The sequence below is a fragment of the Dermatophagoides farinae genome, chromosome 3 (assembly GCF_024713945.1).
Source record: "Dermatophagoides farinae isolate YC_2012a chromosome 3, ASM2471394v1, whole genome shotgun sequence".
Taxonomy (NCBI): Eukaryota; Metazoa; Arthropoda; class Arachnida; order Sarcoptiformes; family Pyroglyphidae; genus Dermatophagoides; species Dermatophagoides farinae.
In genome coordinates this window covers 2,561,986-2,692,474 of record NC_134679.1, presented here as the reverse complement: position 1 = coordinate 2,692,474, position 130,489 = coordinate 2,561,986, and the positions used below count along the sequence as shown (strand labels likewise).

The window sequence follows — 130,489 nt, the reverse complement described above, 5'->3', positions numbered from 1 at the left end:
AAATGATTCACTTGAATAAAGTAATATTATATTCCATATCATTGTCAGTTTGAAGAGAAGTCAAAAAAAAAATATCACCAATGATCGAGAACAATTCAAAGTTTTGTTTTTCCAGTTTCCAGTTTTTTTTGTCTTTCTTTTTTTCTGTCTGTTGCTGTTTTCACTTGATGAAACTAAAAAACTTTTCAAAAACAATCGATTGTCAACAGAAAAAAAATTGTTCAATTTTCAACTTATTGCTGATCAATATTGTTGAAGTATTTTTCAATTATTTTCTACTCAATATATATAATGGTTTTAAATCAAATTGAATGAATTTTTTCGGCTGGAACATTTTCAACAACTTATTTTATTTTATTTTCTTGGTTCCACAGTTTTCTACTTTTTTGGTGAATTTTGAATAGCCTAAAATCATTTCGATAATGATAAACGAATGGAGAAGGGGAGAAGAGAGAAATTTAAATTTCATCTGGTCATCTAATCACTATCATCATAAGATGGCAATTCTATTCAAATTAGTCACAAAAAATTACCATCATCATCATCATGGCTGAAAAAACATCCTTTTGTTATCGTTGTTGTTGTTGTCGTTGTTGAAAACAAACTTTTAAAAAAAAATGAATTAAATTTAGATTTGAATATCATCATCATCATAGCAGACGCCGCCATGATAATCATCATCATTATAATAAATCTCTTTAGTCCATTTGAAGTGGACAGAGAAAAAAAAGTGACCTGTATGTATGTGACAATATAACTAAAGAAAATTAGAGGATGAAAAAAAAAATTCTCAATTATCAGCTGAACATTCACAACACACACAAAACGAAACGAACAAACAAACAAACATTCATTCATTATTTCATTGTATAGATTAGATTATAATCATTAATATAACCGGATCATCATAAATATTATTGTTATTATTATTGGGTCTTTTTCTTTCTCCCTGTATGTGACATACTATCACCATCAAAAAAAAAATTTTTGTTTCCATTCATAATATAATAATGATTATTGTACGTAAAAATATGACGGAAAAAATGGACACGACAATTTCAATGTAACAAATTCGAAATGGGATCACATATTATATATATATATACAGAAATACATAAACAACATATGAACCCAAAACTATTATATAGTGAATGATGAAAATGACGACCTTATTTACTTTTTTTTATAATTTTAAAATTGTATATATGAACATCATAATATGTTTGATATGATGATGAAGATGATGATGACGATGACAATGTTCATTATAAACATTGCTATTTCTGTATACAACATAAATCCATATAGCTACAAGTGATATCCAATTATATTCACATACATACCGAATATGTTAAGATTCAATCTCTGTTTTTTTTTATTTGACCATATTGAACCCATTCTCAAGTTGTCATTTATTTGAGAAAAACAATCTATTTTCAATGAAAAAAAAATACACACGAACGAATAACATTTTCAATTGAATCTAAATTGAATGAAAGAGTAGATTGAAATTTTTTGTTTTTGTTCAGTTGACAATCAAATTCTCATTATGAATATTGAAATACATTAGAGAGGTTAATGTGTTGCCTGTTGTCGTTGTGTGTGTGGTAGAAAAAAAAATCACAACCAAAAAAAAAAAAAAAAAAAAAACAATCGAATTGAATTGAATTTTCTCACTATTGCTGTTGGCAAATTTACATTATTGGGTTTCATTCGAGCAAACATTTGATTACATTATTTTGTTTTGTTTTTTTTTTGTTTTCTTTCAGTTTTGAACCTCAAGAAAATTCCACAGAAATAAAATTTAATTATCCACATGATATTGATGATGACAACACGGTGTATTATGGACATAAAAAAACAAAACAAAAATCATATGATATCTAAATTCTTCAATAACAGTAGAATTTTGTTTCCGTTTTGTTGTTTTTTTTTCATTTCGTTTCCTTTTTTTTCATTGAAATATACAATGGAAATTTATTCATTTAATTGGTATCAACGACGACGACAACAACAACAATAACGATGATGGAAATAAAAAATCGTAATAAAACTGCCACAGTAAACAACAAAAAAAAACAATACCCTCAGAACACTTTGAGAGAGAAAGAGAGAAAATCCCAAAAAAGCAATATTTTCTTATTATTAACCAATAAACACATAATGAAGAAAAAAAATTTTTTTCCATTCCAAACAATTTAGAGCATTCAGTCCAGTAGCTTCAAAATAAAACAAAAAACAAAACAAAAAAAAACAAGCAAGCACACCCATTAAGCGTTTTTCTCAAATGTAAAACACCACAAACATCATCAACAACAACAACAGGACAATTAGAACGAAAATTATAAACTTCAACAATTTATTTTCAGTTCAAAAGTTTAAATTAAAATTATAAGAAGAAAATAAAAACAGAGACAATGATAAATATACATTTCGTATAGTAAATTAGAAAGAAAAAAAAAACAATGCCATGTTATGAGTGTGTTTGTTTGTTTGTTTGTTAAATGGAGTCAGCCGTAGCAAAAAAAAAAAAAAAAAAAAAAACAATAAAAAAAATTTGAATCAGAAAAAAAATGGGAGGCAATAACAACGTTAACAACACAACCCAAAGAAAAAACATAATAAACAAGACAACAAAAAAAATAAATCAGTCAATTTTAATAATTTCATATAAATTCACAAATTATTTGAATCTTTAATAATTGCTACTGTCATCTACAGATTGTTGATGATGATGATGATGGTGTTTACAAAAAACAAACTAGAATCTGTAAGAAATGTGACCAATTATCAGTGATTATCACCAGTGTTTGATATAATAGAATATGCTGCAAACAATAAATAAAATGAAATGTAAAGAAAACAGACACACACACACACACCTACACATAAAATTTGCCAACACAATATTGATAAATAGATATATATCGATATTTTTTATATGAAAAATCAATCAATAATAGTGAGAAAAACAAGAGAAAAATCAAAATTGGGTGAAAAAATTTTTCACCATTTATTTATGGGAACAAACACCAAACATCATCATCATCATCATCATCATGATTTGATAATACAAATTTTTCGCTATTTTTTTTCTCATTAGACGACCATGCAATTTGGTAGAAAAATTCTATTTTGGGAAATATGAAATTAATTTTCACACAAACACACACACACACAAATCAATTGAGAGAGAAAAAAAACAAAACCAATTATTAAGAAATGAAAAAAATAAGAATAAATAAAGACAACAGAAATGAACTGATTGATTGATTGATTGATTGGTGTGTAACAACACACACACACACACACACAAAACAATAAGAACAATACCCACAAGGAAGAAAACAAACAAATAAATTATTACAAGAAGAACAACCATTGTCTTTAAGGAAAAACATTCAATCAAATCACAACCACCACCGAAACGGATGTGATCTAGAGCAATAAATTATTACATATTACATGAAGATTGGATGAAAATCAAACGAAAAAATGTCATCATCATTTGTTTGATTTGTAGTTTTCGGTTATTATTATAGAAATTTCTTGGATATTAATCAAAATCAAATTGTAATCATTGGCGATGATGATGATGATAAAATTTACACAGAAAAAAAAACAAAAGAAAAAAACTGTACATTTGAGAATAAATGGAAAGGAATTAATTTTGAAAAAGCCAAAAAAAAAATAATCTACATGGATTATACAATTTTATATCTTGATAATAATTAATATTAGCAAATTTTTCTATCAAATGTCCAAGTTGCTGTGATATTTTTGTTCTTGTATTAATAATAATAATAATAATACTGGAAAAATATGAAAATCCTTAATTCAAGAAAAGAAAAGCCATAATTAATATGGCTTTAATTTTTTTTTTTGCTTTCTGTTTGCTGTTGTTTTGCTTTGTTGCATTTGATTCATTGCTGTCACTATTATTCTAAGAATTATTATTGCTGTGTGTGGTATGTGTGTTGATCCATGTATGAAACAAAAAAAAAAAAAAAAAAAAAATACAAGCAACAACCGAATTTTGAAGAGAAAAAAAAATTACGCTAAATTAAACATGTCGATGGTCATTTTTATTCAATTTTTTTTTCATTCATAAATGATGATGATGATGATACGGCTATGGATGTCTTTCAAACATAGACATCTGCGTTTTTATATTCGTATTCGTGGATGTATGTGTGTGTGTGTGTAGGCGAATATATATTAAATTATTACAAATAATAATGTCAAACAAATTGGCAATGTCAAAGTTGTTTTTCTATTTGAATAAAGAATGTTTTTTTTCCAGTGTTTCACCACGACCTCCATGATCTGTAAACAAAACAAAAAAAAAAAATGAAAGTTGCCAATTTTAACAAAAAATTCTCAACCGTTCATACGAATAAATGATCATCATCATCAGTAGGAAGTACATTGTAAGTATTGTTTCAAGAAAGCAAATGAAAAAAAAAATTCCATCTGGCCAAGATTTTCCATCCTACACTACTTTTTTTTCACTCACTGATTCTCATTCTCATATTTATGATTTTTTTTCATTTACATTCTCAACAAATCAATGGAAATAATTTAGATTAAAAAAAAAATTAACCAAATAGAAATAAAAATCATCATGGATCACAGGACAAACTTTGTCGATGCACCAAAAAAAAAAACATAGAAACAAACACATAATAAACAACATTTAAAAGCCTTTTTGTTGTTGTTGTTGTTGTTGTAATAACCAATATATAACGGCCACATTATGATTATTGTCACATTACAAAACGCGAAAGCGGAACGAACTAAAAAAAAAAAAAAAACAAAAATCCAACCAAAGAATGAATTGCCAAGTTTTTTTTGTTGTTGCATTCTAACACAAATAATAAACATATAATATCATATGGATCGTAATAACAAACTTTTTTCTTTCTTTTATAGAAATAAAAAAAAATTGGAGCCAAAACCGAATCAACAACAAACTCAAACGCGGATTGATACCATGTTTATACACACACACACACAACAATGTTATTATTTACCAAAAGTTATAGCCAAAAAAAGAAAAAAAAAACTTTCTAAGTGGTTATTATTATTATGGTTGTTGTTGATGTTGTTCCGACCAATAATGTATTAGGATTTCCCGTTACAACAACAAACGACTACCAATACCATATAAAATAACGATGACGATCATTGTATAGTATGTGTATATATACATACAATGTAACATCCATCAAAATTGAACAACAACAACAACAACAAGAAATGTCTAATAAAGTCGAACCAAATAACAGACAAAAAAAAATGGCAACCGAATCATTTATAGATATTTACAACACACACACACACACACACTCACAAAATTTTTACTTGTTTTCCATGGTTGAATGGACATTATGTTTTATATTATTTTTTTTCAATTTGAAATGACGAATTGTTATTTTTTGGCCAATCGTTTTTTTTTGTTTCTTTTCTTCGTATGGTTTTGTATATTTTTTTGGTTTGATCGATTGATCGATATCGGTTGGATTGTAGCCAACAAGAAAACAGCAGCAACAGCAACAACAACAACAGCTGAAATATGCACCAAAATTTTTGGAACATAAATACGTAAAGATCGAGTTACGAAGAAATTATGCTAAAATCAAACGCACAAATATACACACAATTACTTAATTGTATCAATGATATGGGCAAAAATACATACATGCTTACACACATTTTACTCAAAAACACACACCTACGAATTACAATGATTAACATGAAAAAAAGAAAGAATAAAGTTGTACAATATGGTAGTAAAAATACTATACGCATTTGGAATAGAAAAAACAGGTAAATCTTTCATTATGAATGAAAAAAAATGAAGATTTATATATACACGTGTGTATATCTATGGAAAGAGAGAGAGAGAGAGAAACAACAGATGAACAAAAACAACAATTGTAATCCATTTTTACCTAGTAATCATCATAATCAAACGGTATATATGATAATGTAGCGATAATAATGATAATAAACAGATAAAAAAAAGTCAAAGAGTCAAACACACACACACACACACACACTGTATTGATTGGCGCGTGTAATTTTATGTTAATTAAATTAATAATACCATATCTTGTGAGTTTTTTTTTCGAAAATATATTTGCGTTCGAATATATATTCGAATCGTTTATATTTCCTTTTCATTACTGTTTTTGTTTCAAATCAAATCAAAACAAAACAAACAAACAAAAATTATTTTTTTTCAAGATGATGATTGTAATTTGAAATACAATTGTATTTTCTTATTATTATCGTTTTTTGTTGTTGTTGTTGTTGTTGTTGTTGCACCAATATAATTATTACTTTCACCATATAATCTATTGAAAACAACGATAATAATAAGTAAAACCATTCATTTTCGATTAAGAAAATGAAAATGCACCAAAAAGAAATAATGAAAAAAATAAATAATCAAATGAAATTAAATTGTAAAAAAAAACAAAAAAAAAACATTAGGTAGTAATTTATGAATCGAAACATTGATAGACCGATAGAAAAAAAAACAGGATCAAAGGATATTTGATAAAATAATAATTTTTTTTTGTTTTGAAATTGCCATTGTTGATTAGTAGTTTGACATTGATGTTGTTCCTGGTTTCTTTCAATCGATATGATACACAAACACAAATTAACAAAAAAACAACGAGGACAAAAAATTAAAAAATTATTCAAAAATCTATGCATTTTCATAAACAATTTAATCGAATTTGATTTAGGAATTTTAAAAATTCGAATTTTGTCATTACAAACATGTTATAAATACATTTTAACAGATATATTGTAACGGTGTTGAAACAAAAAAAAAATATCCAAAAACGGCAATGTCATCATTATCGGTGGAGGTACAAGAAATATTATGTCTAATTCAAGGTAATGATGGTGAATATTTGGCCTTTACAAAAACGCCATCACAAAAATTTTCATCAGAGTCTTATCAATACTTGGAATTGATTGAAAAATGTTTACAACTGCCCACCAATAATCATCATCATCAAACATCATTGTCATTACATTCTCGACGACTATTGGAACGAAATGAAATTTTTTTATTGAAACGTTTAGCCATTGTTGGCTGCCTATATCGATGGTTACAACGGAAATGTGATCAATTATTAAACACCACCAATAGGAGTGGCCACGAAGACGACGATAATTATGATGTAGAAAATAAAATTCAAAGGACAAATCATTCAAATATTAAAAAATTGATAATGCAACAATTTATAATCGGTGTACGACAGGAACTAGTAGATTTTTATCGTTTCGTAACCGAAGAACTATATGGTAGTTATGGATGCAAATCGGCCGTTGTTTTTGATGGACGAATAGAAGGCAACAATAGTGACAATAATTTAACTCTGTTGAAATTGAATGTCCTTCTTGATCGAATTCGAAGAAAATTTCTTTGCTTACATCATTATTTATTACGCATAATTGAAATGACGACCATCAATTTTGTCGGTGATGAAAGAGTTAAACCAAATGATTATTATCTCCATGAATTATTCAATTTTACTTTCAATAATACTACTGCTGATCCATTATTGGCAAAGACTATGGAAAAATTATCGGCGATGACAATACAGCCAATTTGGATTTCGTTGAAACGATGGCTTGTACAACAAAATGTTCACAATGATATTTTTCTTATGAATCCTTTATTTTTTAACCAGTCTACGAATTCATTAATTTGGAAAAATTGGCCACGTTTTTTGAATCCTGATTTGTTGAAGTTAATTTCTCGATTCGGTTCGTTAATGGCTATATTCAAACAGGTGATCGTCGATCAACAGCAGTTACAAACAGCACAAATGAATTTGATTTCTATATTTGATCAATTTAAATTAGAAAAAATGAATTGGAAAAATCAACACATAAAAATGAAATTACTCACATCAGAATTGCAATGTGCATATGTTGAATTGAATCAAGAAATCGTAGCAGTTTTGAATTCTGGAAAAACTTTCGAGGAAACATTTTTCAAAATTAAATCATTTTACATGGAAATATTTTGGTTAAATAATGACACATCTACGCTGCAACAGATGCCCGCCACCCCAAAACTTTCTGCATTCAAGCCTTCGCTTCCTATTTCATTAGATGATCAAATTATTGTGCTACTCGGAAAAGAAAACCAAAGGATATATCAGGAGATTTTCCACAAATTTTCAATATTGAGATCAGCATCCAAACCTTGGTTCAATTACTGGAAACAAGTGATTATTTTTGGTAAATCCATGGCAAATAAGTGGGAATTTAACATTAAACTCATTGTGAATCGACAAAGTTACACAATTTATCAGATCATACAAGTTTTGATAGATCAACAAAAGCAGATATCCAATTTCATATCAAATGAATGGTCAGATTTTGAAAGACATTTTTCAGGTGGAAAAAAGCACATCGATGTAATTGAATTTCAAAAATCACATATGAAAATGCTCAAACGAATTAACATCAGGTTAGAATCGCAGCTACAAGATGACAATTATCTCAAGATCACAGGACAAGTGGAAAATTTCCGTCATAAACTTGAAGAATTTGAAAATATTACAAAAAAAACCTATAGAATAGAGCAGGGAAAATGGCATGAAGAAAAATTACAAATTAGGCAGGAATATAATGATTATTTAAGGGAAAACGTACTGAAATTTTTCGATCTAACCAAACAATTGAAATGAAATACTTTAAATAGAAATTTTCAGAATTTAAATTCCAGAATTGCTGACTCAAATTATAATTTATTTAAAAGGATTGGAAAATATCGTTCATATAGGTCGTATCGCTGAGTACAATGTTATGAAAACAATTGACTCGAGCTGCAATTTCATTGTAAACACTCGATATATACCCACGACTTGAAACGGTTATAAAACGACGACCTAGCCAAGCAAGTTGGCGCCTTTTTGCTGTAGCTGCTTCTCTGGTACTTTTAACACAGTAACCATTTAGTTCTGGACCCTAGGTCCTGGATTTTTTATTTTGATTATGAAAACTCGATCAAAAGCAAAAGCTACTTCAACGTCGACGATGGCCAGCAGCAATAGCTCAACATCATCTCAATTGCCCGATGAAGAAAATCTTCGACGATTGCGATCTTATCGTATGATAAACATGAAAACATCGCCCACATCAGAGTCTAATCGCAGAAGAAATTCATCACGTCTTCGATCCTCGAACCATCAATCCACTGATTCCCATTTAAATGAAAATCAATATTCAACAACAAATTGTCATTCAACAACACGAACTAGAGATTTGACTAATTCTCCACGCAGATCATCGACATCACCAAGGTCATCACCAGTAAAGCCAAAATCAAAAACATCACCGACTAAACCTAAAGTCCCATCTGGTTTGATTGATCAATAAGGATTTCTCTATAGATTGATTTTAATTATTTTTTCTTTCTATCCTAGATGTTTGTAATTTTTGTTTCACCAACAATAAAGATGACCATATGTTGGGTGAACTTGGACATTTGAATGATATCACAGCTCATCTTTTCTGTTTATATTTTTCACCCGGTCTAAGTCAAAATGGCCAACATAATGAAGGTCTTTGGGGTTTTCTAGTTGACGATATTCGTAAAGAACTTAGACGAGGTGTATTACTCAAGTGTTCATATTGTGGTAAAAAAGGAGCAGTAGTTGGTTGCTCGGTACCAGAATGTTTAATAACATTTCATTTACCATGTGGAATACAGAATGGAGCTTTTTGTCATTATCATCAGGAACAGCAGCTATATCCATCATATTGTCGAAAACATTGGCCTAAACTGAAGGTACCGGCATTTAAACGTCGAGTATTATGTACCGTGTGTCAAGAATATGTCAAAAATTGTGATAATCGCGATAATAATTTGCTTTATGTTGAATGTTGTAATTCTTATTATCATCGTGAATGTTTGTCTAAAGTCGCTTATCATCAGGGTGAATTCAATTTAAAATGTCCAAATTGTAATGATCTGAACAAATTTGTACCAACATTGAAACGTGGTGGAATATTCGTGCCGAATAGAGAATCAACATGGGAATTATCTGGCGAAATGTCCTATGATGATGTACGATTTCAATGCGATGCTGAAGAATGTAAATGTGAACGTGGCCGAGATTATAATGGTGATGATGAATGGGAACTATTCTCCTGTGATCGTTGTGGTGCGAATGCCATACATGTTTCCTGTGCTGGATTCGATGCTGGCGAAAATCATGAATGGTTTTGTGAAGTATGCCGAAATATATGAAAGATAATTCGAAGAAAAAAATCATCGAAAATATTGCAAATCATTCAAATTTTGTTTTCATTTTTATCCATCTGTGTTAATTTGTCTTCACAGGAATTCAAAGCCATAAATTATTAGCGATTCCTTCTTGTTTTTCCATTTGTACACCAAAAAAAAAAAAAAAAAACAATGATAATAATAATAATCTGTCGTCATCTTATTTTAAGTTCGTTAAACAATACTATACTTTCTCTCACAATTTTCTTTGTTTATTTGTTTTATTTAAAATCATAATAATAAAGTTGTAAAAAACAAAATCTGAATTGATTCTTATTTGAATTTAGATATATCATGATTAATTGGTTGAATTGGGCATAACGTAAGTAATTGGTGGTAATGTAAATTCTGTAGTTGTTGATGTTGTGCTTGTGGACGTGCTTGTTGATGATGTATCCGAATTCGTTCTAGTCGAAAATGGCATCCTTTGTGTACTGGTACTTCTCTCGCCGTATGGCATCGTCGTTGAAAACGGAGTTGTTGTCGTATATGTTTTATTGCAAGGATCAGGAATGGTGCTATTTAATGCCGATATTAATTGTCCAATAAGTTGTTGTTTCATTTGAGCCATTCGTTCAAAATATTGTAACGTTTGTATTTTAAATTTATTGAAACTATCGAATGGTGGATACGGTTGATTCAAATTAAAATTAGCTGCTCCCGACACTGTTTGATTAAGATAATTGAAAAAGGAATTCTTTTTTCTTTCAACATCGGAAAGAAAATCCAATGATCGACCTTGATGTTGTTTTATTTTGATTGCTGAAGATCCATTTGATTGCCCATAAATTTCAGTCACCAAAACTACAAGATTCATTAATTCAGATAGAGAACATGTATGAATGCGATAAACTTACCGATGAGACCAATAAATGAACAAAGAAAAATTTTGATTAACATTTTCAAGGTTTTGATTATAATCAATTGAATGAAATTGAATTTTTTTTTTCGTTTAGAATTTGGAACTTTGAAATGATTTCGAATTTAAAATTTTGAGTCGTATTTATTGATGCCAATTTTTTTTCATCATCTAATTCAGCTTTAGTGCCGTCGTTTGGATATAAGGGAATTTTTGTTTTATATCGGTTTCCAAGCAATGATCTTCAATGAAAATAACGACTTTATCCATTATCGTCGACCACAGCAAATTGTTTCATTAATACGAACGGAAATTTTTGCAACGTTGTCCAGTGAGAATGAAACGATTGCGAAAGCTAAACATTTGAATAAATTGGAAAAATTAATTGAACAATTTCGCATCAATCTTTGTGGAAATTTTTATCGCCAACCTTGGAAAGAACATCGAAATGATTTTCGACTTGAGCGTGAATTTATTTCGCAACATATGCTAGGATATTTCATATACAACATGGATCGATTTGAACGGAAAAAAATTGCCGAAAACTATGTCAAAATTTTTGTACACATTATCACAAAATATGCATATGGTACCAGGAGACCGTTTCTGGAGAAATTGGAGAATAAAAGTCCATTATTGTTAAAACGATTATTACATTTCCTGGCTACCGATCCGGATAATTCTATTTTTGCTGCTAAAATGTTATGCTGTTGTTGTCGACAATTAAAAACATTAGCATTGAAATTGATTGATTTTTATTCATCAGATTCTACAACAGCAACAACAATGTCAACATCTTCATTGATGCCCGTTTACATTCAATTATTAAAATCATTGATCAATAATAATGATTTTAATCATACCGTACAAATTGTCAAGGTACTCAATGAACTTTTATTGACTAATATCGAAGTTTCAATATATGCTTTCAATCGTGATTTGTATGTTTTGATTGAAGTTTTCAATGAAATATTTGCCAGTGACAAAGCCAATTATTTTGTTCGATTATCGATGCTAAAGTTGTTTGGACAATTGATACAGAATCGTCATTTACAGAAATTAATACAAACCTATACGATTAGTTTGAATAATTTTAAATTAATATATGGATTGATGAACAAAGCAGAAAAAGAAAATCGAAATGTAGAATTTACAAAACTTTTCGAAATCATTCGATTATTTATTATGAATCCAGTGAATACGGAAGAAAATACTACAATGAAACAGATGTTTATTGATGAATATAATTTGTTGATAAAATTCATAGGCAAAGCACAACGTATTCGATCATATACGGATATTGTTTTGTTTACACCAGAATATTCAGACGTAATGGATCGATTGAATAAGATCTGTAATCCGAATAGTGTAACTCGTGAAGAAACATTCGGTTCGGAACTAAGTATAAAAAGTTTAAGCTCATTGATTTAAATCAGTCAGCAATGTTTGATTTTTCTAAAAATAAAAATAATAACCAATTATCGTATCAAATGTTTAGATGGAAATTTTCATGAATCAATGATGATAAATGTTTTCTTTGTTCACAAACTGATCAATAAAGAAAATGTCAAAATCTTTAAAAGCTATGAATGTCTGAATAATTTTGAATCAATTTTTCCATTGGTCATCAGAGCAGAAACACAAAGCGTTTATTCTAAATCGAGGTCTGAAATATTTTTTTCAAACAAAAACCAAATGAGATTACGATTTTCTTTTTTTTTATTTCAACAAAAAAAATCAATCAAACCATCTTTTGTCTAGGCTGAATGTCAAAATGGCCATGTTAATTATTATTAGCATCTGTGATTGCCAATCATATCGATTCATGAGAATCAATCTATTATATTAAAGGTGCCAATCGACTTGTATTACATCAGTATTAATCAACGTAAATCAGTCACTAATCAATTGATTGATCAATCAATCAATCTGACATCAATTCATTTGACCACTCTGTCAATTTATTGAATAAAAATGTGAATCTCATCAGCAACATGGTGATTTCAATATATAATTAGATTAAATGATATTTTTGGTGATGTGAAAATCATCATTCCTCTTTCGAAATTTGATTTTCACAATACAATATAAGTGGATATCATAAAATTGAAAAAAATATTGATGATTGAAAAAGATATTATGAAATCTTTATAGAATGACTATCGATTAGTTGAAAATTTTCACGCCAACCTTTAAACTGATAATTTGATTATTCAAATTCAAAAATCGCATGCAAATCTACAAAGGGTTATCTAAAACAACATTCGATTCAAGCATAAAAATTCATTTCGATCACATTCATCTTTCATTAATCAATCTGCAAGTTTTTAAATCCAAAAGATATATAGTGATTTCGATTAATATAATAATATAATTGAATTTTAATGCACTCAAATATGTAGAACATTTTAAATTATCATCGTCATTGAAATTGTATGGTTAAATGTGTGAATTTAATTTTGAATAATAATAATAATAATAATTCAATTGTTTATTCAACCAATTCATCCTCAATCAGATCGATATAGGAAAATAAATATTGTTCTCGTTACTCGTTATTTTTTTTGTCTTAAAATCGTAATATTTACACAATACATCTTGGGACAAAAAGTCACACACACACACACACACACACACAGACATATTGATTTGACTACTGAAAAATATGACGAGAGTAACAATCATAATTACAATAATAATAATAATCTTAATCAATAAATGCCGCTCCTGTCAAACAACGTGTATATACGATTGTTGTTTTTATGTAAATTTTAAACACACACAGCCGATAATTTTTAACCGCTTTGATATGGAAATCATATGTGTGTATGTATATACATTGACATGATCAAATGAAATAGTAGGAAAAAAAACTCATGTATATATCATTTATATAGCCAAATCGAAATGTGATATAGATTTTTGATCAAGATAATCGATCAAAAATGATTTTTTTTCCAGTTTTGTCACCACCGTACAACCAACGAAAAAACAGGATAATGAGAAAAAAAAAATCTGTGGCTGTATACGATTTTGCAATTCAGATAAAACCATATGTTTGGGTTGTTTTATTATTATTATTATTATTATTATCGTTTCTAATCCGGAAGTCTTGTCAGGTGGTTGTTTTTATGTTTATGCGGTTTTTTTTCTAATATTTTTATTTCTTACAAAACAGATTTTCATCATTCAGATTTCTGGATTTCTCATTTTACTCTAAATAAAGATAAAAGAGAATAATAAGCGAAAAAAAACGTCGATAATGATAAAGATAACGAATTTAATAAGAAAAACGACGACGATGACGACAAAAAAAAACCGAGAAGAGTTTGAGCTGTAAACATCCTTCAAATTATTAATTACAATAATACAAAGACGTGCATGTACTTTGAGGAGAAACTCGAATGTTAAATACAAATGTTTACCAATATATATGATCGGATAAAGTAACCATCATCAACAACAACAACAACAACATTTGACCAATAATCAAAAGATTTTTTTTTAGAAAAAAATAGAAAATGAAAACGAAAGAAATGGACAGCTAAAAATCTACCATCAACAGATATTTAAAAAAAAAACATATAAGGGCAACAGGTTTGGTTTCTGTCGTTGATCTCTATCGATGGATTTATTTTTTTTCTCTCTCTCTCTTTTTCTATAACATTTATTTTTACCCGAATAAAAATGAAACAGAAACGCTTGTTGTTGTTGTTTATTTGGTGATGATGAGATTTATGTATAGCATTATGGTGTAGAACGATTTTACACTGATGTTCACGATCGGTGGTTTTTTTTGGAAAATAGTTATTTTTCACTTACTAGATTATATTTTCTTTTCTGGCTTGGCTGGATATCCTTTTTGTTTCCATCATTTGGATCGATGAATAAATATTTTCGAATGGATGGTGGTGATGATGATGATGATGATGATGATAATAATAATAATGATGGCATCGATGGTGATGATTATAATCCGGAAATATGAACATTTTCCCCTTATTTATCTAAAACAGTGTATTTGTCTTATGATTTTTTTCCCATTTAATTGTACAAGTAGGTTTGGCTTTGATTTCGTCGTTTTTTGGTTTTTATTATTTTTATTTTTTATTTTTTTGCTTTGATTTCATTGATTCCAACTCAAACAATCGGATATCTTAGCTTTAAAAAAAGAATGATCAATTTTTTGTTCATTTAACTTTCACCAAAGTTAACTGAAGAAAAATAAGATCGTTTTTTACTAGGAAAAATATTGGAAAATATGAAAAAATTAATCCTCTAACAAAGTGATGATAGTTTTTGTGAATGGAAAAAAAACATCATTTTTCTTTCGTTACAATTATCACATCGATTTTCCATTTCAAATTCGGGCGAATCTCTCTTCTTATTGTAGATTATATGAGTGGTAGAAAATCCGAGCAACAAATCGCCGGGATCAATGGACAAACGAGTGCATTTTTTTTTTTTTTTGCCTCGTGACATAATAATATTGTAGCTGCTATATAATACTATAATATCGATAAATAGAAATAAAAAAAAAATCGATATTGATAGATAAGAAAACAAAAATCACGTGCATTTTATAACTAAAATTGAATGGGTTATTATTATTTATAAAATGATCATTGGTTATTTTTTAATTTGTAGTATAACTGCATGTATTATATCATAATCAAAATGCCAAGTATTTGTGTGCAAATGATGGAAATTTTATTTCTATCATATCTGTAGCCTAAAGGCAATAAACATATCATGGATCAATCTAGATAATGATTGATCATCATTAGCATCATTGATGGATTGAGATTCATCGTTTTTTTTTCATCAAATCGGATTTTTTTTCTGATTTGTTTTCAATCTGGTTTTCAACTACCTGGCTATCCAATATTTTTTTTTTTGCCTACTTTATCACTATTTTTTTTTTGTTAAATCGGTATTGATTAAACAAATCAATAGCCATCTAATCGGTTTGTGATAATCCTTGCAGCAGCAGCATCATTATTAATTCGATTTTTTTTTCCTGAAAGAATGATAAAGAGAATGAAAAAAATAGAGGTTATATACAAACTCATACACACACACGCACACAAACACTCATTATTTTCTTATGATGAATACTCAATAATGTCTATAACAACCATAACTATATATTTGTTAATTTTTATTGTTGTTTATGTGTTGAATTGATTGTTGTTTATATGTGAATGTCTGAATATATACATTATATTAAACTAATAATAATAAATTCGGGACATGGTCGTCAATTGTAGTCAATGGTCGTCTGCGAGAAAAAAAAATCGATATTTTTATTTTTGAAGGACTTTGTGGTAGATTGGGTAATCGTCAAATCATGACATGAACATGTGTATTGTTTGTTTAATTTTCATTTTTTTTTTGGCCTCTCGATCGAATCTATTCAGTCAGCCATTCATCCATCTGAATTTCCTATCTTCAAGCGTAGGCCGTAAGGAAGACTAGAAAAAAAATTGACGACTACAATCAATCAAATTGTTTTTTTTTTTTTTTGATTTATTCTCTCTCTCTCACACACAAATTGAATCAATTGGAATAATCATTTTTTACTCGTCCTTTACAAAAAAAATAAGTATTGCAGATGATTATAAACACAGTAGTAATAATGATGATGACGATGATGATGGTGATGGTTTTTCCGTAGTCTCACAATACGATGATGTTCATTGGAATGCATTGATCCTACTCAAAACATCAGTGATGAAAATGATTATCATTGTTATTTGCATGTATGTTGAACCGATTAAATACCGAAATGTAAAAAAAAAATTTCATGATTTAATTTACTTTTAAGCTAAGCTTTAGGCCATTTGTCAATGATTTTTTTTTCTTGAATTTTGCATCTTCAATTGAATCAATTATCATATCTATAATGATGAATGTCCGCTTCTGGGTGAACTCTGTGGGCAATGCATCATTTCCTTTTTTTTGTGTTCAGAAAAATATCGAACACGTGTCCGAAAAAAATGGTTGATAATTTGTTCAATAAATGATGATTGAATAAATTTCTCAATTTTCAATTATGAAATTGTCGTTTCTATTGTCATTTTCATTTTAAAAAAATGTCGTATATTATATGAAATAGTAATGACAATATTCATCATTTCAGATTATTTTTTTCAGATTTAATCAAAATGATTATGAAGATGATCATTTCCAAAAAAACGACCATAAAAAAAGAGAGAGAGAGAACGAGAGGAAAAAAATCAACAACCCGACATAACAAACCTGGTAAACTAGCCCATTTTTTTTGGCTTGATTATTCTATTCTTAGAAATAACGTAAAAAAATATTTTTTTTTCACTCTTATTTTCTATCAATAACTTTCAATTTTTGAAACATCATCAATTTGGATTGTTGATCATGAGATGGTAAATTTAAATTCATGTACATTCAAAAAACAAAAACGAAAAAAAAACATCTATAATGATTAAATAAATGAATTTTGGTTGAATGAATATTTAATGGAGAAAAAATTGATTCTAATTTTGGTTGAAACATCTAACCATCGATGTCGACACCTGGAACCATTGATCATCATCATCATCATCATCATCATGTGTATTATCATTAAGATAGAGAAAAAAAAAATATTCATCTTTCGTGTTCGTTATTTTTCCCACATTGGGCTATTTATGTTGTGTTAATTTTGTTGTTGTTTTTTATCATTCAATTAAATCTAATCAGTTTGATGATGATGATGATGATAATGATGATTTAACCGGCCAAAAATTTGAATACATTGCCAGATATTATTCAGTAAAATTGGACATTGCAATTTATATCACGAAAAAACAAGTAAGAAAGAAAAATCGATCAAAAAAGGCAAAGTTTAGGTTAGGTTCAAAAAAAAAACAAAGTTTTTCTCTGATCTATCATTTTTTTTCTTTCGATTATATCGTGAAGTAATTTTCATTTTTATTCAAAGTTCACAAATATTACTATTTTTCTATATATGTTTGACGATTTATGTTTGTAACGATAAATGTACAACTGTCATTTTGGTTTCCATTTTTTTTGTCTGTCTGAAATATACGATTACCCAAAACAAATTTCAACCGAAAAAAAATGAATCGTATAAATTAATCTTTCAAAAAAGTAATATTCTGAAAAAAATGAGATCAAATCATCAACGATAAAAGTAAAAACAGGTTGAAACAAAGCCAAAAAAAAAATACATGAAAATTCTCTATATTCAAATCGATTGATAAGATTATTAGTCATGCTCGTATATGCAATGTATATTATGTTTGTTTGGTCAAATATTTAGATGGATTCATCATTTTTTTTTCGTTGAATAATCGCCACCTAAACAGTTATTTATGAAATTTTTTTTTCAATACACAAAACCAAATATATCAATGCTTTAAAAAGTAAATACAACATATATACCAAACTCAAACAAAAACGAGAAAAAAAATAGTAGTTGAAAAACGAAATTCGTAACTACAATAGGATTGGTATATATCGACAATCATCTCGATCTTGATGATGATGATGATGATTGATGAATATTTGGTGGCCATTATTAGTTACAAAAACAACAACAAGTAGCAGAAAAAAATGATGTTTGAAAAATGATATTTTAACCATTAACACACACACACACAATCATTTTATATTCAATATATCTGGACAAAGATGAATATCCATGATATTAGAGAATGTTTGATCGATATTTTATTGAGATGAATTACATTATATTCACCCACAATTGATTGTGTGGAAACCGAAGAAAAAAAAACAATAGAAGAAAAAAAATTACGAATACTTTTTTTTGGTTGATGGTCAAACTAAATGATTGTCCCGGTGATGATAATGTTGAAATGATGATGATTTGCATCCATATTTGTTTTTCCATTGTTTTTCCATCATCATTATCATCATCATCATCATCATAAGGAGTAATGATGCCTACAGCAATTCGGAAATCGATTTAAAACGCCAACGTAGTGTTCTGATTTTTTTTTATTTAAACAGATCTTTGAGTCAAAAACAAAAATCTGGAGCAATTAAGAGCAATGGTTTTTTTTCTGAACACACAAAATTGCCGATGCCAAGGAAAAAAGACAAAAAAAAAATTTCGGCACGTGATTTTGTTGTTGTTGTATCCATAAACCTTTTGGATACTATTTTCTGAACATAATTATCGCTTTTTTCTTTGTTTTTATCCATCAACATTATTATTATAATTTTTGAAAGATTATAATTTGGTTTTTGGATAGAAATCAACACACATACACACACAGGTAAACACGCATAGGGTTTCTTTTCTTACATTTTGCCATTGTAAATTTTGTTTTTATTTTTATCAAATGCGCCTAGATTTCTAGTTTTTTTTTTCGCAGACTTACCCATGTAATATTTGAGTGTGTCTGTATATGTGTGTGTATGTGTGTATAATTTCCTCATCTAATAATCACATGTATGTCCATTTTAAGTTAAATTTATACATGCTTTAAGAATAATAAATTCGCAATCTGAAAACAACAACAACAACAACAACAATCAACCGTCATCACCACAATTATAAAAACATATATGTGATGATGCTTATAAAAAAAATAGATTCAAACAACAGATCATTGAAATCGATTGATGAATTGGATAATCTTATTGCATATTTATCTGTATGTGTTTAGAAATATGAAATTTTTAATCATCAAGATAATCTAAATCCAAAAGTAAAAGAGTGAAAGAAAAAGTCTTATAAAAATCAAAATTAATGATCAATAATCGACGTGATTTGTAACCATCATCATCATCATCATCATGAATGGTTACCATTTCAACTATAAAAACAAAAAAAAAACCTGAAAAATGTGTATGTAATACCTATTAGATACAATAATAATTGTGGTTTTTTTTGGATGGAAAAAATAGAAAAAATCTAATCTATTGCGAAATTTGTGTGATAAACGGATGAACGGATGAACGAATGAACGAACGAAAAAAAAATGAACAAACAAGCGGAACTACACATTAGTGAAAATGATTCGATCATCAATATCTCTTTATCTGTACATATAGCATATAGTCAATTAAATCATCATTGATTGGCCGATGTCGATGATGATACAAACAACGATGATGTCGTTTTTTTTTATTTTTAACTCATCATCATGAGCAGGATCATCATTATATTGTAAAAAGATACCCGATGGGCCAAAATGTCCCGATAGAAAATGAAAATTGATGCTCACCATCTATGATGATGGTAGAAAAATGAAAATAAAAACCAACAAAGTGTCCATAATCATTTTGAGATTTTATTTTTCTTTTTATCTCTCTCTCTCTCTCTGTGTCTGTATTTTTTACCCGATATTTTTCTTCATTCTTTTTAACTCATTTATTATGCTAATGGATCATGGATATAGTATATTCAATCGAATGATCACACAACAAAAGGAAATGAAAATACCGTGAAAACAAAAATAATAAAACAAATCAGTTCCTTGTTTGTTTGTAATAAAATGAAATCGATGACAACGGAGATCAATGAAAAAAAAAAATGAAAATAAATAAATAAAAATTTGATTACCTTACATGTACTGAAAATTTGATGACAACAGTGGTGATGATGATATTCAACATTCATCATCATCATACATTAAATCTTATGAAGCCAAAAAATAAATCTGAATTGACCCAAAATGGTGATTGATTCAATTTGGCAGACCAAAATAATAAAAATAATATAATGATGATGATGATAATCTTGACGAACGATTTGATTTGATTAAAATGATGATTATAATGATGACGTTTGCCGGTAAATCTTCACACACACACACAAGTAAATTTGATTGGTAAACTGACAAATCCCTTTAAAAACAAATAATCAAGATGATGATGCTGCTAAAATGATAACATGATGATTTCAATGACCGCGATCCACACACACACACTGTTCACAGAGGGAAAAAAAGAAAGTTTTTGCACTTAATTTTATTAAGTTTCAATTTAATGAAGATTTCCTTATTTTGTGCATAGTTCCAGAAACCGTAAACAATATATAATGAAGAAATTAAAAACAACCAACTAATGAGTGAGTTGAATGGATCTTCATTCTAAAAAAGATGAATGAAAATGAATTTATTTTAAATTTTCATTAAAGTTACAGCCTTCTAATTTTGTTTTTGTAACGGTCGATCATCATCATCATCATCATCAATATTTTTTTTCCGTACAGCTGTTCCAAATTCAAATAAAACTAACGTCATATAGCTTTTATATACAGATTTAAGATGGTCAAATTGATTCATCTTTTTTCCCATCGGGAATGAATGATGAGAAAAGTGAAATCAATTGATTGAATCCTGTTTTAGTTACCATCATGATAAAATGGGTCAAATAGATCGATCCTGGATCATCTCATCGGAAAAAAAGGATGACCAGACGATCTTTAATGCTTTTGCCAATTCGGTATTGTTTAGAAAAAAATTTTGAAAATGATCAACTAATCAAATCATCATGAATTGTCTATGTTTTCATTTTTTACAAATCTTGCAATCTCTTTATATTCAAAAAACTTTTCAGAAAAAAAATTATGTTTAAATTGGAAAATGGAAATGACATTCTAACAAATGATACAATGATAACGATATTTATCATTGACATAGAAAATCTTTGTCCATCAGCGTCATCATCATTGTCGATAAAGATGACAACGACAACAACAACAACAACAACAATAAAAACAGGAACATAAAAGGGCCAATTGTACCGAATGTCGATGAATCGTTTTAAATGAATTATTATATAATACACAATGATTATCATTCCATTTTCTCCTAATTTTCATTTTGAATTTTTCAAAATTCGAATATATTGGATTATCTCTCATTTGATGGTTAATCGTTTGGTTGATTGGTATATCGATTTTATAAGGATAAAATCCGTATGCAACTACTACTATCAACTATTGCAACCATATGGAACCAGATATCAAAAAGAAATAAACAAGACGGTTGAAATAATGACGATGATAATCATCATCGTTATAAGAAGATGAAGTAGGAAAAATGACTTCCAAAAAACCGCATAGACATGACTTGAAGGAGAGATCATGATGATGATGATCATGCAAGTCTATGGCAATTTCTCTTTCATTTTTTTTTATATTTGTTCCATATACAAATACATTCATACACACACACTTACATATAAATTCTCTCGCTCTCTCTGGCTCTCTTTCTTTTTTTTTGTATTCACTTGGGATCCAAAGATTTTTTTCCAAGTTTAAGTTTCCACTTCATTTATTGAGATCCTTACGATCGTTTTACCGTTACGATCTGTTTGTATCCTCTTGTTTGTTGATCATCATCATCATCATCATCATCATCATGATCTAACTAGCTAACTAAACCAAAATTGTTTTATCATTTATGGTGAACATATATTCCGTTTGTTCATTAGCAAATAATTAAATCGTGTTTTCCATTTATATTGATGCAAATCTTATGATGAAATTCAAGATTCAATGAAAGAAATTTTATTTTTTCTGGTGTGTGTGTGTGTTTTATGTGTTTAGATCAACAACTGTTTGATATCTAAAAAAAATTTGATTTATTGAGTTTTTCAATTTTATTTTTTTTTCCGTTCCATTTTTTTATACCATAGAGTGTTCTTGTACAGTTATTTTGTGTTGTCTACAAAGTTTGTTTTTTTTATTCGAATTTCGATTAGAAAAAAATTGACCAATTTATTCGATTGGATTTGGTCAATCATTGATCATTATTATCATCATCATCATCATCATCTTTATCTTTGGGTTATCTCTAATGTTGTTCAATGTAAAATTATCATTTGTTTGGGTGCTGGCACACCAAAAATGTCTTGATCAAAAGGATAAAGTTGAAATTTTTTTCTAGTTTTCTACTGAAAAAAAAACAAATCTTTTTTTATAGAATTCAATATTGTTTCTGTCGAATATTTTTGTTGTTGTTGTTGTTTTTTATGTGTTCTTGTTTGATCCATCGATTGTCATTTTGTTTTGTTCATATTTATCATCATCATCATCATCATCGTCGTCGTCGTCGTCATTATCAACAAAAATAGCAGCCACCAACACATACACACACAGAGAAAAAAAGAAAGAAATTCATTTGTTATTTCAGTTTTAAATTTCTGTATATTGAATGCCGGTGTGTTTTATTCATCATTGTGATTTAAAATAATCATCATCATCAACAACAACAAAAACAACAACAACAACAACATTGCCATCATCATCATCATCATCATCGGAAAAAATACAAAACGCATCAACGTCAGAATTTTTGTTTTTTGATTGTTTTTTCCTTTATTTTCACTTCTTTTTGGTTGTGTATTGCATCATTGTTTCAATTATTATTATAAAATCATCACCATCATCACCATCACCATCGCCATCATCATCATCAAATAATGATGCATCCAAATCTAAATTATTTGTCTACGCCTCAGTTATTTTGGGCAATCATAATTGTAGCGTCCATATTGTCGTTATATACAAACAATATATTACTAGTCGAAGCAACTATGGGCATGATACCATTCAAAATAAAAATTTCGTAAGTGATAATAATAATGATTCATATATGTGTGTGTGTGTGTGTGTGTGTTTGGTGTGTTTTCCATAAGACATATTGAAAAATTTTCTTTTGATACAAAAATCTGTTTTTTTCCTGGAATTTTAAGCACAATTTTTTGTTGTTGTTGTTGTTGTAAAAATAATATATTACATAATATGGTTTATTGGAAAAAAAATTCAGGAGAGGGGGAACAAACAAAAAAAAAGTTCATGATGATCAATTGTCAATTTTGTTTCAATAAAAAAAAAATGATGGAAAACGACGGATACACACACACACACACACACACACACATAATATCCATTTGAAGCGATTAAAAGTTCAAATGTTTGTTTTTTTTTCTCCATTCAGTTTGGTCATCAATTTTTCGTTATTTTTAAAATAATTTTACATCATTAAAAAAAAGAAAACATTTTTGTTGTTGTCGAATCGTATGAGAATCGAAAAAAAAATATTAATAATAATAATATTCAAAGAAAAAAAACGAAACAAAACAAAAAAAAAATACGAAAAAAATCCGGAAAATAAACACAATAATAATAAATAAATGATGACTTCATTGTCATTGACAACGATGGAAAAAAATATCAATTTTTTTTTTCATCACTTGTAAAATGAATGAACACAATTTTTATTCTTTCCAAAAACATTCAAAATATGAACAATATTAGACAACTATACTATGATATTGTTTTGTACCGGAGGATATATCATCATCATCATCATCATCATCTCATTGAACATTCGTGGACATTCATATTTGACCGAAATAAGAAAAAAAAACATATTTGACCGATGATTATTACAATTGTTATTTCATTATAGTGATGATGATAATTTGAAAAAAAACATGTGTAGTGTAAGAGAGAGAGAGAGAGAGAGAATGAAAATTTTTTTCAATTTAAAATGTCACATATTGTCCAACGACATCCATGATTTTTTTTTTTTTGAATGTATATCTTCAATTGTAAATTGCATGTCATTGCATAAAAAAAGACTACTACATTTGAACGGATGGATGATGTTGAATTTTTCAGTGAATAAAAAAAAAAATAAATAAAATAAAAAGTGAAAGTGATACACGGTAACCGAAGTGAGTGATGGCAATCATTCAAATTTTTTTTTTCACTTTTCATTCTCTTTTTTTTCTTTAATAAATTGAATTTTTCTTTTTCATTGCTGAACAACTGTCGGATCATGTGAAATTTCATAAGCATTTTTCAATGGTATTTTTTTTTATCCATTTCAAAGGTGATATTCACTCATTACCATTATCGTGAGGAATGAAAATTTTTCCGACGAATTTTTCCGACGAAATTTTGTTGTCGTTGTTGTTGTTGTTGTTGTTGTTGTTGTTGTTTTATGTCATTTGTCACCACATAGTGGGAAGAATGAAATGGCTATTTTTTGGAAAAAAAATAAATCGTTAATTTAGTCCAAGTGCACATAGATTATCCTTACCGATAATATTTTTAAATGAAAATTTGTCATTCATGAATTTTCTCTTTTGTTATTGATGTCATTATTCGGATACATAATATCGGACAAGTAAAGTTGTTGTTGTTGTTGTTGAATAATTTTTCATTATCAAGTTAGAAGTGAAAAAAAAAATTCCACGTGTGTGAATGTGTCTGTATCTTCAGGCAAAATAGGTTGAATTTATTCAAGTTTTTCGTATTTTTCACCCATACATTATACACACATACACACACACAAATCGAATGTATCATAACATTTTTTGAAATTTCAAAAAAAAACGACAACAATAACGAATAATACAAAATACATCTGTTCGGTGTAACGATGTCAGTGAAGAAGTAGAAAGAAAAATCTTTTTTGTATGTGTCTGTGCATGATAATTTCATTGCTACTGGCAAATATGTGTCCGTAGTAAAATCTATGAAGTTTTGAATGTAAATATTTGAACTTTTTTTTCTTGTTTGCCATTCGTCGTTATTTCGAGAAATTGTTGATCATTCATTTCATTCGATTTGATCATCAATAGTGATTGTATAGAATAATTATTATTCAACTTTAATATGAAATGTGGATGATAATGAGCATAAGCATTCATTTTTTTTGTTGTTGTTTTGTTTTGATTAAACTAAAAAACAAATGGATTATATAATTTTTTTTTTACTTGGATTCATCATCATAATCATCCAAAAAAATCCAAGTTCAAGTTATTTGATTTAGTTGAAAAAAAGGTGTGTGCATGTTTTTTTTCTTTTTTTTTGTTTATTTCAATCTAACTGAACATCATTGACCGATCAGCTGATCAAATCAAATTATTTTTTTTTCACTCATTTTGTTTCTTATTGACCAACTTTCTTTTGAAAGTATTAAAAAAAAAAATCTGGACTTTTATTTTGGCCATGGTGTTGATGACAAAAATTTGATGATTTTAGCAATTTGATGATAATAGAAACAAAAAAACGAAAAATAAAAAAAATATCTGACCTACTCTATAGAGTGAAAGTTTTTTTTCTGTTTTGTTTTTTTTTGTATGGAAAACATACAAAGCGTCAAAACGTTTCGCAATCAAACAAGAAACGAAGAAGAAAAAAAAACAAATGAATCGATCAAATCGTTGTCCGGTAATCGATATATCAGATAAAACAATCAAGTTTTTTTTCCACACATTTTGAAAAATTCATTGATGTTTCATTTTTTCTGTTCCATGATTCAATTCAATCATCATTATTTTATTTTTTGTTATTATTATCAAAAGTTTTCAATCGATAAATCAACCCAATCAACAAGTGTTGAAATGAAAAAAAAAATTCAGAACAACACAAAAAAGAAATCTAATGGCTTTTTTCTCGCCTATTCATTCATTCATTCAATCCGATTCAATGCATTGTTTCTTCCTTGAAATTATTCAATTATTTATTTTCACAATTGCATCATCAAATGATTAAACGACAAAGATTTAAAAGAAAAAAAACAAAGACCATTCATGGCAACAATACATAAAATTGGAAATCGAAATTGATGGAAACCCCAACAAAAAAAAAAAAAACAAAACAAAACAAAACAACAGATAAACATGGTTGCTGTGTTTGCAAAAGACAATGGTTGTTCGTATTTTGTATCCAGCCAAAGTCAAAATCAAAATTGATCTAGAAAAATGTTTTTTTTTCTTCAAAATATGAAGAAAAAAAAATACCTAAGGCGTTCATCTTTGCCATTATGAACAAATGAATAATCTATTTATTTATCATCGAAAAGAAAAATCATCAACAAGGAAATGTTGACTCCGGTTTGATGCCGTTGATGGCTATGCCTAATTGGGCTTGTTAAGAAGAAGGAAAGAAAAATGCCTAAACTGTTCCTGGATCATCGACTACCGGAAAATAATCGATTTGTTTGTAATTAACAATCTTTATTAGCCATCATTTTGGCAAGAACTAACAAATGGAAAACAAAAAAAAAACCAAATTGAAGATTATTATATAATGACTTATTCGTTTTGTTTTTCGTTCATTTTCTTTTAGATTTTCTTCATTGAAAAAATTGTAATGAAATGAAATCGATTTACATGGCAAACATGAACAAGTTATATTATATGATGAATAATGAGCTTACAAGTTGAATCTTTACTATTCAACTGCTGAATTGATTATGATAAAATCGATAATTGTGTGTGTGTGTGTGTGTCTCTTTTGGTCTCTGATTGTAACTTTTAGATAAAAACAATGAAAGGAAACATTTTTTTTCTTTGCAAATATTCATACGGAAGATTGTTTTCACTATTATCCGATTCAACAGGTTGTCATTTACTTACACAGTAGCCATTTATTAATCTGATCATAATTATATAGAAATCGGATCATAACTTGGATGTGTTTTCTTTTCAAATTTGCATTTATAATGGATTGAATATTCATATAACAGACGACAGTAGCCAGTGTTACTGATTGAAAAAAATCCATGATTTCTGCCATTTGAATTGCTGTGATAAACTGTGAAAAAGTGTTTGTTTTTGTCGATGATGTTTTGTATTTGAAGAAAAAAATACCAACAAATTCAATTTTTCGATTCCGATTATAACATAATCTTCTTGTAGATAATAATGTAGATAAAAATCAGTACGGACACCGTAACATCCATTGCTTTCATTGTAATCATCATCATCGGTGGCATGATGTGTGTGTGTATATATGCATATGTGTCATCTAATAATGATCATACCATCATTGCATTTGATTTTCACTATATCATCATTATCATTATCGTCATCTTGAATGTTATGATATTGATGATGATGATGATGCTGAAGGAGAAAAAATGGCCATACGTACGTTACTATATGATTGGTAACTTAAAACTTACGTTAATTCTTTCCGGGATTATCTTTTGATATTTTATGTATGTTGTCGTTGTTTTCACTTTCATTCATTTGTTATTATTGTCCATTTCACTGCAGGATAGCTTCTAATACAATCCTTTTTTTGTAGTCTGCATTTTTTTTCTTCAAATCATTTTATTTCATATTAATCATGATCATTATTCACACGATAAATCTTTTTCAAAAATATTGATTGGTTAACATTGAGTCGAGCCAAAAATGTTCTAGAAAAAAAAATAGAAAACAAAAAACATTTCGATAACAAAAGTGAAATCAAAACAAACATGAAATTGGTAAAAGAAAAAATTTTATCCTGTTCCAATTGTGTTTTTTGTTTATTAATTCAATTCACATGATTATAAACAAACAAAACATTCATTAACAGCTTTTCTCACCTATTTAGATTTTTATTTAGAATGAACAAATGAATGGTAAACCACACAGTTGGTTTATAAATAGCAACAGGTTTTTTTTTATCATTTTTGATTAAAATATTGATGATAATGATAATGATAATTTTAGTTCTATGAAATAATCATAATCATATTTATCAATAATGGTTTCTATTGTCTCTTTCTATCTCTGTCTGTTTTTTTCTGAGAAACATGAACATTTCTATGCTCTGATTCCAAAATAAATGTCATGCAAATGGCCGTTAAAACGACGGTTGAATGAATGAAAACCAAACAATTATTCATTCCACATTATCATTAGTATTTGTGGTAGAATATTACATTAATAAATTCATATAAAAAATGAAAATTTTCTCTCAATCAATCATTATCGACGCTTATGGTTTTTCAAAGAAAAATTTTAACTGAAAAAAAACAAGAGACAAAATCATTAGCAGTAGTGTATTATTATTACCTGTTCGACTTTGTGATTATTGTCACTATACCATGAATTTTATCATTATATCATCAAAGATCATCGAAAAATTTGAATGAATAATGTCATTTGACACTGAATAACAAAAAAAAATGTGTATACATTCAGGTTAAAAGTTCATTGTTTATCAATACGATGTCATCTTTATGAACACACACAAGATGATTTTTTTCCTAAACAAAATTATATTACCTTCCATGTTCGTATAAATGTTTGTTCCGAATATTTTTTTTTGTTCTTAACAACAGCAATTAATGTAAAAACATGTAGAAAAAAAAGATCCGAATACAAGATCATTTAGGTAAATGGCACATAAAATCCATAAAAAGTAAAATTTCATTCATTCAGATTTTTTTTCCACTTTGTTGTAATGCAGGATATCTATGTATAGATCATAATCATTATGATGATGATGAGTAGAAATTTTTTTTTTGACCATATCAAATGTGTTCACGTGTTTTTATTTCTATCACATCATCGTCATCAACTAAAATGTACTTAAAGAAAAAAGTGTGTGTTAATTTAGAGATAAAAACAACGAAAACGATGGCATCAAATTTTCATTTCATATTACAACCATATAATGATTATAATCATCATCATCACGTTATGAAATAACGTGTTGTCGGTTTTTTTTAGATACATTCACTTGGTTTTAATCTGTTTTTTTATTCGATACTGTGTGTGTGGTGTGTTTCTAGCTCTCAGCATTTATTATATGATGATCAAGATGATCAAATTATCATTTCAATGAATTCAACAAAAAAAAAATCATAATCTAGATCAAGATGTATCTGTTTATTTATGACGTTACTACGTGGCCATATATTCATTTTTTTTGAGAAAATTGACTCAAAGATAATTATGTTGATTAAAAATTTAAATTTTATGCAAATTTTATGTAACACTACAAAGTGGTTCGGTCATCTTTTAGTCTCGATGGGTTTGGGCTTGAACAAAAAAAAAATTTTAATCAAACTGATGATAATAATACATGATCCGTGTCCTATGATCATTTGTAAATAAAAAAAAACAATTTTTTTTGACCCAAAAAAAACATTGATAATGATATTCATAAATAATGATCTCGATTTGAATTTTATTAATTTTGAAATGATGAAAGTTGATTAAAATTTGAGAGAAAAAATTATAATTGAATTATTCTCATTGTTCACCATCACCATAACAAGGTGGGTCTACTTTATAATTGATATTTCATAAAAATTTTTTGGTTTCCATTTTTTTTTTGTAACATAAAAGTTTTATGTTTCCCACGCTGAAAAAATGGACGAAATTGATCATCTTTCATCATCATAATTATTTTGATCAATTTTTCCATGAACGTATCATTGCTATAAAAAGCAAAAAAAAAAATAAAAAAAAACTGAATTGTAATGATGTTAATCATCAACATGATCCAGGTTTTCATTTTTTTTCACTTTTACCTCAAATCTTTACGTGATTTTTTTTATTTTGTCCAAAAATTATTATCATCATCATCTGGTTTTTGTATTCTGGTTTTGTTTCAACATCGTCAAACAAAAAAAAAAAATAATAGCCTGTGTTGTACTTATTGTATCTATGAGTGTATCATGCCAAAATAATGAAACAAAAAAAAATTGCCTGTTCTGTTGTTTTTTTTCATCTCTTTTTCCATACACGACATTTGACCAAATGGATAGCTATTTAAAAAAAATGATATATAGTAATGAAGGTGAAAATGGAGAAAAATAAATTTAGGCAGAAAAAAAACAAGAAATCAAAAGTGTTGTAGAATTAATTCAACAACATTTTCGACCACGTATCATTCATTGTTCCAGTAATATCACGATTTTTTGCAAGCAGTAAATATTTTCAAATTTAAATTGACAGCATCAGATTGGCTTGTTAAATGATCAGAGAACAAAAAAAAAAAAACAACTACCGGACTTGGAAAAATTTGATTTTTTTCCAAGCATCCACTACTATTATTATTAGAAATTTTCAAAGTTTATGAAGCGGTTGTAAAATAAACTTTTCATTTGATTTTATTGGTGAATTTTTTTTGTTTGTTTGTTTGTTTGTTCTTTATTCACACATGAATTATCAAATAATTTTTGCCTAATCCATCATTTTTTTTTTCATTTGTTTTATTATTTAGATCTCCCGGTGGTGGTGGTGGTAATAGTAAATGCTGTTATGGTGGTGGCGGAAGTGGATATATGATGAGCGGTAGTCATGTAGTTGAAGCATTCGATGATGGTACGCCATTAAGTTTTTATCGGCAACAAGTTAGAAAACTTTATGGTAAAGGTGGTGGTGGTTATATGAAAGGAGGCGGTGGTGGTGGTTACATGAAAGGAGGTGGTGGTGGTGGTTACATGAAAGGAGGTGGTGGTGGTGGTGGTCATTCGATGCCAAAATATAAAATGCCTTCATATCAACAATTATTTAAGAACAGTCTCAAATATCCAAATATCATGATGGGCGGTGGCTTTATGAAAGGTGATTCATTTGGTCCAATGGGTAAACATACGAGTAAAAAATGGAGAGGATATGGTCGTAGTTTATTGAAACAGATTAAAGAATCAGGTGGTGATGGATATGGCGGTAATGATCGATTGACAAATGTTCATGTTATACCAAGTGGAGCCAATGATGAATATAATGATTCATATTTGACAATGATTGCCGATTCGATTAAACATGAAAAACTACAAAACTATTGAACGAATGATGATCATCATAGTGGAATTGATTTTTTTTTTGTGAACAATTGTCAATTTTTTTTTGAAGTGGATTCTATAGAATTCAGATTTTGCCAACAGCGATTTTTTTTCTATTCTGCTGCTCGATTTTTTTTTATAATTATTATTATTATTTTTTCTCATATGTTTTTGCTTGTTCATTATTTTTTTTTCACTATTATTCATCATACGTACAAATTCCCGTACAAACACCGACACACACACATACACAAACACTTTTTTTATTATTTTATTTTAATTATTATTATTATTATTATATTAAACATTCTATGTCAATTTTAAATAATAATTCTTGATGTTGTACCTGTTGTTGATTTTGGATGTGCCGATATTAATTTCAAACAAAACAAAAAAAAAATGTTAATAAATTTTTTCCATATTTGTTTCCTCATTCGTTCTACGCGTGAAGCAAAAAAAAAAATTTGCATAATCCTCCTTTCTTTTTTTTGCATTAACAAAAAAATTGAGAAAAAAATTTAAATTTTGAAAATTATTTGAACTGTGCTGCCATCTCTTGACGTGGATTTAAACCGTCAAAAGATTCGAATTCATTATCAACATCGATTTGAGAATCAAAACACTGTTTTTGAAGGTAAAAAGCAATGTAGGTAAATATTTGGCGTTAAACGAAATTACCACCAAAAAAAAAAAAAAAATCATTATGGCATCATCAATGAATTTATTTATATTGAAATAACAATTTTAATGAGACAAATGAAAAAAAAATCAAAACAAAAATTCGGTAAAATTACAAAAGTTTTCTTTGGACAATTTTGATTCGAAAAAAATGGATACAGAATATGTAGATTTAAATTTATACATTTAGATTGTTGAAAAAAAAATTCCAAACAAACAAGTTTCAATGACACACACAAACACACAATAATTGAAGACAATTCGATAATGGAAAAAAAATTCAAACAATTATTCTGATTAAAACCAAATTGATGATGATATTATGATGACTATATATATGGATGAGATATTAAAACTTGAAAATAAAATTTTTTAAAAAAAATTATTTGTGATCAATCTTGTCCACCTTGTTTTTTTCTATCCCCATAATCGTTTACTAAAACGAGATAATAATGAAGATGAAGATGAAGATGTTGATGATGATGATGATGATGGTTGCATTCGTTGTGTCCAAGTGGATGTTATTGGCCATTGCTGTATATCATCAATAGCATTATTTTTAATGATAAGTGGATGTCGTTGCGACATCATTAATGGCCGACGTCGATATTGTTGTTGTTGTTGTTGTTGATGACGATGACGATGAAATGCTTCGAGGCCAAAATTATCTACAATTGGATATCTATGAAATCTTGCCATAGATGATTGTATCTGTAATGGTTGTATGTGTGGCCTTTGTAATGTTAATGAATTATAATTTAATGATGCTGATGATGATGATGATGGTGATGATGGAGATATCGTTGGGAATGATGGTACTGGAACATTGTTGGCATGTGATACTGAATAAAGAAATTGTATTGGATGTGATGGATCAGTTTGTGGTCCAGATGAAGACCATTGATTTGTTATTGATGGTGGTTGAGGTAAGGATGAAGAATGCGATGATGGGGGTAAATATTGATGATGTTGTTCGTCTTGATTAGATTTCAGATGATGTAGAATTTTTAATTCAGGAGCTTTATAATAACGAGCACGTGGAACATAAGAATTTTGTTTCAACCATTCAGATTCTAATGATGGAATTGGGAATGGTGCCGATGATGCCTGATAGGTGGGTGTTTCTGTAGTAGGAGGTGGAGGTGGAAGTTGATAAATAGTTGGTGTCGTTGGTTGATTCATTCTAACAAATTTAGTAAAAGTTTCCGGTTTTGAAGTTTTATCAATAGATGGAGCATCAACGGTATATTGATTTTCTACAACATTTTTCGATGACGACGACGATGATGGTGGCAGCTGTCGACGTTCATAGTCATCATCATGATCATCAATCATAATCTCTTCGGCATCAATTGATTTAGGTGAGCTTACAATTTGTTTATCCGTAATGATGGGAGCTTCTGTTTCGGTTTTATTCACCGAAACAGTAGATGTAGTTGGTGGCATTGTTGTCACTGTTGTTGATGGATCCATTGTTGTCCGATTATCAGTATTTGGTTTATCAATTATTGTTTTTGGTTGATTATTATTCGATTTCAATTGTTCTTTAATCTCATCGGTTAATTGTTTCATATCGGATTCTATAATCATCGTTTCTGTATTTGGATTGCCATTTTGTTGTTGATTCATTTGTTGTTGTAGATTTTTGATCGGTATAAAAATAATTTTAATATCTTTTAAATTGACATTATCAGCATTTGGATCTTGAACAATTGTTGTTGATGATGATTGATCTAAAGATTTTGCATCGGTCGTTTGTTTGTTTTGATTTTTATTTATCTCCCTATACCATTGTGGTGGTTGTCGATGACGAAATTCTTTACGCATTCGATATGTTGTTGTTTGTCCAGGATGATTGCCAAGTGCTGGTCTATTATTTGTTGAAATACGATCACCATATCGTAAATGATTTCCATTGTTTGGCGATATTGAAACGGGTGATAATTCACTTGCACTATAGCCATACCCTGATGATGATGATGATGATAATGATGAAGTTGAATATGATGGCTGTGATAAATGGCCATTTGATGGCATTGAATTCATGAAGACAATTTCCTCTTTTCCATCAATATGAATCCTTTAAGATTAAAAAAATTTTAAAATTTTTGGAAAATTTTTTTTTCTAAAAAATTTACTCACGGTATCGGTATTGGAAATGGAAATGGAACAACATCAATTTTTTTCACTAACGATAACAATGCCAATATGCGAAGTTTATTCATTAATCCCATACGTGCATGAACAGTTGGAATAATTATCATTGTTTGTATGAAAAATAATTGAAAAATTATTTGTATATAAAACAATAAAATGAATGGCATAGTTCTACTATTGATAAACAATGATAAACTTGATAATTTCATCATGAATTTTTTTTTGCAATTGTATGTTGATTGTAATTTATCAATAATCAATTATATCGATTGATTGATAGAATTTTCACGTCAAAAAAAAAAAAAAACAAATCACATACATAGACAGTTCGAGACAGCAGCAGGTGACATGAATCATGAATTTTTTTTTGTTCTCATCAAAATTTTTTATAACAACATTGAAATGAAATTTTTTTTCACTTTTTCTTCTTCACAACAACGATCGATTTCCATTTCTTAATTAAATTCACACACACACACAAACACACAAAATGTGACTAAAGATGAAACAACAGTATATATGATAATGTTCAATTTAAATCAATTTGAATCTTATAACATCACATCATCAATTGTAATATAACTAAATCAAAACATGTGTGTTTTTCGTTGTAAAAATTTGCTATATTGAATGCTAGATGTTTGCAGAATGTTTGACCCTTATTATTATCATCATCAACAACAACAACAACAACAGCAAAAAAATTTTTTCTGTTTATATCGATTTAAAAACATTATAATTCTCATCCATTCATTCATTCATTTACTAAGGATAATAAAAACAACATGAAAATTTTTTTTCTGTTTCGTTTTTTTTTCTCATCCTCATAATAATAGTATGATTTCTATTTTCGAATCTATGAATGATTATTGGTGGTGGCGGCCACCTTTGAATTTCTTTCTCTTTATTTCTCTTTTTCTTGATGTGCATGTTCTCTTTTTTGGCCATATGATTATTACAATCACTTTCGATAGATTTTAGACGAATCGGTCAGTTAGCTAGTCGATCTTATCGATCATTCGATTTTTTTTTTTGTTTGACCACCATAAGGTTAAATATCATCATCATCATCAGATGGATTCAGATTCAATGTAATGGTATTTGTTTTCCTATGTATATTTTATTAATAGAAATAATAAATAAACTTATATAACTAAATACAGACAATTATGAATTAAAAATCTACCAAGAAGTGGTTTTTTTATGTGTTTGTATGTGTGCATGTATGTGAATTAAAAACTTAAACAGAAGGAGGCTAAACCCTAAACAACAACAACAACAACAACAACAAAATCTGGAAAGAGAAAGGCTAAATATTAGATTGAACAACGACAGGACAGGAATGAAAATAATGGAATGTTGACCAACTTCTGGTAAATATAAAAAAAAAATTTGAACATGTTGTTGGCAACAGCAAGCCATTCAACCAGCCAGATATTTTTTTTTTTTTGTTTTTGGACAAATTAACCAATGTTGATGACTTTTCCTTCTTTAGTACAATTTATTATGGACTTATATATCGAAAGTTGGTCAGCTAATATCGGTTGAATTGCTTCTGTTTTTTTTCTGATTTTTGTTTTTATTATCTTTACTTTCTTCATATATTCTCTCTTCATGTTCATCAATGGTAGACATTTTTTAAGTAACCTAAACATCGCCATTGGTGGTGGTGGTGGTTGTGATGATGGATAAATACAATGAATTATGATGATGACGATGATGATTTAAGCCTAAATCACATCGTTTGTCATGATTTTTCAATTGAATAAGACAATGATTGAAAGTTTTTTTGTTTTGTTTTGTTTTCACAGTAATCGTATTTACATGTGAACGGTTGATGTAAATTTTCAAATGAGAAAAAAAATATGTTCACATCATTGTAAATAATAGAAATAAATGGTAATAATGATGATAATGGCCAAATTCTACAGTCAAAATGTTCATTGAATATTAATTCAATTTGTTTGCAATTTATTCAAAATAACCATCTAACAGTGATGGTGATGATCATGATAAACTCTTTTCACAATCAAGAAAAGATCATCATCAAAAAAATCAAAATGTCTAAGAAAGAACGTGATAAAATTAAAACTTTTATCGTGATTTCAATTGTTTCTTCTGGAATTTTTTTTTCAACTAAATTACTCATCGGATTTTTTTTTGTCATTTTGTCGACAACACTTATATTAAAACATTTTCATTATGATGTCAGAAGAAAAAAAAATGAATCTAACACTTTATTGATTCAAGTCAATAGGTTATAGGTCTCCTATAATCATTTTGTCATTCAAACACATCCAGATCGATTGATTCTCAACAAGCAACAAGTTAATCGAAAATGTAAAAAGGTCGACCTTTAAAAAAAAAATTCATTTATTCATTTTTGCTGTTAGTTAGAAGATAAAGTTCAACACATGATAGATTAATAAACATATCATATATTAATAGATCAATCAATAGATTAGGTCAATTTACGATTTTTTTTCTATCTTGATTTGAGCTTATCTTTATCATTTTTACTCTAAAAACTCACACACACACACACGAAAAAGGTGTGCGATTCGCATGGCACTGAATAGACACTGATCATCAAATGTATATGTTCATTTATATCAATTTCGCTTAAGGGCCAAGCTTTTGCCAAACGTAACAAAAATTACGGTGATTGTGAAACGTAAGAAAAAAAATGGCTATATATTGAGATATTGATCAAAATCATCGTCATCAATTTCAAATATTCATCGATTTCAATACACACTGTTGATATTGAATTTTGACCAACAAAAAAAAAAAAAAAATCGAATGAAGAACACTTTTCATTATGATATTAAGGTGAATTTATTTTATTTTCTGACAAAATCAATCGATATCAATAAATCAATTCAATGCATTCACAAATGGAAATGTGAAAGCTAATCCATGGTGATTTTTTTTTTTTTTTGAAAAAAAATCAAGTACGTAAAATCTAAATATCAATGATTTTTTTTCATTAAAAATGAATTATCCATTTATCACAGCCTATCATTTTGTTTGTAACATTTTCATCATCATCATCATCATCATGGCTATAATCAATTGTCATTTGTCAATTGCCATTAGTTCCAAATGTACAATTTCAATATTTGAATTGACATCGAAATGAATTTTTCTCATTCAATCCAATAAACATTTTCAACAAAAGTGAAAATCATTCAAGATAAAAAAAATTGAAAAACAAGAAAAAAACCTGAAACATTTCAAAAGAAAAAAAAACAACAACAACAATCAAAACAAATCATTCATCATCAGTATCCAATTAATAATTACAAATATAGACAATTGTTCTATACTAAAATGAAAACAATCAAATTTGATCATTGGTAATCGATTTATTCCATTTTTTTTGTTATGACAAGCTCATCTGCAATACTTCTATCCCGATAGGAATTAGAGATGAGGATGATTGAATTTAAAAACCAAAAGCTATAGATTTAATAATCGAAAGCGATTACATTTTTTTTTTCCTGCGTTTGATTAGAATTTTTCATTTTATTCTCGTTTGGAAAAATAAAAATCAAACCGGATGATCAAATAGTTGTTATTATAATGTCGGTTTTTTTTATCCTAACCGATGATCGATCGATTGATTCGATCAATCTAAACAACCATTGATCGGATCAATCAACCAACCAAACAAGGACGATGATGATGATGATGATGATGATGATCATGATGGTTATTATTATTATTATCATCTAAAAATTATACATCCATTCGATAATTGGATAGGATTAGGTTGTTGTCTGTTAAATGTATGCATAAATATGCATGTATGCATGCATAATGTATAAAAATAGATTACAATTCCAAAATATCAAAAAAAGAAAAACATTTCGTTAAAAGGAAGGAACATACTTTATATGGAACAGAACAGATGTAGTATCTGGCTTATGGAAGGATATGGATGAAACATATAATTATCACGATTTGAACATCGTTTCAATTTTCTTTATAACATTCTTCTAAAATTCATAATACATCCTGTATATGAAAAAAAATGTATACATTGAAACATTATATATTCGATTTATGTTTCATTGTGTGTGTGTGTGTATGTGTGTTTGAATGAAAAATTCAAAAACATTGAATTCAAGAATCAAATTTTTCTTTCGACCATAAAAAAACATTTTAAATGAATATGAAGACAATATGAAACAATTGATTGGTCGTGCTCGTCATCATCATATATCATATATAAGCTATTAATCGCGTAAATAATCATCAAAGGCAAAAAAAAACAAGAAACAAAATTGGAAAAAGTAAAATTTTACATTGAAAACAAACATATAATAACCTCGAAGAGTGGGAGTGAAGCAGAATGAAAATTCAAATGTAAATTTTTCATTATTAACTTTCATCATTTTATTTTTCATTTTTTTTTTGCCAAATTAATTCGTGAAAAAAAGCCAGAAGCCGTTAAGGTACGCATCGTTTTTTTTTTGTTGTTGTTGTATGGCATACATATGTTTTTGGCATGTGCAACACACAGTCAATCATTAAAAGTGTGATGATGATGATGATGATGAAAAAAACCCATTTCATTTCAAAGCTCAAATTGATTGTGTTGATGATAAATTTATCTATTTTTTTCGGCATACTGTTAAGAAATTTTTCACACTTTCTATTCATCATTTAATTTTGTTTGTTATTTTCGTTTAAACTTAGCAAAAAACATCTTTTTATCATGTCCAAATAGGAAATAAGCACACACACAGACAGACAAACACACTTGTTGAATGTGTATTCAAAATCTCTGGTTATTTTCATTTGAAACTAAAAGATGGCGATCAATTCTAGTTGAATTTGGATTTTTAACATATAAATAAACAACACATATGATTGGATTTGTATTGAAAAATTAGAATTCTATTCTAATCAATTATTATTGTTATGATGGAACAGGAAAAATTTCTAGATATTACGATCAAAACAGATATCTATAATGGAATTAAAATCGATTTACATCATTTATCGGATGAAATCCGATCCAAATTAACTGTCGATTCATTCGATACAATTATTAACGGTAATTATATTATCATTTGGTTATTTGATAATAAAATTTTACATTAATAACAAGAATTGAAAATTGTACAGATAAAATAAAAGTTTGGATTGAAAATGGCCGTAAATGTATTTGGTTTATTGTACCCGGACAGCTTTCACATTTGATATCTGTGCTCATTAAGGTATGTATTCCTTGTTTGAATAGTTGATGGAATGTTGATTGCTGTTTTTTTTTTTTTTTTTTTTGATTATCAAAAGCATGGCTTTGAATTTCATCATGCTAAACCAAATTTCGTAATGCTTGTCAAATGGATCCCAAATGAAGAAACTCGAATACCAAAATTTGCTCATACCACCGTCGGTGTAGGCGGATTGGTATATGATCCTGTTATACAAAAAGTTTTACTCATCCAAGAAAAAAATTCTCGAGTAAAAATGTGGAAATTTCCTGGTGGCTATTCTGAACCTGGTGAAGATATTGGCAATACAGCTATTCGGGAAGTGAAAGAAGAAACTGGGATTGATTGTACATTAAAATCGATCATCTCATTCAGACATAATCACACTGGAATATTTGGCTGTTCTGATTTCTATTTTGTCTGCTTATTGTCACCGATTAAACAATCATCGAAAATAGAAACCTGCCAAATTGAAATCGATGATTGTCGATGGTTTCCATTGAGTGAAGCTCGCCAACATCTTTGTGGATTCAATCGATATGTATTTGAAGAATTTCTCAAACAATATTCTTTTGTTGAATATTGTAATGACTGTAAAGATAGTTTAGGCGATACAATTCAAACAGAAATCATTCATTCACAATATGGACCATTCAAACGTGATGAACGTGTTTATTCAGTACGAAAAAGTGGACAATAAATTTAGGATTTGTTTTCTCATTGATTACAAAAATAGCTGTTACAAATTTTTCAAAAGCAATAAAGAATTATTATATTTGAAATAAACTCGTCATGATTTAGATATCGGATATTTCAGCCAAAGAATCCAAGTCTATTGCCAAAACCTCTTCGGAATCCTCCTCCACCGAACGGACCACCAAATCTGCCCATACCCATACCCATGCCACCAAATCGATTAAAACCGCGGCCACCGAATCCAAATCCACCCATATTTCCGAATCCTCTGCCGAATTGAGCCAAAGTTATTGATACAAAAGTCGAAACGATAATCAAAACGATGAACAATGATACGTTTGTTGTTTTCATCTTTTTTTTCACTTTGAACGAGCTACAAATTTTCAGGAAAAAAATGAAAATTTATTCGAAAAATTTTCTTAGCTTTTATACACTTGAATTCTGAACAAAGTTTCCATCATGATACCGGAGCTAATCAATCATAATCAAAGGTTAATTGAAAATTAGCCAACGAAAACCGGAACCTCGGTCATATCCGAATTCTCATTTGCAGCATCAGCAGTTTGTCCTTGAGGCATTCTGAAACTGGGATTAACTCTTCAAATCCATCTGACAACAACGGAAGTTTAAACGATTTACGTTTTTTTTCTGTGATTGATCACCAGTATACTGCCATTATTGCTTAAAAATTTGTTTTCATTCCGTTCATTTCCAGATTCGGTTCGGATGTTTTACCATGTTATATTCATTGTTGTTTAACAACAACAACAACAATATCAATAACAATGGCAAATATTTTTCATATCAACTACAATTGACGATAGTCCAAACTTCATTCGGTTAGTTATATTCATCAAAAAAAAAAAAAAAAAATTATCTAATATCTGTCTATGGGCGATAATAAATTAATATTTTAAACATGAAAATAAAATCTAATTTTCATTGGCATTCGGCTATTCGATATCAACATAACAGGCATAGATAGACAATTATGATAATTTCCGTTTCGAACAAAAAAAAAACGAAAAACAAATGTGATCATATTTGAAAGAACGGATATGTTTGGTTAGATTTTTTTTGCTGAATTTCGATTTTTGTCTATCACTATCAACATTTTGATCGGATCAAAACATTCGATTGCAATACGTTATATGTTTTTTCATTAACAGCTAGAACCTTCATGATGATTCATTTTGTCGATCGATTTTTTAACTATAAAAACAATGATTGTGATCATCATTTGATCATCATCATCATCAATCATTCGTATCGAAATCAAAATTTGAAAAAATGAAATTTCAATTGATTTTATTAATCTTATCGTTATGTTGTTGGACTCAAATTTTTGGGTAATTTATTTTTATTTTATCATTGTGTTCAATAATTTATTCTATTCTTTCTTGATAGCCAAACTACAATCATTCCCGAGACAATTTCGTCGGATGAGGAATTAACACAAGATGTGACGATTTCACCAGAGAATATCGTACTCGATGAAACTATTCCTAATGAAGCAGCAGTTATTCCAGCAGAAATCGTCAGAAATACTGAAGAAGAAACAAGTAAATCCACTGTTTCACAACAACCACAACAACAACAACAGTCAATTGCATTCCATTTGCAACAACAACAACAAGCAACAGATTCGCCTCAACAACATCAATCACAACATCAATGGAATTTGCCAAGAGTTCATCAAATGAATCGTTTTCAAATTCCACATAATTCAATGCCAACTGCAGTCAATCAAGTATATCGAATGACTGGCCATCGACATCATCATCCACAAATACCACATCGATCAATCAATTTGGCATATCCATATCATTCATATGTTCCACAACAGCAAACACAATCGGTTCCACAAGCACGATCATTATCTCCAACCAATGGTTGTCAAGGTTAGTGTAAATTTTCAATAAACCATTATGATTTAAATATTTTTTTTCAACAAAATAGGAACAAAAAAACGAGATGTGGATGAAAATGAATCAAAAATAAATTTTGAATCCTGGTATTTGAACATAGCCAACCATGATTTATTGTTTTCAGTATGTGGTACATTATTACCCGGTCATCGTATCCTAATCGAATCGAGTAGTCCAGAATTTTCCGCATGGATTCAAAAGAAGCTTGATAGTGGAAAAGCTGACAAAAATGAACCAATAATGATTCAAAGTATTAATGAATTGATCCACAACGATAATGATAATGATGATATTGATGGAAACAACAAACAAAAAAATCAATGTCCAAATGAAGAACTATTAGCAGCATTCAAAATTTTTCTTCATTATTTTTATTCCGGTACGGCTGCATTTGATTCGATTGATGATGTGAATGTTTCATTGTTTGTCTTGCAAATGGCTCGTGAATTTTTGGGTGAAAAAATTGCTGAACGTATTGTTGAACCGAAAATCATTCAATCAATGAAGATTGATAGCCTTAGTCGTGTGTACCATTTTTGGCATACAAACAAACTCGATTCATTGAAATTAAAATGGTCAAAATTCATTGCCGATCATTCATCATTGTTTAGTAATCATGTACCATTCAGCTGTGATGAAGTTATCAACGATGTTGAACTTCTTGATCAATTTCTACAAAGTCTTAACACTACTCAAGCTCAAGTGATTGGATTTATTCGTCATTTTTTACAAAATTGTCCTGAATCAATACATCAAACAATCAAAGATGCAAGTTCATTACCAAATTCATTATACTTTTTCCGTTGTACGATCGATGATCTCAAAGAATTACATCAAATTGGTTTCATTTCTATTGAAATACTTGCCGAAGAATTGGAAAATCGTCTTCGTGCTAAAGAACGTGTATGCGAAGAATTGAAACGAACACCGTTTTTAAATCCAAAAACTTTTAACCTTTTCCGACAGATGGAACCATATTTGGGTGCATTTCGACGTGCAGCATAAATTTTTAAAATATTCATATTCATATTTTTATTTATAATAATAATCAACAATATATCTCTTTGATTGGAAAAATTTTTCAAATAAAAAAAAACAACAACAACAACAACAAAATTCATATTCATTACATCTAAAGTATCATATATAAATTGTTTTCAAACAAACAATGGTGAAATGAAATTGAAATCATAGATGTTTGAGATTTATTTTCATTTGTTGTTCATTGAAATCAATTGTTAGATTTATAAATTTAAATAGAATTCCAACAAAAAACAAACAAACAAATAGAAAATATGTGAATCTAAATCATCATTTCATGGTTAAAAAAAACAGAACGTGACATCGATCTAGCATAAGTGTGTGCGTGTGTGTGTGTGTAGTGACGGAAATAATAAAGTTTTTTGTTTTATTTTGGAAAACCAGAAAAAGTTAGTTTTTATTTGGATAATGATTAACGTCTTTTATTCCCCTTTTTTTATTTTTATTTTTGCTGAATTTCATTCCTATTTTATTCGATTTTTGTTTCATCATTGTAAGATGAATGTTTTTGGGTTTTTTTTTGTTTCATACCAACAAAAAAAAGCTTTGAAGTTTTGAAAATGAGGATTTTTTTCAAATAAATTCTTCCAATGACTACAGCAATGTTGATGATGACTACAAGTTTGCAAAAAAAAAAAAAAAAAAATAGAAAACAAAGAATGAATGAAAGAATCGTTTGGTTTGGTTTCTACTTATATTTTTTTTTGTTGTTTTTCCGTTTTTTTTCTCTCTTTTTTTTCATTCATGATTGTCGATGTTTGTTTCCATTGTTTTGCAATATAAAATAAATACGATGAAAGTGGAAATTAATGAGATCACTTTGAACAAAATACAAAAACAAAACAAAACAAAACAAAAAACAGCAACGATGATGATGATAATGAAAATCATATATATGTAGAGAATTTGAATGTATGTGAATGGACACAAAAAAAAACATTAGAATTTCACATAATGAATTAAATAGAAACAAAAAGAGATGAATGAAAAAAAAGAATCGAGTATGAATGTGTGTGTATGTGTGTATTTTGTTAAAATTGGCAGTTAGTCGAATTTGGTGAATGAATTCTGAATAATAACAAAGAAAACAGTGCCCAATGATGATGCTTTTTTTCCACTTTTTTTTTCGTTATGAGATTTTTCATTATTATGTTTACAATAGAATGTAAAACAAAACAAAATAAAAAAAAATTATTCAACATGACTCCTATGCAATGTACAACTGTTGTGGATGCAACCAGAATTTATACCATAACTGCAAACAAACATTTATATCTTTATTTTTTTACCGAGAACTTACCGAAACAAAAAAAAAACAATTGAACTTTACGTCAACTATACAACTATTGGTACTTGAATCGGTCAGTCTTTCCATGTCCATGTCCATAGAATTTCTCTGTTGATCGTCATTATTGTATTTTTTTTTTCATTGTTTTATTCTTCATTCTGACCGTCATCATTGAATTTGGTTTGGTTTTTGTTTTATGTTATGTTGGTCACATGGCTATTGTATGAAACTCACTATTGAATGTATAGTATGACATGAAAGAAAAAGATACAAAGAAACATCACCATACATTTTGGTTATATGATCATCATAGCGTAAAATGTCAAAATGAATTAGTATAGTAAAATGTAAGAGAGAAAGAGAGAGAAAGGAAAAAAGGCTAGTCAGAAATTGTTTCAAAAAAATCGTCATTCTCCAACATTTATAAAAGAATAAGATTCTGAATGTTGTTTTGGCTGATGACAATGTCTTCCTTTTTTTTATTATTATGTTTTAATTTTTTTCCATTCATTTTTTTTTTAGTTTGTTTTCGGATGTATTCTTTATTTAGTTTGTCTTTTTAGTTAGAAAATTCTTTGAAATCTCAAAAAGTGAAAAGAATTTGCGTTAGCAATGTTGACCACTACTTTTGTTCACATTGGAAGACACATTGGCCATGACATTGACGGCAGATTCAAAAATAAATGAAAAACTCTTGATTCGTTTGATTCCCCTTTGTGTGCTGATCACTTAATTATTTTTTTTTGTTTCATTTATTTCATTCAACTGAAACTTTGAGCTAGCCATTTTTTTTCTCTTTGTTTGTCTTTGTTGTTTAGACTCGGATTTTCGTTCTGAACATTCAACATCATTCCATTTTCATTGTTGTTATTGTTGATCGATTCAATTTATATAAATTATAGAACAATGTTTTTGAAGCAAAAACCATATAGAATACACAAACACACACAGTACAGAATAAATTATCTTCGATCGAAACATCGAATTTATTTGAAAACAACAAAAACCAATAATTGATGATTTTGATTATATTTTTTCTTCACTTGTTTTCTCTTCTAATGATGATGATGACCCATGACGAGTTGTTATCGAAATAAAATTGTTTTATTGAATTTGTCAGAACACACACACAAAAAAAATGGCGACAATTAATGAGAATTCGTAATGAATATAACAAACTTCAAACAATTAAGTAGCGAAACGTTCTTTTAACCATTAAACGATGAAAAAATAAAAACAAAATCAAATGTGTGATTAAATCATCATTATAATGATTGGTATATATATATATAGAAAAAAATAGAAAAAAAATAAAAGTTAACAATAATCACAAGAATTTGTTTTTTGTATTTATTCTTGCAATAACACTGAAAACATCTGTAGTCTGTCAACATAAGAAGAACTGATGAAGATGATAACAAGAATTGACTTTTTGATTTTGATCCCAAAATCTAATATATGTGCAATAATCTTCAATGGTGTTGTAAGAAAAATTTGTTGTCTTTGTACAATAACCATTAGAATTAAGAACGAAACGTTTTTTTTTCCATTTTGTTTATCATCATGGTAAATAGAAAATAGCCACAAAAACGATGATGCAGACAACCACAAACCATAACGATAAAAAATGAATAAAATTATTTTGTATACAAACAAATTAGTATTCAACACTATGTATACATACAATGAAAAAAAAATCCATGAATACAACACCAACACATTACAAGAATTGAATCATCGCTAACTGAAAATCAATTTCATCACATTACCAAGCGTATTTGTGTGTGATGAAAAAAAAATATAGCAACGACAACAACAAAACCAAAAAAAAAAACAAAGGATTTAATATCCAATAGAATCATGAATGGTAAGACAAACGAGAAAAAAATAACCAAAATTGTATATAACATCGGGAAAAAAAAACCAAGAAGATCATCGGGTTTATATGTGTGTGTGTGTGTGATTGTGTAGCCTGTTTTGTCATGGATTGTTAAGCCTCACGTTTCTAGTTTAAATCCAATATTTAAAAAAAAAATTTCCTTAAAAGATAACAAAAAATTGATATTGAAACGGATGTAACACAAAAAAAAACAAAATTTTTTTTAAAATTATAATGATGATTTCCGCAGTTTGAAAAATCAAAAGTCAATGAAACAAAGATCAACCGCTACAAAAAAAATCATTTGAACATCGGTAACTATTATTACAAACATTTGCCATCTTAAACAATATATAATAATAATCTTTAAAGTTTGTTTGTTGTTGTTGTTGTTTTTTTTCTCTTGTTGTTTGAAAAGTTCCAAACATGATGATGATGATGATAATCATCATTGTTTAGCTTTTCTTAACCAGAAAAAAAAATCTTTGAAAATATAAAAAAAAGAAGAAGAAAAGAGATGATAAAAAATAATAAGTTTTCGCTTCAAAAGATTCGGCTATATATACACACATTTGACTATTTGTCGTTTCGGAAATATTCTTCAGTTTATAGTCATGTAGTATTAGTTTGTATCATTCATTCATTTCATTTCGTTTTTTTTTTGATTTTCAACAACAATGAAAATGTTGTTTTGTTGTTGTTGTTGTTGTTGTTGTTGTGAACCCTACCAAGTAAGTAGTTTCGGAACTCAATTTTTTTTCTTGGTTATTTTTTTATGGTTTGGACCATGTTGAAAAAATTTCTTTACCAAAACAAAATAAAATAATGATAATCTGAACCGACCAACAAATAATAATAATAATCATCATCATCATTCGTTTTTGTTGTTGTGTTTGTGTTGGCATTATTATTATTATTATTTCCCCTTAAAATCAATTTTCATTTCATTTTATGCCACATACAAACACACAAACAATGTTCCAAGATTTGTTGTAAAAAAAATGCAACAAGAACATCATCATCGGTCCAAATCACCAACCACACAAACAAAAAAAAAACCAACGAGAAAAGCAAAAGAATCATCATCATTGTCGTTCCATCCGTTTGTGATTTATCATAGTATACAACAACGATGACGACCATCATCTTGATCACGATGTGGATGATGACGATGATGATGATGATGATTATCATTTCTCTTGGGCTTTTTCTCTCCTTTTTTTTCTCTAGAATCGTTTTCGGTTACATCATCAACAACAATTGTGGCAATGTGATGTGATGTGAAATTTTGTTTTTTTTCCATTATTTGAAAAATTATTCTCACTATCATATGCGAAAGATGATCTACACACACACGGCACAACACATAGAACTAGAAACAATAAATGAATGAATGAATGAAATGAAAAAAAAATTCAAGTCAAACATAAACAACAATGATAGGAAACAAAGAAAAAAAATCATTCATTCGTATCATCATCATGTGTGTGTGTGTGTGTGTGTGTGTGTGTGGGTATGTGGGTTAACTTGACTTATTTCCTTATCCGTTATAGTATTACATAATTCTTTGTTGTTGTCATTGTTGATCATTGGTTTTTTTTGTTCCATTTCGTCAAGTCAATAAGAATCAGTCAACATATATCAATCGAACTGGTAATGATAATGATGATCCATCGACCAGAAACAAAGAATTTTTTGTTTCCCAAATACTGGTACTCAACTATAGTAACTCAAAGTTTTGTCTCATTTCTATATGTTCATAATCGTTTTTTTAAAACTCAATTTTTCTCGCACTTACACACACATTGATGATGGTAAAGTGTTCATTCGAGCAAAAATCAAGTGAAACAATTGATGAAGAACGAAGTGATGCACAACAAAAAAAAAATCGAAATGGATAAAATCCACATAATAAATATCAGAACAACAAAAAAAAAAAAAAACAAATGGAATCGACCCCAGAAATTGGTTGACAAAAATCTTTTACATTTTGATCATAATGTGAAGAAAAAAACAATTTCATTTGGCTTCAATCCTGGTCATTTTATCTTCATCATCTCATGATGATGATGATGATGATGATGTTCAATTTTATCATTTTCTCTGGTATGAACCATAAACTGTAAATAAATTGTCATCATATTCATAAACATAAATTAATAATGGCATCATCATCATCATCATCATACTATAGTAATAATCTTTTTTATTATATTGCATTTTGCATATTAAGCTTTTCATATTATTTGTTTTTTTTTTTTCGTTATTCTGTGAATTCAAATGAGTACAGAGAATTTCAAAGAATCAAAAATACCAAATTGTTACATGTTATATTGTTATTATTCTTCATCATCATTTGACATTGTCCTTGATCGAATGTGACTTTGTTTTTTATTATATACCACATAGATAAATGATGATTTGTTTGTCTCGTTATTTTTTTGTTTTGTTTCCCAAAGACTAATAATAATGGTCATTGTTATTGTTGATTCGTTAACTGGGTTAACTGAGATTTTATGTTTTTTTTTTTCCTTACATTTTTTATCACCATCATCATCATCATTGAAATAAAATCATCAAAGAAACGATGTCTTTTGCAATGTTCAAACACCAATGTTGGAAAAATAGTTTCAATTTTTTATTTTCTCATTTTTTTCGTTTGTTTTTTCTTTTGATATCTTTTTATTTTGTATCCATAGTATATATACGAAAATGATGGTGATGATGATGATGATGACGGCGATAAGTGGCTCATTTACTTGTCTGTAAGTAATGTAGAATATGAAGGTTATGAAAATAAAAGAAAAGGAAAAAAATGATGATGATCATAAATGAAAATTTACGCGTTAAAATAGTAAAGAAAATAAGCTTCTCTATGATAAATCAATCTTTTAGTTTTTTTTGTCTCATTTTCAACTTGGATTTTCTTTTCAAAGGAAAAAAATCGACAGATAGATAAGATAGACATACCTTTAAAAAATTTATGTGTTATATTGGTTGATTTTTGTTTTCGTTATTTTTTTCTGAAAACATGGCAAAAAAAATCGACCATCGATGAGCAAAAAAAAAAAAAAATAGGACCCAAATCGACCTTCCATAAATGATTCAAAGTGGCCACCATTAAATCAAAATGTCAAGAACTATCTGTTTCTCCAGAATATAACATGAAAAAAAAAACAATTTCAACAAAATGACTACGACAATAACAATGATGAAAAAATAAATTAGTAGCTTGAACAACAAATTCTTTTTCCATTTTTATGAATTAAAAACAAATTTTCTTAAAACAAACAAACAAACTAACAAAAAAAAAGAATGGAAATGCAAAGGAAAAAAAATTATAAAAGTTTTGGACATTAAAAAGAGAAAAAAAAAGAATTTCATCATCATCATTATTCTCTTCTTTTGTTTCGACATCAATCATTGCATTCGATGATGATTGTTCGTCTGATTGTTCCGATTCGTATACAAAGACAGAACAATGTTTAAAAAAAATGAAAATTAAATTTTCAAAGCACTAAAAAAAATGATAGTGAATAAAGAGGAAAGAAGAAAAAAAAATCAGAGGAAATGAATAAAAATAGAAAAGAAAATCACGAACAACCGAAGCAAAAAAAAATTTAATGTTTTTAAATGAGCTTTTGTGGAAAAAAATGAAGAATTTTGAATGAATTTTTTTTTCATTCATTGTACAAAATGTAATTCAACTTTGTTTTCTCTCTCTCTCTCTCTCACACACACACGCACATTCTCAACATGGTTTATATGTGGCAATCGAAATATAAAACGATTGTTGTTGTGTAGTTATCGTTGTCATTTCGAAAACCGAATTCTGAGAAATGAAATAATGATATAAATCTTGGTTTTTATAATCGAAAAAATTACATTCAAATATTTCAATTGTCTAACCACAAAATTCGAATGAATAAAGTCAACGAATTTTTTTTTTCGTTTACAAAAACCGATGCCGAATGAACATCTGATATATTCGATTCTGTTTTTGAATTGAATGATATAACAATAATAATGATAATCAAAAGAATCAATGGAACTAGAAACCTGTGTGTTTGTGTGTGTGTGAAAGTGTGTGCGTGCCAAAAATCGTACAGGAACCAATAGTAGAATGCACAAATGTGAAAAGTTTCATTAAGATAAATTGAGTTTTTCTTTTTTTTTTTTTTTTGGTTCCAAAGGTTTTTTTTCATCAAAATGTGTTTGATGAAAATCATTTATTTTCACCTATGACAAAATTTCCGTTGTTTTTTTTGTCATCATTATCTGTTAGATTGATTGAAGAATAGAACTTTAGAATAGTTTCAGTTTATTCAAAATGAATGAAAATCAATTTTCAGTCTCAACATGTTTCGGTATGTGATAATTATGGGGCGTATATTTGATGGACGACAAGATTCATCATATGTGTTTATGTTGTTTATATTGTTAACATTCGCATACACACACACACATTGAATAAAAACGATTGTTGTTGGTTATTCTCATTCTATAAAATAGAAAATTACTATTCTAATCATTACATTCGACATAGGATACAATCTTTTTTTCTTCTTCCATAAATTCACTAGTGTAGTAATCATCAAGATGATGATAGTGATGATGATCAAAATCGCTTTCTACAACTTTCAAGAATTTCCGTTTATTATTATTTTTTTTGTTGTTGTTGTTGTTGATGATCATCTTAAAGTATCGTAGTAAAATTTATTCAATTCGCATTCCATATCGGTAAATGCTTCTGTTGAATTAAATAAATAAAATTGAAATTCTGTTGTTCATCAGTAATACGGGGAAAAAAATTTCCATTTGCACAAAGAAATCAAGCAAAATTTTCCCATATTTTTTTTAGCCACAAATCGATCCAAAGAATCTAGAATTTTGAATGATTATGATGATGATGATGATAATAGCTACTAGCTGAATTACCATATAGAAAACATGATGTGTGATTAGTTTTTTTTCAGGTTAATCATCAACAAAACTAAACTTGAACCATCCGTATATAAAATAAAGAGAATCCGAATTCATACATGGATGATGAGATGAGATTTATTAATTCATTCATAATGAAATGAAAAAAAAACTACTAAATTATTACTACGTTTTTATGATCGTGACATTGTTATATAAAACAAGATTTTTTTTTAATTTACAACCAAATAACCGAGAAAAAATAATTGCTATATTTTTACCCCAAATATTAAACACAATATATAACGTCCTCATATATAAAACTCTTTTTCTCATTTTTTTTCAACAAGATCTAGAAAATCATTAAAACTAATGATTATAAGCCGAACACAATATTGTGTGTATGTGCAATTAGTAATTGGATTGCCTCATCAAAAATGATGATGATGATGATGATTTGTTGTTGCCCCGGCAAAACAAGGAAGAGAAAAAAAAATTGGTCCTCATAAAAAGGGTACAAAATCAAGGATCAAATATTCTAAGACTAGAGAATTTTTTCATCCAACAATATTCTTTGTTTTCGTCGTCATCATCATCATCATCATCATCATCATTGCTCGATACTATTAGTCATGAATTATTATTCTATAAAAATGAGAACGGATGATGATGAACGAAAGGCCTGAATGAACCAAACGAATGTATGATTAATGAATTTTTACCCATATTCTCTATGGATTGTTTTCGCATAGTGTATGACGGCAAGCAAATTTTGTAAAACAAAAATTGATATGATGAAATGCGTGTGGTGTGTGTGTGTGTGTGTCCGGTGTCCGGCCAAATATGAAAAAACAAAATTTTCACGCATATTTATTAATTTAACTTTATTTTATATGATGATAAATGTATTTGTTTGTGAATGTAGATGCGTTGATGTCCATCAATGATATAAACAACAACAGAAATAATAATTTTTTTTTTTTTGAAAACTGAAATAAAATTCTGTTTGATATTTAATCCAATACCAATGATTTGAATGATTATGATGAAGAAATTTCATTATCTTTGTTTTGAATTGACAAATAAATAAAAAACGGTTGTTCAACAATTCATGAATTAAATGGACTGTAATATGATGCGAACAAAAAAAAAAATTTCTACCATCATCATTATCATCATCTTTTCGATCGATCCATATGTTTTATCGACAACAACAACAACAACATCAAGATGTGAAGGTGAAATTATAGAAAATATAAACACACGTATAAACAATCGATTGAAAATCGATTGTTTTTTTTTGTTATTTTCTCTTTTCTTTTTCTTATTGATTATTTATTCCATAGATAGATAGATAGATAGATATAAAGATGATGAGATAAGAAAAAGCAATCGAGCGTACATGTAATATTATTATTATTATTATTTATATATTAGAAAAAAAAATTTCAAACAGCAAAAAAAAAATTCTATCATCCATTTTGTATGTACAAATAATGACAATCATCATCATCATTGATGGTATTAGTCGTTGTTTCAACAAAATTTGTAAAGAAAAGATTCGGCATTTTATCTCCGTTCCATCATCTATGAGAGAGAGAGAGAAAAAAAAAAGATTTCAGCATCATCAAGTTGATGAAGATCATCATCATTAAAGTTTTCTTTATTTTCTATTGTGAGTTTTCGAATTCTATAAGGTGAATCCATTGGAATAACTCAAAAGTGTTGAAGAATAATCGAAGAAGACTGGAAAAAACGCGACTGGAATTTGATGATGAATCGGAATTCGATGACCTAGGACGGTTGTAAAAAAAAAGAAAATATGAAGAACTGAAGAATTGGTGAACCTAATAGCAAACCTAAAGAATAAAGAAGAGAAAGAAAAAACATGACCATAAGCGACAATAAGTGGGATAAAGATAAGGAAAAAAATTAGAAATGATTAATTTTTGCTTTCGTTCCAAAATATTTTTTTTTTGCGTTGGTTTTGTATACTCACTTTTTTTCAGTTTCAAAAATCATCATCATCACCATCAATAAACAAGGTTCTATGTACACGAAAATTTTCTTTTCTTTTTTTTCATTCATTCATTTGTTTTAACCGTGATTTAGGCTCATCAATAATAATATCTTCACATATACACACACACAAACACAACGGATTCAAGCTTATTATGAAAACAGAATTTCGAGTTTTCATTTTAACATTGCAATGTTTTTTACATCCCTCACCACCGTCATTTTCTTTTCATTTTTTTTCCTCTTTTTGTTGGTTTTTTTTTGCAAGATATGCAGCAACAGCAATGTGTACATGTGTGTGTGTTTAACAATATATCAGCACAATCATAATTAATTCGGCGATTTAATTCTCATTTTTTATTGTTATTATTCATTCTCTTGATGTCGATTAGCTGGCTTTAGTCATTTTTGATTCTTTAGATTCTTTATTTTGACGTATACGATTAGTTTATATATGAAGATTCCGTTTTTTCTTAATTTTTAAACATTATCGTTGTCGTCACTTTTTATTTCTTTGTAAAATTTGGGTTCGCTTCATTAGGTCGATCATCAGTAAACTACAAGTTCACTACTACTGTGCGATATGGAAGCGATAACACCCCTTTTTTTAATTTTCTCATTACATGTTCGATATTCTTTTCATTTATTCATCTTTCATTTTTGTTGTTACAATCTATACATTATTGACAATTAATTGAATATGCTAATTTCCATACCATATGTAAATCATCACGCAGAAAAAAAGAGCCAGACGAAACATGAACACGATGAATGTTAATAGAATAGATTGGCTTACAGCCCAAATAAATATTTTTTTTTCATTGATAATGATGATGATGATGATGATGGTCCGTTGAACTATTAGGAGATCTCGTAATCAATATTGTATCATGATCTTGATTACCATATAGTAATGTTTGATTTGAATAATGTTTTTGTTGCTGTTGCTGATATTGATGATTATCAGGAAAAAATTCTGGCATTGATTCGAATGTTACATGAAATGGTGCACCGGTACGATGTTTACGATTTTTATTTGTAATCAATGATGAAGATGATGTTGATGATGATGTAATTGTTGTTTGTTGATGATTATTTGTCATTGATACATTATCAACATCAACATCATCATCATCATCGTAATCATTATCAGTCACATTATTATCTTCATGAGCCAATAATTGTTTTTGTTGATTATTGACGGCATTCGATGATGATGTCGTTGTCATTGTCGTTATTGTTTTCGTTGTTGCTGCTGTTGCTGCGACTGATGTTGATGATAATGAATATAATTCATTATTATTAAATTGATTTGAATTTGTCTGCAGTGGATGATTATGTTTATCACATACAATATTAGTCATATTTTCTGGATCAACATGCACTTGTATCATTGGTGATGATGATGATAATTGTGCAGATTCATGATGGTTATGTTGATTATGATTATGATAATGTTGATGTTGATTTTGATCAATGGCAATTTCATGATCAATAATACAAGTTTTTAATTGATGATAATGTGGTTCACAATTATTATAAACATCATTCATTGAAATTAAATTAAAACCAGTTGTTGATGTGGATACTGTGGTTGGATCAACAACTAGATCAATAGTCGTTGTTGCTGTTGCCGATGTTGATACCGGTACAAATTCAGCTAATGATAAACCATAGACAGTAGCCGTTTCAATTGTAGTTGGATCCAATTGATATACATTATTTGATTGTTGTTGTTGCTGCTGCTGCTGTTGTGGATGATTATGGTGAATAATAATTTCTGATTCATCATTTTTTTCAAAATCACTATCATGATTATCATCATCATCATCGACATGACAATCATCATGATTAAATCGACGCCGACGTCTTCTATGATTAGATGAATTTATCATTTTTAATTCTGATTGTATTGTTCGTATTTCATAAGCAAGTAAATATGAGATAACAATCTGTACAAGAACAAAGCCAAGCATACCAATCAGAATATATTCAATAGATGTTTCGACTTTTGGACTCAATGATGCTGTAAATATTTTTGATAATAAATTCTTTCCACCACCACCACCACCAACACCATCATTATTATGTTTATTAATTTTCTTTTGATCCATTTCATTTTTAATTGAATATTCTTTATTATTCAACATTTCAATATCACTATTGCTAGGTGATGGTCGTTTTATAATACTGGTAATATTGGTTATGGATGACAAATGTTTTGCCATGTTTTGTTGTTTATCATCATCATCATCAACATGAATAGATGATCCATCGTTGGTTGGTAACGATGATGATGGTGACATGAATTTTGGATCAGATAACAAGAGCATTGTTTGATTTGATAAATTATATCCACCACTATTATAAGATTGTGATTTTTGTTGTTGAAATTTAGATTTTCCTTTTACTAATGTTATTTCATTGTATGAAGGCAATACTGATTGTGTGGGAAATATTAAGGCATTCATTGGCAGTGATGTTGTTGATGATAATGATGGTGGAACGGGTATCTGATGTTTATTTTTATACTGAAAATTTTTTGTATTTTTCAATATTGAAGAATTCAAATGATTCAATGATGCTAATGAATCAGATGTAAATGAATTTGAATATATTGATGTAGGCATTGATGATGATGATGATAATTCGGATGATGAATGTGATGATGAAGATGATGATGATGAATTTGTTGACGATTGAATCGTTAAAAGAGAAGATGATGATGTTGATGTCGATGTTGGTGATGATGATGCTGTTGACGAGGATGACGATGATGATGATGATGAAGATGTAGGATTCGTAGTGGTTATCGTTGGTCCCGTGTTTGGTGATAACGATGATAACCTCAATATAATTTCGACCAATAAAACGCTCACAGGAAATAAGATGAGTAAACATGCGTAAATGATCAATGCCTGTGTTGATTCAGCTATTGTACCAACAAATCCAACACTAAAGATGGCAACAATTATAACGCAAAGCTAGATTGGATAAAGATGGCCATGAATCGATAGATGGGAATTAAAGAAAAAGAATCGGAAAAAAATGAAATGAGCAAAACGATTTTATTTAAATCAAATTTTTGAAATCAAAATTTGAAAGATTTTGGTTTTTTTTTGTTTTAACTTAAAAGATCAAATCTATTCTCATTAGTTTGGCTAAATCAGTAACATTTGTAGTTTGTGGGTTGTACATCGACCTTGCATTTTACATTCTAGATTTTTCTTTTTTCTTTTCCATTTTCAATTCAAGAGAAATGAAAATATCGAAAAAAAAATTTCCAAACATAACAAATCTACCTCTATTTTAAAATTCATTCATTCATTGTATGGCATTGACAGACCAGGGTAATCGAATACGAATCGATTCAAAATAAGAAACAAAATTTTTTTTCTTCATTCTCTTTTTTTGCACAAAGTTTATTTGCTTAAGATTTAGATTGGATTTTTTTTTCTTAGTTAAACATTTGAAATGAAAAAAGGGGAACGCACACTATGAAATAACAAACGAAAAAAAAAAGATTTTACCACCATAAAACGAGAATCTGGTTTCACACACACACACACATGGATGTGGCATGTTTTTCTAATCGAAACAAATTGATCAACTGATGTACTTATTTCCATATGTGTGTGTGTGTGTGTGCTTTGAACATGAGCTTGTTGTCAGGAATTTTTTTTTCTGGTTGAAATTCTCATGAAAAAAAAAATCTGTAATATGCCAACAAATCGAAAACTTTTATATCGAATCTGTGTACTTTGTGATATTATAAATGATGATGATTGCTTATTTTCATTTCAATCTTTTTTTTTGTTCGATTCCAAATTTTTTTTTTCTTGTCAGTATAATTCTATCTTTCATCATTGTGTATGTATGTGTGTGTGTGTTGTAACCAACTTTAAAACTTGATAATTATATCATTATTACAAAATACATATACATGATCAAAAATAACATAAGAATTTTTAAATTCTCTATTCACACATGATTCTATTGAACTATAGAATAATAAAAAAAAAATTTACACAACTAAATAAAAAAGACCAAAGTTACAGTAATCGTAATCTTTGAATCAACCACCAATCAAAATGATGTAAAGATTGCCCACAGTTGACCGATAACGATAAATGTGTATAACATAAAAAAAGCAAGAATCATAAAAGAAATTCTAATTCTCATTTTCTATTAGTGATTTTTTTTCTCTCTGTTTTTCTATCCTTTTTTTGCCTGAAAATAAATCGAAAAATACGGGGGGTGGGAGAGTGTGCGTATGGCGTATTGTTATCGGTGTTTGTTGTGGTGGTGGTGGTGTAAATGACACATTTTGATTTAGAGCTCAAAACCGATAACCACATAAAAACACAGACATTTACAGACAAAACCAAAAAACAACAACCATATAACTATACTATCAATCCAAAGATAGAGAGAATAACCTAATTACAACTATACACGATGATGATGATGATAAAGATATCACATACTATGAATGATCGAACTAATTGCTATTAATGGGCCCAATTTGGAACTATCCAATTTTTTTTCTCCCCGTTGGATTCTCTCTCTCTCTCTCTCGTTTTTTTTTATCTGTAACAAAATAAAACACGAGAGAGAGAGTGAGAATGAAAAATGCTAAACAAACTTTCAAATATAATGTCCATCATTATCATCAGACATTGTATAATCAAAGAATCAGATGCCGTTGGAAGCAACAATAAATTGGTATTTTGTAGCCACACACAGACACAAACGATTCTATATGTCTTATAAGAATCAGACAAATTATTTATTTGGTCATTGTTTTTGATGTTGTTTACTGGTTTATACATTTTTTTTTTCATGGATTTGTTTTATTTTATTTGCTGATTGGATATATACTAATGAATCGACTACTACAGTGATTATGCTATTAATTAAATAATGGGAATAAAAGCAATAGAGAGAGAGAGAAAGAGAGAACTCCAATTAAACTAATGATAAACATGTATTAGGGTAAAATAAACCAGTTAAAAAAAATCAACAAACATCATCCAATTAGATTGATCATAGATTATGGCGCAAAAAAAAGAAAAACTTTTTTTTTATTTTTGGCGATCATAGTTCACACAATGATTAAAAGTTGAATGAAATATAGTCTCTATTCCCAAACATCGATTGTATCGATTTTTCTTAATCCAATTGAATCGAATGATTTAAAACCAAATTGATGATGACAAATCATATATGGTGTTCAAATCATTGGTTTTCGATTGATAAAAAAAAATTATTTCCAATGAAATGATTATTAAAAACAAAGTTTTAAAAATCATTCATTATTCATCATCATGGTCAACGTTAATTTTGTTTTCACCATCAACATATACTGAACAACACAGCTTTAGCATTTACTAGATTGCCATTTAAAAAAAAAAATAATTTCATGTAAATGATCATTATCATTGTCATCATCATGAACAATCAAAAAAAAAAAAAAAACTATTTTATAATAGTTTTTAGTTCCAAATAGAATTTCATGTGTTCAACAACGAAAAAAAACCTTATTTGCAAGTTTTTTTTTGTCCACCATATGTGTGTGTATGGATATGTCATGTTAATAAATTACCATGACACACACACATCATTTGTTTGTGTAATACATTGTCGAAAAAAAAACCGCAGCATATACCACAGGGGAAAACCGATCATCAGTAAAAAAAACAGAGTATTTGGTCTGAATATTTTTTGGTATAGCAGCAGCATCATCATCAGTATCGTCTTGAAGTTGTTGTTGTTATCCCTATTGTATTGTGTGTGTATGTCTATTGGACATTGACTTTAGGCTTACATTTTCATTACATTTTTTTTTCAACACTTGCAAACACAGACTACTATAGTCGACGTGCTTTGAATATATCATATTGATGTTACACACACATTCATGCAAGTATTGTGACTGTAAATGTTGTTGACCACCAAAGATTCTGTCCCGAGAGTACGGTTATTGTCGTTGTTGTTTGGCCCAAATTTTTTTTTATTTCTTTCTATTGACTTCCACGTTAAGCATATATTTTATATCATCAACGATAAAAAAAACGATTCAAATCCTGATGATGATGGTGATGGTGATGATGATGATGATCAGTGATCACCATTAATTTCATTTGTCATCATATAGCTTTTATATAATACACACATAATGATCGGTGGATAGTGTGAAAAAAAATATTCTTGAAATATTTAATAGATAATAATGTTTCAGTGGATGGATCATCATCATCATCATCATCATCATGAAATTATAGAATTTGATGAGTTTTTTCCCGTCTTCCAAGAGAGCCAAAAAAAAAGTAATTGCAAATTCATTATTCATATTCATACTATGAGGAATGAATTTTAAAAGTCTCAGAACTTTCAATTTGCCTAAACAATTTTCGTGTGTATGTCAAAATAAAACTAATGATTTGAACGGATAAATTCATCATCATCAGAATCATGCCTAATTGAATTCGTGTATTTAAACTTTTTTTTTGCAAAAAAAAAAAATTCCCAAAGAAAAAACTTTGAAATAGAATGTTGAAGAAAAAAAAATTCATTAAATTCTTTCATGGAATAACTCTTTCTTTTCACATTTCATTTCACAACAGAGGAAACAAAACAAAAGTTGTAAAAAATAGAAAAATTCAGTTCCGGAAAATTCAATGCAAAAAAAAACTTTTTTCTCCCTTCAGTAGTAGTATTAGTAGTTCATAGTTTCAGCATATTGAATGTAGAAAATAATTATAATTCTTATTACATGATTCGATGTCAAATTATAGTTGGTTTTTAAGGCCATTTTCTTTATACGCCAATGTCTCTTTTTTTTCTTCTTCTTCTCGTCTGATTAGAATTGGAAAAAAAATAAAAATCAATTTTTGATCGATTTGATTTGGTCATTTATTTTGCCAAACACACACACACACACGAACGACAAGATCAAAATGATGATAATATTGTTTTTTTTTTTTTGAAAATACAAAACATTTGGAATTAAATGCTGATCCAAGCTGATCATGAATTGTATATATGTTTGTATAATAACCAATAAACTTTCGATTTCTGATCATACAATTTATCAATATATAAATATATTGGATATTGATTAGAGAGAAAAAAAATAAAACAAAAAAAACCAAAACCATCGTCAATGGTAATAATGACAATTCACTGAAAAAAAAATAAAATACAAAAAATTTAATTAGAAGGGCTGACATGACCATTCTGGTCGTTATCATTGGCAAGATTCAATTATTGATTTTTTTTGTCGTCATTATTTACGTCAAGTGGATACAGGAAGAGAGAGAGAGTGAGAGTGAGAGACAAAAGATCAGAAAGAAGAAAAGAAATTAATTGTAAACGAATCATCAAAACTGAATTGGGTGCACATTGGGATGGATGGCTGTGAATGGAAACATGAACCCGGCGGCGGCTGCAGCTTCGTTAAGTACATATGAATCAATGAAAATGGTAGGAAAAAAAATTGGTTTCTAATAACATTTCATTGTGAAACAATGGCTAATGGGCACCAAATCACCCACAACAACCACCACAATCATCATCATCATCATCATAATAATTATTTCATCAAAAAACTCAAACATGAATGTCATTATATAATTATTTGATTCAGATATGGTTTGGTTGTTATGGTGGTGACGATGACCAGAAATCAAATATTAATTATGATGATACATGTGTGTCTACATGTGGACATAACAAATCAATTCGTCTATTTTTCAATGTTCTCATCATCTGGTTTTTGGATGCTTTATTATGGTGATAAGATGTTTTATTCTATATAAAACACAAAACTGAGAGAAACAAAGACACGAAATAGGATTTATTATGAAAATAGAAATAAAACCAAACAAGACGAGAGAGAAAAAAACGAGAAAATATCAAACAATAAGAACAAAAAATGAGCGAGTGAAACTAAAAAAAAAAAAAAAAACGAATAAAGATCGATTCGTTTATCGATTTGGAATGTATTGTATCTGCCTTTGCTGGTATAATTTAACGACAAATAAACGAGATCATAGAACAATTGAACCTAGAATAAACTATGCGTATGTGTGTGTGTGTATGCATAAGTGAATTGTTACGAGTGAAGATTGACACACAATCGGTATCTGTTTTTTGCGTTTCATTTCGTTCGATTTACCATTTGAGAATCATTGCTCTCGGTTTTTTTTGTCACAGAATTTTTTTTTGCCTGTGTTTGTATGTATGTATGTATGTAATAAATACAATTGTCCTGATGATGATAATAATAATAATAATAAGATTCAAAAGGTCTAGATTTTCCCTTTAGACATTGTTATTTTTTTTCACTGGTTTTAAGATTCTCGCCACACATAAACAAGCGAGAAAAAAAATTGTATTGAATCGAAATTACCATTAAAATGCTGATGTTTGTCGATTTATAAAGGGGGATGTGGAAACAAAACAAAACAAAAAAAAATTCGAATGGAAAAACATTCCCGAATTTTTTTTTTCAATGGAGCTCTCGAATGACAATTTATAGAATACAAAAAAAACGAAACTCAAAAATGAATAAATAAATGAATGGTATACACAATAATGGTGGAAGCAAATGAATGAGAAAAAAAAACAAAATTCAAAACAATAAAGATGAACGGATCGAGAATAATAATAATGTATTGAATAAAAAAAGAAAGAAAATCAGCAGAGAAAAAATAAGATTTCATTGAATATAGAGAGAAAATTAGAAATGCAAAGATTGTAGCGAATTACGGACAAAAAATTATATTGGACGTATATATTTGTGTGAATGTGAATCCAAATTGAATAGTGTAAAACCAGAGAAACTAAGCAAAAAAAAAAAAAAAAGAAAAAAAAATCAACAAGAACAAAACTAAAAGATTTACGAAAATATTTGAAGATGTCAATTGATTTGTATTGAAAGCATATAGTGAAAAAGAAAAAAAAAGAAAGAAAAAAAAATCCGATGAAATCATTTTATTATCGGATGTATGATTCAATAATATTTGACAATGTATATCATCATTTTGTGTATATATTAAAATAAATATATTCCAAATGGATTCCGTAATCTCTCTCTCTCTCTCTCTCTCTCTCTCTCTCTCTCTCACACACACACACACACACATAAAAAACATTCCAATTTGAATTGTGTGTTTGTGATTTGTAGTAGTTTTTTTTATTTGGCAATTTTTTTTCTAATCAAATTATAGAGGATTATTATTTTTTTTTTCTTTGCATGAGCTATATGATTATTTCGTTGCAAACAACAACAATGATGATGATGATGTTCATAATCAAAGTGTTTGTTTTTTTTCTATTTCTCTCAGTATTACACACACACACACACAAATCATCAAAATCAACATAATGAATGAGCGTTAAAATGAAAATTTTCCCTACTGCCATTGCATCATAGCATCATTATTATCAACAAAGATAATATTATCATTATGAATTGTTTGAGTCTGGATGATATTTTAACATGGACTCATGGACAATAGAAAACATGACGAATTTTTTTTATTTTTGTTGTTTCTGTTATAACTTTTATTTTAAAATCTTTTAATTTTCTATTCTACATCGTTAACTGAACACCACAGAATTTGTACACTTACTCATATATAAATGAATCTGAATGGGAAAAAAATGGAATGAAAATAAAACTCTACTATAAAGCTCATTTTAAATTGGTTGATTAGCATAATTGTCGGCAGAAATATATACTCTTGGTTAGATTTTAGCTAATGTGTGTGTGTGTGTATGTATACTATCTATGATTATCGATTGGTAACAAAAAAAAAGAGTTTCGTATGTATGTGTGCATGTTGTGAACGGTGGAGAAAGAGTTGATTTATTTTTCATTTAAATATTTAAATTTATGACAAGTCAGGCAGTTGTTTGGCATATAATTCTAGTTTGGTTTTTTTTCACCCCGTTTGTTTGTAAATGGATAGTTAGAAGTATGAAGAGAAAATGGTTTCAAGAAAGAGATGATTCATAGAATCGTTGATGATCCAACTTTAAATGTTTTTGTTGTTGTTTAATAAAAAAAAAAAGACAGAACCGGTCCAATTCCCATTTTTTTCCATAACGTAATTTTATGGAAATTTGAATTTAAATTTTTCTGACACACACAAACACACACAAAAAAACAAGAATTCTCAATTTTTCTTGTTTTTTGGTCGAACTATTTGTTTCTTACCAATAAAGAATGGAGAATAAAAAAAATTGGTTTTCACTTGGTTTTTTCTTTTTAGAATTTATATAAATTACCATTACATATGATAGAGTAGTGATACACAGGATAATCAATAATGGAATGAAAGATGAAAAAAATGGGGAGTTAATTGTAACAGAATTGTTTTTTTTTTTTTTTTGAAAAATGATAGATAATTACATTTGAAATCTCATGATTTCTATTGTTTTTTTAACTGACAGATTTATAAAGATTTTTTTTAAGAAAAAAACCTTTTTTTAAATTGTTTAAAGAAAATGAAAAACAAAATTGATGCTCATTCTTTTGATGATGGTGATGATGATCATCATGATGATGATAATCGGGTAAATGAAAACAGATAATTTCCAAAATGGCAGTAATGATGATGATGATGAACAAGGTTTTTTTTCGACATTCAAGAATAGAAAAAAATTTGTACTTTAATTAACTATACTATAAGATATAATAGCAAAAGAAAAAAAAATAACAACAGGAAAAAAAAGAGAACGACCATTAATCTCTCTGATTGTCCGTTTTGGGAGAATGGGGTATAAATTCATTTTGTTTGACACCGCTTTTCATTGCCTATAGAGAAATTGTATGAAAACTTGATCGAAAAATGAAGAAAGAACAAAATCTTGAACAGAAAAAAAACTAACCCATACTATCAGTTCCCGATGATGATCAAGTGATGGGAGTGTGTGGACGAGGGGGTCAAATGAATGGATGAAGAACAACAACAACAACAACAACAAACAGAAAAAAACACTTCATTTCATTCTCGTTGTTTTATTTTCTTAATCATCATTGTATCTCTCTCTCTCTCTCTGTACGTATGTATATGGATAGTATCATCAGGGTGTTAGATGTTCTACTATAAACTGTAATTAATCTGTCGATCAAAGCTAAGAATGAATGCGAGTAAAAAAAAGAAAGAAAGAATTTTCATTCTCTTCATAGATTTTCTCTATTTTTATACTCTATCAACAAGAAAAGATGAGAATAAGAGAAAAAAAAACTCGAAAGAGAGGATACTGTTTGACTACTACTTGAAAATGAACAAAAGAAAATGGTTAAATATATAATTCCAAAAGCATTTTAGAGTATTTTTGTTTCGTTGTTCATCTCATCATTTTCATTGCTACAATCATTCACATACATTCACATACACACACACACACGCATGAAAATGGAAAGATTTCAAACAACAACGACAATGACGACGACCGAAATACTGGTTAGCCTGTTAAAAAAAACCATGTGATTCGGTTCGTTTTTATTTTCATCCTCTTTTTTCTTTGTTATGGAACACCATCAATATCATCATCATCATCGTCTAAGGAGAATGGTTTTTTTTCGGGAAACTGAAATTGGAACAAAATGGCATTGATAAAATGGAAAAGAAGAAAAAGAAGGGGAGAGATAAGAAACTCAGCCCAAAAGATTCAAGATCATTTATAATCGATTCGATCGGAAAGTACTTGACTTGTCAAAACTTGGGTTCTTCAACTATTTTATCTTTTATCATTAGATTCTATGATACTATTTTGGTTGGTTGATTTTAGTTTTGATTCAACAAAAAATAAAAATGCGGTCAAATTTTTAACTCGGCGTCAAATTCAGCTCATCATTGAAGAGGATTTTTTTTCAACAATGAATAGTTGATGATAATGAAATTGATCAAAAATTCCAATTGTCACCCTAAAAATGGATGAAATGTTTGAAGAATAATTGAACTATACTATACTATACTATATTCTTGTTGTTACAATTGAATAAATTCACATGAATTCACATCAAATTTACAGTTGGAACAAGAATAATTGTTAGTATTATTTGAGAGTGAAGAAAAAAAAATTGAAGAAAGTATTCTAATAAATTATTATCATTTTGTTTTCGCTATATTGATCACGACGAATTGGACATAATCAATTAAGTTGGCCCGATTTTTTTTCTAAGTCATTCTTAATCATCATTCGTTGATCGGTGATTATGATGACGATGATGGCTTGTCTCAGGCCGGGTTTTGACTTCCCAAGAGATTTTTTTTTCTGGCAATACATGGAATCATTTATCCAATTTGATTGGTTGTTCTCTCTCTCTCTCTCTCTCTCTCTCTCTCTCTCTCTGGTTTGACGACAAAATTACGAACAAATGAAAGAATGTCTTAATTGAAAAAAGACGAGTTCGACCAAGTTTTTTTTTATTTTTCTTTCATAAACTCTCTTTTCCTCTTTGAATTGGTGTTCATTTCATTTGATTTGATTATGCTAGACAGATTGGCAAATGAAAACAAAAATTCGTTCAAAAAAAAAAAAAAAAAATTGCCGACAAAAAAAATATGATGATGCGTTCCAAGAAGAATTTTTGTCACCCTAAAATTATCATCGTTGTTCTTGTTTTTGTCGCCATCATTTATTGTTGTTGTTGTTGTTTTTGTTGATTATTATTATTCGTATTACATATAGCCGAATAGCCTTTCAAAAATAAAATGATCCATTAGATTCCATATTTTCGTCAAATTTATCCGTTTTTTCTTTCATCATTGTCATTACAAAAAAAAATGGAAGGCAGAAAAAAATTTTCTCTCTCTCTCTCTCTCTCTCTCTCTCTCTCTCTCTCTCTCTCTCTCTCTCTCTCTCTCTCTCTCTCTCTCTCTCTCTCTCTCTCTCTCTCTCTCTCTCTCTCTCTCTCTCTCGGCCATCATTTCAATTTCATTTTCATTATATTTATTGAATGAAATGAAAGACCAACAACACTCAATGTAAAATGTAATGTGAACCCCCCCATAGGAAAAAAATGATACCAACATTTTTCAGAAAGCAATAAGGGTCACAAGGCAAAAATGATTATATAATAATAATATTAATTCAACATTAATATGAAGTGAACATAGAAAGAGAAAGATAAGTGAAGAATTTGATCTTTCATAATCATCGTTATTGTTTAATAATATTATCGATGACTGAAACTACAACTGAAATGTGATGTTCACTATGAAAGAAAAAAAAATTATGGGTATAGAAACAAACATGAAAACATTCGAAAAGATCCATAGTTCATCATCATGTACATCGTGTATTTTTTTTTTTTTTTGAAAGAATTTGACACGATCCAATCGAAACCGAATAAAATTATGTCATCGTTGAAAATGAATGATGATTATCACCAAATTTATTTAATGCATTATGCAACCACATGATGTGGTTGTGTTGTTGTTATAACCAGCATATATTCAGCACATGTGAACACAACGGCTTGAATTATAAAGGTTTTTTTTGCATTTATAAGTATGCCAAAAAGGTTTTACTTGGTTGAATTTTTTTTTCTTCTACCGGCTTTTCCATCAAAAAAAAATTGGACAAAAATAAGATTCACATTTTTTTTCTCTATACACAGTTCATCCACAGTTTAACAAGCTTCGTTGTTGAAGTATGCTGCTTATTGAATGATGATGAAAAACTTTAAATATACTTTTTTTTCCCATTTTGAAATATATGTCAATTTATATATTTACAGTAATATGAAACAACAACAAAAACGATTATATTACGACAAAGATAACAGACAATTTGATTTTGTGCCGGGTGCCAAGAAAAAAAAATAATAACAACAACAACAAACAACAACAAAAAACTAAAAATTGTAGAATTCTCCATAGAAAAAACAATCATTGAGAATTGTCATTTCTTCTTTTCAAAAAAAAAAAATCTTGGAAACTTGGAGCTGATATTCAATTGTAAAGTTTCCGAGAAAAACAAAAATTATAAAAACTTTTTTTGTTGTTGTTGTTGAATTCTAAACCAAACAAGCAGAAAATAATAATAATTCAATGGTGAAAGAATCGAAAGTTTTAAACAATACATTTTTCATCTGTTTCTTTTTTTTTGTCGTTTGTTGACGATAATATTAATATCTGTCAATATAAATATACACGAGACATATATATATTGAAAAAAATGAAACAATAAATTTTTTTTCTTTGACAAAAACCAAATGATTATTTCCATTGAATCCAAATCTTTTTCCTGTTTGTATGTTTGTAGTTATTTGAATGGTTGGATGGTGGTGGTGGTGGTGGTGGTGGTGGATTTGATGACATCAATGAAAAATAAAAGTTTCAAAATTCAGTAGGATCGACCACAACTATTATCATAGTCATGATTACCATAAAATTTGGTTTTGTGTTTAAAATCTTCCACATGGTTACAACCAAACAGAAATGAAAGAAAGAAAGAAAAAATTTTTTTTTATTGTTTTTCATAATTCCAAATTCAATAGAAAGATGCTTACTTGAATTTAGAGTTTTGAGTTACAATTCTAAGCATAGTAGTTTTTGGCCATTCAGTTTCATTATTCATTCACGATTCGATCCATTTTTTTGTCATACGGAATATTCAAGTTACAAACGCTGAGTTTGGTTGTTCAACTAAACAATAACAACAGCAACAACAACAATAACAAAAATATGCCAACTATGACAAATAATATTTCATTTTTGTGTGTTGTTTCATATTCAATTCGTTTCTGTTGTCAGAATTTTGGTTTGGTTCCAGTTAGAGAAATTGAAACCACAGAAAATAAAAAACAAAACAATATATGGTGATGATGATGATGATGATGACGATTATTATTTATTTATAAATGAACCATTTGATTTTGCACATTTTCATGTTTGCTTCGTAATCACGAACAATCTTGTTAAACAAATATTTCATTGAAAAAAAAACAAAAAGGCCAAATATGAAACTTCGATTACCGTGTGTGTGTGTGTGTGTGTAGTGAGTGAAAAAAAAATCGTCAGATCAACAAATCTGATCGATAAATTTTGATTTCGATATTTTTATTTTCTGGTTTTCTCATACTCATTCTTTCTTCTGTGAGTGGAAAAATGATTCCATTGGTGCTTTACAGTACAGTTTTGATTGTCTCATTTGGGAATTCGATAATTTCTCTATTTACGATCATCGAGTTTTGAACAGAACCAGAAAAATCGTTAGCTTTATATATCGTTATTAATCGTCATAAATTAGTTTCCAGAATTAATGGTGAGCAATGAATGAATCGAAGGATTGACTTTCGATTCAAGGCAATGAATTTTAGTTATGAAATAAGTGTCATCGTTACAATTCGATTCTTGAAACTTTTTAACTGAACATCTTTAATCAACGTTTTTTTCATCGTTCATTTCATTTGAGAGAAAAAACCATTTCCATGTTTTTCGTTGGTTGTTGTTTCTGATTATCATTGCCATTATTTTCGAGACAATGATGTTGATGATGATGACAGCGACAAAGACCAAAGAATAAAAAAAGGCCAACCAAGATGATGATGATGATGATGATGATGATTTAATTTATTCCAAGTTTCCTTCCTGAATTAATTCGCCTCAATTTCGGTCATGTCATCAATATGAATACATACAAGAAAACAAGATAAAAAAAATCATGAATGAAGTAAAGAATGATTGAAATAAAACCTCGATAGCCGAACAACAATACGGAAGAAAAAATTAGACATTTGGCCTGAACGATCAGACAACAACAACTACAAGAATGATGTCATGTTACAAAATTATAGACAAGATTTTGTCAAGTTTGTCAAACCAGAAAAAAATCTATTCTATATCATTATTGTGTTGCTTATACGAAAATAAAGATCACACATGAATCCAAACAATTCTCGGCAAATAGACAGTTTTCGATACAATCGATGATTTCATCTGTTCATCAAAAACATTATCAAAAAAAAAACAACAACAACAACGATGACAACAACAACAACAATGATGATGATGATGATTATGATTATGTTCAGAATTGTATCGTCAAGAATAAAAAATAATTCAGCAAATTCATGATATTGTTGATTCATATTATTATTATTATTATTATTATTATTCATCATCATTCGAATTTGAAATGGATCGATTCTGAAATTCAAATATTTTCATGCTTTGAATATATTTTCGGTCAATGATTTTGAAAAACTACAATATTACAATCATCGATGATGATCATAGATCATATGATGATGATGATGATGATGATGATGATTCGTAGAAACGACAACAACAATAATAAAAATTTTTTTGAATAAAAGCCAAAATTTTATTTTTGTTTTATTTTCATTTTTCTTTAGAATTTACTTTTTAGGATGAGTTTCCTTTCGAAAAGAAGGCCATACGATCTTGATAATAACTGGAAAATAAAAAATTTCTAAAAACAATAACCAAGTCGATGATGATTATGAATGTCGTTATTTTGGCTGCCTAGATTCTTAGAAGCTCAGAATCTCGAACAACAACAGATGATTATGATGTCAATGGATATTCATGAGAAATGTAAAGAAAAAAAAAGAAACTAAATAGTATTTTTCTTTCTCTTACTAAATAGTGAGAGCAAAATAAATCAATCAATCGAAATATACAAATATAATAACGATCCAGATTTTTATAATAAATCTTCTTATCATCATGGTAAATATAAATGAAAACAGTCGAATCGAATCTGGCTCAAAAGAAATCAAATCATCACATTTTTATTCTTTGTAAATACGATTGCAATATGAATGAATGTTTGTATTAAATCAAAGATTACGTTGAAAATATAAGTTTAAGACTTTTTTTTTTTTTTTGGTTCTATTTGTTTGTATACAATGAATTTAGGATACAAATTGACATGAAAAAAAAACAAACAAAACGTATCAATTTCAATTTTCTTGATAAAAAATAATTGCATGTTAATCGCGTTGTTTTTTTTTCTGACGAAAAAAAAATCACTGATTATGTCCGTTACTAAATCATTATCAATTATTTATATTTTTCTTCTGTTTTTGTTGGTATATATGGACTTTAATATCCAAATTTTCGAAAGGCTTAATTCTCTATTTGTTCTGTAGATATCCTCAGGGATTTTGTCTTTTTTTTCCTTTTTCTTTTTCATTTCTTCAATTTCTTTCGTTTGTGTTTCGATGAAATTAATACATTTTCAGAACAAAAAAAAAAAAAAAAAAAAAAAAAAGAAAAGAAAGAAACAAGCACGCAAAACAAAAGACAATAATAATGATGATGACTTTCTCTAATTAGGTTATGTAATTAATTAATTTAAAAAATTACTCGATTTCTTAATCAACAATGAAATGGTACAACCAAATGTAATAATATATATTCGACATACAAAGCATTGGGACATTGGGATTAATTAAGTTATATGTTTTTCTCTTCTTCTCAGAATAATGAATAAAAGAAAATGTACCTGGCAAGAATTTTCAACACGATTCGTTTGGACTATATAAATGTTGTCGTCTATATTTATGTGTCAGCCTATCGGTAAAAGAAAAAAAAATTCTTGGATACTATTATAAGAATTTATTACGATAAATCATATAAAGTTCACCTTATATTAAATACTGATACTCGATAAACGAAAAAAAAATCATTGATTTTATCTATCATTTCTTATGATATATATTCACACTGTATTTATATTCCAAATATTGAAGAAAGAATTTCACTATCCACGACAAAAGTATAGTATCAAAGAAAAAATTATTTGACTCCAATCTAAACAAAAACTTTTTTGCTGTGTTCAGAAAGATTCGGCGACTTTTGTTTTATTTTCATTTTTTTTTATTATTATTATTCTCGATTTCCAATGTTCCGGAATGTTCCATCTAGTTAGTGATGATATAATCGAGTTACATGAAAAAAAAGTATCATCAATAGTTATAATCGTATGGATATATTAGATTAATGATTGAAATACCGTAGGAAGCTTTCTGGATTTTTTTTTTGTTGCCGCCAAACGAAACCTTCCAATACAAAAAGATTCATGATATAAGCATAGTCGGTGGGAATATCTAAAAAAAAAAAAAAAAAAATTTCCAACGTTTGGTTAGTTGGTCAGAAACTTTTCTTTTTTTTTGGTCTGCAGAAAAAAAAATTCGCTTTTCACTTACACCAACATACACAACGACAAAAGATTTTGGTCAACCAGTTTGCAAGAAAAATATAAAAAAAAACTCATAGAATCAACATTTTCACCAAAATGCAACTGTGTTGTTAGGTATTATTAATATTTATTATGGTCACAATTTGAAAGAGGAAAAAAAGATTCCCTGTAAAAAAAACCTGAAGATGGTCCATACATTTATGTGTTTGAAACAAACAAAACAAAAGATTTCATCGCTATTCATGCATTCATTCATTTATCTTTGAATCAAATGTATGAATTGTTAAACCATTCGTCTTGTTATCATCATCATCATCATCATTACAATTTCAATCTAATTCATTCATTTCAGTTAATTCTGTTGAATTTCAATTTAGAAATTTGCAATATTTGTTTTTCACTTTTGTTTAGCATTTATCAATGCTATAGATGTACTTATAAATCTTCTTCTTCTCTTCTTTGTCCGAAGCATATGATTTTTCTATAGAATTTCATTTTCTATTGAAATTTTTTTTATTTTATCTCAATTTCCACTTATTCGGACATTTTGTCTACACACCATTCTACCAACCATTGTAAATCAAGGTATCACTGTACATTTGTTTACCAATGATGATAATATCGATAATGTTGTGAATTCCGTTGATTCATTGTGACGTTTTTTTTCTCCAATAGAATTTTCAACGTATTCAATTCATTTTTTTTTTCGTCGCAATAGTGGTTATTCTGTTCTGTTTAGTTTCTCTTTGGTTATAAATCTTCTTTTCAAACAATTTTTTTTCTTTCTTTTTCTCTTTATTCTGTTGTAGCTTTATTTCTCAAAAAAAGGTCCGTATATAACAAATACAATGAGAAAAATTCAGAACTCTTTTGTATTCTAGACGCACATTGAATATATTTAAACATACAAAAACAGTTCAGTTGTGTGGGTGTGTGTCTACTGAATGCACTGTTTGTTGCCCCCGGAAAAGAATTCTGTTTTCACTTATTTTATTTTTCATTATGGACATGTTTTCATTTTATACACGTAAATATTAATAAATCTCGACTTGAATCACACAAATCATAGTCACAACAGAGTAATAACAACAACAAAACAACAACATGTACATTATATCAAAATGTTCAGATTATAAAAAATAAAATCCAAGCTAAAACGCTGATTCCTACAATTTCATTGCTTACATTCTGACTCATTCTATTATGAAAAAAATTTTCATATCATAATAGATAATAAACAAAAAAACAACAACAACAACAACTACAATAATAACAATAAACACGTTGAAATATGAATGAATTGAAATTTTGCAGACAACAACGACGAAAAAAAAACATTTCAATTTTGTTCAGATTTTTGTTATTTGTTTGTAGAAAATATTATCATTATTCAAAATTGAATTTTTTTTTTGTTCATTCTTGATATCAGAAAAAAAATTTCGAAACAATACAAACACATTGAGACGAATGTTCCATAGAGAATTTCGATATCATAAATATGATTGCCAGGATATATTAAAAAGAATCGATTTCATTGAAATTGGATCGGTTGGTATCCAGTATTGAATAATTGTTAGTTTGTGTGTGCATGTGTGTGTGTGTGTGTGTGTGTCTGGGAGGATGGATGGACAATAAAATATTATCATATTAATGATGATGATAGACTTGGCTTGGCCAAGATTCCGCTTGACCGATTTCAATTTTTTTTTCACCAGCACACACACACACACACCCAAAGAAAAAAAAATCAATCGTTTCCATATATTTGCTCCCTGCTCTTATTCGAAATGAAAAAAAAACGGTAATAGGCTTGGCATTTGGTATGATAATCATTTTTCAATTTTATTCTGTTTTTTTTTGCAACACCATATATCGGATTTCGATCAACGAAAAATTCTTTATTGACTAACAAAATGAAATAAAATCAATTTTAAATTCAATAAAATATGCAATAGAAAAAAAAATTGTCTAAATATTCATCATTTGAAAGTAATGATGTAGTGATGATTATTGAAATGATTTGATGATGATTTTATTGGAACAACTAAAAATATGTTACCAATATGGCAAAAAAATTGAACGTTTAGATCTATTAGTATAGGATACAAACACATTAGGATTTTTGTGTATTTTATTTCTACTACAGAAAAAAAAATCGGACAATGAGAAAATAATCTTTATATTTCTGGAACAATTCTGTGAATTATAACATTTTATTTTTGTTCTAAAAAAAATGTACCATTATTATCACATGATATGATCAAAAATCAGTCCATATAAGAATTGAACAAACATTATCTGTTTGATTTCTTTTTTTCCGTCTGTATGAGTGCTGGAGAAAAACATCGAATCATTTCATTTTTGGAATCAAAATCAAATTTAAATGGTATCGTTTCAAACTTATGGATCTTGATTATTTTTTTTTTTTGTCAAACAACTATCGTTTTGATTCACATTGTTGATTTCGATTTTAGATTTGTCACACACACACACAATTCGAATCGTTTAATCATCTTTTTTTTCATCATTTTTACGTTTATTTTTTTATCGTTGAAAAATGGTACGAGAAAAAAAAAGATATTGACATTATGATTACGAAATCATAGCCAAACAAAACAAAACAAAAAAAAAAAGAATCGAATAGAATCTAATTCGCCAAACATTTACAATCAGAATAGTGTATAGAATGTTGGAAAAAAAAAGACTAAAAGTTTGATATGGGTATTATAATATAGCACACATCATTGTGATGAGACTTTGTTTCTAATGTTTCTATTTTGTGAATGAACAAATGTTGTTACTTGCCATTGATAAATAAAGAAAGAACAATCAGATGAACATGAGTAAATGAACATTGGCTGAAAACGAGCATTTTTTATTTTGAACTTTTTTTTTGCGACAAACTGAATTCTGATGATGCTGATGATAGTATAGTCGTATTTATCTTTTACACATTATTTACAAACATCTAGAGAAAAAGAGCTTCGTTGACAACAACAACAACAATAACAATAATGATGATGATGATGATGATAATGATAATGGAGATTCAATTGTTGCTGTTAAAAAAAAACAAATTCTAGCACGGTAATGTACAAACTAAGTGAGAAAAGGGAAAAATATTAAAGGAGAAAAAAAAACAATTTTCCAAAAAACAAAAAAAAAATACTACAATAAAATATTGTCAGACATTTCTGTACCCAACAAAATAAATGGATTTGAAATACAGTAATAGGAAAAAATAATCGAAATTCTTTAAACTGAAATTCTCATTCTTTTGTGCAATTATATGATCATTTCATTCCTGTCCATCAAATACCTTTTGTTTTTATTTTTATTTTTCAAAAAGCGAAGCAAAAAAAAAAATAAAATGAAAACTTCCAAGAAGAAAAATGTACAAAACTCAATTAACAATTGCGTGTGTGTGTGTGTTTTGTTTTTTTTATTCTCTCAGATGCCATCGACAATCGCCTTATTTTATTATTCTTTGTTTCTCTTTTCAAACTATGGAATTTACACTCAAGTTTTGATGATAACTAATTTGAACGAAATTCTATTTGTTCTATTTGTGGATAATAAATGTTGAGGTGTAACTACGAAAACAACGATGAAATAATTTACAAACGAGCACTATATATTAGTAATAGCAAATTAAAAACACCAGATGAACCATAAATGGATGAAACCAGAGAGAAAAAAAAACATAATGGAATCATCATATATACACCAGATTAATTGAGAAATGCAGAAACAAAAAAAAGTTTCACTAGGATTTTCATATGATGATATGTGCACATCTTCTGTTTCTTTCTATCACTCTAAATAGACGATAAACTTTTTCCTCTCTATACTGCCATCACTTCCGAATAAAGTAGAATTTTCATCCAATTCATCTTGGTAACCAAAAGATCGAGAACAAAACAAAAAAAAAAAAAAAAATTCTTAAAATGAACAACTGAAGAGACAAACAAGACTTTTTTTTCACTCCATTTTAGGCTGTTTCAAAGAAAAAAGTTGCCAGAAAAAAAAATTTCAAACAATCGGGCACCAAACAACATTGATGCGATGGCAACAACAAAAACAACTATGATATCATCAACTATTTTTCCTCTAGGCCGTTTTTTTTTTACTGGATTATTCTAATAAATGAAACAAAAATTGCAAGTCTCATGAAGAATTTTTTTTATTTAGTTTATTTTAGAATTTTGGAACAAAAAAAAAATGGTTACATTTCATTCTATTATATTCGTGAATCTGAAATCATTATTGTCATCACCATCATCATCATCATCATTATTATTTTGAATTCAAAAAAAAAGTTGAAAAAAAAAAAGAAATGACAATATCCTTCGGGAATACTGTGTTTGTTTGGTTGAAAAAAAAAATGGTTTCCATTGAATTTTATATCAAAATATTATAAAATTGGAAATCCGGCCTGATTTGTATGTGTATATTCTAATCATTATCCAACTGATTAGGTGTTTGTGTGCATGTAAGACAATAATTTGCCATTATTAAATTTCTAACAAATACAATGTTGTCATATGAATCTCTCATTGGCATTCTATTTGGCACAAAATCAAAATCAAATTAAATAAATGAAACCATTTATTTACCTTGGTTGATAATTCTAATATTCTATTATAGAAATGGTGAATTGGTAACGAAAAAAAAAATAGCAAAGAAAATGAAAGATGAGAATAACAACAACAAAAAAAAAAATTCCGTGACTTTTACTTCGTGACTTATTTGTTGTGTTAGTATTATTATTCACTTCAATTCAATTCGATTCATTTAGTTATTTATTCTTAGAGAATTAACAAAGTTAAATTTTTGTTAATAGACATGCTAAATGAATGAAAATGTAGAGCCAAACACACAGTTGTTACTCACACACACACACAAAAGGTATACAACAATAATAATGGAAATAACGAAAACTTAGTTACAATGATGCTGGAAAATGGAAACAGAATGTGTCGATCCATCATGAAGATCCACAAACATTCATTCATTCATTCATTCAACAAACATAATGAATATCCTCAATACAACGGTTTTAGAGAACCTTAGAGAATTGAAAGTGAAAAAGAAAAATCTCAGCATCAGAAAAAAAAGGAATATGAGATGTATACATGTATTGATGAACCAGAAGCAAAATATTTTCCCATTGGAGAATTGACAAATAATTAGATTGACTTGAAGAAGCCGATGGCCATGAAATCATATACTGTTTTTTCCGTGTTTGTTACACATTTTCAAGCAAACTATCAGGTTTTGGTTTTTTTTTGTTTTCTCGTTTTAATTTTATTTATTATTCTATAATCAATCAGTCATAGACACCAATATTGAACGAGTAAATCTTGGATCAAAAACATAGAAAAAGAGAAAACTTGAAGTACATTTTTAATTAGAGTGAATTGATGTATATTGGCAACTAACGAAAGAAAAAAAAATACACACAGAATAAATGAAAAGGTAGAGTAAAATTTGACGCCCGAATTCATCACGCACAGACACGCAATGTAATTTTGTTTTTGTTTTGTTTTTTCATTAAAAAAGAAAAACAAAATCGAATTTCATTGGGAATTTCATTTCACATCTATAGAACACGAAAGGAAACAAAATCTAATCTTTAGTACATTAGTGAGAATGGAAAAAAATAAGAATCCATCATTTTTTTTAAGAGGAAATTTTTTTTTAATCAACAAAATTTTATTAAAAAAAAGAGTGAAAAGTAAGTAGTGCAAAAAAAAACTTGATGAATCTTACCCCAATAACCAGACGAGTACTGAGGCCAAGTATTCGATCTTGTGGCCATATTAACATGAGTAATACAGCCGAAACTGTACCGGTGAATATAACACATGAACTACATACTAATAATGTTGTTTCATAGATTAATTTTGGAGCCATTTTTTTTTGATGTTGAGAATTTCGTTTTTTTTCGTATTCAATTGAAATTCAGCATCATCAGTGGTCAAAATTGAAGAAAAAAGCTTGAATAAAGAATGATGGAAAAAAGCACACTGCAAATTCAGGCAAAAACTTTTAACAACCACAAAAGATCATTAAACGATGATGACGACGATGAACAATGATTGTTGGATTTGAAATGAATTGTCTTGCATTCATTTCTGTTGGTGACAAACAAATGATTCTTTGGTCGTGATTTCTTTAGATGTATGTTATTGTTGTTGTCAGAACAATGCTGAACATATACACACACCAGCACAAATAACAAGCGAATGAATGAAAAGTCATGTAAAGAATGAACAAATTGTAAAAAAAAGCAACAGAAAAAATAAGAAATAAAACCAGAAAAAAATAGTCAAATTACACAAAAATCACACACACACACACACACACACAATATAGGAGAGACAAATGAGAAGAATGGCTTTAGATTTCAAAGATTCGATTGCCGTTGTTGTATAGGACCCAGCTTGTCCATTCAAACATATGATAATGATGTTAGTGGCTAAAAGTTGAAGAATGTCCAAGATTATAATGTCTATCTAAACCGTGATGATGATCCAATGATCCATTCATTTATTCATTCAGCAACAACAAAAAAAACATTTGTCATTGATGATGATTCAACTGTTGTGTGTCGGTCAACTGTTTTTCTTCTATTACCATTGTTGTTATTCCAATGGTGGATTCTCAAACAAAATGATCAATGATGAAAAAAGGATGTTGGATGAATAAAAATCATCGAAGTGAAGAGAAAAAATGATAACTAACTTTCAATACATTATTGTATGCTTTTTTTCAACCGCTTTTGATTGAATTGAAGAAAAATTTCTGGAACAGAAGCAATGATGATGATGATGATGTTGATGATGGCCGATTCTCAACTGAATGGCTGACTGGTTGACTAAGTTAAATGTTCTATCCCGTGCTTGTATGGCCGGTTTGTAGGACCATCTAGGGTAGATGCAACATTGTGAATCAACGACTATGAAGCATTCAATGAAAAAAGAGATGCCGGATAAGTTTACTCCGTGTGTGTGTGTGTGTTCTGAACAGACGAATTGCAATGTGAAGAAATGAAAACAAAAACGATTGTGGCAGTGGTAATGTTCCAGGATTCTTGAATGCATGGAATTTTGTCATTACATTATTTGCGGTAGTCGTCAAATACCATTATTTTTTTTAGGAAGATGGATTTGTTCCACAACTTTGATCCGACGTAAAGAAAACTTGAAATAACGGCCGATAGAATTAGAAATGAGAAAAAAAACCTAGACGAATTCAAACAAACATCGAAGATCGAAAAATAAATGAAAAAAATCATCCGAATGATGAAATTAGATAAAATAGTTTTCAGTGTTTAGTGGCAATTCATTTTTTCCTGACAAAATAAAATGTTCAACAAACTAAATTGACAACAATAGTGACGAAGACAACAACAACAACAACAACAATAAAACTGAATCACAATTTTTTTGGATCAAAATGACCAACGAATATAAAAAAAAACTTTGATAAAATTGAATTTAAACTTCTTTTCAATATAGTAGTGTGTTTTGTTTGTCTAAATTCTAAGAAATTAGATTTCAACGCACGAAAGTCAAGCAAAACAAAACAAAAAAAAACTTCTTTTATCATTAATTCAAAACTTTACCAAAAAAAAAAAACAGATTTTCAATTTTGAATGGCATCGTAGAATATTGTTCATGAATGGCGTTTAAAAAAAACCAAATTTAGAATTGAACACAATCATAGCATATTATTATCAGAATATCACCAGGAGGAAAAATCCAAACAGTCTGCGAAAATTCTTCATTACCAACCAACATCAATCGATTAAGAAGATGAAAAAAGAAAAAGTTAAAAGTAATTTGTTTGTACTTTCACTTATATAATAACAAATTTTTGCATAATAATGAACATCACAACAATTGGTATGAATGAAGAAAATCCAAGAATCAAAATTAACAAAATAATAAAATTAGATTAGATTTGAGTGTGTGAGTGTGAACGACATTTGTAACGGATGTGGTGTTGGTGAGGGCAGAACAATATACATATATATATATTCAGTAAAGAGAAAACGAAAATTTTTTTTTAAAAAATTTTAAATTAAAAAAAAAGAAAATTTGCCACTTTATATTTTCAATTTTCGTACTTTCGTACTTATTTTTCTTTCTTTCGTTTTTTTTTTGTTTTTTCACTTTTGACAGAATGGAACAATACAAAGTGTGTGTGTGTGTATGTGCTGCTTTTGGCAGGCAGATGATGGTTGATTTTTTTTTTGTTTGGAACAAATTAAGTGTATACCCATCGACTTCTGCTGTGTTCACCATTATATTATATTTACGTTTAAAACTTATTATTGTTTTCAAAGAAATGAAAAAAAAACTTGGCGAAATAAATTTTTACACCGGAACAGCGGTATATGATGATGATAATGATGATGATTCCTAGCAGAATTTTTTTTCTTCATGTTTTTTTGTTTTGTTTAAAGTAATCGACGGCTAAGTTGATTCGATTCACAAAAGATCCATTAATATAACGAATTTATTTTTCTTTGAAATTGAAAAATTCGTCATGTGTTTCAGAATTTAAAAAAAAGAACTTTACACTTTTTTCTTATTCCTGATCACATGTTTTGTTTTTGCCATTTTTGCTGTTTAGTTTGGATTCAGAATGGAATCGATTACATTTAAAAATCATGGAAAAATTTCTGTTTGGCTAATTGCCATATATTCTTCAATGATGATGATGATGATGATGATGATAATCATGACAATGAAAACGATAACGATCATGATTGTTTGCACTTTTGTTGTTGTTATTGTTAACCATCATCATAATTATCTTCACTGTCTTGTAGGCTGAACCCAACTGAAACCAAAAAAAGTAAAAAAAAAAAATCTCTTATTTCTGTCTAGATTAATGGAATGAAGAATGACCATCAACGATTATGATGATGAAAATGATATTTGCCATAGTGGTTTGTTGATTTACAAAAAAATTTTTGTGGTTTTCATACATTTTTTGGTTTTCGATATGATATTCGTTTCGTTTACGTTAATATCATCACTGTGTGATGGATTCAAATCATTATAATAATCATCATCATGGGAATGACAAAACATCATTCGTTTTTCGACATGATTATTTTGAAAAAGAAAAACAACTACTATTGATAATTCTGTTTCTGTCATTTGTCACAGAGAAATGTGAAAGCGAAGAATGAAAAATTCAAAGCAACAACAGTATTGTTGTTGTTGTTGTTGCTGTTTTGTCAATAAATAGCCATTGGCTTGATGAAAACGGTATTACTTTTTACAACTAAACCAAAATGACCAACAACCAAAACAAAACAAGAGAAAACATTAATGTAACACTGCACAAAGACTTTTATCGTTTTTCTTCCTTTTTTCAGCATTTGTTTCAGTTTTTTTTTCTTGTACAATTCTTCCAACAAAACAATACTTTGAATCTTAAGAGTTTGGAAAAAAAAAGAAATCATTGTGAAACATTCTCTTGTCGTTTTTGTAAAAATGTCAGATAAAAACAAAAAAATTCAAAGTTCAGATTGTTGTTGTTGTTACAGTTTTCTTCAAAGTATCATCATTACTATCATCATTTTCATTAAATTCTTGAAGCTCTGTCATTTTCTTCAATGATGATCTGATTTTTCCATTGACATTCATTGTTTTAGAATGGTTCTATTTTCTTCATTTTCCATCACAATATGTTATTGAGGATGAAAAAAAAGAATCTGAAAAGCTTTGAAAACAAGCAAGTTAATTTACGATATATACGATATATATGTGTGTTTAACACGAATATGTTGTTTTGTTCCATAGTGTAAATGTTCTTTTTTTTCCAGAAATAAAATGTTCCCTGAAAAAATGTCTGAAACAATTTTAGCTCCGTTTTTTTTATTCACTATAGCTATATTTGATTGATTTGATCATTCATTCTTTCATGGTTTTTGGGTGGACATCAATTTGGAAATTTTCTATGAAAAATTTTCATTACAAAGTAATTTCCTTTCTTTATTGACTGATTCACTCTTCATTAAATTCTATCCATGAAATCAAACAAACTATTGTGCTTTATCCAATAAAATTATAGCAAATGAACCAAAAAAAAAGAAGACGAATAATGAGAAAAGAAGAAAAAAAACCCAATCAAGTGGTAAATCTTTTTTTTTTTGAATTGATTCTTTTCATTCATTCAAAAACTGTTAAATTTCCGTCCACTAAATTTCATTTTCATTTTTTATTATTATTATTACCTGATTTGGCCACACTTATTCATCATCATAATCATCATGGTCATATTTGTCATCAAGTTTCTATAATATTATTCGAATGAAAAGAAAACAAAAAATGTTTTCATTCAATATTGAATTTATAATAATAAACATAAATAAATTGAATGGACATTTTAAACGGAAATGTATATGTATTCTGGCTATAAATACGAAAAAAAAGTCATTTATTTTTTTTGTAAATAGAATTTTTATTTTTTCATTTCTTCATTTCTCTTCACGGACATTACTTTCCATTTTTTTTCTTGTTCTACAATTCAAACATTCACATGATGATGATGATGATCTCGAAATCAAAAAAAAAGAAGAAAAAGAAAATGAAATAAAAAAGAATGAATTTGAAATTGTAAGAAGAAAAATTTTTCTTGTATACCAATCATCATCATTTTTGCTCAAGTTGTACCATTAGTTTAAACAAGTAATGATGATAATGAAACAAATGAATGAATGAATGAATAGAAATGGTAAAATGGTGAAAAGGAATAAAAGGCTATTTCACATTCAAGCATCAGTGGAAATCAGTGGAAAAAAAATTCGTTTCATTGGAAATTAAATCAATTTTTTCGTGTTCATTTTTTCAACATTAGTAGCATAAATGATGTTTTGAATTCAATTTCAAATGGATCAAAACGAAATATTTTCTATGTTGGATTGTTTTTTTTTCTGGCATCGATTTTGTTGGAGCCAATTAAGAATTTTTTCTTCTCATTTCAATGATGTAATTGCGTGAATACATGATATTCTTCAATTCTTCATTTTCGAATTCAATTTGATTCTTTTTTTTGCTCATTCATTTGCATTTATTGGTGAATGTTTTTTTTTTGTTCACTGCTCGAGAATTCGAAATACCGTGACGTGAAAATAATGTAGGTTTCAATGGGAAAAACGAAAAGATGGGTAAATACAGAGACTATCTATTTCTTCTTGTTTCTTCTCATTTCATTTGAAATTTGATATTCTTCCATGTTTTCATGTATAATTTGATAATGGTTTCACTTACAATGGAAACAAGGAATTCATTATGTTTGAAAAATTGAATGGTAATAAAATTTTATATTTTGAATGGGATTTTTTTTTGTTTGTTTGTTTCGGTCATCATACAAAGATATATATCGCCATTATGAATATTCGATGATTATCGATTGTAACCATTGTATCACGCAATTAAAACCAATTGATTCGTGAATGTTTTTTTTTATGAAAATCAAAAAAAATAGATGGTAATTATTATTAATAGACAATAATAATTTAAAACATACCAATACGGCCAAATGAAAATCATCGAAAATAACCAAAACTTGGAACCATAGAAATCGAAATTCATGTTTGCATGAAATACAAAAAAGTTTTTCCATTTCTTTCTTTGAAAAAAGAAACAAAATCTATCACCTGAACAACAAAAAAAAGAATTCGACTCAGCTACGACATCTGTTGTCGAAAAAAGATAAATATTCTAGCAATTTTTATATATATGAACCAAATCTTCTGTAATTGAAAATTGAAAAACAAGTTTATTTTTTTTTGTGCATCTTCATCCCAATAATCATTGCCGTCAAAGATGAAAAAAAATTATTCATTTTAATCAATTTAATTTTTTTGCAACTTAAAGATAATCAAGATTAAATCCAGTGATTATGATGATGTTTTTAATTAATGCCATCATCATCAAAAATGATGATTTCAATCATCAATGATCAAACGAACCGAACCGAACGATTGTAGTATAAGATACATTTGTGGTTGCCTTCAAGGCACAATAGATAGGTACGTATCACACAGGTTCTTAATTCATAGCTAAAATTACCTTGTCATGATAATGTGATGAAATTAAAAACAGAAAAAAAAACTTTTCTTTCATCATCATATCATCATCAAATAAAAAGAGAAAACAAAAATCAGATTTTTCCTATTGTGCTAACCTGATCATATATATCATCGAACAGAAAAAAACCAAATAAGATTCTCATCATCATCATCATCATCATTATTTTCAATTAATTGAATAATAAATCATTTGATTACGCGTTTGTTTATGATTCCAAATTTTTTTCTCTTATTTTTTTTTCATTGAAGGTCATTAAAGAATTTTCATAAGAAAATCTTTACGAAAACTTACTTACTGATAAAACTGAATACATTCTTTTATTTTTTTCCCATTTCAATCATCTAATTCCTAATTTTCTTGATATTACTGTACTTATTATTCTTGAGGATCAAAAAAAAAAAAAAAAATAATCCAAAAAACTGCATTCAATGTTTTTGCTATTTTTCTTTCTTTTTGTTTGAAGTGATTAGCGAATTCTAATTTTTTTTTTGGTTTTTGTTTCATTTATTGTGGCTTGAAAAATAGTAATAATAATAATAATGACCTAAATTTGCAAGCTAGTTACTTTTTATATTTGGTTTTTTTTCGGCTGCTTCTCTTGGAATTCCATTCAATATGGAATGAGCAAAAAAAAATACTTATGAACAATGTGATCTGATTCTAGTTAAATTCACAAATTGTGTACTATACCATCATTTGTGCATATAATAAGATTATCATTTTTCCTTGATTTAGATTTAGATTTTGTATATGTTCTTTTTTTTTTTGTTTCGATGCTTAATTTACCAAAAAAAATTGTTGCCGAAGCCGCCACCAAGACAGTTTGATGCTTAAATATAAAAGTCCATAAAATTTATTCATTTTTTTTCTTTTATTTACACAAAATGTTTCATCAATCAATCAACTGAACATGGATGGTAAATTTGCCAAATTACCATCATTATAAATGGAGACCACCTTCTTTGATTATGAGAAACTTGAACAAGAAAAAAAGAAGAAAAATTACCAGAACATCACTTAATTGATGGTATTTTAAATAAATGAACAAAATTCTGAATTCAGAATCTGGATTTTTTTTTCGATAAACATATTCAATATGTTTGTGTTTAAATCAAATCAAATTAGTAGTTGATTCTCATCAATTAATTAATTAGGCATTGTATTTGTGTTAGATAATTTCTTCATCATCATTATTATCATGATTGGAGAAAAATAAACGCCCACACACATTTGTTTTGTGTGTATGTAGATGATTTACTCTCAAATAGAAATAACAAACACAACAATAGTATAACAAAATGAATGAAAATATCGCCATAATCGATCGACAAAATAACCGTCTGATATTTGAATACAGATTTCTGTATATATACACACAGAAACATTACTTGACCAAACTTTTCATAGAAAAAAAATATGCAAAAGAATCTCACTAGCACAGTGACAACCAAATAATAATAATTTTCTATTTATGTTCAGAAAGGAAAAAAAAACATTCCATTATGAATCATCATTATTTTGTTGACAAGTAAATGGAACAAAAAATAATAAAACAACATTTGACAATAAACAATAACAGTGAATATTTTGCCCAGAACAAATTAAAATGGAAAAAAAAGAGAAAATAATTAATTAATTATTTATTTAATTAGTTAATTAATATGCCTATATATGCAGTTGTAATTAACAATTTAATTAGCAAATTAGTATAGACAGCTATAGAAATATATGAGGACAAATTGTTTCGGATATATAGAACACAATGATGATGATGATGATGATGATGATAATTTTTCTTTTGCTATATTGTTTTTTGTTTTGTTTTGTTTTGCTTTTTTTTTTTGGTTACTGAATCACATTTCATTATCTTTTACTTTACATCAATGGTTTTTCAACATTTTTATGCATGCGGCTCCATAAGTTTTATCATCATCATCATCATCATCATCATATATACTCCATTTCAATGTGATATTTTCATTCTATTTTCATATAGCTCCAGCAGAAAGGAGAAAAAAAATGCGCGAAATTTAAAATTCCTTTTTGGTAGTAGTCGTCTCTCTTCTTATTCATTTGTATTTTTTTTATTTTATTTTCTCTCTTCTATGTATAGAAGATTCTCTCATCAGTTTTTGTCTCTTTTTGTTTTTCCACTACTACCATCACTACTACTACTACTACTACTTCGTGAATTTCAATTGCATATTCCACACAAGTAGACGCTTATCAAATAGTTACATATAATTTTTTTTTTTTGGGGCCAACATAATCAACATCATCAACATCAAATTTGCCGCGATTACAAATTTTTCCACCACCTCTTTCATTTCATCATTATCATTCACATTTGTTGTTTAACATTGGTAGTGACAACAACAACAACAACAACAACAACGATAACAGTTCATTGAAACTATTAATTGAAATAGTGAAAGAATAATCTATTGAATAGTAGTAGACAATATAATCTAAAAAAATTGTGAACAAGATTGTGAAAAATTGTCAACAATAATCGAGCTTACCTGTTTTATATCCTGTGTGATTTGTATGAGCTTATTCATCAATCAATTCAATTAAAATGACTAATAATGATGAATATGGTGATGATGATGATTTTGATGAATTGGATTCAAAACGAATTCCAATCAAATCTCCAATAATAGTGAAAAATTCATCGATAACATCCAATCTACAAATGCCGAATTCATCCGAAACAAATGTTATTGATGATGTTGTTGATGATGATGATGATGATGCAATGATGATTTTGAATGATAAAAAACTTGATAATAACAATAAAATTGCTATTACTAATAATACGAATAAATCCACCAATATGATGGCAACGACGACTAGACAAAATTCCACTTCATTCATGATTGATGTGCTTGTAGGCGATTCAAAATCATCATCATCATCGACAATAAAATTGTCTGATAAATCACAAATAGATGGTAAAAAATGCTCAATTAAAGATGATGATCAATCATCATCACAGACAACAACAACAACAGCAACAACAGCAACAACAACGACAACATCACAATCATCATCAATGATGAATTTATCATCAATGATTAGTGATCTATTCTGGTCACAACAACAACAACAACAATGGCAATCCGAATTAAAACGTATTCAACAATTGTATTATGAAAAATTCTATACAAATTTATCATCTTCAATTATTAATCAACAACAATCACAAGATAATCAAATATCACAAAGTTCATCATCACTAGCATCATCATTTATTCCTCATTATCGATTTGGATCATCATCAGATGATAATAATGGTGACAATATAATCACTTCTAATTATAATAATGAAAATAAACAACGACAAAATCAATTATTTGCATATCATGCAAATCTATTTCTTCAACAACAACAACAACAGCAACAGCAACAGCAATCAAATTCTCCAATTTCATCATCATATGCTGAACTTTTATATCGTTTAGATTCATTTAAAAATTCTCATAATAATAATCATTCGATTCAATCACAAACTTTAATGAATGATTTGAAAAAAAGAAAAATTGTTACCGATAATCATAACAATGATGATGATGACGAACACGTTGAAATCGATGATGATTATGATCATGATGATGTTTGTGATTTAAATAAATTTAGTGATAATAACAATGGTGACGGAAAATATCTCAAAGCAATGAATTCATTCTGTAATAATAATAATAATAATGATATTTCAAAACAAAAAAGACAACAAAATTTACATAATTCTTCTAGTCATCAACAAAGTGATGATGAAACTAATAGAAAATTAAATAAATTTTCTCAATCACCATCTTCACAGTCATCATTAACATCAAATGGACATGGAATATTATCATCATCAACTGAATTGTCTATTGTTGATTTAATGAATGAAAAAAATGTATTAAATAATAATCAGAATTCATTAAATGGTCATAATTATTACTCATCACCATCACCATCATCACCACGATCACAATCATCATCACCATACTGTGGTAAGTTTTGTGTGTGTGTGTGTGTGTGTTAATGCATTATATTATTACCAAACACTTTGTGATTAATCAAGGTTAAATAATACAACAATCAGTTGATTGATTCAATTGGATTAATTAATTATATATATTGTCAAATTCATTACAAACAAAATGAAATGAAAATGATCTGGTTGATTGATTTTTTTTGTTTTGTTTTGTTTTGTTTCAAAATCAATCCTATTTTCCATATATACAATTTACTAAAATCCAATATTTTTTTGTTGTTGTTGTTGTTGTTGTTTTCTTTCATAATAGGAAATGTTGTGAAAAATTGTTGGTTGTCAGGTTATCATTTAGATTTGTTTCATTCACTTCATGTTTATTGGATTGTATTTTAATAGATCAATGATCTAATAATTTCTTTCTTTTTTTTGAGCAATAATTTCCATAATAATCTTTTAAACACTTGCTCTTTCTCTCTCTCTTTCTTTTTTCAATCAATTGCACCATTTTGCAATACATCATTAGTCACTTACTCGGTTTTTAATCACATCATCATTTTTTTTCAATATATATGTCTCATGGAAAGAAACGATAAATATAATTTCGCCCTATTCTATATCTGATGTATCTATAGACAATCTAATAAACAACGACTAAAAAAAAAATAACATAAATTATGAAATGATAATAATAAATACACTAAAGTTGATATCAGCCAAAACGAAACATATATGATTATTGTGTTTTGTTTGTTTGTTTGTTTGTCAACGTTTGTTGTTTCAAAAAAAAAAAAAAAAAAAAAAAAAAAAAACAAACGACTAATTAGAACTGCTTCAATCATCCCACTATACAGAAAACACCGTATACATTATTTACAATTGAAACAATCTCAATCTCATCATAAATATTGAATAAATAAATAAATGGTAAATTTATAGTCAATATTGATGATTAATATTTGTATCAAAGAAACATTACATTCTTTATTAATAATATAAATATATATTGATAACAAATATTGACTTTGTCATCATCATCATCATCATCATAATTATCAAACAACAACAGCCATATATATTGATATTTCATCACATCAAATAATCGACATGTGTGTATTATATTTGTTTGTTTTCTATAAAATGTTTGCTATATATATATCATCATATCATTATTATTATTAGCACCAATTATACACATATGCCATATGGATAGTAGACCGATATATGTAGTAATTACATCATAATCATCATCATCAGTTTTTTTTGTCGTCGTCATCAATTGATGATAATCGAGAATATGCCATACCATTAAATATTCGTTTTTTTTCATCATTTTTACCCATTAATATTGTTTGTTTGTATATGTTAAATAATGATGATGATGAAGAATAACTTTTGGAATATTTTTTTTTTGTTTTTATAAACATCAACCCCTTAAATAAAATTACAATCGAATCGTATATCGATGGTGGTTATCGTTATCATATTTCTAATAGTCTATTAATCAATTATTCAATACAAAATTATGAAATATTGATCACTATGTTTAGCCACACAATTGAATTGAAATATGATCGAAACGAATCAAATTATGATTTTTGTTTGTTTGTTTGTTTGTTTTTCTGTTTGCCTAACATAAATATTTTTTTGTTTGTCTACAAACGATTAGTGAATACATTTTGTGTTGGCAAAAACAAAATAAATAAATACGAAAATCTATACCAATTCGTTTGATTATTACAACATTGACATGCTATTAGTCAATAGAAAAGAAAAGAGACAGAGAGAAAGAGAAAGAAAAAAAACCAAAAATAAAAAACCAATTAGATCAGATTTAATATTTGACTAATAAATTGGTTTTCACTTGAAACAACACAAGAAACCTAAGAACTTTTTTTATATTTGATGTGTATTTCTAATATTTTCTCATTTTGTTTTGTTTTTTTTTCTTGTTTCTTCGTCATCATCCAGTGTTAATGGAACTGACTAAATGACTGAATAAACATAAATGAAAGAGTGAAAATGTCAATTTCATTCAAGTTAATCCAGATTCTATGGAAAAGAAAAATTAAAGTGAAATTTGAACATTTCATAACATTCACATATACAGTAACACAAACACACAAATATCTAAAAATGTTAATTTCAATTCTTTTGGCCTTGAACAAAAAAAAAAAAAAAAAAATAACCTCTCTACTACTGGTTCCAGGCTTTTTTAAATTTGAAAAAAAATTCATTCCATTTTTGAAACAAACAAGAAACAAACAAATTGAAAATTTCTGTCATCAATTTCAATTCACATTATCAATTTCTAAATAAGGCCATTGTCACGATAATTAATTTCAATTATTATTGTCGTGCAAACAGACACAAAAAAAACAATACAAGTTTGTAATTTTTGTTTTTTTTTGTTGTACTTGTATTTACATTTCAACATAATTGATTCTTCATTCATTTTGTTTCAAACGGTGTATTGTAATTGATGATTAATTTTTCAATATTAAACAGCACATGAGACAGAGAAAATGTAAAATTAACAAGAAAAAAAAATTTTAAATAAATGAAAAAAAAAAGAAATTCATCATTGATGATCATTGAAATGCAATTCAAATGAACATGATTAATTCTATAGTTTTAGTTTGCAATTGATTTTTCTTGACTTTTTCCATTTCCTGTTATATTTTTTGCAGTTTGCAGTTTGAAAAAAAATTGATCAACAACATATTATATTTTGATTTTTGTTGAATTTCGTCAATATCAAGTTTCCATAGAATTTACAGTCATGTATTTTATTTTTTTTTCTAACTATTTACGATTCTACACTTAGGCAATCAATTTTCAGTAAATTTCAATTAGCTATTCCATCTGTTTTTCTGTCTCTTTAGTACAGTATCCCTCTTTCTCTTTCTCTCTCTCTCTCACTCATTCCTTCATTTTCTAATTATAAGCATAGAATGTTTTAGTTCCTGAATCACATACTCGTACACATACAAAATAAAAAAAAAAATAATAGAATCAGCCAGGAAAAAAATACGATTTTAATTGAAAATAGTCAACTAAAATAGTGTAAAAAGAAGCAACAACAACAACAAAAATTCAACAAAATTAATTTAGCTAAATAATTAATGATGAATTAATTTTAATTGCCAACGCTGCTGCTGCTGCTGCTGCTGTTTCTGAAGTTGTTGTTGTTGTTGTTGTTGCTGCTGACTGCCATCATCATTATTATCCATTATTCATCGCCCATCAAATAATGAATTCATGTATACAATTTAATGATGACAATTTCAAATAATTTTATTTTTTTCATTTATTCTCTATATCTCATTTCCTTTATATACGGGGCGTCGTCCACTAATTTGATCATCAACAACGATTATGGATAATGTTGATGATAATGGTGACAATGAAAAATAAAATCCAAATAAATGTTTTGTTGTTATGTGATCATCATCATCATCACATCATCGTCATTCTGATGATGATGAGACATTCATTGCACGTTCATGGTCCTAACAAAAAAAAATAAATAATAATAATAATGATGAGTGAATAAATGAGAAAGAAATAATAAAAAAAAAGTTTTTTTTTGTTGTACTACTAACTAGATGGTGATGATGATCATCATGTCACTAATGACAACGACCATCCCGTTGAGTTGATGATGATGATGATGATGATGTTATAACGAATGTATTATATACATCATCATGGATGGATGGACATGTATTCAACATCCATTGGTAGATGAAAAGTAAATTTTATTCATTCATTCTCAATTTGACTAATTGTCACATACGAACGAACGAACGAACGAAAAAAAAAAAGTTCAACACACACAACTACAGCCTATGATGATGATGATGATGATGATGATAATGAGATGCCTATCAATGTTTATTAGTTGACAAATTACGTTTGGCTATATTGCGTTTTTATCACGAAAAAAAATTTTTTTTTCTTGTTCAATTTTACTTTGAAATTAATTTATTTAGTACAATTTCATCATCATCATGATCATCATGATCATAGTGAATTGAATCGAAATTGTTATCAATTCCATTGAATTGATTCTATTTACAATTTTCAATCATAATAATAATGATGATGATGATTATAACGATATTTTTTTTTCTTCAATAATGAATCATTCGATGTTTCAACAAAATGATAATATAATAATAATGATTATTATTGATGATAATTAAAGAAGAAGAAAATTCTCATTATCATTACCAAAAAAAAAATCCAAACATTTTTTTAGGCTACCATTATTGATGATGATTATGATAATAATAATGTTGATGATGACGTTGTCGTCATCAACAAATTTATTTATTGATGATTATTATCAAAATAAATTGGAAAATTTTGTTTTTTTTGTAATTTTTTTTGTTTCTTTGCAATGGTTTCGGTACATTTTTTTTTCTACTAAATATCTCTCATCATATTCACATTAGATGTCAATAATAATAATAATAATGTTGATGATCGATAATCAGTGTTTCAAAATCTTCAATGTATTTAAAGATTTTCTACATTTTTTGATTATGATGATGATAATGTTTTTTTTCTGGATGTAATCCCAGTAGCTACAAATACAAAACAAAAAAAAAAGTTTGGTTATTGCACTTGAAGAAAAATACAGCCACTCACTCATAAGATTTTTGGATTATTAAATCTCTTTAATTAGTTACCTTGAGCCTTCAGGCAATTCATACATTAATTTTAATTACTAATTAAGCTTGATATCGTTCATCTCATAGACGTGTGTATATATATTCAATAATGTTGTTTATGTTTTTGGTTAAAATAAACTTGCATATGTGGTCGTGGTGGTGGTGATGGTGGTGGTGGTGGTGGTGGTGATGGTGGGTTCACACTTGATGAAAAAAGCCTTAAAAGTGTCAAATAAACCCCCCGCCACGGTTTGAGAAGCATAGAAAACAAAGTAAGAGGTATTATATTTAACTTATTTCGAACTGTGCTGCTACTTCTTAAAAAAACCAAGAGGTTTATAATTTTCTCTAACCAAAAAGATTGTCGATCACTCTAATTGGCTTTAGATCTATTTCAATCATCATCATCATTATTATTTCATTGGTTTTTTCATCGTTCATCGAAAAACGAATGAAATAATGATGATGAGAAAACTTTTTTTTTTAATAGTCAAATCATCATCATCATCATCATAGTAATATAAACATGTATATTTTGGCCGATATATTTAGTAGTCGCTAACATTAACACTTAAGATTTTTTTTCTTGTATCGATTAACAAGTATCATAGTATATCCATATTATCCATTATAATTATTGCCCGGTATCGATTCAATGTTTTTGCGTTTTAGTTTTTTTTTTTTTTTTTTTGGTTATAATTTATATATCCATAATACATGTGATGATGATATGTGCTACATGATAGCAAAAATGAGAAAAAGAAATCATTTTTTCCCAATGATAATCACTAATCGATTGCCAATGTTTGGGAATATAAATGTTTTTTTTTATAGTACAAAATAAAATAATCATCATCGTATAATTAATTTATACTTGGCAAGTTGTTGTTGTTGTTGTTTGATGTTGTTAATTAAAATTAAACTAATAATCAATTTAGCTGAGATAAAAACAAGAGTAGAAAAAAAATAAAATTAAAATTTGGCCATCAGAAAACATATATAATTTGATTAAATTCTACTCTTTTTCTTTCTAAATCGAAATAATATATCGATCCAGAAAAAAAACATTAAAAATGGGCCATTAGATTTAGTTATTAAGCTGCTGCTGCTGCTGTCATTGCATGATTCATATATATATTTATATTCATCATCAACATGAAATTGTATACAATGAAATAATTAATCCTAGAGAGAGAGAGAGAAATAACAGGAAAAAAATATCCTAATCTTTTAATCAGACATTTCAACATCGAAATGAATTGAAATATCATGATTAATACTACTATATAACATTGTGAATAATAATAATAATAATTTTTGTTTATATATGTCGTTTAAATTTTTTTTTCTCTGTTCTCTTTCTCTGTTTTTTCGTCTTATGATTCGAAAATTTATTTTTTTTCTGCTGTTATTATCTTCATAATTATCATGATGATGATGATGATGATGATGATGATAATTGTTTTTGTATGATTTGAATTATTTATTTCGACAATTTTTATTATTAATCCATCACCATGGACAACGACAACAACAACAACTACTCAAATGTCGTGAATTTTTAGATTATCAGATTCAAAGGAGCAAAATAACAAACAAACAAACAAAAAAAAAATCTAATTAAAAGGCATAATCATTGTCATTGTTTTTTGTTTGTGATGATGATGATGATGATGATTAAAATCAATTTTGTTTTTTTTTGATGTATTTGAAAAAAATTTAAGTTAAAAACAAGCATTTTTCAACAAAAACGTGGCCAGGATGTGTGTTTTTGATTTATCCTTTTATTTTGTCGTTGTTTTTGTTGTTGTTGCTGTTGCTCAATGTCATCATCATCATCGTCGTTAAATGGACACATCATAACAAATGTCAAAAGGTGTTTGCTTGTTCCTGCATTAATATTACCTTTTTTTTTAAAAAAAAACAGGCTGTGTTGCAATCATTGACGAATTGTTTCATTTTTATTATAGCAATTTTGGAATTTTTTTTCATTCAATTTTAATAATGAAAATTTTCTGATCATCAGAGAATCATTATTATCTCACATTTTCCAATTGTGTCATTTGCATTTTTTTTGTTTTGTTTTGTTTTTGTTTTTATTATTGATTGGTTCACTATTCATTATTATTACGGTGATAATAATAACAATTTCCAACAACATACACATTTAAAAAAAAGTTATATATGAAGATGGGAATGACAACAATTTTAATTAATTTAAAAAAAGAAATTTTCATTTTAATTATAAAAATAGGAATTCACACACACACACACACACATATACACATTTCATTTGTTATTGGTGTCTTTCAACTCTTTTTTTTTTGACTAGCTCCCATGAATCATTTCTATTTTATTGTGAATATTTTTATTCGAATACCAGATTTTTCAATCAAACAAGGCTGTTAATTTGATGGCAATAATAATCATTATCATCATCATCATCATTCTCTCCATCAATAATGGATGATCGTCTGGCATTAATGAGTTTACGATTAATTTGATCGTTTTCGATTTGCCTTTTTATTTCTAATTATCATCATTCAATTGATTTTTTTGTTTGTTTGTTTGTTCGCCTGTTTATTCTTTGTTTGTTTGTTTTTTTATCATTATTTTCAATGTTTTTCAATCCTTTCTGTGTTTCATACACTTTTGGTTATCGATTGGTTATTTTTTCCAAAACAAGATTTTGTATAGACATAATTGTTTATCATCATTCGTGCATCAATTCAATCAATTTCGAATTTTAATTGTCATCATTAATTTTAATATTGTAAGAGTTAAAAAAGAAGGATAATGATGATAATGATCATCATTTGTGACACACTTTGTGGTTGAATTGAATGTTTTTTGTTTCTAGATTATGATTCGTTCATTTTCATTCTCTCATCATCATCATCATCATTAATATTCATAAAGACAATATAAATAATAATAATGACAAAATGATGGCAATAAAAAAAAAAAGAAAATGGCAATCAATGATCATTGATTTTGAATGATAATTATAATCTTCATTAATAGTTTGTACTATGGTGTGATCATCACGATTATAGAAAAAGGAATTTGAAGATCATCATCATCATTATCATTATGATAATAAATTTGATTGAAATTAACCCTATACGATGAGAATATACGTATATAAAAAACGATTATTTTTTCTCATCACAATCTTTGAATTGATTGAAAAATACTATCAGTATGATAATGATGATAATGGTGATTTCAAAAAATATTCTCGTCTTTTTTTTCGGTTATCAATCAATGTTAATATTAATCTTAATCATCATCGTCATCAATTTGATTGGTTGAATTGTCAATGTGTTAAATGTTTTTCTTTGTCTCTCTGTGTGTGTGTGTGTGTGTGTGTGTGTGTGTGTGTGTGTGTGTGTGTGTGTGTGTGAATGGATTGAATCGATTTGCCTGTTTTTCATTCCAGTAATATAAAAATATACAATCAAATGACGATTCTAATGGCAAATATTATTGTTATTGTTATTATTTTCATTATTATTATTATTATGATAATTGCACTGTAATTGTCGGAAAATTTGTTTGTCTCTTCATCATCATCATCATCATCATTATCATTATCAATAATAATAATGACAATAATAACAAGGACAACATTCATTAAATCAATTATTTAGTCATTTTTGAAAATTGAATTGACAATTTTTATATGCATTATAACAAAAATACATCACCAAATGTGGAAGAATTTTTTTCATGTTTGAATTAATCGAAAGAGAGAAATTGCTGTTTTCACACTATTGCAATCGAAAATTAATTGCTACATCAATTCGTTTATGATTCTGTTTCGGCTTTTTTATATGTTAATTGGAAATCCTAAAATTAGATGATGAAAAAAAGTTTTCATCATCATCATCATCATATTTATAATAGTGTAGATGCCACAAATGCTATTCAATGTAGGCGAAAAATATATTCCGCTTCGATGCTCTTTCTATTGACACCCCCAACATTACTACCACCATCACCATTTAGAATTCAATTGAAATTGGTTAATGTTGATTATACAATACAAAAGAATGATGAATAGACCAATATGGGTGAAAAAAAAGGTGAAATCAATTGCAAAATCATCATTACTGTACTTAACGATTCATCATCATCATCATCATCATCAACAACATCATTATTTTTTGTGATGCAGTATTTTTGGAATAGTGGATTTTATTTCACTTTTTTTTCCTTTCAATTATAATTGTCCAGCTGGTAACAAAAATTTTCATTCAAAATCAAATTGAAAAGAAATTAGTATTAATATGAAACCGGAATTGGCCAAAATAAATTTAAATGTTGATGATGAAATGGCAAATCAATTATATTCCAATATTGTCTAATGATGATGTACAGTTAATGCTGTTAAAAAAGCGGATTTTTTGAATGATCCAATCGATTGGCAAAATTTAGTTGCACAGACACACACACACACACACTATCCCTGATATTCAGGATAAGATAGTCGCTCTTTTCATTGATAATAAAAGAAATCAATTGGGAAAATAGACGAAAGAAATATCCAAATTTTTCATTAAATGAATGATTTGAACTCGATTGCAATTGAATCCATGATGATGATGATGATGTTCGGTTGATGAACAAAATGAAAAGCTTTAGCTAATTATTCGCGCCATTGACCATCAATGGTCATACAGACTATGAATAGGGAATGAATAAATGAATGAATGAATGAATAGTGTTGTGAATTCAGATGTGAAAATAATAATAGCATCATTATCGCACACACACACACACACCATACTATACACCCAATTTGGCATCATCCATTCATTCATTCAAACTGATTCATGCAATTAGTATTGCACCAAAATAAAAAAAAAAAATTTCAGACAAATAAACACTGATGATGATGACGACGACGACGTTTCACTAATTATTACATACGGCAATTCAGTTATATAATTATCATCAACATCATTCGGTTTTTTTTCCTGATGTTGTTATATGGGTTTTATTATAAATATAATGACCAAAAACTAATGAGCAAAAATAAAAATAAAAAAAAATTAATCATTACAATGATGAAAAAAAATTAAGTTTTTTTTTCTCTAATTATTTGTTTCATTTATTAGAATATTAATTCATTCATTTTTTTTTCTTTACAAATTACAATCCACAGATTCATATGATCCTTTATCAATGAAATCGAAACATCAAACATCTCATCATCATCATCATCATCATTTAATTCATGATAATAATGGTCTGACCAATACGAATAAACTAGCGCCATCTTCACCGTCTTCAGTGAATAAAACATCTTTAATTGATTCAAATGGTTCATCATCATCATCATCATCTTTAACGACAACACCAACGGCATCAGCTGCCGCTGCTGCTGCAGCATATCATTTTTCCAATATGTTTCGTAAACCAAAACGTATACGTACCGCATTTTCACCTGGACAATTATTACGTTTAGAGGAGATATTTGAAAAAAATCGTTATGTTGTTGGATGTGAACGTAAACAACTTGCACGTGATCTCAATCTTTCTGAAACACAAATAAAAGTTTGGTTCCAGAATCGTCGTACAAAACATAAACGTGAAAAACATATTGTCAATAGTAATAATGTTGTAAATATAAATCATGGTAATGGGAATCATCATCATCATCATCATCAAACACATGGTCTATTTTCATCATCACCGTCATCATCATTCCGGCATCATCATCATCAAATTCATCCACATTTGACCAATGATGAATTATTGGCAACAAAAAAATTATTCATCGGATCAACTTCAACATCATTATCATCGCCATCATTTCGATCATCATCATCATCTTCATCGTCATCTTCATCATCATCAGTTAATTCATTTGTATCAAATCTAATATCACAATCATCATCACCAACAATCATATCAAACAACAACAGCAACAACAACAAAAATAATATTAGAAATGTTTTCAATAATTACAAAAATTCATCATCGAATACATCACCTGAGCAGCAACGAAGTACATTATTGGCTAAATGAGAATAATTCCCCCATCTATCTAATTCATTTTGTTAAATTATTTATCGCGTGTTTCAATTATTTTTTTTTATTGATTTTTGCGAAAAAAAAGTATGAACAAAATGAAATAAAAATATCCATTTTATGTCATGCATTTTTGTCTATTTTTTTTTTTTTTGGTTTCCAAATCCTCTGGATACTTTTTATTTTCTTTTCTCTTTTGGAAAATGATCATTAACATTTGATCAATAAAATTTGGCTATGCATGTCGTAATTTAGAAAATTTGCTTGTACTGGCAAAACGATTCATTTCGAAATTTCTTTAATGAGCTGACTAATTAGCGTTGAATTATTTTTTTCTACGTTTAACGAGAATGATAAACAACTAAACAAAAATAAATGAACAAAAAGAGGAAGAATTTTGCTTAAATTGTCATGCTTTGCATTTTTTTTTTGTATGTACTCTTGTCATCATTGTCTGTTGCAATGAATGGGATCGATTTGATTGCTTACTTCACTTATTGTACGTTTTATGTGTGTGTGTGTGTGTTTGTCGAGATCTGAATCAAATTCACAATATGGCCTTGATGATTCTTAAGTGATTTTTACAACGACAAAAAAGAACATTATCTTTTTCAAACCAAATTAATCTGATTTTTTTTCTTCCTTTCGTTCTTCGATTGTCAATCATCGTTTGTATTCTGAACATTGTCAAATCATGATTGAAAAATTCATATGGTAATTTATTGATTTTTGATTGAAAATTGTTATCGAACCAAAAAAAAAAAAAAAAATTCTTCCATCTAAACTTGGATTTAAATTTTAATGCTACACACACAGTCATTTGATAATTAACTTATTTTGATGATTTTGAATGATAACTTCTTTGACGGAAAACTTTTTTTTTCAATTTGTTTGGCTATCTGTATTCCTAACCATTTAAATTCAAAGAAAAAAAAAATCCACTTATAATATTTTTCTTTTACCGATAATCAATTTTGATTATGAATGAAAAAAAATTTCCCATTTCAAACACACATTTATCAGTGGTAGTTTTTTTTCAATTCAAAAAAAAATAATTACTGTAGCATCAATTAGCTGATAGCTAACGTCATCAAGAAAAAAAAACGTATGTGGATAATATTTTTAAACATCCATAAAGTGAACAGTAATTAAAATTAAATGGAACGCAACGATATTAAATATTATATATATGGAGAAATAAATTGCCTGGTTTGACATGATGATGATGATGATAACAAATAATGTTGAAGATGATGGTTAAGCGAATCTTTATGTGATTGTTTTCAAGAAAAAGTGCAGATTATCTTGTGGATAAAAATACGAATATCCAATGATGAATTTTAAAATGATGAATGAATAGAAAAAAAATCATAACGAATAAAGTTTGAAGAAAAAAAGAATTCGTTTAATAACTCGGTCAATATAACCGGTTAGATTCTTTGGAAAAAAATCCATGGCCATGTTATTAGGTGAAAAAAAACAAAAAGAAAAAAGAAAAAATATTCGATCCTTGACTTTATTTTCTGTTTCTCTCTTTCACTCACACAAATTTCTTGAATTTAATCTCTGAAAAATGAATGAATTAAGTTTTGCTGTTGTTCATAATTATTTTGCGTTGCTTTTCATTTAATTTATCTCACATCGTTCAGTGTATTTTTTTCATTTTAATTTAATTTATCTTTTGACCAAATATTTGTCTTTAATTAGTGAATGAATTAATAAATAAATGAAAGAAGGATAACAAAAAAAAAAAAAAAAATTCGATCAAAACATGACATTATGGTTGCAGAGTGGATTTGAATGAAAATTTTTGCCAAGAATTTGGAAAATTAACTCTTTCAAAAAAAAGAAACAAACTTCTATGATTTGTTCTCATATCGTAAAGGTAAAAAATGCCATAGCTTTTTTCTCGTATGAAATTCTTCACACCCAAAAAACACATATTCCTAATGAATTGAAAGAAATAAAATGATGATTATTATCATTTCCATACAAAAATCTTTTGAAACTTTTGTTTTTTTTTCTTGCTACCCATTATTATAATTTCTCTCATCATCATCATCATCATCATAATAATAATAATTAGCATTTATGTAATTAGTCAAATGCTATGACGTTTTGTTGATTACTGACTTATTCATTCATTTTGTTAATGATGCAAACATTCAGTCATCTGTCAAATTGAAATGTGACAAACAAACAAACAGTCAGTGAAAAAACGCTCAAATAAACCGATAATGATCTTGACAATTGTCCAAAATTCTTTATTTGTGATCGAAAATAGCTTTTCTATTTTGTTTAGACAACTTAATCACACAACTGATAATGGATTCGCAAGAAAGGGTTATGTTAAAGAAACGTTAAAGTTTTCTACAGAATATAAGATCCATAGACCAGTAGCTAGCAGTAGTATGGAAAATTTGGTAGTCAATGCGTTAAAATCAAGAAATAATTTGATTTTTTTCCCTTGTCAGACTTAATTTTGTCGACAACGTTCATGTTGATAATGATTATGATGATGATGAAAAATAAAATACTAACTAGCTTTTTTCTTGAGGAGAATAAACGTACTAACTACATGCATAATAAAGAGATAACAACATCGTATTCATCGTCTTCGTCGTCGTCGTCGTCGTCGTCATTGTAGATTAACGACGATTAATGGCAAACAACAGCAACTAGTTGAAAAAAAAATTGTCGACCACCGACCGATCAAAATAAGTAACTCAAGAAATCAACAAATTTTTCATCTCGTAAATGAAACAAAAACATTGATGAAGGTATATATTATAATGTCGTCGCAAATAGATAAACACATAAATATGGCGTCGATAGCGGCAGCACGAAGCAAGCCAAATATCATTAATTAAAAGCTGGAAACAAACAAAAAAAAAAAATCATCTCAATTTCCATCCTCATAATCAGTTGATAATGAATTTTTTTTCCATTCTTCATTCATTCAATGGTTACTACCCATCTTGTGTGTTTAAGTGTGTGATGCGTGTGTGTATGTCAATATTCACCAAAGTCATTTTTTATTTCAATTTTTTGCTGTTGTGATCATTTTGGAAAAATCCAGTCGGCTTTTTTTTGATCATTGATTTTTTTTCACCTTTATTTTTGATGTAATTGGCATACTACTACTACTACTATAATTTCAAATGGTCATCAACATTGATAAGCATAAATACAAAAAGACACAATGATAATGTGCTGGGCAATCATGATGTTGTCTGTCCTAGCCATTAATAAAGAGTGGCTCTTGTATAATTGGCTGTGGTAATTGATAATTTTCATCATTATCATCATCAAAGAAAAAAAAAACTCAAAATGTATCCATTTTATTTCAATTAAATCGTTATCAATCAGATGTTTATGAAAATAAAAACTGGATAGATGTGAATTTTTAAATAAAAAAAAATCATCATTACCATAATGATGAATAAATTGAAATAAAAAAAAAATTTCAAAAACAAAATTGCCGCAATCTGATAATGACAGCATCAAAGGTCATGGTTGATTCAAATAAATGTATATAGAGTTCCGAATAGAATTTATACAGATTTTTTTTTCTGATGAAATTGTCCTCAAAATTCGATTTATTGATCTAATGATCATCATCACCTGAGTCTGTCACATGTAAAACTAATGGAATGGATTTAAGAAAAAGGGAAAAAAGTGAATACTTTCTCCAAAAAAAAAAAATATCTTTCTGCACGAAGACGAATGAAAAAAATAAAATAAAAATTATCTCCCATAAAATAGCTTTTTCTGACAAAAAAGATTTTCAACAACAGGTAATCATCATATCAAACAATACACAATCAAATCACAATCATTGACGATCATGATGATGATTATGAGCCACTATCGAAAATGATGAAAAAAAAGGAAATCTCAATTAATTTTTCATTTCATCTCAAATGTGTGAATCGTGTATATATATATGAAAACGAAAATTATGGCAATGTAAAAAAAATAAAAATAAAAAGTTTATCCGATTTCAATTTAACTGATGATATTCACAATTGATTGACTATTGATGAAATTCAAATATAATATGGCCATCCATACCATAGATAGCTAAATATCCACACATTAAAATGATTGGTGATCATCATCATCATGATCATCACCATCATCATCACCAAAATAGTGATCATGATCACGCTTACATTGAAAAAAAATCGGTATTTTTTTTTGTCGAATTGAAAAATTAAATTTTTTTCTTCTCTCTTTTATCAATGAGCAAAAAAAAAAAAAAAAAAATTCATGTATACAATGATAATCATGGTTATTAGGGGAGAAGAAAATTGATTTATTCAATCATCATAATTTAATTTGTATACAACCAATAAAAAAAAAATGTTTGGCATTATTATTACAATTGAATAATCGTTTTGATATTGCTGTTGTTGTTGTTGTTGTTGTTGGGGCCATTGGAAAAATGGTCATATTAAGCCTTCAGGCCAATATAACAGATTGTTGACGAAACAATTGGTTTAATTTACTCAATATTTTTATTTTTTATTTTTTTTTGTTATCATGTCGATGATTTTTACGATCAAAAAGACTGTAATCATTATTTTATTTATTTCTATTTTATTATTGAACCAATCAATTGTTTGTTTTTTTATTATTGAAATTCAAATAAACGATGATAATGATGATGATGATGATTGTTGTCCATTCAACAAGATATGAATGAAATTGAATTTTTTTTTCTCCAATTCCAATAAAATTGAGATAACAATATAGTGTGAATAGAAAAAATATATATTGATTTCACGTTGAATTTTCATTTGCAAATTTGCATTTTTATTTGTCATAAGATCATGATGATGATGATGATGAATCAATTAGAGAAACTGAAGATAATTAAACATTAGTGTCCTGGATCGAAAATATTCAACATACGTATGCCTACAAACACACACTAATAAACCAACAACGAAATAAAAATAAAACAAGCAACATCCGGCCCTACTTTTAACAATATCTAACTAATTGATCCATTTATTAGTGGCCATCATGTGCAGGACAATTTTATCTAATCGATGAATAATGGGGGGGGGGAAAAAAGGAGAAAAAATCTTCATACTCATCATAGTCATTTTATTTATTTATGTTTGTGTGTGTGTGTCATAAAAAAAAAATTTACACGATAAAAAAAAAATTTCCGTATTTCCCATTCACAATATTCAAATTTAACTAAATGCAAATTTTTTTTCACACACACACACACACACACACACGCACCACACATTTACATAAACGAAAAGAAATAATGATAATGATGATAAAGACATATATAAAATTTATTTATTATTCTCTCAATTATTCACCGAATTTTTATCAACAATCTGATCAACATAATAATGATAATCGAATGAAATGTAACCAAAAAAAAAGAGACAGAGAGAGAAAAAAAAATGCAATTCAAATCATCATCATTGATTGATTGATTGACATTGTTAAATCGATAGAGAGAGAGAAATATTCATTTTTGAGCAATCAGATTGCTGATCAGATAAATATTTATTATTATGATTGATTGATAACAACAAAAAAAAACAATTTAGCTGACAATAATGACAATAATTATTATTATCATTAATTTGAATAAAACAAACAACAACAACAACATTTCATGTACTTTGTACAATCAGAAGAAAAGAATATTCAAATTATCATGATGAAAAACATGAATGGCCTCATATGGCAGCCAAAACAACAACAACAACAACAACAATGATGATGATGATGATGATGGAAATAAAATTTAAATAAAAATGGTCAACCAAGTTGATAATTGTCGAGCAATGTCACCATCATCATCATCATCATCATCAAATTGTCTGAGAGAAACATATTATCTTGTTTATTTTAATTTCTAAATAATTTAGATATGATGATGGTGGTGGTGGTGAAAAGTGGAAAAAAATGAAATAGAACGAGTAAGGAAAAAAAATTCTTGATGATAAAATGACCTATTCCGACCAAACAACAAAAGAGCCGTATGGTCAATAAAAATGAATGATTGTTATTATTATCATTAGACTCAAAATTGGTATGTGATGATATGATAGAAAGAGAGAGAGAGAGAGAAAACAAACTACATTTGGGCAATAATAATAATGATGATAAAAATGATGATTATTATGGTAATGATATTCAAATTATCATCATTTAATCAAACAAAAAAAAAATTTTTTTTCACCGACAAATTGTTCAAATATTATGAATAACAACGATGTAATGTTCTATTATGGATTGGCTGTCTATGATGATGATGGTCAATTTCCATTGTCACCAAATTCGATTGATGAATATATAGAGTAATAATAATGATGATGATGTTTATTCGCTTGACCACCACAACTATTCGATTGTTTGTTTGTTGAATTGAATTTTAATCAAATATATTTCGTAACAAAAGAAAAAAAATTCAATTTTAAATTGTAGTTTATAATTGACCTATAGCTAGCAGTTGTCTGAATGAATTTTTTTTTCGCATCATATCATATCATTTAATCTATGATTGATCAATTCGATATAATGATTGTGGGGATAAATTCAATTTGAATGAGTAATTTTGCGAATATTTATTTCAATTAATTATAGAAACAAAACAAAAAAATTGTCCTGGAATTCGTTTTTTTTTCTTAATTCTCTTTACAGTACCATCTATGAACGAAATATTGACATTTTGAATGTCAGAAAATTCTCTACCGAAACGATAGATGGCGATAGGTGACGGTGAGTTTCATGTTTTGTTTTGAAATTTTCGAATTAAAATTTTTTTTTTTGTTCAATTATATTTTTTTTAGGCAAATTCGATTAGTGTTTGATCACGTACGATACCGTTCGAATTATTATTACAATCTTCAGGTAATACACATCGTTGTGTAGAATATTGACGGCGATAACCATCTTTACAGAAACATCCACGATTACAAACAGTGGGACATCTTTCGCGTTTATTATGATCAAAACAATTCATGGCACAATCCGAACCACATTGTGAATAGGTTTCATTATGTTCACATTTGATTGGTTCTTTTGTTTTAAAAAAATAAAATCCAATATTTTAAAATCAAATTCATTACATAACAATGATATATATGACAAACCTGTTGTTATTGGCTGACATTGTTTAGTATTTGGATCACGTACAAATCCGGTATTACATATACAACCTGGTACCGGCTTTTCAAATAAACATTTTGGCCTTGGATCTTCCGTTGTCCGGATACATGGTTCACCATTCACGTCCCAATATTCATTTGGGCCACATTTATTGGCTATAAAAAAAATATATATATAAAAATTGGATCAATATATTATATACACCAAAAAAAAACAACAAGATAAATAGAGACATAAAAATCATATATATTATTATTATTATCACTATCAACATTTTATGGAAGAATAAATTTCTCAATATTAAAAATTAATAACAAAGAAAAAGAAAAATAAGAAACAACACAACAGACAATGAATGAACAAAAAAAAAATGTTTCTTTTATCTTCAAAATAGAATCATACATACGACATTCGTTGATTGGTGTACAGGTTCCATTTTGGGACATATCACGAACAAAACCATAATTACAGAAACAGCCACGTTTACAATAATGTCGATTACAGTATGCAGGTGGATTCTGATATGTTTCACATGTTTGTTCACATTCTGGTCCACAATTTCTATAATGTTCATTATTTTCACATTCTTATTCATTGTAAACAAAATAAATGTAAAAAAAATAAAAAAATTTTCATTAAAAAAACAAAATTACCATCATCATCATCATTAATGTTAAAAATAATTTGTAGAACATTCTAAATCTACTATACTATGACGCTAAGGATGTGTGTAAACTGCGGCGAAGCTGAGCCGGCCATTCCTGCTTATTTTCAGTACAAACCTAACTATTTGGTATGAGCTACTCAGTGTGTGTTGTGTGTGTGTGTCTGAGCATGCGGGAAAACTTTTGAATGCCGCTGAACAGTTCGTCCAGCTCAGAAGTAGAAGTCGCTTCCAAAGAAACGCATTCTGTGGTATGTAGCTTTGACAAAGCTTTTTTTTCATTGTTCTAGCTCAGCACACGTTGCTGCAGCTTTTGCATCCAATAGATGGTGCAGTCATTCAATAGAACATAGAAAGAGTTCGAATTCGAATTTTTCGAATTGATTATTGTGATAATACATGTGACACACGTGATTTTCATTTTGTGTGCCTGTGTGAGTGAGTATTTGATGATGAAATCATCATTTTTTATGATTTGGATTTAGAATACGAAAGTATTCTGGATCTGTGATTCGAGATGATTCAGCTCGAAGTGTACCGTTGCCCAATTTAAGAAGCCATTCATTGTATTCAGCAAAATTGGCTGATCTCATATTGACAGGAACGCACAAAAACACGGAGGCTCTGATTCCTCGGATTTTTCCAACAAAACGATCAAGATCCTGAACTGCCATTCAAATTGGTGCAGACAATTTCCTGTGGTGTTGGCTTTTGCTCTGACAATTAATAAGTCTCAAGGGCAATCTTTCGAAAAAGTAGGTGTATACCTTCCTACACCAGTATTCCAACATGGAATGATGTATGTGGCTCTTTCCCAATGCAAAAATCCAAATAATCTTAAGATTTTTGTTGAGGAAATTGAGGAAAAGCAAGGTGCTATTTTGCTGAAGGTCAACAACGATCGCAGCATCTACACCAAAAATATCGTATTCCGCCAACTTATCAATATCGATGAACAATAATAAGTATGCTGTTTGATCGATAAGTTGATGTTGGATTTACGTAACATTTTCAAAAGTGTCAGGTACAATACAAAAGTCATGGCTGACCCTGCGGTACCAAACCGAAAGCCGGAAGCAAAACGCCGTGCATAGAAATCCACCGTCAGGCACGAAGCGTTAAAATTGACACCTTTGGCTGGATGCCAAGCAGGGGGGGCGGCGCAGCCGCCACACCTGCGGGTATCCAGCTATATTGACCGTCAAGAATTGATACCTTTGACTGGATACCAAGCAGGGGGGCGGCGCAGCCGCCACCCCTGCGGGTATCCAGTTATATTGACCGTCAAGGAGTCAGCCCCGCAGGGCCAGACCAGGACAGGCGCGAAGCGCCTGTTCTCGGGCTGGTGATAATATATGACAGATAATATATACGGATGGCGAGAAAAAAATTCGAAATAATAATAAACAAGTCATATTTTTCAATCTGAATGTTTGTTGTCATTGAAATTTTCAAAAATAATTAACTGAATGAAATGAATTCAAACTTACTTGGACATTTTTCACGGGCAATACATTTCCATTGATAATTTCTTACATAACCCGGTGCACATTCACAACTTTTCCAGCAAAAATTTTTACATGGTTTTCGATCCAAATCTTCACATGTTGCTGGGCAACTATTCGAACAATTACTTAATACTTCAGTTATTGGATCACATTTCGGTGTATAAGGTTCTACTGTGTGTGTGTGTGTGTTGAAAGAAATGGAATAAATTTATTTGTTTAATTAAGTGAATCTTAAAAGGAAAGGGACATGATTTTTTTTTGTTCATTCTGGTTACCTACTACAACATCATCTACCAAAGTCGATGAATTTGTTCCATTAATCGTTTCATTTAATTGATCAATAACTGAAGAAATAAATTCATTATTACTTGTTGTTGTTTCGAAAATCGGTATAGATGTTGTTGTAAGCTGTTCATTATCATCAACATCATTGTTTAAATCAATATCCACTTCCACTATTGTTTCTGGAACGGTTGTTATATTTATCGGTGATGGATTTGCATTGATTGTTCCAGTTGTGATGAAACAAACAAATATGATCAAATATATTGTCAAGTATACGCCGCATGAATGCCACGTGTTTGAACGTATACTAATAACACCATTATTTTTATTTAATGTAAACATTGTCCATATGGTCGACAATAGCATGATCTCGAAATAGTGTGAGATTTTTTTTGTTCTTTGGATATTTTGATTGACTAATTTTGATTGCTAAACATACGCATACACACACACACACACACACAAATCACAAAATGTCACTGTGATTGGTGCCAACGTAGCCAATGTTTCAATGTGGTGATTGGATGATCTGCGTGTGTATATTTAATGAAAATTTCCTGTTTTTTCCCAAAAAAAAAAATTTTTAAACACGACAACAAATGTAAAATTTTTGTTATTGAATGAAGAAAAAAATCACATCATCATTTCTTCTTTTCTTTTCTTTTTTTATTGATTGAATGATTGATTAATTTATTTATTTATTTATTTATCGAAACAAGAAATCAAATGTGCATGTATATGTGATATCTACAACTTCCCTTATTGATGCACAAACCAACCATATGATAACGATGATCAAAAAAAAAAGACGCGTCATTCTTTGTCTTCAATATATGATAATATTTTTTTTTTGCTTATTGAAATATCTGAAAATAGATTTTCATTTACGATTGCAATGGCTATCACAAACAGACAGGCACACACACACACATTCCATTTCAGATGAGAAGGAAAGAAGAAAAATTTGATTGCAACGTAAAATTTGAATGAATAAAATGATTATGATTGAAATAAAAGTGATGAATAAATAATTGTCGATTGTCGATGAAACAATTATCCATTGCATCATAATGTGATGATTGAATGAATGAATGAATCACTACTAAATTATGATGTTAGCAACAGGCGATATTATAATCACCGCTTACTATAGATGATAATTTTTCCTATATTCAAATGGAATTCGGTGAAGTTATTCAATATCAAATATGGAATATTTTGTGGAGAATAAAAAAAAATATTACAATCGATCGCTAGAATAGCAAATATGATATTACTTTTATTACGTGTATTGTAATGATGATGAAAAAAAGTACCGTTATTTTTTTTCATTTCCTTTTCTGTTTATTTTTTTATTACAATTTTTATGCATGCATGTATATGTGTGTGTTTGAGGTGAATTGGAATTTTTGCATTCAAATTTATTACCTCTTTTTTTTCTCCTATTTACATCATAATGTTAAATGGAATTTTTTTTCTTTGACATTTTTATTTCCAAAATCAATAAAAGTAAATTATTTTTTTTCTCCCCATAATGATAATAAAAAAAAATCGAGTCAATAATAATAACATTTCAATCATCATGAAATTTAATGTCAATCAATTTTTTTTGGTTTTGGGCACTTTGACATTTTGAATGCTGGCAATTTTTATTTTTATCATTTTTTTTTGAACAACAATTTCGAGTTGAAAAAAATGACTACAAGGTCGATTCATTCTGTGGTCTAGGATCATATTCTATGCTTGATAGTTATTGTCAGTGTTGCTGCTGCTTGTTGTTGTTGTTTTTATTGAATTTTTTTTCATCATATTTTTTTCGATGAACATTTTCATTTAAACGTCGTTCTTCGGAAATGATGTTTGTTCCACGATCCCATGCCCATGCTTTGATGAATCCGAATCCACGATCTCTGGTTGAATAACCCTAGTGTGTAATTTTTTATTATTATTATTTCATTTGTTGATAATGATCAGAGCAAATATTAATTTTTTTTCAGAACAATATGTGCAAATATTGTTATAACCAAAATGAAAAATTGAATAGATAAAACAAATGAAAAAATAAAAAATGAAAATGAAAAAAAATTAGATTACTAGAATTTACTTTTTTTTCTTATTATCGTGAATATGAGAATATTTACAATTTTCTATTTATTTTTAAATATTTTTTTTCTGAATTTTTATCAAATAATACCGGAAATAACGAACAAAAAAAAGATAAAAAAAATTTTAAATGAAAAAAAAACTAAGAAAAAAAAATTCTGAACGAATGCACTAATTGTAATAATTATTGATCTGAACACGATTCTGTTTGTTGTTGTTATTTGTTCCATTCAATTCAATTTCAATCGTTATTTTTTTTCTTTCAATTTTTTCACACCATTTTCATGAATAAAACACTTTGTACAAACGAAACCGAATTATTGAATAGTCAAACTTTCACAATATAAAAAATATCAAATGAAAAAGACGTATACATGAAAATAGATAGACTGAAAAAAAAGTTCAAACATGACAAACATTGCCAAATTAATTTTCACCTGCTAACAGAAGATTATTATGGTAGAGTGAGAGAAGAACAAGCCCTAATATTCGTACTCAGATTCTGATGATGTAGTCAATTTTTTTTTCTTGTTTTCGTCATTATCTTTGACGTTTTTTTCCGAATGAAATGTAGTGAACAAACAATTTTAATGAATGATGAAATGGGGAATTCTTTACTGCAGTTAGTTGAAAATATAAAACAAAAAGTGAAACGAAATGAATAAAAATCATCGTCAACCAGGCAATAGAAAAAAATCAAAAAAAAAAAATCTTTCAATTCTTCCACATAATGGCAATAATTTTGATGAATTTATTTTTTTAGCCAATTCTTTGATTTTATTTCCAGAATGGAAAAACATTTCAGATGGGATTCGTCTTAAAATTTGAAAATCTAAGTGCAAGTCTTAGAGTTTTTTTTCTAATATGAAAATCTTTGTAGTTAACAAAATAAAACAAAAAAAAAAAACAAGATATGAAATTAGACTGGAAATTAATGTATGTTTCATTTTGAAAAAATCTTCATTATTATATTGAAAAAAAATTCCCAACTGTCTAGTCTACAAAATGGACTGAATTCTAGAATTGTAGAATTGTGATTGCTTTTGAAACAAAGAAAGCAATCAAAAACCGAGAAAAACAAGATTCCCAAAAGAAAAACTCATACAAAAAAAAAATCAAGAATCATTCATTGTCATATATATACAGTTTAAACTGGAAACTGGAAAACAGTAAAAAAAAAATCCCATATAGACCGTAAATGCGATTCTTATAAATAATTGACAATATATGAAATGAGCCTATTGTTCTAAAAGAAAAACAACAAGCAAAAATAATTAGTATTAGAATTAAAAATGAGTAAATAAATTAATTGTATTATGTCCTAGGCAATGATATACTAACAATTTAGATTTAGAAATTCGTCGTAATGTGGAAACAATTGCCATGAAATCACAGAAAAGAAATAATGAGTATATGAACTGAAAAAAAAGATGTTAGGAAAAAAAAACACCAGAAGCAGTAGTAACAAACAACTTTCCATAATAGAAAACATATATAAGAAAAATGAAAAATTTTTGTGTGAAAAAAAATTAATCCTATAAGTAGTTTTACAAGAAGATTTTCATTTAATGATTAGCTGTTGATTATTGTTGTAATAACATTCTTACGCTTTAATTGGTAGATGGTATCAACAAAACAATTTTGAAAATATTTTTTTCACTCAACGGTTTCTAAAGTCTGCTAATTGGTTGTTTGTGCCTCTCTGCATAATTAATTCGGCCAATTTCTCACCGATTCCTGTGTACAGAACAAGATTTGTATATTGAACAAAAAAAAATTCTTTACCTAGTGTTCATTTTTGTTGATTATTCTGCTGCTGCTGAACTTCATTTTGTTATCTTTTAAAAATCTCAATTTCAATTCTTTTAACTATAAACCTCTTACTGTTTTGTTATGTTTCTGTTGGTTTGTAATTTGTATCTGTCTGTATGTATAAATCGATCATCATCATCATCGATGTGAATATGGATTATGCAATTTATTCGAGCATGACGTTTTTTCTCTCTATCTATTGATTCATTTTATAAATTTGAATTATATAAAAAAAAGTCATCGATCATTTCAATTTCGATTTTTTTCTCTCATCATTTGCTTTCACATAAAAAAATGGCATAAATTCTAAGCATAATAGCAAAAAAAAAAAAAAAAAAAACGGAATAACAACAACAGAATTAGATTGAACTAGTTCATATTTGTAATGTCAACTAAGATTGAAATTGGTCTCATATATTATATACAATGCATTTACTTACTTTGATCGACAAAGTTTCATTTTTTATTCCATGTTCTTGTTGTTGTTGTTGTTGTTCGATTGAATTCATGTCATTTTTTTGTCGTTGTTTTGATCTAGTTGATGAAATTTTATCATCATCATCATCATCACCACCACCATCATCATAATCATCAATATTTCCACCACTTCCATCAATAGCTTGTCCTTTTTTTTGTTCTTGTTGTCGGCTATCATTTTTTTCATCATCATCATCATCATCATTATTGTTCTTGTTCATTTGATGATGATGATGATGATGGCCATATTGTTCTTCCATTATTTCTTTGGTCGGCTTTTTATTTCCAATATTATTGAAATGATCAACATTGTCATCAAAATTGTCATTATTGTTATTGAAATTCGATAGTGATAGATTGTTTCCATCATAAACGATATTGTTATTGTTATTATTATTGTCAACATCATCATCATCATTACTATTGTTATGAACAAACTGGTTGTAATTTTCATCCAATTGATCGTTATCATTTATATAATGATTATCATGATATTGTTGATGCGAATGTTGACGACTTTCATTTTGATTATGTTCATACAATGAATATGGCCGTGATATTTGAACTATTGGTCTCCAATGATTTGTAGAAATGTTTTTTAAATTTAAAAAAGTTTCAATTTTATTACCATTTCCATCATTATTATCATTGCCACCATTATGATGATGATGTTCATGCATAGAATCTGAACCATATTCATCATCATGATTTGAATTTTCTGATTTTTGTAGTATTTGATTTGATAATGTTTGATTCACAAGACAATCTTTAGATTGTTTTTGTTCAACTTTATCATTATCATCATTTCCGTGATGATATGATGTTCCAAATGGAATTATTATTTGATCTTTGTTGTTTTCATTGCTATTAAAATAATCAGTATTTGACATTTGATCTATATCGAAACGATTAATCATCGAATCAGTTTTAATTGGAAATTTTTTCCGTGGTTTTTCAACCATAAAAATTGGCCATTTTTTCAATCGATATTCATCAAAATCAATTTGTTCATTGTTACTGTGATTATTATTTCCACTCGATATTATAGGATCGAGAATCTTAATGTCATTACTTGAATGATTGAGTTTATTCGGAATTCTATTTAAGAAATTTTCATTATTAATACTTCTATTGTCATCATCATCATCGCCATCATCACCATCATCATCATCATCATTCGAGCTATTCAGATTAATTTTGTTGTTGACGAAATTCTTTTCATTCTTCTTCATAGTTTTTGTTACAAATTTCTTATCTTTCAACATTGTTGGTATGATTTTTTGAATCACAGATTGTGTTTTTTGCATGATTTGAATATTATCATCAGCTTCGTTATTTATATTCAATGGTTTTTTCATTTTTATTATCGAATATTTTCCATTCTTTTCATTATTATAATTATCAATAATGGAAATTGTATGATTGTTTTCATTGTTATTCATATTATTATGAATTAAATGATCACGATCTTGATACATTATCGGTATATTTTCATCATTATTCCATTGTTTATTATCACTTCTAAGAGGTCTATTTTGTTGCATAATCATCATTTCTCCAATGGTTTTAGTCAAAACCGGTATACCATAACCAACGTTTCCATTACCAGTACTATTGATTATTCGAGAATTTTCTATATTGTACAGACAAATGATAAAAAAAAAATAAATAAATTAATGCAATGACGAAAAAAAATTGGCTCTTCTAAGGTTATATTTTATCGGTCAAAAATAAGCTGGAAAATGAAAGGTTTTTTTGCTGTGTTAGTTAGGAAAAAACAATTTTTCTTTTTTCTTTTTTGTTGGAAGTGTTTGAGAATTTAGTTTATTGAAACAAGCAAAGAAAAATATGGATATGGATGAAAGAAATTAATACAAAGAAATGATGTGAAGATCATAATAACAAAATGTATGTAGCCAAGAAAGTGTGTGTAACGATTGTCAGAGTGTATGTGTCACTATGTACATCTGCGTCTAATTACAATTGGTGTATGCGTTTTTATAAGCATGTTCAATCTAAAATGATTAGGGTTCAATCAAAGATGTTAGAAGACATAGTTCAAACATGAGACATCGTCTATCGTCTATCGTTTACTCTAACACTTCCACCCGATTGACGAATGGTCATGCAGCTTCTGGAAATAAAGATGTGATCAAAAACAAATTGAATGTTGTAACGATGGATATGATGAAGGAATATGTCCACAAATGAAAGGACCAATAATTTAAATGCCATGGAAATGGGCTTCAATGATACCAAGTAATCCATCGATAATAAATCCAGAAGTTCAATTGAAATCCAATCAAAATATCGATATAATCGTTTTACCGTTTTGATATTGACCAATGTGTTGAGCAGAAAATGAGCGAGTAAAACGATGCGTGCGAATATCAATCGCTTGATGAACAATAAATATAACTTAATACGGATATTTTCAAAATCCAAGTTATTTTGTAATCGGTTTCGTCCAATCGAAGTAGATTTGTAGAAATTGATCAATTCGTCCAAATAAGAGATAAAATTGTACCATTTCGGTTTGTTCAAAGTTTGTAGGACAGATTCAATATGATCAAATGAAGCTAAATACAAACGTAAATCTACTTCGTGGGTTAAATTCAACCAATAAAAGGTTTCGTCTAAAGGATCAAATAAATATTTCACGAAATAATTAAAGACGATAAAAACGATGATTAATTTAAAAATTTGAGATATGATCAAATCATCAAATCGTATGGTTCGATACAATCGAATCTTCAAGTCAACCCGTTTACGTGATACAATAATTTCATTTGGTGGTGGGTCAACCAATCTTGGTTTTGCGATTTTACCAGCTATGTCGAATAGTAATGGTGAATAATTTGACAATAAATGATCGGTGGTTCGTAGACTTCTTTCAAATGATGCTAAAAATATGTCGTTTTGTCTACGGAAGGACTTAGCAGCTACTGGTAAACGTCTATAAGACTGTTCATAAATAATTTGAGCAATGATCAAATTGCCAGTACCAGAAAACTTTTCGAAAATTAAAGATATGCTGCTTCCACCAGAATTGATGTCGAGAAAATTCAAAACGCTTCCACCGGAATCGATGGTGATAATCTTTACGTTGTTTCTTCCACCATTATCGACATTGATTTCGGGAATATTTACCTTAAAACGATGAAGAGCATTGATAGCTGTAAAATCGGTAAATTTCTTTAAATACGATTGATGTGACGACTTCCATGAGACTTTTTCATAAATAGTGATAGGATCGGATAGCTCAATGCGTCGATAATAACGATAACATGAAAAATTTTCGATAAAATATCCGATCATTAGAAACTTGATTTTCACTGATTTAACAATGTTTTCATCACGATTGTTCGTGGAATATTCAATAAATGTGAAAATATGGAAATATGTTAAATAAATTCGTCGTCCAAAATTTTGCTCGATAGAAAAATAATAATTTGAAATGATCATATGATTGTTGATTTTTATACCATGAAGAGCAAACAATTTTGACGATAATAACAATATTGGTTGGTTCGCAATTTTCCGTATCCATAAATCCATGAGACCATGTTGCAATGGCAATTCAGAAGAAATAAAACCAGATTTTATGCCATGCCGTGCCAGACACAAAACAGCATCCTTGGCAAATATCACAGATCGATGGTCTGTCCGGATAGATGAAACATCATAGTCATCGACTATGGAGGCATTTACGATACGTTCAAAATCATACGATAAAATAGGTGAATTTTCCATAAAAACAGAATAATCAAAAATTGCGACCAGAAATGAATTTCCATAAAATGATCGTCCATTGACGTCGTCTGTAACGAGACAAGAAATTGTTTCAGGTAAAAACTTACGATATGGTTCCTGTTGGTGTAAATTAAAACGTTTGCTCAAACAATAAAGAGCACGTGAACCAATATCAATAAAATCAGCAGTGACATGATCGATAAAAATTTTCATAGATTTAACAACGTGATCAGTCAGTAAATAATTCGGCTTATTGTGTCGATGCAGCGTCATCCCCGTACCATTTATCGTTTGGCCAGATAATCGGCAGAAATAAGAAATGAAAATCAAATTTTGAGGTATTTTGGGGGTATAAAATATGATGACAATAAAGCCAGAAAAGATTGAGTGTTGGCCAAGATGATATTCATAAATAATGTGCCCAATAAAAGAGCTTCGAATCAGATGATGCCAAAGTGAATAATTAAATACAGAAAATTCATCAGGAAAAGAATGGGAAAACATCTGATGATTGACGAAATGAAAATTCGATTCACTTTTGTTAAAAATTGATAAACGATTCAAATCGGGATATTTGTCAGGAATTAAACATTTGAAAATAGGCTGATAATTCAAAAGAAAATTGTCATCCGATTCAATTTTGGTAACAATACGAGAAAATTTATATTTGAGATCGGGAATATCATAGCCAATACGGTACATCTTCATCTGACAATTGTACAAAATTTCATCCGATTTAATCAATTGAGGCAAATCGTTGATTCGATAAACATCATCAGATTCAGTTCGTTTCGAACCAGACTGATGGTAGGCCAAAACACTATGAGCAATATGCTGCATGTTGATATAATGATAATTGAAATCATAAAAATTACGTGGCGGATCGATAATATGGCCGATTTCATTAAAAATACCACGATTTGAAAACGATGATTTAAAAACATCAATAGGAAATGATCCAATATTTTTCAATAAAATCTCGGCTTCTCTGGAAACACATGTCCAGGATAAAATATCATTGTTGCCGGTAAGAACATAATGTTCGTTCACGATTCGTTTAAAACCAAAGAAGGGAATTTTGTTGTTTACGCCGATGTTCATCATCTTTTCGGATGGAAATTGTGTCGTATCACCGTTAAAATTTGATTCATAGATGCCAATATGTCGGTTTGGAAGCTGTTGATCATCAGCAACCCTTCTGGAAATACCAGGTAAACAAGAAATAATAGATTCATCGACGATATTGCGGCCAACTTCATCAACCTCTGATTCAATAGTTGAGGTGATGGTATCTGGTGATGATTCAGCAGCACACATTTGTTTTGAAACGTATTCGTTTTGATTAGAAGCAATAGTTTGTGGCGCTGTATTTTGCTCGACACGTAAACGAAGCTCAAACATGTTGACATATTGATTGCTCCATTCGGCTATCATTATTGGTTGATTATGGCGGTAAAGGATCATGCCTTCACTGTCAGTTTCGCCATTAAAACCCTTCTCGCGGCAAAGTTGACCGATTGAAATGACATTAAATGGTTGATCTGGGATGAACAATACATCGCTAATTACACTTTTGATCCACTGTTTGCCATTGAAAACTTCACAAGGAAGATCGCCGATGATGGTATTTCGAACAGATCCATTCATTGATTGAATTGATTGTTCAGTACGACGCTGATTAATCAATAGATTTTGGTCGTTCACCATGTGATTACTTGTACCATATCCAGCATAAAATTTTGGCGTTGGTGGTATTGACAGATCAGCTGACTCAATCGTTGACACTGCTGCAATCAGGGAAACTTTTCGGTCTTTTAGTTTCTTTTCATCATCGTACCGTTGTTGTTCGTCGTTCATGCCGCTTTTGCAATTTACGAATCGATTTACGATTTGACGAACATGTTGAAAACGCCTTTTCGGGCTTAAGACTTTTGTCTTCTTCGCAAACACCATCGATGTACCATTAGATTGATTCTTCATTGATGAAGTATTGGTGATGCGGGATGATGATGATTGAGCAAAACGTTTGGCTTTCTTTCTTAAGCACAAATCCATTTTTCATATATCGCAGATTTTAAAAATTGATGAAATTCAAAAAATTGATATCACAAGGATAAAAAAAAAATAAATCTGGATATATCACAGCGTTAAGCATGTGGACCCATAACCTGTTTGAGAATTTAGTTTATTGAAACAAGCAAAGAAAAATATGGATATGGATGAAAGAAATTAATACAAAGAAATGATGTGAAGATCATAATAACAAAATGTATGTAGCCAAGAAAGTGTGTGTAACGATTGTCAGAGTGTATGTGTCACTATGTACATCTGCGTCTAATTACAATTGGTGTATGCGTTTTTATAAGCATGTTCAATCTAAAATGATTAGGGTTCAATCAAAGATGTTAGAAGACATAGTTCAAACATGAGACATCGTCTATCGTCTATCGTTTACTCTAACAGGAAGATTGAGCATTTTCTATTTTTAACAATTTAGAAGAAAAAAAGAACGTCTTCATATTAATTATCCTCATAGAATATACAAGAAAAAGATTGTCATCAACAAAAAACAGAATACAAGTCAGGTGTCTATTTCTTGGTCTGGTTGACGGCCGATATCAGTAATGTAAATTAAAACATAGTTCAGATAATTAGAAAAAAAACTAAATTTCAAATATATAAACAAATTTTTTAATTAAAGAATTGTAAATTGAATATTTATCGACTAGAATAAACAGTACTTTCAAATTGACATTTATTCTACGAATTTGGTTCAAAAGAAAAAGAAAACGGAAAAAAACTTGAATTTAGAAAATAAACAAACATTTATCAATTTAGATCTTCACGAATTTTCTCTTTTTCACTTTTACTCTCTGATGATCGTTTTCAATGTTGTCTAATGAAAAAAAACTGAGTGAGTGCAAAAAAAAATTCATGTTTGTATTTGTACCGTCTTAAACCAGTAAGAAATCAAACATTTCAGACTTCCTATCCTCCCTAAACCAGTAATGGATTATCATTAGGGTGTTGAAAAAATGGTGGAAATTTTGAACCATACATATGAGTGTGTGTGTGTGTGTGTATGTGCTTGTTTGTAGGCTATAGCTATAATGAAATGAAATTTCACAAAATTACTAGAATTGATATTCAAATGTGTGAAATAAAATTTGAAATTTTTTAATATAACATTTACCACGATGATTATGGTATCGATGACGGGTGTGATAGTGTTGTTGGTCATATCGACGTTTTGAATTGGAATTATTAGGTAATGAATTTCGCATTATGGCTATCGGAAATTGACGAATTTTACTTGGATGATAATGATGATGATGGTGATGATGAAAATGGTCATCATCATGACTGAACAAATGTCTGGCTCTATTTGGTTCCAAATACAATGGAAATAGTGGATTTGAGTCAATCAAAATGGGTGGTCTATGTTGAAAATGGTGTTGAACATTATCGTTGGCCAAAGTAGTGGTAAAAATATTTGCAAATTCTATTAAACAAATTAACCATAAACATGAATGCCATGCATGATGTAACAGCAAATTATAATACGAATAATGTCGTATTTGTTCATGTTGAAGTTTGGACTTGAACAAATTACTTGTGGAAACTTTTGACAAACAACAACAACAATGAAAATAATAACTTCGATGTGAATGATGACAATGATAAAGTTTACTCGATGACAATGGATTTGTTTGAAAATAGTTTTTTGTTTGTATATTTGTCGTTACGATATTCTTTGATATTCTTCGTTCACTGGATGAAGAATAAAAAAACATGATGATGATGATGATGATGAAGATGAAGAGTAGGAGGATAAATGGGAAGCTATTGTTGATAATAATGTTGATGTTGATGATGATGATGACATGGAAATTTTTCATTCATTTTTGAAACACTTCTTTCACTGCTATCCAATATAGTCTGGCAATGACATTTTATCAATGATTGTTTGCCAAAAATATTCTTATTCCAAAATCATTGAATCAATTCATTTACACATTTGGAATAGTTATACTCATTGGTGAAACTATGCAAATCAAAAATTCAAAATATCATTGAATCAAAAAGGGAATTTTTTTTTGGTTGATGCATTGGTGTTGATAATGATGATCCTCGTATGATTTATAATTCCATAAGGACCAGACGTTAAAATTTACATTTGTAATTAATATTCTTATATTGTCAATTGCAATTATAATGATGATAATAAAGATGTCTATATATAGAATCGTTTTCAAAAAAAAACTGAATAAAATTCAGCACCTGAAAATTGAAACGATCATTTATCATTTGTTACAAAAATAATTTGCTAAAACTTACATATCCAGGTGGCATGAAATTGAATAGCAAAAAAAAACGACTAATGAAAAAGTTGGAAAAATAAAACGCTAATGACAGATAAATGTGATACGTAGTCATTTGTTGGTGTTTCGTATCTATCTATCTGTATGAAAAATGGTGGCAAAAAAAAAAAAAATTTTACGTTCATTGATTTTTCTTGAATAATAATTATATAATTGATCTGAATTAGTGACACAAGAGACATTTGTTCTCCACTTTTTTTTTCTTAATCACAAATCAACCAAGGCAACCGATAGAGGTCAGATCATTCCATTTCACTATGTCAAACAATTTAATAAACTGTCAACAGTAATAATTTTTTCAAGGTGACCAATAAAAAAAAAAACAAAAACAAAAATCAACTGGCCACGATATCAAGGATCAATGGATTCATTTTCTTGGATTCGAATCAAATAATAAAAATACACTAAACAAAGGTGAGAAAGAGAGAGAGAGAGAGAGAGAGAGTGAGAGAAAAAAAAATCGGAACCAGTTGGTGGTAGTGACAATATAAATGTACAGTAATACCCCGCTTAACGCGGGGGTTACGTTCCAAAAATTCTGAGCGTTAAGCGAAACAGCGCTAAGCGGGGCTATCTTTACATAATGCATTTTTACCCTTCATATACAATGTAACAATGTAATGCAATGTAGGGTAATTATACAGCGTTATATCGAATCAGCGCTAAACGGGGCAGCGTTAAGCGGGGTATGAGTGTATATACATAACAAAATTGAAATCTAACTCCTGTATTGTTCAACAATGTCAAATGAAATAAAAAATAGAAAGCATGATTGTATACAAAAAAAAATAATAATAATAATAATAAGATTAGGTCACGTTTCATATATTGGTACGTTATAAACAAACATTGATGACATGTGTGTGTGTGTGTGTGCATGTGTGTGGGTGTGTAAACGTCAAATGATGTTTTCCTGTCCAGAATCCAGAATGAATGAAAAAAAGAAAGAAAAGGTAACGAAAATCTTTTCTTTTTTTTCTCATAGAAAAACAGAATTTTTATCTTACAGTTTGTTTTTTTTTTAATATTTTTTACTCTCATCTTTTGAAAAGAATTAACGAAAACTGTCCTTTTACATTGGTTTCCGTATTCAAATAGTAGCAATATGTGCAATTTGATCTCATTCAAATGTACTTGGCTATTACAATTTCTTAGTGGTTGTTGCTCTTGTTGAGTGAAAATTTTATTTTAGTTTTTTTTTGGAACAAATAAAATGTTGAACAGATTCTTTCGATGATAAAAATTCTACGAATAAAGTAGGAAATTGAATGAAAAAAGATTCAAAGTTTTGTTTTTTCACCAATTAGCTGTTCAAATTTTATTCTATTCTATTGTTCTTTCCAGAATAATGTACTTGTAAACATCAAAGTTCATAATGTACATAACACATAAAGTGTTTGATGTGATAAGAGAACAGAAAAAAAAGTTTTGAAAATTAAAATATAAATGAAATAAATAAAAGAATTCATCTTAGACATCACAGATATAATGGAAAAAAATGGCCAATAGCCTTAAGCAAATAACTGTGGCACTGAATATTAGTTCCGTTTCAAATCTTGAAGTAATAAACATTATACAAAACAATTCTAAATCAGGAAATAATCCCTCTCTCTCTCTCTCTCTCTCTCTCTCTCTCTCTCTCTCTCTCTCTATACTACAGAATTAAAATGAAAAAAATTCTTCTTTTCTATTTGAACGATTTTTTTTCCATATCAAATTTCTTCTCTTTTTATGGTTTGTTGAACATGACATAACAATCTTGAGAATCAGATCAACAATGTTAATGATGATGATGATGATGATGATCAACAACCAAATTCCAGGAACAATGACTATAAAAAAAATAAAGATCATGACATGTCAGATAGGAAGATAGAATTGTTTTGGTAAAATGATTGTTTAAATTGTTATATAAGTAATTTGAATCCTGTGACAATGTTCTTTTGGGATAATATAAGGAGGGATTTCTTTTTATATATTACATTTATGAATTCAAGTGTATAATTCTCTGAAATGTATATCTGTTATTGAGATTCAAACTATAGATAAAAAAAACAACAAAACAAAACATAACATAAGATGAAAAAATACGGCCGGTATCCTTTTGATATATATTCATCGTGCGCATGACTCATATTCTTGATATAACGATATTTTTACTTCATCATTATTTTCATCACAGAAAAAAAAATTCGTATTGTACATTCCTTCAAGATTCTAATACGCGCATATATATATATAATATATTGAATCCCGCACTCTCTCTGAAATAAAAATATTTCAGAACAGCAGCAATGTTCTAGCATCAACAAAAAAAAACCAACCATATTGATTGTACTGAAACAATCACTGATTTCCAACAACATTCTGTTAGTATAAAAAGGGCGAAAAGTTTGAAATGAAAAATGTTTTTTAACATTTTCTATTTCTATTGTTTTTGTTGTGCTTATTCTGATTCTTTTTTTTCATATACGAAACATCAAGAACGATAATCACAAATGATCAAAAAAAAAAAAAAAAAAAAGATCAGAACCAAATAATTTGACCGAATTTTTTATCGATTGTTTGTTGATCGATTATATTGGTAGCCACCATCACAATCATCATCATCATCATCATCATTGAACCGGAAAAAAGTGCTTAAAAAACCGCAATATTTGTTCAATAGTTTTTAAGTGAAAAATTATTGTTGAAAAATTTTTTGACATTTTTTTTTGTTTAGTTTCATAAAATATTTGTACTTCAAATCATTTTGTGTGTATTTGAAGTGATTCTACAAAAATTAAAAAAAAAAATCTAAACATCAAACACATTGAATTATAATTTTTGACCATCAATCACAAACACGAACAATCTTTATATTAAACAGGAAGCCATATTGTAATCAAACAACAACAACGACGGCGATAAATTATGAAAAAGAATTTCATCTAAACAGAATCATTGAAAATTTTGTTCATCCAATTTAAAAGAATTATAGTTTGAAATGATAACAAAGAAAAACAGATTCATTCACATTTCAAAATAAAAACACATACACTTATTATACACTTGAACGCCCAGAATTCAACTGAAAATCCAGAATTTTTTTTTCCTAAAAATCAACAGACCGATGAAAATGATATGACCGTTTTTGTTTTTTTTTTGGTTTGTTTGTTTCCAATAAATATTTTGTTTGATGTATCCGAAGAGGAGAAAAAAAAATAAATGGAAATGAAATGAAACTAAAAAAAAACTCAAATTGAACAACATCATTGAGTGAACGTGTGGAAGAAAAAAGGATTTTCACATCATCATCATCATCATCATAAGTAAGGCAATTTTTTCCATTCAATTTGATGGTTACTTTGTTGCTTTCACTTATGGGTGTTTGGGGTTTGTGTGTGTGTGTGTGTTTACAGTGCACTTTTGCGTTTTCAATTTAAATTAAGTTTGGATTTTTTTTTCCTTTCTTTCTCTATTTTCGTCCATCTTGCTTTTTCGGATGTATCATGATGATGATGATGATGATGACTATGCGGTGATGATCATGATCATGATCACCAGTTTAGATTCTAAAAGAATCGGACGTATGGCCAAATAATATTCCATAGAGTGTGTTTGTGTGTGTGTGTGTGCCCCACACATATTTTTGTTTACCCAAAAGCTCAGTGATTTTTTTTTTGCTGATTCTCATCATCATCGTCATTGAAATGTATGTATTTAATTTGGATTCAATTTGATTCATATGTCTGAACACGCACATGTATTTGGGTGGCTAAAAATCGGGTGTATATATGTGAGAAAGAAAGATTGAGAAAAAGAAAAACGGTTTTTCTTTATTCATTTTTTTTCTCTTTCTCTCTTTACACTTTTCATTCATTCTTTTTTTTTGGGTTTATTTGGTTGAATTAGCCTTTTGTAAATATTGTGAACCAGTGAACAGTGAAAAAATAAATAAAATGAAAATTCTGTTGCTCTTCCGTTGGTAAAACATTCTCACCAAAGAACAACAACAATTTGCAAATATCTGGTTTTTGTGAATGGTATGTGCGTGTATATATCATCTATGTTTGTGTGATAAAAAACAGGCATAGAATTCAAACGAAATTGTAAAATCCATTTTATCATCATCATCATCATTGCAATTTTTTTCTCGATTGAATATTCTAGTGTTTTTCTTTTCTTGTGGCCATTACCACATATTTATTTACTGTTGCTTTGGTGAAATAATAAAAACATTCAACTTTTTTTTCTTGTTATTCCATTCAAATTATTCATTCACTCATCATCATCACTGTTTAAAGTATAACAATGGAAAAAATCTTTAAAATATTCTACATTACTTTTTGTTCATGTGTTCATCATCATCATCACTAATTGTTGCTATTTGTTCATCTATAATGAATAGATATATTAATCATGCCTGCCAACCATTCTGAAACAATCAATAATAATAACAAAATGGCTACAACAACAATTTCTACAACGAACATCATCCAAATGACTGTGAACGATAATGATTACAATAGTCATTTTGAGGTCAGTCTTTTTTTTCTGTTATTTTTATGGTTGCAATATATGAGAGAAATAGACAGAAAAAAAGGAGACAAAATAATAATAATAATAAATGATCATTGTACGGAAAAAAGAATAATAATAAATAAACAAAATCAGAATCCATTGTTAGTTTCGATTCTAATGATGTTTATTATGATCAAGAATCATATATATAATCATTTTGTGTTATTGTAAACACATTTCAATTTCGTATTATTCGAAACAAAACAAAAAACACCTATATATATACCTTACAGGAAAAAAATACAATAGAAAACAATAAGAAAGTGAGAAAGTTATGAGTATCTGTATTTTTTTCTGCTGTTGTATTTATATAATCATCGAATTTCAATTTTTTTTCATTTCCAATGAATTCAGTTTGTTTTTACATGGAATTTTTTTTTTATCGTCACATTAATGTTTATTCAGATTTTGTTGTTAAAAGACATCCCTTTTTTTCGGGGCATATGTCTGGTTCAGTATGATAATATTAATTATGAGCATCATTAACGATGTTTATTGTTATATAGAGAAAGTCAATGTTTGTTCACCACTGTTTTTGTGTATGCGTGTGTCAATCGTTTGATTGCATTTGAATTTTATTTCCGGAGGCTTTTTGCCGTTAATTGTAGTTATCCAGATAAAAAAAAAAATGAAAACAAGAATGTGTTTCATTCATTGAAACACTTGAACTTGTATAGTGAATGTGGAATATATTTTTTTTTTTACTCATTTCAGTTATAAAAAATGAATATATGTTGATTTCTGTTCTTTTTTATTTTCCATTTCCATTACGATCGATCATTTTGTTTTTTTTTCTGGTATAGATGTGTTTGTATATATATGTCTTAAATTGCGTTTATTTTATCGATTTTATGCCAAACGCATAAACAATATATTGTTTTTTGTTTTGTTTTAATGATACTATATTGCCAATTAATCTTTTCTGATCATTTATTTTTCTCCCATTCCCCTCTGTTTTTTATGTAATATTCATTTGGCTTTTTTTTCTTCGAATTTCATTTTTTATTTGCAACACACATCATACCACCACCACCACCATCATCATCATCATAATTTTGTTGTTGTTGTCGATATTTTATTATCATTACATTTCGATTTATTTATGGACCGGATCGACACTTTTATATTCATAATAATAATTATGAACCAATTCAGGGCAATCTGTTAGATATAAGTGCCGATCCTGAAGCATATTATCGTGTTGTATTGTTTGGTTATATAACACCAATATTTTTTCTAATAACATTGGCCGCAAATATATTGATCGTTCTAGTATTATCACGACCAACAATGCGTTCACCAACAAATCTTGTATTATTATCGATGGCTGTTGCTGATCTATTAACATTAATATTTCCTGTACCATGGTATTTTTATATGTATACATTGGGTTATTATAAATTTCTACTATATCCAGCATTATCATGTAATCTTTATCATGTAATGAGTGAAATTCTACCAACATTCTTCCATACAGCATCAATTTGGTGTACATTATTATTAGCCTGTCAGAGGTTTGTATTTGAAAGATATGAATTTTTTGTTGTTGTTGTTGTTGTTTGTTTATTTTTTTGATCCATTTTGATAAAAATCCATTATTATAATAATGGCAATAGGCCCTAATTATATTAGATTATTATTTTAATTACAAATATTATGTGAAATATAATGTATATATTTGAATAATTATCCTAATTTAAATGAAATACACAATTAATTTACAGATATGTTTACATATGCCACCCAACATTGGCCAAAGTTTGGTGTACAAATCAACGCGTCACACGTACCATATTGGCCATATTTTTATTGGCATCCGTCCATCAGCTGTTGCGTTTTTTTGAAGGCCATTGGATTGATGCTATAGTTATGATATCATCGTCGTCTCAACCGCCGCCGTCGTCGTCGCCGCCACCATCACTATCATCATCATCTCATAAATCGATTTTCAATGATGGTGACGTAGGAATAATGCCAACAATAATGGACGATAATTCTATTATAATGAATACAAACAATGAATCAATGATAAACAATGAACCACAAAAAGCATGCCGTCAAGTGATAGCAAAATGGACGACATCTATAGAGAATTTATATTTTGGAACATATTTTGTTTTTCGTATCGTTTTTGTTCATATTGGACCTTGTTTTCTATTAGTAATATTCAATGTTCTATTATATAATGCATTAAAACGTGCCGAAAAAACAAGAAATAAACTACTTAATAAACAACAATCTACTGAACAACGAAATGGCTCATCTGGTTGGAATAAACAACAACAACAACAACAACAATCTGATGACCATCAACAACAACGAAAAGCTAATCGTGGACGTGATGCTAATTCAACTACTGTTATGTTGATTGTAGTTGTAACTGTATTTTTGATTGTTGAAATACCATTGGCTGTTGCAACTGCTATACATGTTACAGAGAATATGTTTACCGTTGATATTGTATCCGATCGTTTTCTTTCAATGACAATTATATTCTCCAATTTTTTCATTATTATATCATACCCTTTAAATTTCGCTATCTATTGTGGAATGTCTCGAGCATTTCGTGAAACATTTCAGCAAATGTTTCTAAAGAATTTATTTACAATTCGTTTAACGGCTAGATCATCATCATTGAATCCTTTCATTTCAACAGCTACAACTACATCAACAACAACAAACACAACAACAACAACAACAACATTATCCTCATCAAACACAGCAACGGCAACAACATTAACAAGGATGAAAAATATTTCATCAGCATCATCGAAAAACATTATTAACAATACGATAGCCTTACAATCAAAACCATCAACAATTTCCAGGATAGATGGATCAAAAAAATCCAATATGAACATTATTTCATTATCAACAACAAAAACGAATCCAAATAATAATAATAGTAACAATGATAGTGAAAGCCAGACAACATTAAAATCATATCCATATAATGATAATTCAAATCGAATTAATAGTAATAATGACAATAATAGTTTTACCAATAACAACAGCAAAAACAACAACAACAACAATAATAATAGTAACATGATGACAAAAATGGTCACCAATATTGATGATGTTGATGATCATAATAAACAGGATACAAACAGAATAATGATTACAATCAATTCGAAAAATGGTAACAATCAATTGATAAAAAATAAAATTGATACTAACAGCGATAATAATAATAATAACCAAAACGAAGATGATAACGATGATAGACCAAAAGAAACAATGGTCTAATAGAATGGTAATTAATTTTCTTTGAATCATTCATTTCAAAAATGATGATAATATTTTGTCAAAATGAATAGAATGATTATTATCAGAATCAGAATTTGATGATGATTATTGTGATATTATGTTGCTGTTATCCACAAAATGATGATTTCGATGAAATGTATAAATATTTTTTACAGAACATAAACACACACACACACACACACGTAAAAAACATTTGGCCATCCACAAAATTAATGAATATATAGGCTACCAAAATAGATGGATAAAAAGAAATAAAACTTGTGTATATATTGAATGAAAATATAAATTCCAATCAAATAATTGACAAATACTAGACAACGATAATGGATAGCTGATAATGGAATGTTTGTGTTTTAATGTTATATTGTGGCTTGTACTCGGTTTCTTTATTATTATTAACAATATGAATGCATTTTGGTTACATTTTTTTTCTACCACACTCTTTTTCTCATATTTTATCATTATCATCATCATTATTGACATTCAAATATTACAAATATATATTGTTTCTGATGTAAATTACCAATGGTCATCATGATGTGTTTTTTTTTTGCAATTTTTTTTTCTATTCCATTACCTCCATCACACACACGCATAACATCTTCAAAGTGTACAAATATTTTTTCCTACATTATCATCATTATTTGTATATATAATAAATTTATGAACAAACAATATGAATAAAAATGTTGATATTTCATTTTTTCCCCTCATAGATTGATTTGTGTGTGTGTGTGTTTTTGTTTTTTGATTCCATGCATATCTAATACAAGTTTTTTCATTTATTTTTCTTCAAATCATTCAATCAAAAAAAAAAATCTTTAGAATAGGTTTCCATGGATTCGAAACGTAGTTGATGATCTGAACTACAAAAACAAAATTTTTCACCATGCAAATCAATGATCATAATGATTATGTGAAACAAGAAGATTTTTGTTTTTTGCAATCTTTTTCCTATTAACATTGGAACATCAAACATCGATATATTATTTGACAAGCGATAAAAAGAATATCGATATTATTAATTTATTACAAACGGAAACGTTCGAAAAAAAAATTATTATCGGGACAACATCCAGACAAACTATTTTTTTTGCACAATTTATTTTTTTTTGCATCTAATAAAAACAAAACAGAATGAAAAATTACATATTCAAATTCTAATGGAAAATATACAACAAAATATCATCCATACTAACAAACAGTTTATTTATTTTGTTTTATTGTCAATACTTTACTCCATTAATTTCGGATGATGATTTCGAAGTAAGAGAACAAATAATACAGAATAAAACTCTCCCAATGGGACTAGAACAATGATGATGATGATGGTGATGATATTGACGTTGACAAGTTTTCGAATAGGACAACTATGAAAATGACAGGACCAAAAAGAAAAGAGTGAGGGGATTTAGAGCCAAAAAAAAAACAAATAATGACAAGTTTGTCATCATCGACAATATCGAAATCGAGAATAGAAAAAAAAATTGTTTATGTGAAATTGAAATTCACGGATTGTCACCACAGTTTAGAATATCATTTTGTATCGTTTTTTTTTCCATCTTTCGTTCTATATATCTGGTTTAATTTCAAATTTAATAATCCTAAATGTCTATTTTGTTTCGATTTCACATTTATATTTACATTCATTCATGAATCTATCACATGCTTTATGCGCACATAACCAAAACCTGATCAGTGAAAAAAAAATTGAAAAGAAAGAAAGAAAGAAAAAAAATTCTCATTGGCTTAAACATGTCAAACAATGTATGTAAACTTCAAATCAATGAAAACTTTTTTGTTTTTTTTCCATTCTCACTTTATCTTCTTCTTATTTCCACTCTGTTATTTCAGCTTAACATGACCCAAGATATGATTATTTGTTCCAGAAACAGAGAAAAAAAAACATATAACACAGACACAGCTTAATACACAAACACAAA

At 28.2% G+C, this 130,489-nt stretch overlaps 12 protein-coding genes and 1 long non-coding RNA gene across 17 annotated transcripts; 7 read left to right on the top strand and 6 right to left on the bottom strand.

Annotated features, from left to right (window-relative positions):
* The first annotated feature begins 8,849 nt into the window (after positions 1-8,849).
* LOC124494607 (E3 ubiquitin-protein ligase PHF7) lies at positions 8,850-10,584 on the top strand. Its single transcript, XM_047057814.2, has 2 exons — positions 8,850-9,397; positions 9,462-10,584. Exons 1-2 carry the CDS (start codon positions 9,031-9,033, stop codon positions 10,286-10,288), a joined length of 1,194 nt encoding a protein of 397 aa, XP_046913770.1. The 5' UTR covers positions 8,850-9,030; the 3' UTR covers positions 10,289-10,584.
* Positions 10,585-10,609: 25 nt separating this feature from the next.
* LOC124494608 (uncharacterized) lies at positions 10,610-11,325 on the bottom strand. Its single transcript, XM_047057815.2, has 2 exons — positions 11,182-11,325; positions 10,610-11,128 (listed from the first exon to the last, which is right to left on the bottom strand). Exons 1-2 carry the CDS (start codon positions 11,222-11,224, stop codon positions 10,623-10,625), a joined length of 549 nt encoding a protein of 182 aa, XP_046913771.2. The 5' UTR covers positions 11,225-11,325; the 3' UTR covers positions 10,610-10,622.
* Positions 11,259-12,614, top strand: LOC124494777 (calcium-binding protein 39-like). Its single transcript, XM_047058040.2, has one exon. It carries the CDS (start codon positions 11,421-11,423, stop codon positions 12,612-12,614), a length of 1,194 nt encoding a protein of 397 aa, XP_046913996.1. The 5' UTR covers positions 11,259-11,420.
* A 9,795-nt stretch (positions 12,615-22,409) lies between these two features.
* LOC124494464 (uncharacterized) lies at positions 22,410-32,168 on the top strand. The gene is made up of 2 exons (XM_047057635.2): positions 22,410-23,770; positions 31,171-32,168. The coding sequence occupies exons 1-2, from the start codon at positions 23,625-23,627 to the stop codon at positions 31,736-31,738; spliced, it is 714 nt and encodes a 237-aa protein (XP_046913591.1). The 5' UTR covers positions 22,410-23,624; the 3' UTR covers positions 31,739-32,168.
* Positions 32,169-32,455: 287 nt separating this feature from the next.
* Positions 32,456-35,258, bottom strand: LOC124494434 (uncharacterized). 2 transcript variants are annotated; one of them, XM_075729301.1, is made up of 3 exons: positions 34,556-35,258; positions 32,820-34,493; positions 32,456-32,538 (listed from the first exon to the last, which is right to left on the bottom strand). In XM_075729301.1, the coding sequence occupies exons 1-2, from the start codon at positions 34,780-34,782 to the stop codon at positions 32,831-32,833; spliced, it is 1,890 nt and encodes a 629-aa protein (XP_075585416.1). In that variant the 5' UTR covers positions 34,783-35,258; the 3' UTR covers positions 32,456-32,538; positions 32,820-32,830. The 2 variants fall into 2 exon arrangements, with proteins under 2 accessions (XP_075585416.1, XP_046913554.2); XM_047057598.2 differs by having other exon boundaries at positions 32,456-34,493.
* A 4,140-nt stretch (positions 35,259-39,398) lies between these two features.
* LOC124494405 (nucleoside diphosphate-linked moiety X motif 6) lies at positions 39,399-40,581 on the top strand. Its single transcript, XM_047057565.2, has 3 exons — positions 39,399-39,635; positions 39,707-39,798; positions 39,875-40,581. Exons 1-3 carry the CDS (start codon positions 39,500-39,502, stop codon positions 40,493-40,495), a joined length of 849 nt encoding a protein of 282 aa, XP_046913521.2. The 5' UTR covers positions 39,399-39,499; the 3' UTR covers positions 40,496-40,581.
* Positions 40,582-41,728: 1,147 nt separating this feature from the next.
* On the top strand, positions 41,729-43,535 carry LOC124494443 (uncharacterized). The gene is made up of 3 exons (XM_047057608.2): positions 41,729-41,840; positions 41,899-42,392; positions 42,451-43,535. Exons 1-3 carry the CDS (start codon positions 41,782-41,784, stop codon positions 43,422-43,424), a joined length of 1,527 nt encoding a protein of 508 aa, XP_046913564.2. The 5' UTR covers positions 41,729-41,781; the 3' UTR covers positions 43,425-43,535.
* A 9,418-nt stretch (positions 43,536-52,953) lies between these two features.
* On the bottom strand, positions 52,954-78,593 carry LOC124494778 (uncharacterized). The gene is made up of 3 exons (XM_075728957.1): positions 77,534-78,593; positions 53,550-56,553; positions 52,954-53,409 (listed from the first exon to the last, which is right to left on the bottom strand). The coding sequence occupies exons 1-2, from the start codon at positions 77,675-77,677 to the stop codon at positions 54,388-54,390; spliced, it is 2,310 nt and encodes a 769-aa protein (XP_075585072.1). The 5' UTR covers positions 77,678-78,593; the 3' UTR covers positions 52,954-53,409; positions 53,550-54,387.
* Positions 78,594-86,148: 7,555 nt separating this feature from the next.
* On the top strand, positions 86,149-98,710 carry LOC124494779 (uncharacterized). The gene is made up of 2 exons (XM_047058042.2): positions 86,149-87,881; positions 97,712-98,710. Exons 1-2 carry the CDS (start codon positions 86,459-86,461, stop codon positions 98,575-98,577), a joined length of 2,289 nt encoding a protein of 762 aa, XP_046913998.2. The 5' UTR covers positions 86,149-86,458; the 3' UTR covers positions 98,578-98,710.
* On the bottom strand, positions 90,883-92,452 carry LOC142597424 (uncharacterized). The gene is made up of 3 exons (XR_012832154.1): positions 92,099-92,452; positions 91,468-91,784; positions 90,883-91,374 (listed from the first exon to the last, which is right to left on the bottom strand). It is a non-coding gene; the product is annotated as an uncharacterized LOC142597424 (long non-coding RNA).
* A 6,539-nt stretch (positions 98,711-105,249) lies between the features above and the next one.
* LOC124494390 (uncharacterized) lies at positions 105,250-108,781 on the bottom strand. 2 transcript variants are annotated; one of them, XM_047057548.2, is made up of 5 exons: positions 108,177-108,781; positions 107,884-108,069; positions 106,136-106,315; positions 105,714-105,884; positions 105,250-105,639 (listed from the first exon to the last, which is right to left on the bottom strand). In XM_047057548.2, the coding sequence occupies exons 1-5, from the start codon at positions 108,550-108,552 to the stop codon at positions 105,407-105,409; spliced, it is 1,146 nt and encodes a 381-aa protein (XP_046913504.2). In that variant the 5' UTR covers positions 108,553-108,781; the 3' UTR covers positions 105,250-105,406. The 2 variants fall into 2 exon arrangements, with proteins under 2 accessions (XP_046913504.2, XP_046913503.2); XM_047057547.2 differs by having other exon boundaries at positions 107,884-108,072; positions 108,177-108,779.
* Positions 108,782-109,816: 1,035 nt separating this feature from the next.
* Positions 109,817-119,881, bottom strand: LOC142597423 (uncharacterized). Its single transcript, XM_075729686.1, has 3 exons — positions 119,525-119,881; positions 112,542-114,211; positions 109,817-110,110 (listed from the first exon to the last, which is right to left on the bottom strand). The coding sequence occupies exons 1-3, from the start codon at positions 119,613-119,615 to the stop codon at positions 109,943-109,945; spliced, it is 1,929 nt and encodes a 642-aa protein (XP_075585801.1). The 5' UTR covers positions 119,616-119,881; the 3' UTR covers positions 109,817-109,942.
* Positions 119,882-123,104: 3,223 nt separating this feature from the next.
* LOC124495191 (uncharacterized) lies at positions 123,105-129,247 on the top strand. 3 transcript variants are annotated; one of them, XM_075729683.1, is made up of 4 exons: positions 123,105-124,024; positions 124,608-125,234; positions 126,432-126,790; positions 127,001-129,247. In XM_075729683.1, the coding sequence occupies exons 2-4, from the start codon at positions 125,115-125,117 to the stop codon at positions 128,523-128,525; spliced, it is 2,004 nt and encodes a 667-aa protein (XP_075585798.1). In that variant the 5' UTR covers positions 123,105-124,024; positions 124,608-125,114; the 3' UTR covers positions 128,526-129,247. The 3 variants fall into 3 exon arrangements, with proteins under 3 accessions (XP_075585798.1, XP_075585796.1, XP_046914476.2); XM_075729681.1 differs by having other exon boundaries at positions 123,105-124,407; XM_047058520.2 differs by having other exon boundaries at positions 123,105-125,234.
* The last annotated feature ends 1,242 nt before the right edge of the window (positions 129,248-130,489 follow it).

What these genes read in the sequence shown, in the direction of transcription:
- LOC124494607 (XM_047057814.2), top strand. Translation starts at nt 9,031, where the DNA reads ATGAAAACTCGATCAAAAGCAAAAGCTACTTCAACGTCGACGATGGCC. An exon ending in TAAACCTAAAGTCCCATCTG is followed by an intron (nt 9,398 to 9,461) that starts GTTTGATTGATC and finishes TTTCTATCCTAG; the next exon opens with ATGTTTGTAATTTTTGTTTC.
- LOC124494608 (XM_047057815.2), bottom strand. Translation starts at nt 11,224, where the DNA reads ATGTTAATCAAAATTTTTCTTTGTTCATTTATTGGTCTCATCG. An exon ending in TTCATTTATTGGTCTCATCG is followed by an intron (nt 11,129 to 11,181) that starts GTAAGTTTATCG and finishes TGAATCTTGTAG; the next exon opens with TTTTGGTGACTGAAATTTAT.
- LOC124494777 (XM_047058040.2), top strand. Translation starts at nt 11,421, where the DNA reads ATGATCTTCAATGAAAATAACGACTTTATCCATTATCGTCGACCACAG.
- LOC124494464 (XM_047057635.2), top strand. Translation starts at nt 23,625, where the DNA reads ATGATGCATCCAAATCTAAATTATTTGTCTACGCCTCAGTTATTTTGG. An exon ending in CCATTCAAAATAAAAATTTC is followed by an intron (nt 23,771 to 31,170) that starts GTAAGTGATAAT and finishes TTTATTATTTAG; the next exon opens with ATCTCCCGGTGGTGGTGGTG.
- LOC124494434 (XM_047057598.2), bottom strand. Translation starts at nt 34,782, where the DNA reads ATGATGAAATTATCAAGTTTATCATTGTTTATCAATAGTAGAACTATG. An exon ending in CCATTTCCAATACCGATACC is followed by an intron (nt 34,494 to 34,555) that starts GTGAGTAAATTT and finishes TTAATCTTAAAG; the next exon opens with GATTCATATTGATGGAAAAG.
- LOC124494405 (XM_047057565.2), top strand. Translation starts at nt 39,500, where the DNA reads ATGATGGAACAGGAAAAATTTCTAGATATTACGATCAAAACAGATATC. An exon ending in ATTCGATACAATTATTAACG is followed by an intron (nt 39,636 to 39,706) that starts GTAATTATATTA and finishes AAAATTGTACAG; the next exon opens with ATAAAATAAAAGTTTGGATT. An exon ending in TGATATCTGTGCTCATTAAG is followed by an intron (nt 39,799 to 39,874) that starts GTATGTATTCCT and finishes GATTATCAAAAG; the next exon opens with CATGGCTTTGAATTTCATCA.
- LOC124494443 (XM_047057608.2), top strand. Translation starts at nt 41,782, where the DNA reads ATGAAATTTCAATTGATTTTATTAATCTTATCGTTATGTTGTTGGACT. An exon ending in TGTTGGACTCAAATTTTTGG is followed by an intron (nt 41,841 to 41,898) that starts GTAATTTATTTT and finishes CTTTCTTGATAG; the next exon opens with CCAAACTACAATCATTCCCG. An exon ending in TCCAACCAATGGTTGTCAAG is followed by an intron (nt 42,393 to 42,450) that starts GTTAGTGTAAAT and finishes TCAACAAAATAG; the next exon opens with GAACAAAAAAACGAGATGTG.
- LOC124494778 (XM_075728957.1), bottom strand. Translation starts at nt 77,677, where the DNA reads ATGGCTCCAAAATTAATCTATGAAACAACATTATTAGTATGTAGTTCA. An exon ending in GTACTCGTCTGGTTATTGGG is followed by an intron (nt 56,554 to 77,533) that starts GTAAGATTCATC and finishes TATCCAATCTAG; the next exon opens with CTTTGCGTTATAATTGTTGC.
- LOC124494779 (XM_047058042.2), top strand. Translation starts at nt 86,459, where the DNA reads ATGACTAATAATGATGAATATGGTGATGATGATGATTTTGATGAATTG. An exon ending in ATCATCATCACCATACTGTG is followed by an intron (nt 87,882 to 97,711) that starts GTAAGTTTTGTG and finishes TACAATCCACAG; the next exon opens with ATTCATATGATCCTTTATCA.
- LOC124494390 (XM_047057547.2), bottom strand. Translation starts at nt 108,552, where the DNA reads ATGCTATTGTCGACCATATGGACAATGTTTACATTAAATAAAAATAAT. An exon ending in GGTAGATGATGTTGTAGTAG is followed by an intron (nt 108,073 to 108,176) that starts GTAACCAGAATG and finishes ACACACACACAG; the next exon opens with TAGAACCTTATACACCGAAA. An exon ending in TGCCCGTGAAAAATGTCCAA is followed by an intron (nt 106,316 to 107,883) that starts GTAAGTTTGAAT and finishes ACAATGAATAAG; the next exon opens with AATGTGAAAATAATGAACAT.
- LOC142597423 (XM_075729686.1), bottom strand. Translation starts at nt 119,615, where the DNA reads ATGCGAAATTCATTACCTAATAATTCCAATTCAAAACGTCGATATGAC. An exon ending in TCGATACCATAATCATCGTG is followed by an intron (nt 114,212 to 119,524) that starts GTAAATGTTATA and finishes TGTACAATATAG; the next exon opens with AAAATTCTCGAATAATCAAT. An exon ending in ATGAAACTTTGTCGATCAAA is followed by an intron (nt 110,111 to 112,541) that starts GTAAGTAAATGC and finishes ATTACACACTAG; the next exon opens with GGTTATTCAACCAGAGATCG.
- LOC124495191 (XM_075729683.1), top strand. Translation starts at nt 125,115, where the DNA reads ATGCCTGCCAACCATTCTGAAACAATCAATAATAATAACAAAATGGCT. An exon ending in ATTACAATAGTCATTTTGAG is followed by an intron (nt 125,235 to 126,431) that starts GTCAGTCTTTTT and finishes GAACCAATTCAG; the next exon opens with GGCAATCTGTTAGATATAAG. An exon ending in TTATTATTAGCCTGTCAGAG is followed by an intron (nt 126,791 to 127,000) that starts GTTTGTATTTGA and finishes ATTAATTTACAG; the next exon opens with ATATGTTTACATATGCCACC.